The sequence below is a fragment of the Mytilus edulis genome, chromosome 9, assembly GCF_963676685.1.
Source record: "Mytilus edulis chromosome 9, xbMytEdul2.2, whole genome shotgun sequence".
Lineage (NCBI taxonomy): Eukaryota > Metazoa > Mollusca > Bivalvia > Mytilida > Mytilidae > Mytilus > Mytilus edulis.
The window spans coordinates 74,344,989-74,489,167 of NC_092352.1; the positions used below are offsets into that span (position 1 = coordinate 74,344,989).

Genomic DNA, 144,179 nt, shown 5'->3' on the forward strand with positions numbered 1-144,179 from the left:
TTTTTTTTAACTTTTTCAAATCAACTTAGATTTTTATATAACTGTACAGCTTTCTCATTTATATATCAATCTTACAGAATGCTAGGTTTTTTGATAGTTTGGTGTTTAGTTGTCAAATTCAGGGAATTAATTAATAGGCGAAAAAGGCTGCATCAAATTCAAAAACATGCCTGCCTATATTTGCTTAAAAGGACCATAATTTCTTTTTCCAAAAGTAGAGCAGATAAAAGAATATTCATATTTGAACTAAATGTATACATATATATGGAATTAACTAGCACATTTTAAATTTTGTATTAACACCAAAGTTTATTCTTTGATTTCAAGACATAAAATTTTAAAAACTTTAAAATAGAAAAAGAACCTAAATCATTTTTGATTGTCTTATAGTTTTAGAGGGGCAAGGACTTTTTTATAGATTTTTTTAGATGGGCAAGGACTTTTTTTCAGAATTTAAAAGGATGGGCGTTAGCTTTTTTAATGAAACAATATTAAGAATGCACCGGCCCATCCATCTGGTAAATATTGAACGGTCCCTTAACGATTAATACTTACTACTAACTATTTTTATTGAATGGTCTTTGATGATTTGTATTTTGTCCAATTACAGCAGCTGTTAAATTTTATTATTCATATTCACTGGTCAACCAAACACGAATTAAATAATGAATTGTTTTTTCCAAAATACAAATCTCCTATGAAACAAAGAGACAACTTTTGATACAGCAAACTTATTTCTGGGTAAAAATTGAAAAATATCTTTTCACCAAAATATCGTAATAACTACTTTGCTACATACATCTTTAATGGCAAGCAATTGTATCTCGTTTGTCTTACTTAAACTTCAAATAAAGTGACAGTCATTGCATATAAAATCATATCTTGACCCATTCTAGAAATTGACAAGGAGGGTAGGTTAAAAACTAAATTTGCACACTATCAAGAAATATAAGCATTTTGTTAATTTGACTTTTAATTTTCTTTTCAGCAAAGCAAAGACAGCATGTATAGTTATATAATAGATAATGAATATCATATTACTTTTTCGGGGTAAACTATCTAAGTATACAAAATAAATACGTCAATAGCTATTTGACTGAAAAGAGACAAATTACCCAAAATAACCTACACTTTGCCTGAGGAAACCTTAATTTCACAATCATTCTCAAATTGTAAATTATCAACGGAGATCTAAAAAAAACCTCTTTGATATCCTCGGTGACTAACAGTCCAACAGCTATGGTATGGACAAAGTGCTAGTGAATAAAACAACACTTGTCTTGTTTCGTAGGACCTAAGTGTTTTTTCCTACATATTTTAAAAAATTAATAATTTGACCTGAGGTTAAAAATAGCTCGATTTCATCACAGATTGTTGTTACAGAATAATTATTATTGCCTGTTTTACACGTACACATTACTTTAATCACTCATCAATATACAAGAAAAACAGAAAAATATCAAATAAAATATGTCATTGATTTTCATTTGCAATATCTCTTATCAATGCTTTGAAATATACATTTTTATAATGTACTCGGTATACTGTTATATCAATTTATAAGTATATAATTTGGGCGTGTCCCATCTCTTACAGGTTCACCTGTCATCAGTTCACAGTTAGGTGTTGTATCAGATTTGTACATTGCTCTCTGGCACTGTTTGTCATATGTGCACATTAGCAGGCATTCAATTTTACTTTCGGTGTCCATAGTCAGAACAACCCAACTTGCTGGGCAGCTCAGTGTAAGTCTGTATCTTGTACCAATTTGTGTGTTCTTCTGTTCCTGTTGAGTTGTTTTATAAGAGTTTGCTTTGATAGAAAGATGAAAAACATTAGTGAATAATTGGTTGTAATTAAGGTTGATGACTTGATTGAGTACCGTATAGCGGGTAATTTTTGCGGGGTGTAAATTTTGGCTTATTTTCGCGGATAGAACAACATCGCCAAAATGCACATGTAAAGGTATTGATAAAAGTTTTGAATCCACCGAAATAATAACCACCAAAATATTTCTTCTACTTTCTTCAATAAAAATGGCGAAATTTTACACTCGCGAAAATAACCCGCTATACGGTATAACAATTTGTTGTAATAACTATTCTGTATATATTTTCCCTTTAATCATGATTTGTTTCTTTGTTCTTTGTTCTTTGTGGTATACTCTAATCGTGTGTCTCGTTCAGATCAGTAAATGACCCTCTATTTTGGTGTCTCGTCCAGATCACCAAACGACCGAAACATTTTATAAATTATATATACGTCGAACATTGCATATTTTTATGTTTGAGGTTCACAATTCGTTAAATCTTAAACTCTAATTTAAATTAAAAAAAGTAAAAATCATATAAACTGCTACAAGTCAGGTTGTCTGTATGAAATATTGTTAATTGTTGCTTGTCTTTGTTTGCGCATCTGGTTTTTCCCCGAGGTATCGGTTGGCTGTCGTTTGTATGGTGAGTTGTACTGTTCGGTACGGGTTTTTTCTTTGTGTTATCCCTTTTATGTAGTATTAAACAAAGAAAATTACAAAAAAGGATAAAAATCAATGTCAGAACAGCAAAAACATGTAATCTTTATTTGAAAAAATATACTTTACTTGTATTGAAAATCCAGTGTGTAAGTACGTCGCTACCGCTTATACCGATCTGTTCTGTGTAAAAAGGACATTTTGGTTCATAAATTAGCAGAACATTCTGGTTTCTACTGCTTCCTTTTCCTACCATTAAATAGCCATCGTCCCAACTAAACCAAAACTGTTTGTAGTTGTTACAGTCCACTTGCGGGCCGAGGTTCCTCTGCAGGTCAATCCAAATTCTATTCTTGAATTCGACTAATTTTGCATTCGTATTGTAATCACTTCCAACATGAGCCTGATAAATGTTATGATTATAAACGTTAGTGTTGTAGAAATCTGTGCTTTTTGACAAAAACCAGACTATACCTTCATAGCATGACATAAGTTTAAAAGACACAAACTTCTCGTCTTTTGGTAAGGCATTGAATTTGGACAAAAGATGCCTGTCATTTTTTCCCTCAAGTTTGATGTGTATTTCTTCGCCTGAAAGACACGACACATAAATGTATATGCATGAAAAAATAAAAGAAACAATCTGTAATGATGGTTTAAAATACAAGTAATGAAGACATTATTGACTATTCAGGGGCGGATCCAGCCATTTAAAAAAAGGGGGGTCCTAACCCAGGACAAAGGGGGGGGGGTTCCAATTACATGTCCCCATTCAAATGCATTGATCGTCCAAAAAAAGGGGGGTTCCAACCCCCGAACCCCCCCCCCCCCTTCTGGATCCGCGCCTGCTATTGTAAGCCTATCATTGATAGTAGTCAGGAGAAAGCTGAAACTTTTCAAATATTTTGTCCACAAACATCACTGAAACAAGAATAAATTATCAAAATACGCATCTCGATTTTGAAAGATTGCACCGTGTATGTGATGTCTTTGGTATCTGTTGTATATCTTTTGGTTTCGGTAACGTCACGAGGACAACAAGATGAATTAAATGACTTCATGATGTAGGTATCTGAACATTTCAACAACTTTATGAATTCTTTCGGAAAGAAAAACATACCAAGGTGAAAAATAAAATTATGGACAGAACAAATGTCTTTTTAACTCTTTTTATTTGTTGGTATATTAAATTTTCTGACTACACAAGTAATGAACCAGAATGGTCATCCACACTTTTTTTCAAAGTTCCTCTTAATAAGTAAATGAATTTTGTAATATGTTTTAACAAAATGAAATGTTTGAATAATATATTTTTTTTCTCATATTTATCCAACTCACCAAGAATTTCTCTACAGCAGAAAACGAGAAGATAACTATATGTCCTCTTCAGCATTCTCAATGTTTGACGGTATTGATATATGTAGCGCACAGTATAAGAATATCTAATAAATAATTCGTGAGTTTGTTCTTTGAATCGTTATCTTTTTCCTTTTATACTAGTTTTCACCTTTACACCGGTAATGTATGGAAATACACACGTCGGTTTTCATTCTTATTATACTCGGATGTCTAATAAAAGAGGGACGAAAGATACCAAAGGGACAGTCAAACTCATAAATCTAAAACAAACTGACAACGCCATGGCTAAAAATGAAAAAGGCAAACAGAAAAACAATAGTACACATGACACAACATAGAAAACTAAAGAATAAACAACACGAACCCCACCAAAAACTAGGGGTGATCTCAGAAGTGACGATCAGCCAGCCCCTTAATTTTTCAAATTATAACGTCTTGATTTTTAATGAAACTGAGATAGTAATTTATGACAGTCGGAATAACGTAGGCGTTTTAGCTAGTTTAAATGGATAATGTCCAATACAAATAACCAAGAAGTTGGTTATTAAGAATAGTTGGTCGAAATAACCATGACGTCGTTTAAAGCTATTTTGGATTTTTTGCTGTGACCCTATACATCGAAACTATCTGACATCATGGCTTCGATGGCCGGAAATGTAAATAACCGCTCAGTCTCTGGCCAACCTTACAAATATTGTTTATGTGAAGCTTGCCTTTCAAGTTTCTTACAGGCTTACAAATAATGCATAATTAAATAATTAAATACAGGTAGAAAATACTTTTTAGTTATTAATTGATAAGGTATTAACGTTGGGTATATCCCATGCTATCCTCTCAATGTGTATGATGAGAGCTTACTTTCGAAGAGTTCGGGTTTGTAAATGACTAGTTAAATTATTCATCTCCTCTATAGAGACAATTAATACTGGCGTAGTGGTTTTGTTTGAAAATTGGTTCCTATAATCCTGACAGATTGTTTTTGTTAAAGTGGAAACTCATTCAGACTTGTGTGGCGTGTGCTGTTACCACATGCACTGTCTCAAACGACCACATGCACTGTCGCAAACGACCACATGCACTGTCTCAAACGACCACATGCACTATCTAAAACGACCACAATTTACTTGGAAGTACATTTTGTATCTGCGCCTTTCGAAAAAATATAATAGTACCGCCATTTTGATGATTTATGTTCACTTTCCTCTCATGTAAACGCAGCCGATTCCGTTGCAACAGTAGCGGATTCACTCGAGGATTGCCGATTGTTGACATTCTAATAATCATCAATCTTCAAGTGAATCCGCTAGAACGGAATCGACCGAGTTAATGCGATTGATTACCACAAAGTTCAACAGTAAAAACGTCTATTAGCAAGTAAAAGATCGCTTATAGGTAAATATATAAATTCAACCCGTGATTGTCGTGAAATCGGTTATTCATACGGAGCTGTTGGCAGCTATACCATCAGTCAGGATTCTACTTCGTCAAAATTATCTCCTCATTACGCCAGTTCATTTTCACAATCGTAGAATTGGAAGCCATTGTAGGGATGACGCGCTGCCAATTTTGCTCTTGAAAACCGATAAATTTATCCACATAGCACTATTACGATCCTTATATGTCAGTTGTATTTTAAAACAAGGATATACATTTTCATCATCCAACTTAAAAAAAGACTATCGTCAAGTACTTTTTGTAAAAAAAAAAACAGCTATTCGAACACACCTACTCTGTTTTTGTGATTCATTAGATAGGTATTTCACTTGACCTATATATTTCATCTTTTCGTACTGTGATTTTTGTATGTTATAAAGTCAACCTGTAGCTTTGATATATAAAAATGATAGAGTCTGAAGCGAGATGATATATCAAATACTCTTGCTTTGTACGTTTTAAAGACAAAATATACACCTCAAACACGCCCTAACATAAAAAGGTGCACTCGATTTTCTCTTTTCGATACATTTGTTACCCATTTTTTTGATTTTTTCACATAGTCACATGATAATGGATGGGCAGACACGAAAATTACTGAACTAATAGATTGAAATGTTCTCCGTCCATGGTAAAAAAAAAATTAAATCGGAGGTTATGCATTTTCATCATCCAACTTGATAGATACACATGTCGTCGACTTGATAACTTATTGTTCTGCATTACTATGTAATAGATAAATTGAAAACTTATGTAAATGGTGTTTTTGAAATAAAACACTTTGTAATTGAGACGAAAATTGTCGTTTTGTTTGTTTCTATTTACTTTTAAAAATATTGTTACTACAGTAAACATTACAGTAAATATTTATCGCCTTCTCTAACAAAGAGCTTCGATTCTTTTGTTCTATTTCAACTCGGTTTCCGCCTGAATTGTGACAAAATTGCCAAAATGACGATGTTGAAGGTGATAATTTCATAATATAGCCTGTTAGCATTGCTCAGGAGCATATATATATATACAGTTAGATATACTGTTCCCATGCAGCATGGCTTGAGAAATATTTTTTTCTTGACAGTTATAAGGGAGCTACCATTTGATTTTTATGGGGGGGGGGGGCTAGGATCGAATTTGAAAAAAATAGGCAGGACAGGAGTTTTGAGTAAAAAAAAAGGCAAGATGAGACACTTGCAAAAAAAAAAAAGTCAGGACGACAATTTAGGTAAAAAAAAGTCAGGATAAACTAAAAAAAAAAAAGGCAGGACCGAACAGAGTGAAAAATAAAAAGGCAGGACAGAGATTACAGCTAAAAAAAATGCAGGACAAATTTTTTCATCCTAGCACCCCCATAAAAATCAAATGGTAGCTCCCTAAGGAACAAGCAATCAAATTATATTTTTAATTGAATAACACGTATCTAAAAGTCCTTGCATAATGAGACAATAAAAAAGAACATGTGAGGGCTCTGCACACTGTTTTTTTCCCCACAGTTATTAAATTGGACATAATATAACAAGAACCCTGTCTTGAGGTGTATTAACAAATTGAAAGAAATACAAAGAGGCAAGGAAATTTTTTTTATTACATAATGAACAGTTATCATAATTAGTCATAGTGGATATAAATACGAGACCAATACAGTATTGTTTACTTACTTATTGTTCAAATGAACACAAATGATGTCTTTTATTTAAATTAGGAAAACTGTATTCAAAGACCAACTTATTAAGAGATCACTTTTGCCTTATCCCTTGAGTGGTCTCATAAAACATGTTTGACTGTATATGGAAGCCAGAAACTATAATACGAAGTCAAATATTATTTGTGAAGTTTAGTAAATTTCAATAACACAACATTCGTATTTTCATGTCAGTATCGAAATACTGGCTCTAGGGATGGTGATACCCTCTGGGACTATCAGTCCACTAGCAGAGTCATCGTCCCAGTCGTAGTAATAACATAAACGGTACAAATGTTTTTGATTGCGCATTTCGACAATCAATTCTCTTCAGTTATGCTCGAGCCAAAATATTTGAAAATCCAAATCTTATAAAGCGTTTCCTGCTATAGAAGTATCCCCCACCAGACAAATCATACATAAAACGTTATGAGTAAAAATAATAATTAAACTATAAAATAGGGTCATGTAATGACTAGTTTTATGGTTTACAGCAAAAGCTCTAATCGTAGTAGGGTATATACATCAACTGATCCACATTTTTAATTATCTTTCCTAATGTCAAGATTAAGGGTTAGATCAAACCATAAATGAATAAAATATTAAAAATGGATTGATCTTCCTTCGATTTAAACGTTAAATTATTAAATAAAGGCAACAGTAGTATACCGCTGTTCAAAACTCATAAATCCATGGACAAAAAACAAAATCGGGGTAACAAACTAAAACCGAGGGAAACGCATTAAATATAAGAGGAGAACAACGACATAACACCGAAACGGACCAAGCATCAGACAAAACACCACGAGGATAACAAATATAACATGAAAACCAAATACATGAATTTGGGATAGACAAGTACCGTGCCACGTCTTATCTCAATTTCTCAAAAATAAGAGAAAACACAAACGACTCAACGTTAAAATATTGATATGATATGATTTGTTTTAAAGATTAATTCCTACTACTAACTATTTTGATAGTATTTGTCTTTGTATTTTGTCCTATTACAGCAGCTGATAAAAAAAACATTTTTAGCTTATAAACAAAATAGCTTTTATAGCTGACTATGCGGTATGAGTTATACTCATTGTTGAAGGCTGTACGGTGACCTATAGCTGTTAATTTCCTAGTCAGTTGGTCACTTGTGGAGAGGTGTCTCATTGGCAATCATACCACATCTTTTAATGTTTATAATCATTCAAAACACTAATTGAATAATGATTTTTCTTTGCCAAAATAAATCTTCTATGACACAAAGAGCCAAATTTTAACACCGCTACCTGGTAAAAATCGAAAAATATCTTCTTTCCAAAATATCGTTTTATACCATACCGAATTGTCTTATGATTCAATGCCACTGTCATACAAGTAAGAGGTTTAGTTATCTTTAAAACCAGGCTTAATCATCCATTTTCTATATAAGAAGCTAAATTTTACCACAGCAAACTACCTTGCACCAAAATAACGTATCCTATCGCATTTTCTCACGACAATTTTTAAGAAAGAACATTTAATTTACTAATTATTTACTTATAAAAATGGGTTGATTGCCAATGAGACAACTCTCCAAATGACGCAAAAATTAACAACTATAGGTCATTGTACGGCCTTCAACAATGAGCAAATCCCATGCCGCATAGTCAACTTAAAAAGCCCCGAAATTGCAAATGTAAAACATTTCAAACGAAAAAAATAACGGCCTTATTTATGATAAAAAAAATAAATGAAAAACAAATATGTAATACATCAACTAACGACAAATACTGAATTACTGGCTCTTGACTTGAGACAGACACACACATACAGAATATCAATAAGGAACGAAAAATCTTCCCTTTTGTCGTAAGTTTTAATGTGAGGTTTGCCTGCTATACTAAATTCTTCATTTCAAGCAGTCATATCCCTTTTGTCTTAAGTTCAAATAAAGTGACAGTCATTGCAAATCAAAGCAGCACCATTATGATGTCATGTACTGAAGTAAATCAACTTACCCTTAATTGCATATAAGAGAGTAATGGTTCCAGGAATTTGAAAAGTAAAATTGAGAATGGAAATGGGGAATGTGTCAAAGAGACAACAACCCGACCAAATAAAAAAAAACAACAGCAGAGGGTCACCAACAGGTCTTCAATGTAGCGAGAACTTCCCGCACCCGGAGGCGTCCCTCAGCTGGCCCCTAAACAAATATATACTAGTCCAGTGACAATGAACGCCATACTAATTTCCAAATTGTACACAAGAAACTAAAATTAAAATAATACAAGACTAACAAAGGCCAGAGGCTCCTGACTTGGGACAGGCGCAAAAATGCGGCGGGGTTAAACATGCCTACACAGCTGGTATCTCAGATTTGAGAAACATGGAAAATTGTATTTGTACCAGCTTTTTAAATGTCTCACATTTTATTTATTATCAAAGTTAAACATGATCATCCTACAATCTACATATTTGAAAGATACAACAATGCGTAGCAGCTATTTTGTTTTAAATATGTACTACTTTCGGTTATGTTCTTACAGACCGGGCCCTTATCAGGGGTGTTATACCTTAACAGATTTAAGGAGACAAGGTCCACGAGACAGATAAAAGTGGTCCTACTAATGCTAAACGTGACACGTTTACTTGAATCATTAGGCAGCATTTATTTTTTATCTGAATAAAATTCATCCTAGGTAGGCATTAATTACAGCATAAATACCTGGTTTCAGTATAAACAGATTATTATTACATCACGTTATGGATTAGCAGGACCACTATAATATTGATGACAGAAAGAGCATAGGATTTTCTATCCATCTGAATTTTTTGAAAATTTATTTATTGATTTTATCACGCGATCATGAAATACTAGCATTTTTCAATATTACATTGAATATCATTTTCAGCAAACAATGGAAAGCATGCATACTTATAAATTATAAAGACAGATAGAGAATATCCTTTTACTTTTTCAATATCACGTACAGCCGTATCAATAAGACATAATATTATCAAGAACTCTGTTCCATTCGTTTGATGTGTTTGAGCTTTTGATTTTCCCATTTGATAATTAAGGGAATTTCCTTTTTGAATTTTCCTTTGAGTTCGGTATGTTTTTGTTATTTTACTTTTTAAATACAATGTTGTTTATATTGGTAATATCATCTGTGTTTTTTTTTTCAATATCACAGCGGTATCAACCCGACACATCAATAATCCAAAGAACTCTGTTGGTGAGATTATATTGGTTTTGGATCGATAAGGTGTTATAAATTAAAAAAAATAAGCTATGTTATGTACAATTTATAAAAATAACACTTTATTAACTACATTTGTCCGAAGTTCTTTTCAGGATTGAACTTCATCAGGAACATTCAACGCGAAATATTTGATAGCCATTGATGTATTCAATATGAATACAAGAATAGCTAGTTGACAAAAGAGACAAATAAATTACCCAGAATAATCTAAAACTTTACCTGACTGAGAACCAACCTAAATCTCTAAATACATTCGTTTCAGTCCACCATTTTCTACATAAGAGACTGCCTGTTCAAAGTCAGGAATATGACAGTTGTTGTCCATTCGTTTGATGTGTTAGTTCTTTTGATTTTGCAATTTGAGTAGGGGCTGATTTTCCTAGGAGTTCAGTTTTTTTGTGATCTAAATTTTTATCAACGGAGAAATGAAAAAAAAATCGTTAAAAATCATGTCAGTTCCGAGGCACTATCTATAAGTTTGGTGATATCCTCGTGAACTAACAGTCCAACAACTGTGGTAGGGACCAATTGCTAGTGAATAGAAATAAACATTATTAACAATATTGATGTCTGGCATATAATTTGGATGGGTTCCATCTCTTACAGGTTCAACTGTCATCGTTTCACAGTTAGGTGATATATCGGATTTGTCCATTGCTATCTCGCACTGTTTGTCATCGGTTCACAGTTGGGTTATATATCCAGTTTGTACATTGCTATCTCGCACTGTTTGTCATCGGTTCACAGTAGGTTATATATCCAGTTTGTGCATTGCTCTGTCGAAATGTTTGTCATCGGTTCACAGTTAGGTTATATATCCAGTTTGTACATTGCTATCTCGCACTGTTTGTCATCGGTTCACAGTTGGGTTATATATCCAGTTTGTACATTGCTATCTCGCACTGTTTGTCATCGGTTCACAGTTGGGTTATATATCCAGTTTGTACATTGCTATCTCGCAATGTTTGTCATCGGTTCACAGTTAGGTTATATATCCAGTTTGTACATTGCTCTCTCGCAATGTTTGTCTCAGGTTCACAGTTAGGTTATATATCCAGTTTGTACATTGCTATCTCGCAATGTTTGTCATCGGTTCACAGTTAGGTTATCTATCCAGTTTGTACATTGCTATCTCGCACTGTTTGTCATCGGTTCACAGTTAGGTTATATATCCAGTTTGTACATTGCTCTCTCGCAATGTTTGTCTCAGGTTCACAGTTAGGTTATATATCCAGTTTGTACATTGCTATCTCGCAATGTTTGTCATCGGTTCACAGTTAGGTTATATATCCAGTTTGTACATTGCTATCTCGCAATGTTTGTCATCGGTTCACAGTTAGGTTATATATCCAGTTTGTACATTGCTATCTCGCAATGTTTGTCATCGGTTCACAGTTAGGTTATATATCCAGTTTGTACATTGCTATCTCGCACTGTTTGTCATCGGTTCACAGTTAGGTTATATATCGGATTTGTCCATTGCTATCTCGCACTGTTTGTCATCGGTTCACAGTTGGGTTATATATCCAGTTTGTACATTGCTATCTCGCACTGTTTGTCATCGGTTCACAGTTAGGTTATATATCCAGTTTGTACATTGCTATCTCGCACTGTTTGTCATCGGTTCACAGTTAGGTTATATATCGGATTTGTCCATTGCTATCTCGCACTGTTTGTCATCGGTTCACAGTTGGGTTATATATCCAGTTTGTACATTGCTATCTCGCACTGTTTGTCATCGGTTCACAGTTAGGTTATATATCCAGTTTGTACATTGCTATCTCGCACTGTTTGTCATCGGTTCACAGTTAGGTTATATATCCAGTTTGTAAATTGCTATCTCGCACTGTTTGTCATCGGTTCACAGTTAGGTTATATATCCAGTTTGTACATTGCTCTCTCGCAATGTTTGTCATCGGTTCACAGTTAGGTTATATATCCAGTTTGTACATTGCTATCTCGCAATGTTTGTCATCGGTTCACAGTTAGGTTATATATCCAGTTTGTACATTGCTATCTCGCACTGTTTGTCATCGGTTTACAGTTAGGTTATATATCCAGTTTGTACATTGCTATCTCGCACTGTTTGTCATCGGTTCACAGTTAGGTTATATATCCAGTTTGTACATTGCTATCTCGCAATGTTTGTCTCAGGTTCACAGTTAGGTTATATATCCAGTTTGTACATTGCTCTCTCGCAATGTTTGTCATCGGTTTACAGGTAGGTTATATATCCAGTTTGTACATTGCTATCTCGCACTGTTTGTCATCGGTTCACAGTTAGGTTATATATCCAGTTTGTACATTGCTCTCTCGCAATGTTTGTCTCAGGTTTACAGTTAAGTTATCTATCCAGTTTGTACATTGCTATCTCGCAATGTTTGTCATCGGTTTACAGTTAGGTTATCTATCCAGTTTGTACATTGCTATCTCGCACTGTTTGTCATCGGTTCACAGTTAGGTTATATATCCAGTTTGTACATTGCTATCTCGCACTGTTTGTCATCGGTTCACAGTTGGGTTATATATCCAGTTTGTACATTGCTATCTCGCACTGTTTGTCATCGGTTCACAGTTGGGTTATATATCCAGTTTGTACATTGCTATCTCGCACTGTTTGTCATCGGTTCACAGTTGGGTTATATATCCAGTTTGTACATTGCTATCTCGCAATGTTTGTCATCGGTTCACAGGTAGGTTATATATCCAGTTTGTACATTGCTATCTCGCACTGCTTGTCATCGGTTTACAGTTAGGTTATCTATCCAGTTTGTACATTGCTATCTCGCACTGTTTGTCATCGGTTCACAGTTAGGTTATATATCCAGTTTGTATATTGCTCTCTTGCACTGTTTGTCATCGGTTCACAGTTAGGTTATATATCCAGTTTGTACATTGCTATCTCGCACTGTTTGTCATCGGTTCACAGTTAGGTTATATATCCAGTTTGTATATTGCTCTCTTGCACTGTTTGTCATCGGTTCACAGTTAGGTTATATATCCAGTTTGTACATTGCTATCTCGCACTGTTTGTCATCGGTTCACAGTTAGGTTATATATCCAGTTTGTATATTGCTCTCTTGCACTGTTTGTCATCGGTTTACAGTTAGGTTATATATCCAGTTTGTACATTGCTATCTCGCACTGTTTGTCATCGGTTCACAGTTAGGTTATATATCCAGTTTGTATATTGCTCTCTTGCACTGTTTGTCATCGGTTCACAGTTAGGTTATATATCCAGTTTGTACATTGCTATCTCGCACTGTTTGTCATCGGTTCACAGTTAGGTTATATATCCAGTTTGTACATTGCTATCTCGCACTGTTTGTCATCGGTTCACAGTTAGGTTATATATCCAGTTTGTACATTGCTATCTCGCAATGTTTGTCATCGGTTTACAGTTAGGTTATATATCCAGTTTGTACATTGCTATCTCGCAATGTTTGTCATCGGTTCACAGTTAGGTTATATATCCAGTTTGTACATTGCTATCTCGCAATGTTTGTCTCAGGTTCACAGTTAGGTTATATATCCAGTTTGTACATTGCTCTCTCGCACTGTTTGTCATCGGTTCACAGTTAGGTTATATATCCAGTTTGTACATTGCTATCTCGCAATGTTTGTCATCGGTTTACAGTTAGGTTATATATCCAGTTTGTACATTGCTATCTCGCAATGTTTGTCATCGGTTTACAGTTAGGTTATATATCCAGTTTGTACATTGCTATCTCGCAATGTTTGTCATCGGTTCACAGTTAGGTTATATATCCAGTTTGTACATTGCTATCTCGCAATGTTTGTCATCGGTTTACAGTTAGGTTATATATCCAGTTTGTACATTGCTATCTCGCACTGTTTGTCTCAGGTTCACAGTTAGGTTATATATCCAGTTTGTACACTGCTATCTCGCACTGTTTGTCTCAGGTTCACAGTTAGGTTATATATCCAGTTTGTACATTGCTCTCTCGCAATGTTTGTCATCGGTTCACAGTTAGGTTATATATCCAGTTTGTACATTGCTATCTCGCAATGTTTGTCATCGGTTCACAGTTAGGTTATATATCCAGTTTGTACATTGCTATCTCGCAATGTTTGTCTCAGGTTCACAGTTAGGTTATATATCGGATTTGTCCATTGCTATCTCGCACTGTTTGTCATCGGTTCACAGTTAGGTTATATATCCAGTTTGTACATTGCTCTCTCGCAATGTTTGTCTCAGGTTCACAGTTAGGTTATATATCCAGTTTGTACACTGCTATCTCGCACTGTTTGTCTCAGGTTCACAGTTAGGTTATATATCCAGTTTGTACATTGCTCTCTCGCAATGTTTGTCATCGGTTCACAGTTAGGTTATATATCCAGTTTGTACATTGCTATCTCGCAATGTTTGTCATCGGTTCACAGTTAGGTTATATATCCAGTTTGTACATTGCTATCTCGCAATGTTTGTCTCAGGTTCACAGTTAGGTTATATATCGGATTTGTCCATTGCTATCTCGCACTGTTTGTCATCGGTTCACAGTTAGGTTATATATCCAGTTTGTACATTGCTATCTCGCACTGTTTGTCATCGGTTCACAGTTAGGTTATATATCCAGTTTGTACATTGCTATCTCGCACTGTTTGTCATCGGTTCACAGTTGGGTTATATATCCAGTTTGTACATTGCCATCTCGCACTGTTTGTCATCGGTTCACAGGTAGGTTATATATCCAGTTTGTACATTGCTATCTCGCAATGTTTGTCATCGGTTCACAGTTAGGTTATATATCCAGTTTGTACATTGCTATCTCGCAATGTTTGTCATCGGTTTACAGTTGGGTTATATATCCAGTTTGTACATTGCTCTCTCGCACTGTTTGTCATCGGTTCACAGTTAGGTTATATATCCAGTTTGTACATTGCCATCTCGCACTGTTTGTCATCGGTTCACAGTTAGGTTATCTATCCAGTTTGTACATTGCTATCTCGCACTGTTTGTCATCGGTTCACAGTTAGGTTATATATCCAGTTTGTACATTGCCATCTCGCAATGTTTGTCATCGGTTCACAGTTAGGTTATATATCCAGTTTGTACATTGCTCTGTCGCACTGTTTGTCATCGGTTCACAGTTAGGTTATATATCCAGTTTTTACATTGCTCTGTCGCACTGTTTGTCATCGGTTCACAGTTAGGTTATATATCCAGTTTGTATATTGCTCTCTCGCACTGTTTGTCATCGGTTCACAGTTAGGTTATATATCCAGTTTGTATATTGCTCTCTTGCACTGTTTGTCATCGGTTAACAGTTAGGTTATATATCCAGTTTGTACATTGTATCTCGCACTTTTTGTCATCGGTTCACAGTTAGGTTATATATCCAGTTTGTACATTGCTCTCTCGCAATGTTTGTCATCGGTTCACAGTTAGGTTATATATCCAGTTTGTATATTGCTCTCTTGCACTGTTTGTCATCGGTTAACAGTTAGGTTATATATCCAGTTTGTACATTGCTCTCTCGCAATGTTTGTCTCAGGTTCACAGTTAGGTTATATATCCAGTTTGTACATTGCTCTCTCGCACTGTTTGTCATCGGTTCACAGTTAGGTTATATATCCAGTTTTTACATTGCTCTCTCGCACTGTTTGTCATCGGTTCACAGTTAGGTTATATATCCAGTTTGTACATTGCTATCTCGCACTGTTTGTCATCGGTTCACAGTTAGGTGATATATCCAGTTTGTACATTGCTATCTCGCACTGTTTGTCATCGGTTCACAGTTAGGTTATATATCCAGTTTGTATATTGCTATCTCGCACTGTTTGTCATCGGTTCACAGTTAGGTTATATATCCAGTTTGTACATTGCTCTGTCGCACTTTTTGTCATCGGTTCACAGTTAGGTTATATATCCAGTTTGTACATTGCTATCTCGCACTGTTTGTCATCGGTTCACAGTTGGGTTATATATCCAGTTTGTACATTGCTATCTCGCACTGTTTGTCATCGGTTCACAGTTAGGTTATATATCCAGTTTGTACATTGCTCTGTCGCACTTTTTGTCATCGGTTCACAGTTAGGTTATATATCCAGTTTGTACATTGCTCTCTCGCACTGTTTGTCATCGGTTCACAGTTAGGTTATATATCCAGTTTGTACATTGCTCTGTCGCAATGTTTGTCATCGGTTCACAGTTAGGTTATATATCCAGTTTGTACATTGCTATCTCGCACTGTTTGTCATCGGTTCATAGTTAGGTTATATATCCAGTTTGTACATTGCTCTCTCGCACTGTTTGTCATCGGTTTACAGTTAGGTTATATATCCAGTTTGTACATTGCTCTGTCGCAATGTTTGTCTCAGGTTCACAGTTAGGTTATATATCCAGTTTGTACACTGCTATCTCGCACTGTTTGTCTCAGGTTCACAGTTAGGTTATATATCCAGTTTGTACATTGCTATCTCGCACTGTTTGTCATCGGTTCACAGTTAGGTTATATATCCAGTTTGTACATTGCTCTCTCGCACTGTTTGTCATCGGTTCACAGTTAGGTGATATATCCAGTTTGTACATTGCTATCTCGCACTGTTTGTCATCGGTTTACAGTTAGGTTATATATCCAGTTTGTACATTGCTATCTTGCAATGTTTGTCTCAGGTTCACAGTTAGGTTATATATCCAGTTTGTACATTGCTCTCTCGCAATGTTTGTCATCGGTTCACAGTTAGGTTATATATCCAGTTTGTACATTGCTCTCTCGCAATGTTTGTCATCGGTTCACAGTTAGGTTATATATCCAGTTTGTACATTGCTCTCTCGCACTGTTTGTCATCGGTTCACAGTTAGGTTATATATCCAGTTTTTACATTGCTCTCTCGCACTGTTTGTCATCGGTTCACAGTTAGGTTATATATCCAGTTTTTACATTGCTCTCTCGCACTGTTTGTCATCGGTTCACAGTTAGGTTATATATCCAGTTTGTACATTGCTCTCTCGCACTGTTTGTCATCGGTTCACAGTTAGGTTATATATCCAGTTTGTACATTGCTCTCTCGCACTGTTTGTCATCGGTTCACAGTTAGGTTATATATCCAGTTTGTACATTGCTCTCTCGCACTGTTTGTCATCGGTTCACAGTTAGGTTATATATCCAGTTTTTACATTGCTCTCTCGCACTGTTTGTCATCGGTTCACAGTTAGGTTATATATCCAGTTTTTACATTGCTCTCTCGCAATGTTTGTCATCGGTTCACAGTTAGGTTATATATCCAGTTTTTACATTGCTCTCTCGCACTGTTTGTCATCGGTTCACAGTTAGGTTATATATCCAGTTTTTACATTGCTCTCTCGCAATGTTTGTCTCAGGTTCTTGTTGGGTTATTGATTTTGAGTTATATTCGATAGAAAGGTGAACAAAAGAGTAATTAATTGTATGTTATTAATGATGACTTTATTGAGTATTACTGTTTGATTCAAATACCGGTACCTGTTCTCTACATATTTTTCTTTTAATCATGATTTGTTTCTTTGTTTTTTGTAAAATACTCTATTTTGATTTTGAGTTTAGATCAGAAACGACCGATACATTTTATAAACTATACGCTGATCATCGGAAACGTTAATGACTTATGTATACAGGTTCATCATTCGTTAAATTTTTTACTTAAATATAATTCAAATAAAAATAAAATACTATAGGCTATTGTAAGTCAGGTTGTCTGGATGAATTATTGGTTGTTGTTTGTCTTTGTTTGTGCGTCTGTTTTTCCTGAAGAGAAAGTTGTTGGTCGTTTGTGTGACATGTTGTGCTGTGTTGTACTTTTTGTGATGCATGTTATCAATTTTACATGTTTTACAAAAATATACAAATAAATGGCACAACAGCAAAAACATATAATCTTTATTTTTTCAACTTCTTTGTTATAAATGATTGAAAAAAACATATGTAAGAAATTTGAAAAGAAAAAAGGGATGTAGGATTTTCATGTTTCTTGTAAAATATTTTTTTGTATCCCTCACCCATTTTCTAAACATTTTGGCTAAAAAGACTGACTTGATTGGTAATAAAATTTGAAATATTGATTACTCAAAAACTACTCTTTGGAAATATCAAATTTTTTTATAGAGTTAATTATAAGTTTGATTATAATTTTTTTTAAATTTATTGATATTTTGCGCTTGTATCACATACTTTAGAAATAATACCAGAACGAGATTTCAACGAGACTGAAACGTCAGAAGAATACATCCTTAAGAGTGATCTGATTTACATAAATGATATCTTAGATGATAAAATGTCATTATCTGCAATCTACATTTTAAACAAATTAAAGTTTTAAATAAACTGGATCACTGAATTTCACAACTTAATAAAATCTATCCCAAACGAATGGATCGAAGATGTTCAAAAAAAAGTTCTGTCATATCTACAGTTTATATTCAGAGAAAGAAGATCGTATGGAAAAATCATTTTACGGAGACTACATTATTAACTAGTGTTGTCAACGGTTAACCGGTTAATCGGTCGAACGACCGAATACCGAATACCAAAAACGCTAACCGGTTAACAAGACTTTTTTCAATTTCGATAGATTTGATATAAAGTGTTGAAAATCAAATCATTAAATAGTTGTTTTATTTAAATATTGTCGTCATGGTAATTAGTTTGACAGATCAATTGTCCAGTATATTGATTGCTATTGTTAATCCTAAAAACATAAAATTAATTAGAGTTCGGGGCAGGATCTTTAAGTAACATAATTAGTAAACATGTTTTTTAACAGTAACTTTAAATCAGTAATGAGATTTAATTTTACTAATTACTTCATTATTTCGTTTTCGATCTAATATTGTGTAAACCTACATTTAAATGTGCAACCTCCGTAGTGCAAGGGTTAGTCTTACTTTAAATTAAAAAATTGTGAAATGCAAACCAATGTGGATGTACTCAATGTATACGTGAAAGTACGAGTAACATGCTTAAAGAAAAAAGCAAATACAGTGAAGAAACAGGTCGTACAGCATGTACAATGACCTATAGTTGTTAATTTCTGTGTCATTTTGGTCTCTTGTGAAGAATTGTCTCATTGGCAATCGTACCACATCTTCTTTTTTATAATTAATCATTTCAAATTGAAACACCCCCCATTATTTTCGGAGACAACAAGAGAAAAGGAAAGAATAATCGGTTTCAGACATATGACATATTCAATTCTACGAGATTAAGATTTTGTTTTTGGATTTTTTAATCTGAAGTTGGTACAAACGCTATAGTTGATACGGTGTATTTGATTATTAAAAGTCAAACTTCGCCAGGAATCCTCACAGACAAGCCTTATAATGCTAAAGGAAAAACTTCAATTCTAAAAGCGTATTTATGACTTGTTGTCAAATTGACAATCATACCACATCTTATATCTATGTGTAGGGTTCTATTGATAAGACTTTCACAACTTAAATTACCGGTTAACCGGTTAATCGGTCGAACGATTACCCGAGTAACCGGTTAGGCAAAAGTGTACGATTTGACAACACTATTATTAACAAATAAAATGGTATATTACTCTTTGATAAGTATAAAACTAGAGCCATCAATATGAATAAACAGGTGGCTTAGAATACCTAAAATACAAGAAACACTTAATATGAATTCATCGTTCCAATTTATTTTTTAATATATGATTGAAAATAAATTAAAAATATATAATATGGAAATTATTTCATTATATTGTTCCAACGAAAAATCTGTTATTGCAGTGGAAAGTAACTAAGACAGATGAGTGTAATTTTTGTAATCAAAAAGAAGATTATGTGCCACATGTGATGCAGGATCTGCTTACCCTTCCGGAGCACCTGAGATCACCGCCAGTTTTTTGGTGGGGTTAGTGTTGCTCAGCCTTTAGTTTTCTATGTTGTTTCTTGTGTACTATTGTTTGTCTGTTTGTCTTTTTCATCTCTAGCAATGGCGTTGTCAGTTTATTTTTGATTTATGAGTTTGACTGTTCCTCTGGTATCTTTTGCCCCTCTTTTATAAATGCTCACTGTATATATTTTCTGAATTGTACATAATTGACTAGATTTTGGCAAAACAACTCTGACCCCTTTAAAAGAAGTAAATAGATTTTGTTATTAAATTGCAACATCTTGTATTCGGATATAAAATCACAGATAGTAAATATTACTTTTTGAATTATCTAATAAAAGAGAGACGAAAGATACCAAATCAAAATCAAATCAAATATATTTTATTGTCAATTAAAGACGCCCATTACAGGCAGAATAATCACAAGTTAAATTTGGTACAATGATTACAAAATGATTACAATTATTTGAGTACAATTAAATCAATGATTACAACGAAGAGAAAAGAAAGACACACGAATGTATATTTATAAAATGTATCATGTTTCAACTTTGATACCAGAGGGACAGTCAAACTCATAAATCGAAAATAAACTGACAACGCCATGGCTAGAGATGAAAAAGAAAAGCTAAACAGACAAACAATAGTACACATGACACAACATAGAAAATAATAATAGTACTAAGTATTTCTATTTATAAGTCATATTTTGTATCTGAGCAGAAAACAAACATTGTTGATGTCTTTAGTATTTTTGAAAATGAATTTATTAAAAGAGTAGACACATATAGATATAAATCAAGATGCCCAATGTTATTGTCAATTATAAAGAATTTTAGAATTAATTAGTCTCTGTATATGACAATTGTACATCTTTTATATTATTGTTATAAGTTAATAAGTTGGATCAGCTGTTTATTTCACTGAATAAGCATGGGAGTGTAACAGGATAAATCAACAGAAGATTGCATGGACTCTTGGTGAAATTAGTAACAAGCAAGATTTGGTGAATAAATATTATTATGTTGTTTTAAATTTTTTATACTTTACTTGTATTGAAAACCCAATGTGTAAGTAGGTCGAGACTACTTATCTGTTTGGTGTCAAAAGGACATTTGGTTGATTGGTGATCAGCAGAACACTTCGATTTTCAATGCTTCCTTTTCCTACAATTAAATACCTTTCGTTCCAACGAAATCAGAAAAGATTGTAGTTTTTGCAGTTCACTTGCAGTCTGCACTTATATCCAAATTTCATTCTTGGTACCAATTTATTTTGAAAACGTATTGTACACCGTTCCAATAAAAGCCTCATAATCCACGGAATCGGTATCGAATCGTGCGGTGTTTTTTATTTTAAAGACCCCCCTCCCCCCCAGATAACACCTTTATATCATGACTAAAATAAAATTGAAAAGATGTGAACTCAGACAAAACATACTTACCTTTTCCCTTCAAGATTGGTCAATATTTCGTCGCCTGATAGAAACATAAATATGAGTAAGGAATATTTTAAAAATTTCGGAATCGAGCATCACTGTGAAAATAGTATAAATTGTCGAAATGATGACTGGTTCAGGCAAGTCGGTACTGTTTATGTTATTCCTTTAGTATCTTTTGTCTCTCTTTTAGTATCAGTGTTGGCATGAGTGAGGACTACAAGATAAAGTAAATACTTTCAGGACGTAGTTATCTGAACAATTCTACAACTTAATGAAATATTCGAAAACAAGAATGTGTCCTCAGTACACGAATGCCCCACTCGCACTATCATTTTCTATGTCCAGTGGACCGTGAAATTGGGGTAAAATCTCTAATTTGGCATTAAAATTAGAAATATCATATCATAGGGAACATGTGTACCAAGTTTGAAGTCGATTGGACTTCAACTTCATCAAAAACTACCTCGACCAAAAACTTTAACCTGAAGCGGGACAGACGGACGAACGAACGAACGAACGGACGGACGAACGGACGGACGGACGAACGGACGCACAGACCAGAAAACATAATGCCCCTCTACTATCGTAGGTGGGGCATAAAAAGCCATACCAAGGTGAAAATTAAAATTATTGAAGTACAATTCAACTTTAACATGAGCTGTGACAGTCCCAGACTTTCTGTCTTTTTCAAAACTGAAATTGGTTAAAAGATGTAATGGTGTTGATTTGTATAATCGACCATATGCAAATCAACACCATTACATCTTTTAACCAATTTCAGTTTTAAAAAAGACAGAAAGTCTGGGACTGTTTGCAAGTTGCATTGTTAATCGAATGCTACAAATGTGTGTCGTCTTTTACATGAACGCTCACAAACATATTTAATGCAATCATGTTTTTATATGTTTGTCCCGGCAATTCACGACGCCGGGGTGCCACGTGTGGAGCAGGGTTCGCTTACCCTGTCGGAACACCTGCGATCACCCCACATTTTTGGTTTGGTTTATGGTGCTCAGTCTTTATTTGATTAAGTTCTGTTTTTGTACTATTGTGTGTCTGTATGATTTTTTTCTTTTACAGCCATATGGCGTTAAAACTTGTCACTTTATTTTCGACTTATGAGTTTGAATGTCCCTTCGCTATCTCTCGCCTCTCTTTTTCTTTAACTGGTTTTCGACCCATTATAATTTCCTGACTGAAAAAGTGTTACGAAGTGAATAGTCTCCATATCAATTTTTTCAAAATTTCTCTCGAAAAGTTAATAATAGATTTTTGTATTGGGTTAAACTAAATTGAAATATTGAAATCATATATTTTCGTTTCATCAAAATTTTTCCACTACACCAGAAAATGAGAAGACTTTTTTTGACCTAATGAAATATTTTCGAGAAAAAAACCCCATACCAAGTGAAAATTTAAATTATTAATTTAAAAGTACAATTCTAACATGTTAAAATGTATGTCGTCTTTTACATGAAGGCTCACAAACATATTTAACCCAATAATGTTTTTATGTATAAACTCATCAAAAATACCAGGATTAAATTTTGTATTTACGCCAGCAGCGCGTTTCGTCTACAAAAGACTCATCAGTGACGCTCGAATCCAAAAAAGGTAAAAAGGTATGTTTGTCGGTGACCTATAGTTGTTAATTTCTGTGTCATTTTGGTCTCTTATGGAGAGTTAGTGTCTCATTGGCAATCATATCACATCTTTTTTAATATTTTTTTGAGTACGGTTATATTAAAACATATATCTGGCGAAGTATTCTACTTAAAACAGTTTAATTTAAGGATATTTTTTTTCAAAATGGAGGATGTGTTTGGGAAAAATTTTAAATCACAAAAATACTGAACTATATAATAGGATAACTATTCAGTTTCAACTTCACAAATGATATAAGATGGTCTTGAAGTATAAATTCGAGGGACTGATGTTGTTTGTCAGCTCAATTACTTGTTACAGTGTTCTTTTATTTGTCTTTGATATTTATAGGCATATCGAAAATACAACAAATTTGCAATAATCACGATGATTACGTTTACAAATGGTTTAGGCAAATATTATTTTACAGTTTTTTTTTTCTCAATGAAAATAAAAATCAAATTCAACAATCAAATTATAAAAAATGTGAGCCAAGAATATAGAGTTATATTTTTAGATTTAAAGAATGCTTTTGATCTGGTTAATCATATAATTTTATTGAAAAAACTTGAATGTTATAATGTTTCAAACTTTACACTAGACTGGTTTAAGCCATACTTGTTTGAACTAAGCCAACAAGTTAAGGTCAATAACGTCATGACTAATACATAATGCATAAAAACTGGTGCACCAAAAGGCTATATCCTTGGCCCTCTGTTATTTATTTCATATATTAATAATTTACTATATTCTTGGCTCACATTTTTTAAATTTTATTGTGAAAAACTTCTTGGTTAATATATTGATAAAAACCTAAATTGGAATGAGCAAATAGATAAAATGTCATGTACAATATGAAATTGAATCAATTTATTACAAAAGATAAGAAAATATTTACCTATGCATATACGTATTATTATTTTAATGCTTATATTCTGCCATTGTTTGATTATTGTTGCAATATATTGGAAAGTTGTTATGAAAGTGGAATAAATAAACTTAATAAGTTATTAAAGAAATCTGATAGGGTTATAGTAGAAGCTGACATATAGTCCATAATGACATCATTCAGTTTATTATTTAATAGTTTTAACTGGTTAAATGTGGAAAAACGCATTCAATGCCAACAGGCAATACTTGTATTTAAATCATTAAATGATATGGTTCCTAATTCTTTACAAGAAAATTTTCATTTTACTGGTAATCAAAATTATGATTTACGTTCAGCTGATGAAAAACTATTAGTCTTCCAAAACCAAAAACATTTAAAAGAAAAAACAACATATACATATTCAGGTTCTCAAATATGGAACAGTTTACTTAATGAAATAAAAATGAGTAATACACTTGTATCTTTTAAAACAAAATGTTACAAATTGTTCATCAATTGTGCAAATTAATATGCTTTTTCATTATTGTGTATCATTATAATATATGTACTTATAAATATGGTATTATTATTTTGAGGACTCTCAGGAAGATTAGTTTTAACTAATGGGACTATCCTATTTAAATAAACAATATCTATTTATTTTTTTACATTCTAAGACACTAAAATAAAATTCAGAAATTTTTAATTTTGGCATTTCAGTCCTTTGTTGAGTACTTTTGTTTTCAATCTTTTCGGTTTTTAGCTATCCATCCGGGTTATTCCAACAAAATGGCATCGCAAGTGGAAGGTGCGAAGAAATTGGTGGATTTACGCGTTGTAGATTTACGTGCAGAACTAGAAAAGCGTGGTCTCGATAAAAATGGTGTTAAAGCAGTTCTTACAGAACGTTTACAAAAGGTATAGCAATTCTCCCATTGCTTAGTTGAAAGGTTTATGTATCCGGAATCCTTATCAACCCATGTGCTTGTTCGGTCTTATCACTAGCCTGTGGTCAACTCATATCAGTTTCAAACACAACAAGTTACAACAATATACTTGATGAGCATTTTTTTTAATCGAAAAGGTTTTTGAATAACATAGATATGTATTATAAATGCAAATCGCAAATTCTCGATTTATTTGAAATTATCTCCCTTTGTTACGTTTCAAAATTATAGTGGTATTTACTGTTCATCAACAGGCATAGCTACGGAACTGTAGCTCGTAGGTCCATACAATATTTTTTGATAATTTGCAGATTCGGTAATGTATGCAAATTTCACACAATATAAGGACCTTATACTAAGAGGGTAGTCTAAAATCGGTCATCTTGTTGGTTCGTTCGGTATTTGTGTTTGTACTTATCACATTGGAAAAATCCGCATTGACGTCATTACGCTAAAACTAGTGCAGAATACATTTTTTCTACTCTTCTAAATAAAAAAAACCATCTCATTGTTATTCAAACGTATTGTACAAAAACACCATTTTTCTAATGGCCATTTGAAACCTGACTTCCGAATGCCTAAAACATTTTAGAACTTCACAAAATCCCACTTCAGGCCTCCATTGCTTTGTGTACATTCCATTCAGTGTCATCAATCTTAGTGGCAGACAAAAAAGGTCAAGCAAATGGTACTTTTATGAATTTCAAAATGACAAGCACCTTACGTCTTAGGCCGAGAAAAAAAAGATCGATGTTTCCGGTAACCCGACCGACCCTGTTTTTTAGCCCCGACCCTAACTTTTTTATTGGATCTTCAAAAAAAAAAAAAAAAAATTGTATCAACCGACTCCGTTTTTGACACAGGCTTCTGATAGATGACATAATATTTTTTCTCTCTTGCTTCTACTTGCATAGAAAGCCAGTAAAACATTTTATTAATGTCAAAAGGTATTCCAAATAGGTTAAAATCCAAGAAATTTGCACAGCAGGTGCTTCAAAAACATTGCAAATGGCACACTTCCGGTTTTTGAAACTAATTACGGATCCGGACTTGGAAAAACCATGATAATTTTCCGGATTTCATTTACGATGTCAAAAAAAAAAAAAAAAAAAAAAAAAAAAGAATTCCGACCTACCGACCCTATTTTTCAAAATGATGTTACCGGAAACGCATATCTTTTTTTTTAAGGCCTTACGTGATTTTCTAGCGAAAAAAACCCATCCAAAATGAAAGGAAAACTGCATGAAAAAACGATGTTCATGCCATAATTTTTTTCAGGAATATAGATTAGATTAATAAAAAATTCGTAAGGGTTCCACGGAACCCAATGTCTCGCCTACTTTTGCTGTTAATTGCAGACTCAACAAAAATGAGGAAAAACGTCAATAAAAATTTCCCTCTCGATACTGTCGTTTGATTGAAAGAAGCTTCCAAGTTTGGTAAAAAATCCAGGATAGTTTATGAATCTAATAAATGTTTTATAAACTTTAACTGCAGACTGTATGCAATGTTAACTGGAAGAAAAACTAAGTCCATTTATAAGTGAAATACGGAAAAAGTGATTTTTTTTTCACAAAATTTACTTCTGAATAATATCTTATGATCAGAAACAAGCTTATGTCTAAGTTTGGTAGAAATCCAGGATAGTTTAAGAACATTATAAAAATTTTAAAAACTTAAACCACAGAGTGAATGTTTTGTTTCTGGCCAAAAAAATAAGTCCATTTATAAGTAAAATACGGAAAAGTGGAAATTTATTTTTACAAAATTTTCTTCTTGATACTATCTTATGATCATAAACAAGCTTCTGTCCAAGTTTGGTACAAATCAAGGATAGTTTATGAAAGTTATTAAAATTTTAAAAACTTTAACCACAGAGTGAATGTAATGTTTCCTCTTTGAAAAACTAAGTCCATTTATAAGTAAAATACGGAAAAAATGGAATTTTATTTTTACAAAATTTACTTCTGGATACTTTCTTATGATCATAAACAAGCTTCTGTCCAAGTTTGGTAGAAATTCAGTATAGTTTAAGAAAGTTATTAAAATTTCAAAAACTTTAACCACAGAGTGAATATTTGTGGACGCCGCCGCCGACGACACCGACGACGACGGAATGTAGGATCGCTTAGTCTCGCTTTTTCGACTAAAGTCGAAGGCTCGACAAAAATGATTTACATTTATTTTTCATAGAAAAAAAATTTGATTTACAATGTAATATAAGAAGATCAATATTCTGTCCATCATGTCCGTAGGTAAATATTCATACAAAATTAAATTGATGTCGAATGTCATGACTAAAATTGAGGTTTCCTGTTGAATAAACCCTCAAATTATTGCAAACTATTTCAAAGCAATATCACACAAACAAATGATATAGACGTGATGGTTCAGTCGGTTATAAAACGCATTGTATTTGTAAAATCTATGAAACTAAGAACCCCAACTCCAAGAGACAAAAGGTTAATAAAAACTGTTTTATTTTATTCTCTTCAAAAATATTTATTGGTTAAACATTTGAACCGGCGATTTCCGTCTTTTGAAACCGCGACATTTTGCTGGGTGCGGGCTCATATTGAAAACCCTGCATTTGTGGGGATATTTCATTACTTTTAGTAGAAATAAACAAACAATCTGCAATCATTTAAATACTTTGGTCAGTAGTTTTTCTGTCTGATTCTAGTAATTTGCACTCCCTTACTGGAAATTCACCAATTTTTATATGTTTCGTTGTAAAATAATTTATAAACTGAAATAAATAAATAAAATAAATTTAAAGTTCTGAGTTAATTAGTCCCCTACCACTAAGTGGAAGGGGTCTTTAGGTTTGCACTCCGCCTGTCTGTCCATGGTGTCTTCCTTGAATGCCAACATTTTATATAATAATAATAATAATAATAATAATAGTCTTTTATTCAGAAGCAATACAGCTTATAGAATTTACATGTACATATACAAGTATAATATGTTGCCTATTCCTTGAATGCCAACAAAAATATTTCAATAGATGTTTGTATAATAGCAAAAGGTGTTTTTATAAGTATTTAACTGTTAACAATAATTAATGAACTTTATAGAATTGCAACATTTTATCACTTTCTCACAAGGAAAAATAGTAGATTTTAGGGTTAAAATTATTATGAATTTTAAAGAAATTAAAAACATTTTATTACTTTTAATCAAAAAATATATTTGGAATGAATATGTTAATAACATAATTATAAGAAATATTAAAAATTATAATGAAATTTTAGGTTAATACAATTATTTCAAACTAAATAAAGGATACAAGAGATTTGTTTAGTTCCATATTAATTTGAATATTTTATTAGTGAATATAACTATATGAAGATTTCAATTGTACAATTAAAAAATATTTAAGTTAATTTGATAACTTCTAAGCTGGAAACTACAGAAGTTTCAAGAAAATTCATGAAATAGGGTCACAAGAATTCTGATGAGTTGCAAACATGACCAGCATATGAATCACTTACAATGAAAAAGGGTGTAATTTTATAACTAAGAAAAACATCCTGAACAAACTGAACAAAACAAAATAGTAATCTAACAGGAGATACAAAGTTTCAAGAAATTTAATCAAGTAATATGGTAGGATATAACAGCACACACAACTATAGAAATATTGGAGAAAAAAAACCCTTCAAAGTCCAAAGAGTCTATTGCAGAATTTGTTCAAACTGGAATTCCTGACAAAATGCACAATATCAAAGGATAGGGAAAGCCAAATGTTATACGCATGGAATCATTCCTGATGATTTCAACTCTCCTGTCCTGGGGGATCATGGGGATGTTTTATTTCGTTGCCTACAATTTTTTTCAGTCAAAATTTGGGTTATCTTTCTTGGTACAAAGGTATAAAAAAAAAAGAAAAGAATTTCAACCAGTACAATTTGGTAAAAACTCAGGTAAAAGGAGTAAATATGTGCAACATTTTAAGATAAATTGATAATTTCAAAATATATAGTTATACTATAAAAAAATGTTTTATGAATTTTCTCGTGATACTCACATTTGTACACCTTTATCATTGGGTTTTATGAACAAAACTATGTGTAGAAAACATTTATTTACATTTACTACAACCAAAAAAAGGGGGAACACAAATTATAACCCTGTTTTCAAGAGAAGTAAATACACACCTATTTTCTTTGACACTAGTTCATTTAATCATGTATGTATGATTGATGAAATTGAAATTGCTTTCATCAATTTATTGAAAATGTCTGTTCTATTGATTGTGCTTGAAAGGGAAGGTTGTAGTCATCTACATTGTGTAAAATTATGCAGCTGAAAGTTGTAATCTTTCTTTCAGGCATTAGAAGATGAGGGACACAATCCAGAAGAATATATGTTTGAATCTCAAGATAATAATACTCCTAAGAAGACCACTCCAGCCATTAAAAAGACAAAGTCAAGTAAGTCACCTTATTCATGTCATTATATAAACATAACATTGAGAATGAATATGGGGTGATTACAACTTGACAAAAGGGAAGAAACAGCCCATAGCCACTAATGACATACCATAGAAAGGCTTGTATAGTTCACACTGGAACAAAGTCCCTTCTCCCCACGAAATTTTAGGTAAAAAAACTTTTTGTAACTGTTAGAAAAGGTCTAATGAAACTCTGGTAATTTCAAATCCTGTGCGGTCGTTTCCAGTATTTTCTTGGAAAAACCTGTTTTCCATCAAACAGAAGCTGAAACTACTTGTAAATAATTCTAGAACGCTTCATGATTGTTAAAATAAGTTTAATTCACTTAAAAGACAATTTAGAAACTTGTGTGTATGTTTAAACAGGAAGTTTAAAAAGCATGTGTATAAGAAGAAATTAACCGATGAGAGTCGATATCCGTACATAATACATGTAGATATATCACTATAATACGACTTTGAAAGTAAAACAGTTCCATCCTTTTGTAAAACAGTCTTTAATATATCTATCACATTAATGGTTGAAGGGTCTTAAGCTAATACAAACCATATTAGTCAGTATGAAACACTAAAACGGAACGAAGAATAACTGATTACGTTACGGTTTGCTTTTCACTATGTTTGTAAAAATCTTACAAATGGCCATCAAAAGGAATGTTGGTTTTCCCTGGTGGACTGTTGATGTTTGGCTATATCATGTCATCAAGTTTTGATTGTCAGAAGAAGTTGGGGTGCATGGACATAACCACGGCTTATTCTTCATGAAACCTGGTTATCCTAGTCAATTTAGATGCAGAGTTGAACACAACCCCATAAGCAAATCTTGAGAAAGACATGGAAACATTTTAAGTTTTAATTTTCCCTTTACATGTAATGTAATGTTTATTATTTTTATACGACAGCAAAAATTGAAAAAAAATTGGTCGTATATATCACGTTGTTGTCGTCGTCCGAAGACAGATGGTTTCTAGATAATAACTTTAGTAATAAATAGAAATCAATAAAATTTTAACACAAGGTTTATAACCAGTAAAGGAAGGTTGGGATTGATTCATGGAGGTTATGGTCCCAACTGTTTAGGAATAAGGGGCCAAAAAAGGGGCCCAAATAAGCATTTTTGTAGTTTCCAGACAATAACTTTGAAGTTCTTTAACTATAGTTATTCTGTCAGAAACCTATGATGTGTCAAATATTCAATTACAATCCAAATTCCGATCTGTATCAAGCATGAATATTTTGGCCCTAACTTTTCAGGGTTGGACATCTGAGGTATCCAGCTTGGCTCAGCAGAACAATTTATTAAGTTTTGACCTGTAATCTTGCTATCCAGTCATGCAAGATCCTATGTCAGTTTCTGATTTAAATTAATGTAATATTGAACGGAAAAAGGGGGGTCCTCAGAGTTACAGGGCTGTACTAAAAGCAATCCTAGAAATCCCAGAAAATAGATTTTCTTAGAAAGTGTTTGGAGTAAATCTACATAATAAATAAATATAGTGCAATGTTATATAAGTATTGTTTATATTTTCAGGATTAAGTAAAGGAAAAGGAAAGACAAATGAAGTAAGTACTAATATTAATATGTATCTCAGACGTCCCTCAAACTATAAAACGGGAGATACTGTGAATCAAATGAAGACTTATCTATAGCTAGAAGTAGAATCATGAGAATAATGTACATTTAAAGACAAGCTCTTATTTTGCCATTTAGAGTTGATCAAACTGTCAGCCCCTTTCAAAAGGTATAGGTTTTTATGCCACTTCAGCTAGGCAAAGGGGGCATTAAGGGTTACCTTTGAGTCAATGACTGTCTGTATGTGTTTGTGTTTTTCTATCTGTCTCCCATTTTTTTCCCTCCAACTATAACAAGTTTGACTCATCCAAATTTTATGAAACTCAGACACAATGATAGGATACAAAACTCACAGTGTTGTGCAGTAAGTCGCTCACCGCTCTAGAATTAGAGTTATGCCCCTTTACAACTTTATAACATAAAGTCTTTTAAACTAGCAGTGATATTACATGATGTAAATGCTCTCAAAATATATTTTTGGGTATTTTACAAGTTGTAGTGTAAGCAAGCTTGAGAAGGGCCATTCGTGTCCTCGCACATCATTCTTGTATATTTTTCTTGCAGTTAAAAAGATAGCATTTGCAATTGACATTATTACAATTGTGTGAATGATCTTCTGCAATATTATTTGACATCAGATTAATTGTACAGAAGTTTTTTGGAAGAAAATTTCATGTCGACTTAAGAATCAAGTATCAAGATATCTCTATGTCTACTTCAGTTTTTATGGCTGCTTCTTACTATGCTTATCATCTGAAATGCATTGTACAAAAATCTAAGGATTGAAATAGAAATTAAACAAGTCAGATTGATTGTGACTTGGATAGGTTATCCTCTTACTGTATATGGTTTGTTTTAATGTTTAGTTTTATTTATGTGGGGAAGATTAAGATTATTTTTGTCTGGGAAAAGTGTTTATCTTGTTTGTGAAATCAACTCCTACAGTTTTCAATTATCATGATTATAATATCCTTAAAATTTTACCACAGACATTTATTTAATTGGCTTATCTGTTGTTTTTATACGACCACAAACATTTTTGTGAAATTTTTGCAGTCGTATATTGGTATGACGTTGGCGTCATCTTTGTCATCCAAAGACATTTGGTTTTCGCACTATAATTTTAGTATAAGTAAATAGAAATCTATGAAATTTAAACAAAAGGTTTAGGCCAACTAAAATTAATAAGTAGATTTTCATCCAGATTTTTGAAAAAAATGGGGTGGGTGGGAGGATTTTATTTTTTAAATTTTATTTCTTGTGACGAGTTCTTCATACCGCGGAGGGTATAAGCAAGTGTAAACTAAGCGTATTTCATGTATATACATGCATAAGAAATCGTACATAACTTTTCAAACTCTTGAATGAATATCTCTGATTTGCAACTACTGTTATACATGTAATTGAAACTTTAGAATCCTATTTATTATAAGTTAACTTAAAAAACGTAGAGAAATGCTCTCTTCAGTTGGACTATACCTTCACCAAATTTAGTTTGCTTTCTAAGCGATGTTGTGTAGTCCCCAATTAATCAAATGTATTGGTACAAATGTATGCAACACAAGTGTTATGAGTACAGAATAAAATAAAAACTCAAACAGTATTGAAAGTAATAGTGTTGGTGCTAAACCAAGATGCAACTTGAGATAATTATGAACTTTACCAAAAAGAAGTTGTTGTTTAAATAATGAATTGAGGATATTGGGACAGAGGGTGTTTGCTGTTTGTCAACAAAAAACGACAGCCATCTAAGGTAAAACTAAGGGCTTGCTATAAAAAGCATATGTTTGTAGACTTTCTGTTTAGCTCAATATACGGTTATAAATCTAACAAGTTTGTGCTTGTGTCAATTTCTTTAAGCCAGTCATGCTTTTGTACCAGTGTGTTCCATGATTCTTGCGCTTTGGATATCATTCACAGCCCAATTTCCTGACACAAAGTCATTGTAATAAATAAAAATAAGAAAGGTTTTCTAATCTTTTGTGACATACCGCGATTTGCGTTTTTAGACACATCGTTTTACTCATAACCCAAATATTTCATGCCCTTCTCGTAATCAATCTCTATTTTCGGTAGATGTTGATGTTATCATTGAGCAGCAGAATATATGTCGACTTAATCATTTTCGTTAGATTACTCGAAGAAATACAAAACCAAAGTTTGAAACAGGAAGTTTTGAATGAAATGAAACTATCAATGGTTACCGGTAACGAACATGAACAAAATCCGGAAATAGTAATTTAAAAAAAAAAAAAAAATCGGGGCGGGACGATTTCAGAGGGGCGGGCGGGGATGAAAATCTATCAATTAATTTTAATTGGCCTTATGACCACAAAAGGAAGGTTGGGATTGATTTTGGGAGTTTGGTCCCAACAGTTTAGGAATTAGAGGCCGAAAAAGGGCCCAAATAAGCATTTTTGTTGGTTTTTGCACAGGAAATAGAAATCTATGTAATTTAAACACAAAGTTTATGACCACCAAAAGGAAGGTTGGGATTGATTTTTGGAGAACTGGACCCAACAGTTTAGGAATTAGGGGCCAAAAGGGTCCAAAATTAAACTTTGTTTTATTTCATCAAAAATTGAATTATTGGGATTCTTTGATCTGCCAAATCTAACCGTGTATTTATATTCTTAATTTTTATACGCCCGTCTTTTAGACGGGACGTATTATGGTATACCGTTGTCCGTCCTTCAGTCCATCGTCCACACTTCGGACAATAACTCAAAAACACTTTCACCAATTTCCATGAAACTTAAGTGAATTGTTTATATCTATTTACGTAAGCTCCCTTTCGTTTTTTTTTTAATTTCAGATTTTAAGTTTTGGATTTATGGGGCTTTATTCATAAAAAAGGGGGGATTTTTAACACTTCGGACAATAACTCAAAAAGGCTTTCACCAATGTCCATGAAACTTTGGTGAATTGTTTATATCTATTGATGTAACAAATAATACTTAATAAAATCTGATGAAAACATAAAATTTGTAAAATCTTTAGTTCAATTTAAAACATTAAATTTCTTGCAAAAAATAGGTTCAATGAATGTCATACGTTTGTACTATTATTGAATGGTTGCAAGGATGAAAGCACATTAGCAGTCCCTGAGATACTAACTGTTCCCTGAGGCATATATCATTTTATGATAACATTTTTACTATCTAAGCTATGAATAAAAATCAAATACTGTTTTTACATATAGGATGTTTTACTCTTGTTAAAATTGGTTGCAATTGAAATCACAAATGATACCTTAGCATTGCAGCTTTTTTATAGAGTTCGGTTTCGGTGGAAGGGTTAAGCGCAATAAAAAATGTTATAAGCCATAACTAGTCTACAATAGCACATAAGTGAACAAGTGACAACATGAAAATCCTAACATGTGACTAAATATTCCTTAAATGTTAAATGGTGTCATTTAATGAAAAAAATAAGGAAATCAAGTCTCCTAAACATTTATCAATAAGATCATCTTGTGAATATTCTAAACAATAAAAAGGTAATAATCATTATCCACCATATTAAGCACCATTTGAACAACTTTTGCATACATCTTTGTATAATTGAGTATGGATTCCTTACTGTGTTCAACAGAATCTAACTATGAGCAATATACCCCAAGAAAATTACCTTCTTTCAAACTACTATAAAATTTGGAAATCAGCCATAGAATTACTAAAACCCATAATCATATATCACTTTCCTTATATTGCATTGAAGACTTCTATGTTATATGCCAATGTTAATGATATTTGTTTTTTATGCTAAATATTGAAAAGCTGAACTAGGTTTAATCATCAGTGTCTTCTTCACTGTAATCACTGTCCTCATCATCAGAAAAATCCTCATTTTCATTCTCAGAAGAGGCCTCCTCATCATCAATGAAATCTTTATCTTCATCATCAATGAAATCCTTACTTTCATCACCTACTTCCTCATTTAGATCATAACTTTCAGTAGAGTCACTTTCACCATCTTCACTTTCCCTGTTATCTTCTTTGCTGCTCCTGATTGTCATTGTAGTCTTTTTTGCCATTTTTATAAGCCCGTCGTCTTTCAAACAACGGGCGTATCGTGCGCTAAAGCGCAGCCCTTTATTGGTCCCGTTTTCAAATTGGTCTACAATAAGGTCAAAAGGGTCCAAAATTAAACTTAGTTTGATATTAACAAAAATTGAATTCTTTGATATGCTGAATCTAAAAATGTACTTAAATTTTTTATTATGGGCCCAGTTTTCAAGTTGGTCCAAATCGGGGTTCAAAATTAAACTTTGTTTGATTTCAACAAAAATTGAATATATGGGGTTCTTCGATATGCTGAATCTAACCATGTATTTAGATTTTTGATATTTGGGCCCGGTCATGAAATTGGTCCACATTGAGGTCTAAAGGGTCCAAAATTGAACTTTATTTAATTTCATCAAAAATTGAATTCATGGGGTTCTTTGATATGCTGAATCTAACCATGTATTTAGAATTTGGATATTGGACCATAATAGGTAAATGTCCAATCTAAAATTTTAAATTTTTTAAGTTTAAGTTCTTTGACCACATTCCTTCTGTGTCAGAAACCTATGTTGTGTCAACTATTTAATCACAATCCAAATTCAGAGCTGTATCAAGCTTGAATGTTGTGTCCATACTTTCCCCAACTGTTCAGGGCTCGACCTCTGCGGTCGTATAAAGCTGCACCCTGCGGAGCAATGGTTAGTGTTTCGAATTATCCAATTCTATATTTTATGTAAATTTTAGAGAGCATTAACAAGAAAATATTTAAAAAAAAAAAAGTTGTGTTTAGATTATGTGTTGTCATGCATTTCAATGATGATTTGCAGTTTTATTTAATTTTATGATGGATAACAGTGATTTTACATAATTTGACTGACATGATTTTAAATATTTCATATTTTTGCCAAATAGACTATTCAACAGATTTAATTTTTTTTATTTTAGTTTATTGAAGTTTCATGTTTGGATAATGTACATGTACTCAACCTAATATTAAAGATTTTTTTTATGATTTAAATAGTTTTATTGTTCAACCAGGAAACTTTATATTAAAGTAATGAGAAATTACCATAATGTTTTTTCGTCGTCAAGTATTTCTAAAGGCAGAACTCACTTTAACCTATCGTTTTGTTCAGTGTTTTAAGATGAAAAGATGACATGCAACAATTGCAGTACTTGCTAGAACCTGTTGTCTCTTTAGTGCTTTTAAATGTGGAACAAATTAGTCATACATTTAACAGCTGTCATGAATTGAGAAAATGAATGTGATTTTTAAAATTTAAATAAGGAGATAAAGGTACAATGTATGATTGCCAATGAGACTTTGACCATGTTGACCTCATTTTTCATGGTTCATTGGTCAATGTTAAGATTTTGTGTTTTGGTCTGCTTTTTCAGTACTACAAATAAGCAATAGGTGAACTTTATTTGGTGCATGGAATGATTGTAATTAATGTACATGTTGGTCTAGCTGATATCATCTGATCATGACCTTGACCTCATTTTCATGATTCATTGGTTAAATTTTAGGATTTTGTGTTTGTTAGTTTTACAAATACTAATAGCTATATTTCAGCTAAAAAATGTACATGCATGACATGTATGTTAGTAATTAAGTGCCAGTCTTTGTAAGAATCAGGCAACTTAGGTAAAAATTAAAACATGATTAGAAAAAACCCACCGAGCTAATCATGCTATTTAATACTAACCATCATCCTGAGTTAAAAAGTATCAGTCTTTCGTTTGTGTGTGTCTGGTAATATCAAATAACTTGGTTAGAAAATTGGTTAGAATGATAGCAAATTACAGAGTTATCTCCCCTTATTTGTTAATTTCTAGTGCATTTCAACCAAATTGTATCTTCTATTACCAGAACAGAAAATGGAAATGAATGTTATTTTTGTGCATAACTACATATTATGAACTGAAATCAATATCAAAAAGGGTGGGTTTTTTTGGTCATGTTTTCACCACTGCCTGATTCTTAGGCAGACTGGCACTTAAAATGTACCGGACAACTGTAAGGTGTACATGTCTGTCTGGCCTTGTTCATCTATGATCTAACCATCATGATGACCTTGATCATTCTCATAGAGCACTGCTTATGATAAGAGTGTGTGATACTTGGGGTAAAACCTTCATGTAACAGGCTTTCAACACAAATTCAATGATAAGTAAGACAGGCGAGACATTTTAGCTTGTGCACTCTTGTTTAGAAAGAGGGAAATACCCACAATCACCATCATTCAATCACTGTGAACAATCACCAGCTAGGGAGATTATTCACTGAAAAGTTTGGCTGATGACGCAGCATTCAGATACCCTTTATTTCTAGTTCTCAATAGTTCTTTAAATAACAGAGCTTAATTATTGTTAGATCTATTGAATTTTTTTCTTTAATAAACGCATGTTGAATATAAATGGATCTTGTAACTTCTGAAGTCTATAAAATATTGCTTTCCTTTTTATATTGACTTGTTTTATTGGTACACAAAGAAGGAGATTCAATCCATTCATGGAAATATTATCCTCTTGCAATATACATACTCAGAGGAATTTATAATAGTTTTTTGAATTTAAGAAAATGGTCTCTTTTCATCAAAGTTAAATGTGTGACCAGTTCAATTGAACACACCCATAGGTCATGTAGTAACACTATAAGAAATATTTTCAAAATAAAAGGAATAGATTAAGATACTTTCTGATGTACATGTAAATAGAAGAAATAAAAGTTGACTAGAATTAGAATTTCCATACTTCCATGACTTCTGGTTCAAAATTAAATAATCCATTAGTACTGTATAAGATCAGGTACATATGTACTCCTTTAAGAATTAATGAGGCTAGGGAAAAGTATGGTGAAGATCCTAAGATACATGTATATTACATAATTACAAATTATATATTGCTGAGGCTAATTGAATTTTGTCAAATTGATTACCATAATTTAAATAGTCAATACTAATAAATAGAAATGATGATATTACTATGACATATATATTTATATATGCTCTTAATTGAATTTCCATAATGAAGGCAAAGAGAAACTTGTTAGGCCAAATAAAAATATATGTGTGGTTCCAGTAACCCAACCGACCCTAGTAAAAACCCCCCGACCCTAGAACTTTTTTTTTCATTTCTGAAAAATAAATTTTCAAACGATCAAATTTGAGGATTGTGAATTAAAATAATTAAATTCATAGATTTCTGTCATCTGAATTTCCATCACAAGTATCTGTTATGGCTAAAATGCAACAATTCATAACAGAATGCAACAAAATTAACTAAAAACGTATCATGACTGTTTATTTTACAACCAAACACATGTAAAAATGGTGGACTTCTGGTTGGGGTGTGTAAAATACCGGAAACAATTTCGGTAAACACACAATTTTTTTCCGGATTTTGACATTCAAAAATAAAAATAAAAAAAAAATAAAAAAATTTGCCGACCTACTGACCCTATTTTTTAAAAGTATGTAACTGGAACCACCAATATATTTTTATTTGTCCTTAGAATGAATTCAGAAACAATCACTATAGTATACCCATCCAACCCTCCTTCTATTTCCCACCACCCTTAATAAGAAGATAAGATAAGGAAAAAGTTCAAATTCTTGTATTTAAAAACAGATTTTCAACATAAAAATGCATCAGTATGTGAAGTTTAAACATTAAATTTATCAATATTTATTTTTATCGCTATTTTGTGCATTTTTCCTTTGATCTTTTTTTATGATAATTTTCATATCATGCTACTCGCTTGAGATGGAAAATTATCGCTAGAAACTAAGCATGCACATGGCGTTGCTAACGAAATTGACATGAAATTAACATGAAATTGACAACGTCTTCATAGGTAAAATAGCGATAAAAAGATTATCATTGTTCATCTCAACTCGATTGCCTTTCTCGAAAATCAATCTCGTTGAGATGATCACCGATAATCTATAAATAATTATCTATCACAATTTTGAAGATAAAGGATTGGAGGGTTTTAACCTTTGACCTGACGATAACTTATCATAGACCGCATGTTAAAACTTCTAAATAAAGGATTATAGAAAGGTTATGTTTATTTCTATAAGTTTATTCTTATAAACACATGAGAAGATCTTTTTTAAGTGGAGTCTTCAGTGAGAAGGTAAAATCACTAATCTGACTTTGTTTGTCCACTTATATAAGTTATATATGGTCATAATATGGATGGGGTCATGAGTGGCCTGGCTGGTTAGATTTCTGTAGTGTTTAACTGATCATCTTGATAGTGGGTAGTTTATTTTAAAAAGTACTTAAATTCCAACATTAAAAAGCCTCAGATTATATTTCATGTATTTCAGTCTTTGCTACATATGTATGTGCTGAATACTCATTTGTCTTGTGAATACCCTTGAAAATATTTTATTCATGTTAATTATAAGTAACTTGTGTAAGTGCAATTTGAATTTTTATTTCATCATTGTAAAATATTAGATTTAAGATCAGTGCTGGATTCATATGAGGCGCACCTGGCGAATGTCCACTCTCCCCAAACCCTCCCCTCTTCCACTTCTGGCCAATAAAAAGATATTTTTTTAGGAAATGTCCCCTCACTCTGATTTCTTAGGAGGCCCCTCCCTCTTAACCCCTTTCGTAAAATCCTGGATCTGCCCTTGGAAAATCTCAATCTGTTGATTGACTTTGTTAAAAATATATTTGTCTTGAAAAACACAGAAATACCTGATTTCTTTTTATAGTTAAAGAATTTGAGTAGATTATCCTTTATTACTGGCAAACAATTTTTTTCTTGATTGGATGTTCTGTAAAAGACATGTTGAATCACTTTATTTACCCATGATCGAAAATGTTTTGTTTAGAGATTGTAATGAAGGTAAATCCAGAAAATTATGTTGTGGGCATAGGAATTAGTACCTTGGAACTATATGCACTGGAAAATAAAAATTGAAATAAAAAGAAACAAACAATGACCTACAATTCTTTTGTTCTTTTTTTCAAGATGAACATTTAATGTTTAGATTAAACAAGAAAGTAAATTGCCAATCATTATTTTAGCATCAGTCTCCTTTGTTATAAAACTATAATTAGTTTTGATAGACCTTGGATTTGATGGGATGTAAAAATAACATCAGAAGAAGAAGTGTTATGTCATAATGACCCAGCAGACAATTACAAAGAATATTATATTATGTTGTGTTGTACTCCACAAATATTGATTTACATACTTGGCCTACTATTAAGTGTTTGTAGATTTTATGTTATAGGATATTAATAATTAATGATAACGGCTCAGTAATTTGTGACAAAAATAATTAGGTAATTCTGAGGACAAAAGTGTGTTTTACTGTCGTCACAGACAGTGGGAGTCTGCGTACTTGATTCTATTTTTGAGCATGTTTGTTTCCTGACTTAAAACAGATATTTTCATGACATTGAATTAAGATCTTCTGATGAAAAGTTCAGTTATTTAAATTACATTTTAATTATGATGTAACATGATAATCGAATAAATGAAATCCTAATTATAATGTATTCTTAGATCATCGATCTGTCCATGTATTGCACTATCAGTCTATGTTAGTCTGGGGGCACAGATGTTTATCATTATATAGAGAACAGGTTGTAATGTTTTTGTAAGGTTGGTCAATAAGCTAAGACACCTTTTACTGGTTTCGCTTTGTGATTTGATGAACATTTATTGCACATAGCATAGGAAGAGAAATTTCAGGATCTATTAGTTTTGATGATTTGAAAAAGAAAAGTGTTATTTAAACCAAAGAATATTGATGTGCACAAGCATGCAACACCTGAATAATTCTTGGAAGGAAAAAATTGCCACATTGGAATATGAACACTTTTTTGGAGAAACTTGGATAGTTATGGTAAATTCTTGGCTAGGTGCATTTTAAGATTGTCTGTAATGTTTTAAACCAGCCTGTAACCATGTTTTTTTTTATCCTAATAGCCAAAGATTCATCTGTTGGTCTATAGTCTGACCTCTTAACCATGTTAAAAGGGTGAATGAATATGTTGACCACTGCCTTAAGGGTTTGCATAAAGGGAAATATTATTGGTCTTAGATGTAAAAGGGGGTCTAAATCCTGAATATTTGACAAGGGCAGTAGTACCAAAAATGTACCTTGTAAGTGCCACTATTACTACATTCCTTGTGAATACACCTTATCACTATTTTTTGCTGAAATTACATGCGTTTTATAATTTATTCTTCCTTTTTATCATATTGGCCTTCAATTCAATCTGTATAAAGAGGAAATCTTTGGGAAAAAACAAACATCATCATTATTGATATACATGACATATATCGCACATAATCTGCTGTAAAAGTCATAAAAGGCTTTAAATTTGATTATATAAAAGATCAAGTCATTTGGATAGGTATAATTGAATTAAAGACGTCATTTCAAATATATTTGTAAAGTTATAAGCTCCAAGGCAAAATGTTCAATGATATTTAAACCATTGAAAGTTATTTGTAAGATGTAGAAATTATCAAGATTAAATGCGCTTAATTATTTAAATTTAATGTTTTATGATGTGCTTCAATTATTGATAATTCTGATTTATAGTACTCTAAAATATTTTTGCAGTACTTTGATATAATAAATGATTTCTTTACATTAATGTATCATGTGTATGTTATGTCAATATCTATTCTTTAATTATGTCATTTTCATCTTATTGATGCTACATGAAATGTGCATAAAGGGGGTGATCTATATAAAAGTACTTTTTGGCTAATATATTTGATATATTTAAAAGTTTGTTATTCTGGAAATAACAGGCTATTATTTGAACTTGGAATTATTTTTAATTATGGAATTTGCATAATTTCTTGTGTTTAAAATTTTTAATATATTCCATGTTTATTTGGTATTATAATCTTTTGAACGGTTAATAACACTTTCCATACAATGTATTTTGGTTAGATAGTGTTGTGCGCGGCACAGTACATTCTATTGAAGATATACTATTTTCTTTGTAATAGAAAGTGTTGAGCGCAGCACAGAACATTTCAGTACAGAAATTACATGGAATTTATTAAAAATTTCAATAACAAGAAATCAAGCAAATTCCATAATTAAAAATAATTCCAAGTTCAAATAATAGCCTGTTAAATGGAAAGTTTTTAAATCAAAGACCATTTTTCAATTATAATTAATTATCAGAACATCAATACCAGTACTAGTGTGTACTGTGTAATGAACAATTGTTTATATTTTCTTCTTTTTTAGCTCACCTGGCCTAAAAGGCCATGTGAGCTTTTCTCATCACTTGGCGTCCGTCGTCGTCGTCGTCGACGTCGTCGTCGTCGTCGTCGTCGTCGTCGTCGTCGTTAACAATTTTTCAAACATCTTCTCCTCTGAAACTACTGAATGGATTTGAATGAAACTTAACATGATTGTTCCTTAGTATATCCTGCACAAAATGTGAGCTTCGATTTTTGATCCGTCAAAAAACATGGCCGCCGTTACTTAAAATAGAACATAGGGGTCAAATGCAGTTTTTGGCTTATATCTCAAAAACGAAAGCATTTAGAGCAAATCTGACATGGGGTAAAAATGTTCATTAGGTCAAGATCTATCAGCCCTGAAATTTTCAGATGAATCAAACAAACCATTGTTGGGTTGCTGCCACTTAAATTGGTAATTTTAAGGAAATTTTGCAGTTTTTGGTCATTATCTTGAATATTATTATAGATAAAGATAAACTGTAAACAGCAAAAAAGATCAGCAAAGTAAGATCTACAAATAAGTTAATATGACCAAAATTGTCAATTGACCCCTTAAGGGGTTATTGTCCTTTAATGACAATTTTTCACAATTTGTTCATCATATTTGCTAACTTTAAAAAATCTTCTCCGCTGAAACTACTGAATGGATTTGGTTAAAACTTAGCATGGTTGTTCCTTAGATTATCCTGCACAAAGTGTGTGCTTTGATTTTTGATCCGTCAAAAAACATGGCCGCCGTTACTTAAAATAGAACATAGGGGTCAAATGCAGTTTTTGGCTTATATCTCAAAAACGAAAGCATTTAGAGCAAATCTGACATGGAGTAAAAATGTTCATTAGGTCAAGATCTATCAGCCCTGAAATTTTCAGATGAATCAAACAAACCATTGTTGGGTTGCTGCCACTTAATTGGTAATTTTAAGGAAATTTTGCAGTTTTTGGTCATTATCTTGAATATTATTATAGATAAAGATAAACTGTAAACAGCAAAAAAGATCAGCAAAGTAAGATCTACAAATAAGTTAATATGACCAAAATTGTCAATTGACCCCTTAAGGGGTTATTGTCCTTTAATGACAATTTTTCACAATTTGTTCATCATATTTGCTAACTTTAAAAAATCTTCTCCTCTGAAACTACTGAATGGATTTGGTTAAAACTTAGCATGGTTGTTCCTTAGATTATCCTGCACAAAGTGTGTGCTTTGATTTTTGATCCGTCAAAAAACATGGCCGCCGTTACTTAAAATAGAACATAGGGGTCAAATGCAGTTTTTGGCTTACATCTCAAAAACGAAAGCATTAAGAGCAAATCTGACATGGAATAAAAATGTTCATTAGGTCAATATCTATCAGCCCTGAAATTTTCAGATGAATCAAACATCCAATTGTTGGGTTGCTGCCACTTAATTGGTAATTTTAAGGAAATTTTGCAGTTTTTGGTCATTATCTTGAGTATTATTATAGATAAAGATAAACTGTAAACAGCAAATATGATCAGCAAAGTAAGATCTACAAATAAGTCAATTTGACCAAAATTGTCAATTGACCTCTTTAGGAGTTATTGCCCTTTAAAGACTTTTTTCACAATTTGTTCATCATGTTGACTTACTTTAAAAAATCTTCTCTTATGAAACTGCTGTATCAATTTCAGCCAAACTTAGGCTAAATGAGTTTCAGAGTTTCAGAGTATCTAGTATAAATTTTATATTTCATTTCTTTGTATGTCAAGAAACATAGCTCCTATGGCTAAAATAGAACATAGGAGAAAATGATTTTTTTTGCTTTTGAAGAAAATAGGACGATTCAAAGAACATTTAAATAAATTGAAAAGCCAAAATAATCATTGATGAGAGATTAAACAAAAAAAATTCAGGTGAGCGATTCAGGCTCTTGAGAGCCTCTTGTTTCAGTCGGTGTTATTTGTCCATCATCATGTTCATTGAACACACTTAATTTGGTGCCATTTCACTTTTTTCAAAAGTTTTTTAAAATTCAACATAAACACGATCAAAATATTAAATGTTGTCTCAATTCAAGAGTGTATATATTTTTAGTGTAATGGAAAGTGACTAAATATTTTCTAATTTAAAATTTCAGTATTCAAACCTTTGATTTACAAGGATATTGTGGACATGCTCATTACTTTTTTGTCAGTAAATCTCCACCCAAAAATTTATATGTAAACATGTTTATTTTAAATTGGGTGGATATAAATTTAATAAATATTTAATGAAAAGAAGTGTCACATTACTAGGATGAAATTAGTCTGTAATTTCCAAAGGTGAATAAATACATCAACAATATGATCAAGTGAATATATATAAAATAATTTTGATATTTGCTCAGCTTCATATAAATGTAGAAATCATCATGTTCGTGAAATGTTCTTATGTAAAGTTGACAAAAATCATTTGCAATTGATGAAAAATTAGATGTGTTGGAAGAAATCTTGAAAATTTAAACTGTTATTCCAAAGATCTATCCCTTAATTACACTGTGTTTTTAGTTAAAGTTTTCAGCTTGCTGAATATATAAAATGTACGTGGATTAAAAATCTAACATTGTTTAGTTTTCAAAGAATTTTGTGCACAAATCTACTTTTTATTTCTATGGGATACAATAAACTAAACTTTCTGGTCCATTCATCATTGTTCATAAGATTCCCAGGTTGTCTCATTGAAAATAAAACAACATCTCATTTGTATTTATTATAATTTATATAGTTTTGTTTCAGTAAAATCTGTCTGTCACCTAGGTCTTCAGATTAGATTTTCTTTTTTCGCTTAAGATAAAACATAGGAATCAGATGGAATTATTTCCCCCAAAAGTTTGTCTGTCCTGCATTGAGGCAGAATGTTCGGAAGAATCTACATTATTATGTCATATTGATAAGCTTTGCTCATTGTTGAGACATTTGGTCTCTTGTGATGATTTGTCTCATTGGCAATCATACCACATCTTCTATTTTATTTATGATTGGTCATTTGTAAAATTTCATATTAAGGAAATGGATATAAGTACAAATTACAGATATGTTATTCTACGATAAAACAAGAAATGTTGTTTTGTCATGACAGGATGGAGAAGAAGACGAAGATGAAGATGACGAGGAAACAGGTGAAGGAGATGAGACGGAAGGTGATGATAGTAAAGGTGAAGGGGAGACAACTTCTGTAAAGGAGGAAGACAAGAAAGAGGGAGATCAGCCAGAAGAGGGAAAAAATGGAGAGATAGAAAAAGAGGAGAAAATGGAAACAGAAGCAGAACAGACTGAGAAAGTAGTGGAGAAAGAAAAGGTAAATATGTTATCAGGATATGATTCAAATTTTTTTAGTTTTGGTTACTTACATTTGTTCTTTTATTTCTGATTTCAGTTTTAATCCAGTGTGTTTATTACAAACATATGTCACAAGATATATATATAATATAACTTAAATAAATATAAACCTTCCATATGTTATGGTAGTAATTGATTACTTTGAGAAATATAATAATAAATGTGTTAAGTACTAAACTATTACAAATTGTTTTGTCACATAAACAAGTCTTATGGTTTTGGCATGTTTGGGGAGGTAGGTCATTTTCATTGAACCCCAACAAAGAAAAAAACTAGATATTGCAGTATGATGAGCCAAGTAAAGAAAACTGATGGAAGAGATATAATATAGACTTGATTTTAATACATGTGATTATGTATACATTGACACTGAAGTGGTACAATTGTTAACTGTGGAATATTTGTTATACAAAAGTTTAAGCACATGTATAACTTATAATAATTCATACATAACAAATAGTCCAGTATGGGATCTAGGTTAAGCAAAAGTTTAAAAACATTTAGATAAATACATACTTGACGAAGAAGAATAAGTTAATGTTGAATATGTTGATTCAAGGATGAACAAAATCTTTTAAAGCAAGGCGATGGATGGAGTTTATAAAATTGAAAAAAAGTGGGATTAGGGTATAGAGAAAAATGGGCATAGCAATAAAGAACAATGATGGGGTGTATACCAGAAAAGAAAAGAGATAACAGGGGTGGTGTCTAAAACAAAAAGAATAGGGAATAATACTAATAGGCAGAGTTTACAGAATTTAAGATCTTTCTGTCCAAACCCTAATAAACAAAAACATCATATTTATGAGTAGTGTTAGAAGTGTGATATAATTTTGACTTTGTAGGAGCAAGAAGTTAGAGAAGAAAAGATGGAGGTAGATTCCAAATCTAATTCTTCTGAGGCCGTTGGAGAGAATATGGAATGTATAGAAATTATAGATGAACTGGAGGAGTCCAAAACTGTGGAAGAAAAAGATAAGAAAGAAGAAATCCCAGCCTCCAAAGTTGAAATGGTAAAAGATTCAGGGAGTGAAGAGAAAAAGGAAGAAGAAAAAATGGATGTTGAGGAAAAAGCAAAAGAGCCAGTAGAACCAGCCAAGGCTGAGGAAGTAAAACAAGACAAGGTACCAGAGTCAGCACCTGTTGTAGAAATACAACAAAAAGTGGTAGCTGAAAAGATTCCAGAAAAGGAGCAAGTAAAGGAAACTCCTCAGGTTTCTTCCTCTGAAGAGGTGAAAAAGGTAGAGGAATCTGAGAAAAAAGTTGAAGAGTCACCACCAGCACTTGATAAAGGTAGGTGGTTTTGTTCTTGCATGATATTGATTGGTTAATTACAACACACTTTCTCTCATGTAGAAAGACCACTCTCCTCAACAGTTAAGACAAATAACAGTTTTAGTTAAGGGCCTCTGTTCTGTCATGGACCATGGTTGGTTAACCTAACCAGACCAAGTAAAATGATTATGGCGACTTGCTGTCCAGTGATCAAATCTTAGTCCATGATGTGATGTTCATTAATTTCATTAATCCGGAAATTGTGGAAGTGAAAAGAGATTATCTTCAAAGAACAGATGAAGTGTTTTGGTGGAACACCCAAAGTGAGGAACTCGTTTAACTATATTGAGAAGAAATAAACAAGAGTTAGGATTGTAGTGTTTATCACGTATATTAGGACGCAGTTTCCAGGAATATTTTACAACTATTTACAGAAGCGTTTTGTAATGAATAAAAATACCTGACCAGATTTTGCATCAAATTGAAACAAATTCAAAGTAATTGGACCATTCAGAGACTAAGTACATATACTTCTGTATTGGACGGACCTCTTTGTTGAATGCAAATTTAGATTAATTGGAAAATTCAGAGACTCAGGACATCTACTTCCTTATTGGACAGACCTCTTTGTTGAATATGAATTCAAATTAATTGGACCATTCATAGACTAAGGACATCTACTTGACCTCTTTTTGACGATATCTGAGGATTGTGTCAAGCAATATGTGAGTAACAGTGTAAAAAATTAAGAAAAGTCATCCAATGAAGTGAATATTTGAAGCAAAGGACATCTATAATGAGGCACTAGAGGGAATACAAAATTACCCAGTACATTTTGAGTTGAGTTCAAGACTTAGTATTTTTAGGACCCCAAAATAATTAGTTTTGTCAGATTGGAATAAAACAAAAACAGACCTCACCTTATTATCATGGAGAATGATATTAAAAATGAAGTGAAGAAGACATTGGAAGAGATGGAAATCAACATTCTCAAACTAGACTGACCATCAGAGAGAATCACTTATCAGTGTTAGAAAATTAGCTTTCATTATATTTAACATATGTTTTAGTTACCGATAAAAACTAAGTTGCAGATTGATCTAGATTTTTATATGAAAAGGATTTTGGTGGAAAGTTTTAACAGAAACTTTTTGGCAGTAGTTTGAACATATTGAAGGAATGAATACTTATGCGTGTTACAGTAACCAGTACTTTTAAAGCAATATGGCAAACAGTTTTGACGTTATGTTTACTTAATGAATTCGATTTTCCAGCATGACCAGCAGTCACCAGCTATTTACATGTAGATATAAGTAAGAATTTGACATTGCAGTAAATAAAAGAATGTACAATAACATGATGGCATGGATATGGCTATGTAAAGCCTATCTCAGGTAATAGTAAACCATGGCAGACAGAGGCTTTTTTTTTCATTTAATCCTTAAGTATTCTTGATTTAGTGGTTAAGAAAACATAAATAAATGTCCCTGGTCCCTAAAATCATAAACTACAATTTATAACGTGTTAAACTAAAAGGAAGAAAACCTTGTTGTCAAGTTGTGTTTAGATTTGCCAATCAAGTTATATTTTGAATTCTTTAGCACCAGATCAGTCTGCTGAAAAATCAGCAGAGCCCACCCAAACAGTGGTTGACCTAAGTTCAGAGGAGGCTGCTCAGAAAGACAATGCCCAAACTGCAAAGGAGGTTGCTAAAACTCCTGGAGAGACCGTTCAAACGTTGGAAAAGGCTGAGAAACCTGACCCAAAGGTGGAGATGCCAGCTCCAAAAAAGCCTGTTTCTAATGAAGTTAAAAAAACTGAATCTAAGCCATCTGGTGCTGGAAAAAAGACATCTGTAAAAGTAGATACCCAGGAAATGGATAACGAATCGTTGGTTGTTCATGTTGATGATACACAGAATGATCTGGACGCTGACCTGATTTCTACTACGCAAGAAAGTAAAACTGGAGCTGATGGACAGAAACCGGCAGAAAAGAAAGATGAACCCAAACAGGAATCTGTGGCAAAAGTGGATGAGACTGCCACTTCTAAAGTGGAGACCAAGAAGGAAACTGTATCTGAGATAAAGGAGACTCCAGAGAAACCTACTGAACCAAAAACTGACAAGAAACCAGAGGATAAAAAGGACGAGAAGGATCCAAAATCAACTGCTAAGAGGTCGGTTTGGTTTGTATAAATCTACTCCCTTATAGGTCAAGAGAGTTATTTCCCTTTGCCTTGGAACAAAGAATTGTCTCCCTTGTATTTTGTTGGACCAGTAAGTCTCTTCATTGCATCCATAATGATTAGAGAACTGGTTCCATTAAAAGGCTTAGTTTGGTTCAACAATTATATCTCCATTAGTCATGTTTTTTTTTTGTTTTTTTTTTTAGAAATTGGAAAATATTTTATGTAATTAGTTTTGATTGATATAACAGTTTCTTGCTGAATCATTGCAACAAATATATTGGCAGATGACATTTAACACATAAAAAAGACAAGGAAGACAGCAAAAGAGTTCTTTTTGTATCAAACCAACTTGATACAGTTTATTGCACTAACAGTTTGTCAATTATATTATAAAAGGTTGCACCCATAATTAAAAAAATCTTATGATCAAACATGCAAAAAGACGTAGTTTGTTTTATGTGGTATAATATATTTTGTAGTTTTGATCTATTTTCATACTAGTACTTTTGCTATCATTAATGACATGAAAAAAGAAAATAGAATATTTAATAACTTATCATGCTTATAGCATTATATAAACGGTTCACTGATTTTATGTCCTTTTCAAATGGAAATCGACAACAGCAATATCGGACACACCCATTTATTGTGTAGATGAAATGAATATAGATATTGTTGATCATTTAAATAAAAACTTGTTGAATAATTTATGCTCGCAATGTTCTGATATATTTTATAGTAAAAATATAAATTGAAACATGCTTAAAGTGTTTGTGATGCTATATAGAATAGAAAAAAAGTTGTGATAAAATTATGCTTTACTTGGAGGAAATGAGGATTTAACTCTCTGTGTGGTTTATGTTGACAATTTTGTGACTGAAATATTCTGAATGACGATGACAGTGAGTCAGTTTAAGTTCCACAGCTACAAATGGTGTCTTGTGCATGGACTCTTCCGTAAAAAATATGAACAATACAATAGTGTATTTAGTGTTAAGAAAAAGCGCTGTCGATCCAAACGTAAACGTTATAGACCTTTTCGCTTGGTTGATGAATATGGTGAGGAAGTGGTATTCAGAACAGTGCGCGACTTTAAAGGTGCTTAAATTATCACTTTTTAAAACATTCTGACTTAGTTTTTTCCTCATAACTTTTTTTTTTAATGTAAACGTTTGTTTCATAATTTGTTTTACTATTTTCAGTAGTTCCGGAAAAGATACTAAAAAGGATGAGAAAGGTAATCTTAAGAAGGTGCTTGTTTGTCACACTTATGAAAAATAAACTCCACACTTTTAAATTTGAAAAGTGTGATGTGTTCTGAGGTTAAGAAAACTTGTGTTTTATATATATGTTTAGTTTATGTTTTAAATGGATATTAGTTTGTTTTTCTAAAAAAATTACTTAAAATTTACTGCAAAACAAATTGATCAAAAACTAAACATATCTGTTAAATTAAAGAAAGGAGATTTTTTTTCAAAGTTTATATTAATTATTTAGGAATTTTTGTCAGATTACTTTCAATTTTTATTAAAGCACCTCATAATTAAAGAACAGACAGATTATAGAATCTCATTTGTTATGTAAAATTTGTAGATTGCATTGAAAATGCATTGCTTTTAATGTGGTTGTTATATTGACAAATATGAATATGTCTTTCTTCATTTTTGTTATATATTTTATTCAAAGTGAGCAAATATCGAAATTTAAAGAACTGAAGCAAAAAAACAAAATTGCTTCATTTTTGGTCAGAAATTTTTTTTAGTTAGTGTGGTACAACCACTTGGAGAGATTTGATGTCGATAAGTTCATGATTAGTGGCAAAACATAGCAGATTTTAGTTGGTTTTTGTTTTGTTTTTGGGAAAAGGGGCTATCAATTTATTAATTCACAGTTTCATTTGAGCAAAAATATAAAGTTCAACTCAATTGTTGCCTCTTGTTATTGTAATTTTTTGGTGAAAAGGGTTAAAGTTGGTTACTATTGAAATAACTTCTGGACTTTCCTTACATGCATTTAAGCTTGTCAATTAATCCATTCTGTTTTACAAAATGATACTTGGCCACTTCTCCATTATAATACGATAATAATATGTTATTTAAAAAAGTTAATTTACTTAAGGCTGATTCTTGAAAAAAAATCTATAGATTTTGTAAACATTTTCTTTATGACCCGTTAAATGTTTTATGAATATATATTCATCCCGTTAAATGTTTTATGAATATATATTCATCCCATTAAATGTTTTAAAAATATATATTTATCCCAACAGAAACTGAAATTCACAGTCCTAAACTACAACCAAAACAAATGAATAAGACTTTTGAATGACATCTGGATGTTTTTTAGTTTTCAGTGTTGTTTGGTTGCTGGTACCCTTGGATGTTTTCTTGTTATATATATTTTTTTGCCTTTAGAAAAATAAAACAATTCCAAGAAACAATAAAAACCCAAAATTAAATGAAAACATGTAACACCATGGTCAAAAAATAAAACGATAAAAAAAATATTATTACTGTCCCCAATTTGTCCCCTCTCCCTCGAGCTCCTGGAAATGAAAAGCAATTATTTATAAATATTTAAAAGAACAAAAACTGTGTAATTTTAAACATACTTTGTCATGTATGTGTCCTAAACTTTGTAAGCTTATAGTAGAATTTGGTGTAATAAAATTTCTAACCTTGATTTTTAATGAAATTTTTGAGATGGAAAATAGATTTAAATTGAATATTTGTGGGTATCAGAGATTTTCATTTTCATCCCATGTAATTGACGTCCTCACTGGGCTGGATAATGTACAATGTATATCCTATGTGATTCATGACCTATCTGACTCCCATCAAATCTACATAAAGATCAAAAGAAAAATAAGTAAAAATTGTATTTGACCCCTTAGTTATTAAATCAAATTCAGTTGATATTTGTGCAAACAAATGAGATTTTTAAGCCGGTTTTTTATCTTATTTTTGAAGTGACTTCTATAAAAATAAGTTATTCTCCAATTCAAATGCAATTATAAGTTTTCTTGATATGAAATTTTATAGCTGTTTTAAGCAAGTTGTCAGGAACACAAAGTTAGGGATGTAAATTGGACCTTTATATGCAAAGACTAAAAATATTCACTCAAATATACACACTGTCAACAAATGCTGAATTATTCATTGGAATGCCAACAGTGACCCCTCAATAGAGTAGACCTTTTGAAATGAGGTTATGTTCAAATTGTTTAGAATTGTACTGTATATATATATTTTAAGTCCTTTTTTTCAGGGTAATACAAATGTTCAATTTATTCATTTGCCAGCAGGTTTTCTGTAGGTCCTCAAGCAAATTTTCTGTTGTGGTTTATTGTTTGTCATTGTTTGTGTGTCTGTTTGGAGAGGAGTTGGATGTTTGTGTGTCTGTTTGGAGAGGAGTTGGATGTTTGTGTGTCTGTTTGGAGAGGAGTTGGATGTTCATGGTTTATGTGGTCTGTTGTACTGCCCAATATTTTTGGAGATAACTTTTATCCTTTAATGTATTATTTGTTAGTGAAGTCTAGATGTTTTGACCATTTTTTTTATCATTGGTATTTTATAAAATAATTTATTGGAAAATAGCTTATACACGTTAAAATTCAAAGTCTTTTGGGTTGAGGGATTATCAAATATATGAATGACTTTTACTTTTGTTATTATGGACGTCAAAGGGACAACTATTTTACACATTAATCATTTTATATTAAAATCACCATGACTGGTAAATATGAACTTACCATGACCCTTGAATAAAGGATGGCTAATATTTATATACATTTTTTTAAAACTACCATTTATAACAAATTTATCGTCTCAGATCTGTCACAGCGGAAAACATTGAAGCAGTGACTATTTGTTGTCAAAAGAAAAGACATTGATCAGGGTTATAACTGCACATGCTAAGACACACGTACTTATCACATACACTAGATTCATCAGTGGTTTTTGATTCAATACAGTTGAACAGCCAAATCAATTAGGAAGTAGAGAAGCGTTTAAACAAAATACCCAAACAGTTATTTAAAGTTTTATGCATAACAAATTTACAAGAAAATGATATTACATGTTAGTACAGAAGTACTGAATGTCAGAGCTCAGAAATAATGATGACGCCATATTTATTTGAGGTCTGAGGAATTAAAAAGTTGCATAACACTGGTTATAATGAATATCAAATTTTGGGGCCTTTTATAGCTTGCTATGAGGTATTGGTTTTGCTCATAGTTGAAGACCATACAGTGATCTTAGCTGCCAACTCCTACATCATTAGGTGTCTGGTGGAAAGTTGGTTCATTTGCCATCATATATCTGCTTATAATTATATATGGTGTCATATCCATTGTTAAAAAAAACCCAGTTGAGCACTTCAATAGACTATAGTCGTGCTATATTCATGATATTTGAAGTAAAAAATATGCATTTGAGATTAATTTGATAGTACTTTGTCATGTTCAATATATGCAAGTACTAAAAGTTTGTTAATTTACATTTATCTTTGAAAAAAACGTAATTTATTAGCTTTTAATATGAAGATTTATTTCAGTTTTTCTGTTGTAAATATTTATTACCAGATTTTGAATGTTGTAGTACAAATAAAGTAATAAATACGTTAGAAAAAGATTCCTCCCATTAATTTCAACAATATAACAGAAAAATAATTCTTCTGAAATACAGATCAATAGCTATTTATGTCAAAATTATGCTTGGAAATGAGATTTTATCTCTTCTGAATTTAAAAACACATTTCCATACCATAAAACTTTATAAGTATATGGCAATAAAAGCTTGTACCATAACAGATGTTTTATTATTTGTAATTTTTATTCATATTTCATAAATAGTACTAAATCACTGTACCTTTTGATGAAAATATTTGCTGAACATTAAATATTACTATTCTGTTATGAAAAACTTTTTTTTTTTTTTTTTTATAAAATTTCAACACGGACAAAGCTTTCTAAACATGTAAGAGGAGTTTTAAGGGAATTATAAGAAAATTATACAAGATGCTTAAAAATATACACTTTAAAAACAACATGTATCATATGAAAACCACAAAAAAATATTAAGAATATAACTAATTTATGTAATTATGTTTTTGATTTGTTTTATTTGTTGGATACCAATTTTCATGATTTTCATGGTTTTAGTTGGAACCATGAATTTAATATTTTCAACAAATTAATAATTTTCTATGTGAATGTATGCAGACTCAGGCTAAACCATGACATGAAATATCCTTGAAAAATGCAAGCTTTCCTTAATCAAATTAAATGAATCTACAGTATGTTCTAAAGAATTCTTCTTTTTAATATCATCAACAACAAAAATATATATATCCACTACTTTTTGCCAAAGTTTCTTTTTGTAACACCAAATTGACTTGTTTGTTATTTAATAGTAAACCTTTTTATTTTGCAAAATCTGGTACTGTGGATTAATTTATTTTGCGTGGAAACAAAATTTCATAGTTTTACGAAATTCTGAATACAAAATAGAAAATCTGTATTTAATTGAACATTTAAGTTTCTTTTTTACTTTTATACCCACACACAGTATCCCAATAATTGTTTGTTTTAGTTAGGCTGCTGATTCTAGTAAATGTACTTCTAATATTTTTTAATTGATTTTAAATTGATTTTTTTTGTAGCTGCCTCCACTGGTCGTAATTTATGGGTAAGTGGACTGGCATCGTCCACAAGAGCCACAGACCTAAAGTCCATTTTCAGTAAATATGGAAAGGTAAGTGTCATAATGTTCACACTCTGATAGACTGGTGCATTCTGAATGTGCTATTTATTTATCTTTGCCAAGTTCACCAATAAGACCTAAGAGTGTAGGCATCTTTAACATCTTAACCTGTGGGACTTAGGCATATAGGCCTCTTTAACATCTTAACCTGTGGGACTTAGGCATGTAGGCCTCTTTAACATGTTAACAAGTGGGACCTAATTTGTATGCATTTGAAATTAGGAAGTGTTTGATGACTTAATTCAGTATCAATTCAAATTTTCAAAAATCATTGCAAAATCATTTACTATCGTTTGTTGCATGTATAAACGTATATTTGAGATTCTAAGAAAAAACACAAGTTAACATCTTAATCTGAAATTTTCCGGATAATTTGAATGTTAAAGCCACTTTAATCTATTTAAAAATCTTTTTTTAAGAAATTACATCATATAATCATATATAAGGTAGTGATGTAGTATAACTCATTTTATGTCGATTCAGCAGATTCTAATAAATCACTGTCCATCAGAATAAATAGACACTGTAGGCAAGTTTCAGTCTTCGTTTACTTTACACTAAATGACATTTATTTATTGAATTTTTATTACGAGTGCCTCTTTTTAACCTTTAATTCAAATATATTCAATAAAGTTTATTTTTCAATTTTTGAAGGTCAGTATTTTTGGACGAATGATTTTGTCAGCAGGAGTCAATTCAAATCTAACAATAGATATAATAGAAGCTTCTTGTCCCATCTATTGAGTTGGAAATTTAATTTTTATGTGATTATATATCAAGGTGTATGTGTTAAAGGCCTGATTGAGTTTATATTGATGCAAAAACATTCTGTATTATGGGAAAAGGGTGGTTGTATTTTGTAATATAGGTCATTTATGTTAGAGCTATGGAAATGCAGCTTTTTATTACATAAACATGAAAATATCAATAAAGATTAGTGTTGACAAATTTTTCACTAGCAGATTTTATTTATTTCATAATTTCGATTACTGACAATATTTTTAGGGGTTTGAAATTTTGTTGATTCAGGGGGAAATTGTTTATTTATTTTGGGGGGAGAGAGAGGGGGGGGGCAAACATTTTTGAAATCAGCTGTATTTCATTGAAACACTTAAATTTGTGATTTACCTTAATTCTTGATTTCCTTGAATAATAAATAATGAGCTTACTGTTACAAAAATCTGTTAGATGTGAGACCTTAACGTATATATAACCAGGAATAAAAAGACTTTTACCTCCAAAAGTTTCATAGTTTGTATAAAAAGAGGTGGCAAATTTAAAAAAGAATTAAAAGGCTGTAGCTCAAATGTTTTTTTTTTTATTGTACTTTTTCTTTTCTGATGGAAAATAGATAAATTTTCCCTTTGAGACAAGGCAATGGGTACTTGTCCATCTGTCCTTACATCCTTCCTAGAACAATGTAATGCCTATTTATGCCCTGTCTGTCTTATGGCTTCAATTAGTTCACATCCAAATATACATTTCATATTTGAAACAGACAAATTAACAAGATTTAATTAGTCCGCTTTGTCACACACAAAATCCAAAGCAATAGCCATTAATTTTCTACCTCATGAAAAATGAAAATCTATTAAGATTGCAATCTTTTTTATGCTTCCAATATTTGCTGTATATAAATAGTATTTTAAGTCCTAATTGTTGTTTGATATGTTTAATTATTCATATTGAATTAACAGTTATAGTTTATGACTGACTAGTTTTGTACTTTTATTGGATCTTTTGGATTGCATATAATTTTTAAAAAAATTTTTGGAAGAATTTATTTCTTTTATATAAATAGTGAATAATGAATTATAAATTATAAATATTTAAAATTTTTTAACCTTTAAAGTGAGAGATGTGTAGAAATGAGAGGGAACCAATTGATTTTTGTACTATTTCATTTGCGTTTATATTATTTTAGAATGTTTATTCCATTATTAAAGAATCAATATTAAAACAAGAATGTTGAACTCCTCTACAATTATCAATTGTACAGAAAGAAAAACTGTTAGTGGCAATGATGCCATGCCTATTTGATATTCAGAGAGAGATTTCAAAAATTAAAAAAAAAAGATCGGGAGGCTCTAGTATTAACCGGACAGTTGTCAGCTTAGTTGGACGACAAAGTATTTATATATTGAATGCCAATAGAAACTCATACATGTATCATTTGATGTTTATACAGTTCAACAGATCTTCTTTACACACAAGATTAAGATTGATACTTATAATGATATACTGACAATATGTCAAAAACTAGACATAAAATCATTGGTCGGTCAATGTTTTTAAAATTTGCCAAGCAATAAGGTAGAGGGATTACAAATTATTAATAAATCTTAGAAAAAAAGTAGCTTGTACATCTTTACTAAAATGAAGTGTAATTGTAGGTTGTTGGAGCCAAGGTGGTCACTAATGCAAAGAGTCCAGGTTCTCGCTGCTATGGTTTTGTCACCATGTCAAGTTCTGATGAAGCGACTAAGTCCATCCAACACTTACACAAGACTGAACTTCATGGGAAGATGATTTCAGTGGAAAGAGTAAGTCAGATATATATGAAAATAAGAAGTGATTTGATTGCCAATGAATTAAATCTCTAAAATGACACAGAAATTAACAACTATAATAAGTCACTGTAAATTCTTTAATTTATTCATATTTAGAAGAAGTTTACATTATTTTAATTGCTTCCTTCCAGGAAGCAATTTCCCCGACATATTTTCCGTATGCAAAGTAACCTCAGTGTGACCCATCTTGTAAAAATCTGGTGATCACAATACGCATGAATGTCCTTAAAATAAACTATTATCTGAATTTACATGTTAGACACCTTCTCAATTTCCATGATTTTTTTGTCGATTGTAGACAAACAGGTGACAATCGTTAAACTTCGCTTCAAAACACGAACTTTAATTACCTGCCATATTTTCACAACAACACTGACCGATTGAAAAAAAAAATGACGATTATACGAAATTTACACGAAGAAAATGATAAATTCGTGCACAGACGACTAAGTAAATGATGTTTGTATGCATTGGTTCAAGAATTGGAAGAACTTTATTTTTCACTGGTCACTCGTTTCTTAAGACAATATGTGGTGTTATATCATGTAAACTGGGGAATTGATTTCTCTTTATTAGATAATGGAGTCAAGGTTGTAAATCTATTAAGCAGTGAGATTTAGTTTTAGTTTGATTACCGTACCCAAACCAAAAGATACATTGTAACATGTACACTTAATCAAAACTTAAAAGTTATTTAAATGTTATAGTTATTCCACCTTTGAAGGCACCTTCAAAGAGAATCGAAGTCTGTTTTGGCATACAAGAGCAATATTTACTTTATAACTTCTTCTTAAGGTCTTCGAAACATTTTCCTTTGCAGATTGGTCTACCAAAGAACTAATCAACAGGTTCTGACAAATGAATTTTTTTCATACAAATTATATTACTATTTTATTGTAGGCAAAGAGTGAACCGGGCATGCAATCCAAGGCCACACCTTCTAGTCGTAAAACAGATTCCAAAAGTTCCTCTGGAGATAAGAAATCTACTCCTGCCAAGAAAGATGACAAAGGTGAATTATTGTGAAGAATATGTTAAAGGTCTCACTGTAACTTAAAATATGAAGGACAGCAATAAATGGACAGTCCCTTTGGTTTTGATTTGTTGCAATTTAATATTTGGATCCTTATGAGCCTTTTTTGTTTTTGCAATTTGGCTGATGAAGTCAGTGTAAATAGATATATATAAAGTGCAATTATTCTTTTTATCAGAATTTTTTTCAAACAATAAGTTTTTTGGGTTTAACTAATGAAATACAAGAAGTAGATAGAAACACTTTAGAAAAACAAATGTAATAGTTGTTCAGTTAAATGTTTAAGTAGATATCTATGTGGTGCTTCCAATCTTATAAAATTTGTAAGACTATAGAATCCAAAGGAAAATCTACAAAAACTTCCAACACATTCATCTAATCAATGCCTATTAGAATATAAGCTTATTGATTACAGCTTCTTCACAATCAAAAGAAAAACAAACAAATTGGATGCATTTTAAAAATGTCATAAGTTATGAATATATTTTTTGTTTCCAGATCGTAAAGACAATGATAAAAAAGATGTTAAAAAAGAGTCTGATAAGAAAACCGATGACAAGAAATCGGATCGTCATCGCAAGGAAGAAAAGAAAGATTCCAAAGATGTGAAAAAGGATGATCGTAAACGGTCACATTCGCGTGATCACCATGACGACAGAAGGAAATCAGACAGACATAACAGTGCTACAAGTAATAAACATGATTCAGCTAAAAAGCCACATTCAAGTACAGGTAAGATTTTGTTCATTTATTGATCAATTGGAGTGTGTTTCAAACAGTCTGGAAGCTCACAATTTACATTAATACTTCAATGCTTGTAAACAAGGATTTTCAGTTTCCCGGCAGAAGGATTGTGGCTCTCTTGATAATTAGACTTCCTCCACCAATAAAAATGACAGCCATCATATAGTCACGGTAGATGAATGTGAAGTTGATCCTTTACCAACAAACACACACATTTTATATATGGTAAACATTAAAAATCGACTACAGTGCCATCCATTATATATGCCAAATCATTGCAGTATTGATTGTTTCAACTTAACAATAGAGTCATTTTCAGAATCTTTAATATAAAATGTCCTAATAGATTACATTATCCATAGTAAAGCATGTATTTTATTTGAATCTTGTATTAAAAGAGATGTGTGATATATATATATATAAATATATCAACGTAACTAAAACCAACACACAAATACAGCTTAGAAAATAAAAAAAGTACACATTGCATATGTAAACTTAGAACATAGTCTTTAACAGTAAAGAAGTGAATACAATATTATGGAGGATTTCAATTATAAATATATTTTGTAGATATTTATAAAAAAAAGTTTTTTTTTACAGAGAAATCAAAACCTAGTTCAACAGAAAAACCAAAAACAGATACAACAGCTAAGTCAAAAACAGAAGTGACAGCTAAGCCGAAAACAGATACAGCTGCAAAGCCAAAAACAGAAACGACAGCTAAGCCTGAAAATGAAAAAGAAGCTGAAAAAGATAAAGATGTGGTGAAAGAAAAAGAAAAAGAGAAGGAAAAAGAAAAAGTAGAGGAAAAGAAAGCAGAAAGTCCCACTAAAACACCTGTGAAATCTAGTGAAAGGAGTCAAAGCCGTGCCAAGTCAGCGACATCTACTGTTAAGGACCCGCCAAAATCTGACAAGAAAGACAAAGATGTGCTATCATTTGACAAAATAAAGGTATACATGTGCATGAATTAGATTATGTTATTGGATTGCAAGATTTGAGGGTATCAATTGGTATACAAAATAAAATTGAGAATGGAAATTGGAAATGTGTCAAAGAGACAACAACCTGACCAAAGAGCAGACAACAGCCGAATGCCACCAATTGGTCTTCAATGCCTAATAAATTAAAAAAGATACAAAAAGAAATATGTTTTTCTCACAAAAACAGAGATGTTATGTTTTAAATGTTTTGGACTGTCTCAGTCATTGGTTTTGGTTAGGGCTATTGTAAATATTCACAGTGGTTTATATAATATAACACATGGCTACTATTTGTTTACAGGAAGAAAGAGAGAGAGAAAGACAAAGGCAGAGAGAGAGAAAACAGAGGGAATTAGAAAGACAAAGAATGAGAGAGATAGAACGAGAAAAACGTCGTCAGAGAGATGTTCAGATTAAACAGAGAACTGAAGCCATTAAGCTGGCAAGAGAAAGGGAACAGTTAAGGTAAGACTCAACAGGGAACATTTCAGATTTAATGTCATGGCCACTCCAGGCAAAAATGAATTAAGGGTTGGACAACTCCAGATGCTTTTATACTTGTGCAGGGGGATATTGCCCCTTTTATCTTTTTTTCTTTGAATAGTCCTGATTCCAAAATAGGGAAAATCTCTCAGTTTTCTGAACCTTTAATGTACAAAATTTCCTTGATAATGTTTTGGTGAACATTTGCCATATATACAACCTGTTTTCTTTGTTCTTGAATTTACAATTTTTACCAATAGACAAATCACAAATTGCAATACTTGTGTATGATAGTGAAATTGAGGTAATCTCTACAATAGATGTACATGTACCATAACTGTTAAAAGACAAGAAAGAAAAAGACCATTCACTTTGATCAAGTAAAAATGATTTCATATAACATGTATTTTCCACAAATCTCTCACAATCATATATCCCAACAAATTTACAAATAATATTAGTTTATGAGTGTGAGGACGTTGTATTGAACTTAAAAGTTGGAGGTAAAGAAAAAGTGTTGATCATTTGTAGCAAAAACGTAAAAAAACTTCACATTGTGCATTTTTCATATTATATATATGTTCTTGTGAAATGAACTCCTTTAACTTTGCGTAAAAATATAATTTAACCATCTTATATAGAATTTGTATCATTGGGAAATAACAATTGTTGCTTACAGAAAAGAGAAGGAACAATTAGAACGTGAAAAGATAGAACTGCAAAGACAACAGAAGTTACGAATGGAACAGCTAGAGAGAGACAAAGTAGAACGAGAAAGAGATAAGGAAGAGAGAAGACGACTAATGGAAGAAATCAGGTTTGTGATATGAGACAATATCTGAAAATGTCTAATTTTTTGCAATAGGAAAAACAAAACAAAAAATGTCTTTCGAACCGGTATATATAGATTGTTTTAACAGTAAAAATATTAACATTGGAAAAGTATAGTCGACCTTATGAATTTAACATAGTTGGAACAAATGCTCTGAATCAAAAGTCCAAAGGCAAAAAAGTACAATTGCATTAAACTTAGTGTCGTATACAAATATTACTAGATGTTTCTAAGGCTTTTGGTTCATGTAAGGTAGATAGTTATATAGAAATAACTTCTGCTCATATTGGACAGTGCACATTATAGCTTCAAAAGTTTAAAATCAAACATTAAAAATTAAGAGAACCACATATTAACTTGATTTAATCTATGTTGTAAATTCCATAGACTGAAACAAAAATAGTAAAAATAGTTTATAAAAACAATCCGCAAACACTTTTCTTTTGTTTTTATGCAGTATTTACTACGTAAATTTACCTTGTCATACAAATAGTTCAAGAGAATAGTATTTGACTTTCTCATTCTCTACCTTGACAGGTTAGAACAGCAGGAGTTGCAAAGAAGAGCACAGAAGAGAACGTTTGACAGCAGAGGTGGTGGCAGGGATGAGTACTGGTCAGAACCAAAACGAGCTGCTACCAATGAAAATAGATTTGATGATAACAGGTATATAAAACGTTTCAGAACCTTAATCATACAGGTTACCTACTCTGTGGTAGGACATTTTGGTACTTTAAAGTAAGAGCAGGTAAAAGCAGTTATATCAACTTTACAATTGATGCAATATTATACATGATATAAGGGAAAATTTACTGTTTTCTGATGAATTTGTTGTGTAAAGAAAACATTAAAAACAGTTGACTCTTCCCCAAAATAACGCTGATTGTAATTTAAATTTGTATATTTTAATTACTCTCACTTGACAAAGTACAAGAATGTCCTACCTCCAAGTAGGTTACCTGTCAAAAAATTATAAACTCGGAAGTCAGGTGATATGACAAATAAGTCTATTTTATTTTAGTAGATTTAGGATTTTGATGACGAAATAAGGGTGTAACCGTTTCAAAAATTAAATGAGCCAAATCTTATGTAAAACATATCACATGGTGTTTATACAAGTTGTAAAAAAAAGTAATTTAAAATTATAAAATGGAATTTAATTATTTTGACAGGATGTTCTTGTTTATATTACTTAGTCTGTTATTGGTTTTAATTGTTTGATGGGTGTTACATTCTAAAAGCTATACCTATAAAAAGAAGTTGTGTTGACAAGTTTAATAGAGAAAGTAATGATCCAAAAAAGAATTTTATGGTTTATTTTTGTGGTTTACATGTGTTGAAGTCTTGTGGACTTTTAACTCACATCAACATTTTCATAATAATTAGAACCAGAACCAAATTGAATATATATTTCTAACAGGGTGAAAGTTAGTGATATTATTTTTTGAATAATTTACGTCATGTAAAAGGATTTATTTGTTTTTGTGTGTACCAATATCTTGTATTTTTGTGGCTATTTAATTTTGTTGTTTGCCAAAAATTACATCTTAGTGCTTTTCCAAAATTAATTGTATGAGGGGAATCAGAATGCACTTTTATTAGAATTTGATGGGTGGTGGTTATATTGCTTGAAAATTTAAAGGAAATGTCTAATTAAAAATGTATGCATGGTGGGGTGTCAGAAATAAAAAGTGCCTTCTGACATTTATTTTTTGAACAGCCCTTAGCAAATAGAAAAGTTAGAAAAGTTAAACTTTTGATAAATAATGGAATATTTAAATTTTTTGGCTCACTTATACCACCAAAATCCAAGAAAATTGTCATGCAAATAGTACTAACTTCACAGTATTTTAAACTGTACATTCAGAAATTATAAGGTGCATTTATTATTGCAATTTTTGAAGAATACACAAATATGAGAGATGAATTCAGGAAATCTGCATACAGATCAGGTATCAGAATGCATCAAGTTGCATTATTTGCATTAATAAAAGCCATGTTATCATTTCTGACTTTACAGTATTATTAAAGCTGTTATCTTAATGCTACAAAGTTACAGGTTTGATTTGCTAGCTTGCTTTGTTTGTATTAAAGTTTGCTCAAGCATTGTTATTAGATTGACCTCTGAAAACAATAAAATAAAAAGGAGGGTTAAACTTGCATATATTATATTTAAATTTGATTGGACATTATCAAATAATCAAATATACTTATGTACATGTTTAACTCTGCCCACTTGTATTGTTTGCAGATGTCAATCTTAATTACAATACTTGAGCAAACTTTGATACTAACAAAGCAAGCAAGCCAACCAAACCTTTAACTTGCTAGCATTAGGATAACAGCTATAAGCACTTGATTAACTTAATTATCTAAAGAACCTGTTTGAAGTGAAAGTAACAACTATATGGATTATACTTGATGTCAGAGTAACAACAACAAAATCTGTCATTATTGTACTTGTTCTAATAACCCAAGCTCTCCTTTTATTCAAATTGTGTAATCTGATCATGAATAAAAGACAGATAAGTTTTTGAAACTTATCCTCTTTTCTTTGTAGATCATTTGGTACAACTGAAAGAAAGGTAGAGCGGTATGATCGCAGGGCAGAACAGCCGAGAGGTACAGACAGCAGGGAAGCAAGAAGGTTTGATGACCGACGAGAATTTAACAGGGAAGAGAGGAGCGACAGAAGAACCGATGATAGGTTTGATAGGTTTTTATTTATTGCTTATTTGTTTTATAGATAGTATTATAGAATTTTATATGTAGCTTTTTATTGCCTGTTTATTTTATTTTGCTGGTCTTACAAATAAGAGATCCCTACAGGATAAAAACAATAAAAATGACAAAATTAGCATTTTTGTTCCTAATACACAATACTAAATTTTAATCAATTTTAAGATGTCAGGCATCTGTACTAACTTATTTGAACAATTTTCTTGTTTTGTCTTTTTTTTTAAACTGATACAAAATTTTCTAGATAAAAAACCCAGCTGCCAAATGTTGTAAGTTTGTTTGTCTGTCAGATTAGTCTGTGCATTTCATAAAATATAATGAATAATGAATGGACTTAGGGGTGAACGAAATTACTGACCTGCATCGAACAGATATTAATCATATCATTCTCTTGATCTTTAGATTTGACAGAGGATCAGGTGACCAGGCTAGTTTTGACCGAGCAGCAAGGGAAAGAAATGACAGACCAGTACTTAGGGAAGATCGACGGGAAGGGGAGTTCCATAGACGATCAAGAAGTCGAGACAGATCTGATACTCGAGTCAGCCGGGGACGTGATGAACATAGAAATGAAAGATCCCACCACACGTCACCGCCACGTCATACAGACAACAGAGATTGGAAAAATGAAAGAGGTATGCATCATTTATCATACAAATGGATTACAAATTATTTTACATGGTTTGAAATTTCTTGTGTATCTTGTTTCCAATATTTTCACACTGAGTTTCAATTTTGTCTTTTTAAAAGCATGTGTACATCTGCAAGACTTTTTTGTTTTATACTCAGTATTGTCAGCCTGCTCTAAAGGGCTGTTTCATGAAAGCATAACAGGGTACCCAGTTAAGGGTCTTCGATTACAGTAATCATCAATAAAATCAATTTTTAACTGAAAGTACAACACATTTAGTTCCACCAATAGTGGCCAATTTAACTTGCTCTAGGTCCCATGTTTGTTGAAATGGAACAGCAGGATCTAAAAGGTCAGAAAATTTAAAATAGTTTAAACATTCCTATTAAACCAAACGAAGAACAAATTCATCGGAAAAAATTTGAAATTAATACTATTAACTTCTTTTTTATGTGATCCCTTAGATATGTTTTTTTCAATGAATTTTGTTTTTGTATAGGATAGTTTTAGTTTATATGTTATATTATTGTAATGTATATGAATCCTTTATCTGTAGACTTTGTACATAAATTCTTGTCTGAAGGTAAATAGTGTTGTGAATATATAATCACTACAGCTTACATGAGTTTTCCTTCTGTTCTGTCATATTCTTTATTAAGTTTAACATGTTCAGGTAAGAGTAACTCCCCTTTGTAGCAGATATTTTCAAAAGGTGTTTGTGATCATTTTAACAAAATGGACCTAAACAGAATGGCCAATAACAAGTGTATAACATGAAAATCTTGAAAAGGATATATTTGTTTTAAGTTCCTGCCTATATTTTGTAAATATGTACTGATTGCTGGATTAGGAGTGCTTGATGAGGATTGTAAATTGTAAGAATTATTTTAAGTGGGTATTTTTATGATATAGTTAAATTCCTGGTGTTATTGAAAAATAAAAAAATACAATATATTGTTTTTAGTGTAAGGGGAGACAACTCCTACACAACTTTTGTATACGCTTCAGTTTAGATGGAATGGATCATTTTTACCTGCCCAGTGTTGGCTGCTCACTCCTGCTTGAACTAAGTAATCTCAGATCTTGTAAATTTATTAAAAATAAAACATAAAAAAAAAAAAAACACAAGACGACTTATACACAAAAATAAGAATGTAAACCTTTTGATGAAAGAATAAAAATGTCATGTTTGGCCATAATATTTAGCTACCTATTTGCCTTCTGTGTGTCCTATGTCAAAGCTTTTTACCTACTCTGTGCATAATGTCAGACTGTGTAAAGGTCTAAATAAACTGCAGTATAGAAAAATATTGTGTGCCACTTATTAAAGGCAGAATGGAAATGGAAAATTCATGTGAGCTGTAGCATGTGTGTGTTGATAACTGGTGTAATCAGATTGTAGACTTCTTCTTACTATAATTCTTATCTAGCAAATTTAACCAGAAAAAAATGCTCAATAAATGATTTAATTTTTTTTCTCAAGGGAATTTGATTCTCAAATTTGAAAGAATTTAATACAAATAGGTTTTCAAATATATTCTTCATTGGCTTTTGATAATTATATATTTACAACCATGTACATGGTGTATACTAAGCAAGATAAACTTTAGAAGATTGGGGTATTTTACGCTATAAGGACCCAATATTTGAAGGATGCTCAATTATTTTCGATTAAAAATGTTCACCATTAATTTCTACAAACAAATTAGGATTTTAAACCATAATAAGCAAAAACATGAAGTGATCCTGAATGAACTCATGCTGTTTAAAGTAAAAGTTGATTCAAGGAATGACTGTTAAAACAAACTCTTAAGATATGTTATTGATCTCAGAAAGTTGTCATCCCATAGCAGGTAATGCCACGCAGACAAATTGGACAACAAATAACGCAGCCAATCAGAGGCAACAGAATAACCGTGAGAACTTGTTGCACACACATTTTTCATTGATTTACATCTTTAGAATATGCTAATTTTGAAAAATAATCTGACTTTTTGATTCAATTTACAAATGTTCAAAAATTCATCAACTTGACTTTCTTGACCACAAACACAATTTAAAATCTAGGAACAATGTAATCTACACTGTTTTCAATCTGTCTATCATCCGTCATCCAATCATATTTTATTTGATAACCAAAACTTTGCAAAAATTACACAATGTCAGTTTCATGAAATCAAACTCAGTTTTGAAACTCTTAATGATCTGTATGAATTCAATATTTATGAGCTATTCTCTAAATCATTGTAAATGGCTTACGGTAAGCCTAAGCTCTAAGCAATTGCACCATCATTTGATCTTATCAAACTTTTAAAAAAATCTATAGCTAGTCCTATAACTTTAATAAACAAATTTTACAAGCATGTCTCTCAAAGAATTCTGACGTTTAAATGCCATATTATGGATGTATACAAGCTTTGTTTATATTTGATGACTTTCCAAATTGATATTAAATTGACCTTCGATTTTATTCTTCTGAATTATAGACATGTGTTACCTCCCTTGCAGACTTTTTTCAAACTTTGATATTCTGTAACTATGTGACTGACGGGTAAAATGAGGGAATCTTGTGCATTGCTAAACATAGTAAATCTGTTGATGATATAGTAGAACTGCACATCTCCTATTTACCATGATGCACATTCTCATTTAAACTGCATAATTAAATTGAATGAACTGCTCAGTCTCAATTCCTTGTAGTATGCTTGTCTAAAGTTCATAGGTTACAACCCTCGCCTAGCCAAATAAGACTTAAATATTGGTATTCACTGATTCTCTGTTAAACACACAGATTTGAGATGTAAGAACAAAGACTGATCAGCTCAGAGACCGATACAGTGTGAACTGGCTTTTAAAAATCTTAGGTTCTAACTCCCTCAGGCTTAAGTGACTAAGATGGAGTACGCTTTTTATATTTAGGTCATTTAGATCCTCAAATGTTTATACATTCCTTATTTGCAAAAAATCCAGATAATAAAGGGGCTTCATACACTGGACATTCATATACAATTATTTTGATTTGATGACATTGTGTGAGTTACAAAAAAAATACTTTGAATTACTTTTCTATGCAAAATTTCTAAATAAGCATAATTATTTGTATTTTTATGCAACTGCAAAGTAACAGATGAAGTACATGTAGAATCTTCAATGCCAATTTTATTAATTCATTTTATTTAGTTTTCTGAAAAATGATCTGCAATCTGCTTTTATTGAGTAATAAAAAATATGTCTTTATTGCTAAGATAATGCTAAATTTATTGTGGTTTGTTTTTAACCTATCTTTCAAAGATTATCACATATATTTGAATTGTCAAATAAGAAATCATTTTAAATGTTATGTTGCATTTGAATAGTCCAATGAGAAATCATGTTACATACTGTGTTGCATTTGAATTAATTTTTTGATATTGCACATCTTCATGATCTTATTTTACTTGTTTGCTTAATAACACCAATGCTTTATTATGTTTATTTATATTTTCATTAAAACTTATTGAAATTATCACAATTTACATGAAAGGACAATGATTTACTATTTGTTGGTAATTTCATTAAAAAAAAGCAAGGATATAAACAGTTGCTCATTAAAATTATGTGTTTGCATCTCTTCTGATAATTTACTATTTGTAATTTCGTTAAAAAAAAGCAAGAATATAAAAAGTTTCTCATTAAAATTATGTGGTTCCATCTCTTCTGATTGGTCTTAATCATTGTTCTTTTTATAACTAATATTTGTTTGTTAAATATACTGATTTTCAGCATTTGTTTATGATTTACAACTTTATTATATATATATATATGATGATAGAATGATTTTTAGTCATTTTAAAAATTATAGATTGTTTGTTGGATTAAAAACAATCATTTTATAAGTTATTTGCTCATAATTTGGATAGTTTTGTTTTTCACTAATTATACCCCCGCTTTAAAAAAGGGGGGGTATACTGTTTTACCTCTGTCTGTCAGTCCGTCCGTCCGTCCATCAGTCCGTCAGTCAGTCCGTCCCATGAAACTTTCGTCACATTTTTCTCAGGAACTACACATCCACCCTTTCTGTAATTTGGTATCAACATTTATATATGTCAGCCATACCGTGTGATGCGTTTTCAGATTCATCACTTGACAACTTCCTGTTTACCGAACACTTGTCTGATTTTACACATGATAGCCAAGTTGAAAATTTTCGTCACATTTTTCTCAGGAACTACAATACAAGGATTTCTGAAATTTGGTTTCAGGATTTATATAAGTCAGCTATACCGTGTGATGCGTTTTCAGATTCATCACTCGACAACTTCCTGTTTACCGAACACTTGTATGATTTTACACATGATAACCAAGTTGAAAATTTTCGTCACATTTTTCTCAGGAACTACAATACAAGGATTTCTGAAATTTGGTTTCAGGATTTATATAAGTCAGCTATACCGTGTGATGCGTTTTCAGATTCATCACTCGACAACTTCCTGTTTACCGAACACTTGTATGATTTTACACATGATAACCAAGTTAAAAATTTTCGTCACATTTTTCTCAGGAACTACAATACAAGGATTTCTGAAATTTGGTTTCAGGATTTTTATAAGTCAGCTATACCGTGTGATGCGTTTTCAGATTCATCACTCGACAACTTCCTGTTTACCGAACACTTGCATATTTTTACACTATTAATATTATCCACTTGCGGCGGGGGTATCATCAGTGAGCAGTAGCTCGCAGTTTCACTTGTTGTGTCTAAAACAGACATTTTGTCTACATTGCCATCACAAATACATGATAAATGAGAAAGCTTACATTATTCATTGATCATCTCAATGTGAATAGACAATTCAGAGCATGGCATGTTTACACTTTGCCTCCAGTAGCCTGAGTAGCTTTTTATGTTCCACCATAGTAAGGCACTGACTGTCATTCCTGGATATAGAGTATAGCATAAGATAAAATTGACAACAAAAGTGATGAATGCAAGGGATACAAAAAAAACAGCAGATATATATTATTTTAGCGAATAGAGTGAGTGGTGTTCTGAAATTTGGAAGTCTCTAAACTGTTGATTCCAATGGGTTTTAGCGCTCTGAGTTGGAGGATCCAATAATCCTCTCTTTTGCTCCTAAGGACGTCTGACGTGTTGTCATTAGGATCGTTCCAGAGGACTTCGATGATTTCGAAAGACATATGGTGGATGTTGTGTCCTGTCTGGTTGAAAAAGAAGAAGGTCCTTGAAGGACCGAAACCGGTCAGGCTTATTATCATCAGGCGCTATTGTCTAGTAGTAACGGCATATATTTTCCTATATTCTATATATATTATTTTAGCCTCTGGGTGAGGGATTTTCTCGCTGTATTGAAGACCTATTTGTGGCCTTCAGCTGTTTTCCACTCTTTGGTCAGGTTGTTGTCTGTTTGACACATTCCCTATCATTTCCATTCTAAATTTCATGTCTACCCTAGGCTAAGATTGCAGATCATAGAGTTTGATAAATGTTTATTCAAAAGTTGAAGTTTATCCTGTTATTGAAATTACGACAAACCATGTTTGAACAGCATACTGATTAGTACCATATCTTTTCAGACAACAGAACTCAGGCCGACACACGATTGGTTGTTAGTAGACAAAATATAGGTGGGACAGTCAGCAGTGGTGGGCGTGACAGCTGGCAGAATAATAATATACAAGATGACCGCAGTCGCAACAAAGGTTTCATAAACCAGCAACAAGGTATGTGTATGATTGACTTTTTTTCTTTGCCTCAGTTAACAATGTTTTCTCAGGGTAAGAATTTCCTTTATCACCCTATGTGTTTTTTAGCTCACCTGGCCTAAAAGGCCAAGTGAGCTTTTCTCATCACTTGGCGTCCGTCGTCGTCCGTCGTCCGTCGTCGTCGTTAACTTTTACAAAAATCTTCTCCTCTGAAACTACTGGGCCAAATTAAACCAAACTTGGCCACAATCATCATTGGGGTATCTAGTTTAAAAAATGTGTCCGGTGACCCGGCCAACCATCCAAGATGGCCGCCATGGCTAAAAATAGAACATAGGGGTAAAATGCAGTTTTTGGCTTATAACTCAAAAACCAAAGCATTTAGAGCAAATCTGACATGGGGTAGAATTGTTAAACAGGTGAAGATCTATCTGCCCTGAAATTTTCAGATGAATCGGATAACCTGTTGTTGGGTTACTGCCCCTGAATTAGTAATTTTAAGGAAATTTTGCTGTTTTTGGTTATTATCTTGAATATTATTATAGATAGAGATAAACAGTAAACAGCAATAATGTTCAGCAAAGTAAGATTTACAAATAAGTCAACATGACTGAAATGGTCAGTTGACCCCTTTAGGAGTTATTGCCCTTTATAGTCAATTTTTAACCATTTTTCGTAAATCTTAGTAATATTTTACAAAAATCTTCTCCTCTGAAACTACTGGGCCAAATTAATCCAAACTTGGCCACAATCATCTTTTAGGTTAGTAGTTTGAAAAATGTGTCCGGTGACCCGGCCATCAAACCAAGATGGCCGCCATGGCTAAAAATAGAACATGGGGTAAAATGCAGTTTTTGGCTTATAACTCAAAACCCAAAGCATTTAGAGCAAATCTGACATGGGGTAAAATTGTTTATCAGTTCAAGATCTATCTGCCCTGAAATTTTCAGATGAATCGGACAACCCGTTGTTGGGTTGCTGGCCCTGAATTAGTAATTTTAAGGAAATTTTGCTCTTTTTGGTTATTATCTTGAATATTATTATAGATAGAGATAAACTATAAACAGCAATAATGTTCACCAAAGTAAGATTTACAAATAAGTCAACATGACTGAAATGGTCAGTTGACCCCTTTAGGAGTTATTGCCCTTTATAGTCAATTTTTAACCATTTTTCGTAAATCTTAGTAATCTTTTACAAAAATCTTCTCCTCTGAAACTACTTGGCCAAATTAATCCAAACTTGGCCACAATCATCTTTTGGGTTAGTAGTTTGAAAAATGTGTCCGGTGACCCGGCCATCCAACCAAGATGGCCGCCATGGCTAAAAATAGAACATGGGGTAAAATGCAGTTTTTGGCTTATAACTCAAAACCCAAAGCATTTAGAGCAAATCTGACATGGAGTAAAATTGTTTATCAGGTCAACATTTATCTGCTCTGAAATTTTTAGATGAATCGGACAACCCGTTGTTGGGTTGCTGACCCTGGATTGTTAGTTTTAAGGAAATTTTGCTGTTTTTGGTCATTATCTTGAATATTATTATTGATAGAGATAAACTGTAAACAACAATAATGTTCAGCAAAGTAAGATTTACAAATAAGTCAACATGACCGAAATGGTCAATTGACCCCCTTAGGAGTTATTGTTCTTTATAGTCAATTTTTAACAATTTTCATAAAATTTGTAAATTTTTACTAACATTTTCCACTGAAACTAATGGGCCAAGTTCATTATAGATAGAGATAATTTTAAGCAGCAAGAATGTTCAGTAAAGTAAGATGTACAAACACATCACCATTACCAAAACACAATTTTGTCATGAATCCATCTGCTTCCTTTAATATTCACATAGACCAAGGTGAGCGACACAGGCTCTTTAGAGCCTCTAGTTTATATAAGTTGTCTAACATTTGCCTTAAATGTACATCTTCATTTCATATAAAAACTTTTGTCTTACTGACCAAGTTTTGCAAACTTCATTACATAAATAAAAAAAAAATGGAGACAGTCATAGTGAAGCCCCGGAACTCGAAAAAATGAGTGTTTACCAAAAGACACAGACTCACAGTTTGCCTCTCCATTTGATTTAATTTATAAAGACATTGTTCCTTTGCTTTTTATGTCTTTTTTTTCTCTGCATGTACAAATTTTGTGTCATGGATAGGTTCTCCAAATCCTTTGTATTTAGATATGTTTTGACACCTGTTAGATACTGCTATCACTAAATCTAAATTAGTTGAAAATAAAATAAATCTAGTTCATTCTTTATTTTTTTGCTTCATTCTAAAAGAATATGTCCCCTTGTGCAAATGATGGAAACATCAACATGACAGGAAATATGTATGTAAGTTATGTACAGAATCTTACTGTAAAAGAGGGGCAAAAAAGTACCAGAGGGACCATCAAACTCATAAATTGAAAATAAACTGACAAGCCCATGGCTAAAAAATAAAAAGACAAACAGACAAATTATAGTACAAAAGAGTTTTAAGACATGACATAGAAAACTAAAGATTAAGTAAATGTCACAGTATGCATGAAGATAATTTACGTGTGTCATTACACGTTACTATATACTGTTGTAAGAGAAGCTAATTGAACTGTTTTATGTTTTAAGGTGTTGCTACCCAGCAGGGAAGATCATGGGGAGGAGCCAGTGCTATTGACAGACAAAATATCATAGACAATCGTCCCACCATTCAACAAGAACGTTTTACCGCAGTTCAACAGGAAGCTAGAGGAACATTTGCCAACACCATCAATCCTGCTCTGGTAGGCAATGTTCAGCCAAGTATATTCGTACCCGCTGTACCCAATACAGCACAAATGATAATATCAAACCAAGGACTTGCTGCTGCTAGGCAACAGGAAGCACGGTTTGATGCGTACAAAAGTATACAGAGTGGTGGATTTCGACGATATTGATCATTACAGACAATAAGATTAAAACATTATAATTGCAAGATAAGATTTAGCCATGCTATAAGACAATTAAGGTGTAAGAAGTCATATAATTCCTAAATTAATGGAAAAGGACCATTATAAATTCATACAGCATTTTCATCGTATGTCAATCGTGATTTATTAGAATATATTTTGTGTGTGAAAGAAATCCTTTGATGTATGAGATAGATTTAGCCAATGATTTATCGTGTATGTGTGAAATTTTATATTTGTAATATGAGAAAATTTTATCATTGACATTCTCCTGAAATTTTATCATTATTGAACTATTTGTAAGTTTTACTCCCAAACGAAAATTATGTACAAAGAGTGGAATCAGAGATAATTGTAAAATGATCCATTGCTTCGTTGTAAAATGTGAAACTGCTGTTGTCATGGTAACATAAATGTTGCATCATGTAAATGTTGTCTATTTCTTAATAAGGCCTGAAGAAATATATTGGTTTGAGATTTCAGTGTTCAACAAAATACAAGTTTTCTATAGACTTGTATATAGAATTTTTCATATCTGTCAAATTTGTTATACAAGAACACAGAATGTGTTTTCCATTCGTAAAAATTAGTACAGAAGAAAAATACATTAATTCACAGATGGTAAAGGATCAGAGATGCTAATTTCTTCAGTTGTTTTATTGTTTCTTCATTGTAACTCTCTTGTGCAGGACATGATAATGGGTTTGATCCCTGGACAGTCAAACCAAAAATAAAAATTTGGTATTTGCTGCTTATCTACTCTGCACACAGCATTTTGGTGGAAGAGTAAAGACTATTGGCTCAGAATCTGGATAATGTGTCCGTGTGTAGTGACCTTGCAAATAAGCACTTTAAAAACTTGCTCAGTGTTTCATTCTTATACAAAAGGGTAAAAAGATTGGAAAGGGACATGAAAAATCATCAATCCAAGAAAAGACAAACAACAGTCTACATATCACTACATAGAAAACTAATGGCCTAACAACTCAACCCCACTCTGGAGAGGGGTAATTGCAGGTGCTCCACATGTGTCACCTAGTGTGTAGTACAGAAAAATACAAATCATGTGATGAGTCTCATTTGGAAGAAAGCACTGTTCCAATTCATATCACATTTAACAAGAGTGCATACGTTGAAATGTCTCTCCTTCTTTACTGACCATTGATCTTGTGCTAAATATAAAGCTTTACTACAAATATCACATGAAAATGATGTGAAGGTAAAAAAAAATAATGCCAGACTGACTTGTACAATATTCCATACATCAAATATAGTGGACATATTGCATATAGTATTAGAAAAAAGACCAAAATCCCCAAAAAATTGATGACACCTACAAATTAGACATGTACACTTTACAATCATTCCATACATTAAATCTAAGACCATTTGCTTATAGTATCTGATTAATGGACTTTACTACGAAACAACTTTGTTCACTGATCCATTAAATGTGGGTGAGGTCAGATGAAAACTGTCTGACAGACATGAGGACCTTGCAAGGTACAGACATACTAAATATAGTTATCCTATTACTCATTATAAGAAAGAAATTAACAACAACAAAAAATCTTAAGTTTAATTTCAAGTAGTCACTGAACCATGAAAATGAGGTCAAGGGCAATGAACAAATGAAACACAGAAACTTCATAACATACGGCATCTATACACTAAGTATGAAGCATCCAAGTCTTCCACCTAAAATATAAAGCTTTTAAGTAGTTCACGCCTTCACCACTGCCAGATCACAATCCCTATGTTGAGCTTTCCGAGACAGAAGTCACTGGCTTGACAAAATTGTTTAAATTATAGTGAAAAACATTATACAGCATAAATGATCCACAAGATAAGATCTGTAAGTAGTCACATTACCACATGACTAAAGGATCCAAGAGTTAGTGCCTTTAAAAAAAAATTATCAAAAAATTGCATTTCTATAGATGAGACTACCTGATCCACATCATCAGTCAAATGATAAAAGTTTAATATTGATCCTAAACTACACCATCTGACCGAATACTTTCATAATAAAAATAAGGAGATGTGGTATAATTGCCAAGTAGACATGGATATAAGTAAAGACCAGACAAAGTGATGCCCCTGCACTCCACTCTGAGGTGTCTGTATTATAAGAAAGTCAATGTTGGACTTTCTCTGAGATATTATTGTGTCTGGCAGAATCAATGCCTTATTTTAAAATACACAAGGTTGAGCATGGGAGCACATTGGTCCATGATTCACTGTAGGAGGAGTTCTATGGAAACGCTATACACCTCTTGTGCAAGTATATGCTCCAAAAATGAAAAAGTTCAGCTATTTCCAAAAGAGCAAACATAAATAACAAGTGTACATAATGAATTGTCTTGTTTTCTTTACATATCAATGATTGTATCTTGATAGTCCTAAATATAATGCTTTTCTACAACTACCACATAAACTGAACATGATACATGAAAATGAGGTCAAGATCATATAAACCGAACTATACACCTCACAATCATTCATACACCAACTACACTTTAAATATAGTTGCACATAGTATCTTAACACAGAAAATTTAACATTGATCAATGAACCATGAAAATTAGGTCAAGTTCAGATGAACCCTGCCAAACAGACATGCACACCCTACAATCATTACATGCATTAAATACATATAGTATCCAAGAAACAAACATAACAAGGAAACTTAATATTAACTGATGAACAAGGAAAATGATGTCATGGTCAGATGACTTTTGCCAGACAAGCATCTTACAATCATTCCATACTTCAAATATAGATGACCTATTGCTATAAGTATTAAAATAACAGATCAAAAAACAAAAACTTTGCATTGAACAATGAATTGTAAAAATGAGGTCAAGGTCAAATAAAACATGCCAAACTGACATGTACATCATTAAATATTTGCATACACCAAATATAGGGGGGTTAATATAGTTAAACCTATTGCATAAAGAATGCAGACCAAAACACAAAAATGTAACTTAAACCACTGAAAATGATTTCAAAAGTCACATGACAAATGCAAGCTGGACATGTACAAAATTCCACACTCCAAATATGGTAGACCTTTGCTGATAGTATCTGAGATATGTACTAGACTACGTAAAGTAAACCTTGTTCACTGATCAACAAAAAGAGGTCAAGGTCAAATGAAAACTGTCTGACAGGCACAAAGACGTTTGAACATACCAAATATAGTAATCCTATTACTCATAATAAAAGAGAAATTACTATAAACTTTAACTTTTTTCAAGTAGTCACCATGATAATGACTGAGGTCAAGGACAATGGACAAAAACGCATCAAAGCTGATACTGTGGATTTATTAATGTTCGTTGGATACAAATTTCTGTGGACTTTGTTAGTACAGGAAAACCACAAATTTAAGTGTTCAACAAATTACATATCGTCTAAAGGAATATATGCAGACTTTGCCAAAATCACCAACTTTAATATCCACGAAAATGCAAGTTTTCCTCAATTCTAATATGAAGCATTCAGGTCTCCCGAAATATAAAGCTTTTTCGGAAGTTTTTAATCTCCACCACCGCTACTAGATCACTATCCATATGCCAAGCTTTCTCAGACAAGTTGTGAAAATAAATCATCTTATGTCTTTGAAGAAGAAAGGATATACCCCGGTATAGTATTATATTTTAAAGATCTTGACAGAACAATAAGTAATTGAAGTCATTTTTAGTTGTTCACCTTAAATTCACAGTGATACCTTCAGCAGTTTACTCAAGCTCACAACTGACTGCAATTATAAAAGAGGGGCAAAAGATCCCAGAGAGACTTTCAAACTTGTGGATCATAAATCGAAAATAGCCTTACAAAGAAATGGCTACAAAATAAGATGCTGTTGTAGCAGTTTAAATTTTCAGTGGAATTTGATCACAATACACAATACTGTAAATTCAGAAATTATTGCTATGTTTTTATTAATGTGAAAAATGTGACTAGATACAATCGCAGTAATTTGAAATCATATTTAAAAATCATTTATATGAATTAAACAGGATTTTTCTTAATATTGCAAAAATTAAAATCGTGTTCTAGTCTAAATTGACAAAATCGCAATAATTTCCCAATTTACAGTACTCATATGCATTGACAAATCCTTGAGGTACAAACAAATTATAGACAATGAAATCAAACAAAGTCATAAATAACACAACAATTTCACACAGAAAATACATTTTTATTTTTCACAAAATTTATGAATCACAACATATCACATTTAAGTACAATCTCATATTAAAAACAGAACACATTAAATGTCATCAATAACATATGGATTACAGCAGATTTACTTATTCTTTCTGAGCCAATTTTAAAAGATGCTGGTAATTTATTCATCCTGTAATTAGACAGATAGTGTACAAACAACAGGTATAAAATTAAATTCTAACTCATCATGGTAATGTTAAAATTACTGTCAATAACAGTTTTTTGTTTTTAGTTCTCTACATTTTCAATCAAATTGACATGTATACAGATCTTGTGTTCTAGTTTAGCTTACAACGATCTGACAATGCTTCATTCTACTTTCTGTTTTAGAGATCTTTTGGGATCCTCTGTTTTTTTTAAAAATAAAACACCACTTCAAAATTTGAAAGCATAGATTTGATTGGCTGATATGATTATTACCAGAACAGAAAGTAGGACAGAGTCTCATCAAATCCTTGAATGTAAAGCATGGACACAGGATCTCTTTTAACCATGTTGATTTCTATAAAATTAAGACATAAGTTCAGAGAAAAAAAATAATAATGATAGACTGCAGGATAAAAACAATAGTTGTACATTGTTTAATATTATTTACTATTTTTTTTTTCATTTTGATCTCCCTTGTAGTTTTAACAATTTTTTGGTTTGTTTTTTGTTTACTTTTTCAATTCATGCTTCATGGAAATATCCAAAATTAATACCCTATGAGTAGAATAATATATCTGAAAATGTACTTGGAATGCATAATTATTATGTAGGACCCAGCCCCATCTATAAATCTGCTTTTCACTTGGAGGAATCTTTAAAAATACAACCACTATCATTCTGCCTTATATATATATATATATATATACAATGTAATTATAATTATACTTACTCTACTGATACATGTAGTAATATCAAAAGTCAATTTTCTACAATATCAAATAAAGTTGACATCTAGAAGGACAAAATAACTGTTATTTATAATGGTGAAGGCTATTCAAAAATCAAATTTAGGTGGGAGCTAGAAATAGAAAAGAAAGGAATGCTCTATTAAATACATGACCTCACCAAATACACAATTTTGATTAAAAATTTAATGTATCATTGTGTGAAGATATTTTGAACACCTTTATCATCAATATATATGCCTTTGAATTCTCCCCTCTTTTAATGAATTCTAGAAAAGACCTAAAATGATTGATATTCTGAAGCCACATACCAGTACATGACTACTTCCTTAAAACAAGGTTGAAAGAGCTTCTTTTATTCATTGTAATATTCATTTACTGTAAATTCAGAAATTATTGCGTGCATTTATTATTGCGATTTTGAGAAAAATCCTTTTTAATACAAATAAAATATTTCAAAATGCGAGTTTTAATTATTGCATTTACACCTCTGTCGCATTTTTCGCAATAATAAAAACCTCCCAATAATTTCTGAATTTACAGTAATAGGGTCTGGGTTGGGGTTGTACATTTCTGCATTGTTTTAGTCCATTTTTTATATTATTTATATTTTTGGTTCATTATTCACTAATTTTTTTTACCCTGACATAACTGAGTAAAAAATGTTGCCTCATTTTGTTACTTTTTAGTTCAACTAAACCAATATGTTATACTATTTAATTCAACTACTGTGGATTCATTATTATTCGTTGGATACCAATTTTCATGGGTTTCGTGGGTACAGGTGCACCACGAAATTAAATGTTCAATGAATAACAACTTTTTAACTTTTTTATAAGCTTGTATGCAAACTTCGGCAAAACCATGAATTTAAATATCCACAAACACGTAAGTTTTCCTTAATCCACGAAAATAAATGATTCCACAGTAAACCAATCTATTTTACAAGTTAAAAAATATCACAGTAAACTTTAAAAAAAAAAAAAAAAAAAAAAAAAAAAACCTTTGAAGAATGCAGGTGTTTTCTTCTCACATGAAAAATAACATCATTTTATAATGAGCTTTAATTTATCATTGAAAGCATTAAACATTCAAAGAAGATTGTTGTTGAAATTCTAGAAGATTTTTCTAATTATAGACTGCCACGTAGATGTTTTTTCTTTCTCTCAAAAGATGATCTTTAGTAAATTAAATTGTTGGACTGATAAAAAAAATAATAAAAAAAGCATGCATGGCAAATTAAAAAGGCAATTAATACTTTTACAAACCAGTACTAGTTCGATCTTCAATGGTCAAAATGAAAAAAAATTTCATTCTGTTCTCTAGTTTTGCCATTGTCATGCTTAGAAAAAATGCCTACAGACATAATAACTAAATTTACCAACCCATTTGTAAAAAAAGTTCAAATGTATAAAATCAATTAAAACGTAAATAATTATTTCCTGAGAACATGCTCATGGACATTTATATACTTAAGTTGTATACAGTATTCAAAATGTCTTCACATGTCATGTGACTACCTACATGTTACAATACTTTTTACATATACATTTTGGTTGTTGAAATTTTAGCATTCCATTTGTGAACTTTCCATTTGTATGTAGCAACAATCCAGCAGTGCCTGTATTTTGAGTTTATATCTCCCAAATAATACTATCATCCAGGTCGTGGGTTTCCTATAATAATTTTATTTCCATGATAGAGAGCTTCTCCTTACAAAGAAGGTATTAAATCAAGGGCTACCAGTGGGAAAGTTGAAGTCATCAATACAAAAAATTTAACAGAGACTGTCACTTGTTTGTTGACAGTTATGGAACAACTGTTTCACAAATAACTAAGGGTATGTTCAATTTTTGGAGCTCTAACAGGGTCCTCAACTTACATGTGCAATATTACGGACGCAACATATGAAACAGGATTTGTTTACCCTTTCGGAGCACATGTGATATCTTGGGTTTTGACAGTTTCCTTTGCTCATGCAGGCTTATGCTTTCTATCATGTCTTATGTAGACAATTGTTTGTCTTTTTGTTGTCAATTGTTTTTCACCATGGCGTTGTCAGTTTTTTGTTAGCTAATAAATTTGAATATCCTTTTAGTTTCTTTGACCTCTGTTTTAAACTCTGATTGTATGGTATTATACAAGTTTTGTGTGTCAGTTTCAATGAAATTTCTTGAAAGTTTCAATGAAATTTCTTGAAATGAGGGAAAATATCCCTGCCTGAGCAATATTGATATGAATGGTGCATCTATCTTTCTATGCCAATTGAACTGTTTATGAATTATAATTGCAATTTATAACAACCTACCAAAAAAATAAACATTTACAAAATACAGTTCTTATTTTCATCACATTGAGTATTATATTATAAAACAATATTTAGAGTGCACATATACTATACACAGAATGCACATATATTATACACAAGGCACATTTATAAAACATGCAGATGATGATGGTTAAAACAATACACCTTATGGCCATTTGTCTGTCATTCCTGGTAATCTCATAGGTTCCCATCAAATTTTGATGTCGCATTAGAAAATATCTGACACAACAATGGAAAAGAAATTGTTGTATGACCTCAATAGTTCAAGTGGCCCAGATTCTCTGGTCAAGAGGTGCAACTATCAAATAGCAATAAGGTGTATACTATTTTCCCAAAACAATTTCAATATGGTGGATAATACATCATATTTTTAAACAAATTTGTAACCATCATAATTTTCCCTGTAAAAGCCTGCAGGATATATACATGTATGGCAACATGTGGTTATGACTAGAAATATCTATCACGTTACATTTAGGAACACATAAATACACAGAAACTTTGTAGATTTAAAAGCAGTAACACAAACACTCCCTGCCAAAATTATTTAAATATTTTGAGATGTTTACAAAAACTAAAATAAGTTTCCAGAACTTCTGTTACTTTAAAAATTTCTCCTCATGGTAAATTGTTTGCATAAATTCAACTTAAGGTGGTACCTAACACTACAGGGAGACAACTCTGTAAAATCAGCTTAACTTTTTAATCACATTCTATTGTTGAGGAAATATGAAGCTTCTCAGTGATCAAAATTAGTGTTTGTCAAACTGCTATATATCCAACCAATTTTTTCCGAGAAAATGATTGGTTCAAATATTTTTTTTAATTTTTAAATTTTTTTCAAAGGGTCAAAGTAAATATTTTGTCAAAATATGAAAATTAAACGAGTCAAATTATTTTTTGTCAAGGTGTTGGGTACCACCTTAACACATCACATCTAAAAAATAATAATAACATAGTTTATAAAACATGCCAATTATACAATATATATAGCTGGAATGGTGATGAAATAGTGAAATCTATTGAACATAAAACAGTACAAAATTCTAAGCATGATATTGTTGTCAAATTTTTGAGTTGGTCATTCCAGAGTTATTTGACTATAACCATAATTTAGAAGGCTATTTTCATATGCCAAACAATATCTAAGGCAAATCTTTCCTAGCTTTGTAATGCTTTTTACTGTAGATTCATTTTTATTCCTTGGATATCAATTTTTCATAGATTTCATGGGTATACACGAAAGACTATTTAGTTAGTTAGGAATTATAAATTTACTATAGGCTTGGATACCAGTGGTAGATTCAGAACTATTCATAAGGGGGGGAGGGACCTGCTCCAGTCATGCTTCAGTAATTCCCAATATAATCAACCAAATTTATCCAACAAAGGGGATGGGGGGCTCAGTCCCCCAGGGCCCCCTGGATCATTCTATGGATACAGACTTTGGCAAATCAAAGAAGTCAAATATCAATGAAAATACAATTTTTCCTGAATCCATGCAAATACAATTTTCCTGTTTCAAATATTCTCTATCAAAGAATCAATCCTGTCATCTCTATCTCAATTAATGGCTTAATCTGCCAAGGGTGCAGAGATGGGGAATGGATCATAACCCTTAATTAGCAAAGATGCCTGAATCCATGAAAATACAATTTTCCTTAATCCATGAATATGCAATTTTTCCTTAAATCATGAAAATAAATGAATCATGATTGAAAGCCTTCTTCAATATTACATTGTATTCATGACACTATTTCAATCAATATCCATCGACTTACACAGGTGAGTTTTCATCATGCTGAGAAGTCATAAAACTGATAAAAAAAAATTAAAATACATGAAACTGATTTAAATTTTAAAATACATCAAACTGAACATTATTTTACAATATTGATTTTTCTTTGAGGAAAACAAGGTCAACGACTCATTGATGTTAACCAGAAGATATAAAATGAAAATAACATTTCATAAATTGTATGTGTCAAAAGGCCTTTCTGGATTAATATAAGAATTATATTCTTTATACATTCATTGCTTTTAAAATTCATTAAAATTAAATGATAAATATTTAAAATTGCACTTCCATTATATATATTATGCACCATATAATTCCATTGCACTATCATATGTTAGACATTTCCATTTTTGAAATATTTGTTAATAATTAAAATGAAAATGTTTACAGATGGCCAAAGGAAAACTAAGTACAGTCATTTGTAAAATATATGACAAAAGATAAATTTTTGCAGATTCAAAGCTAACAATAATTAGTTCTTTGAAAAAAGTGTTCACAGTATAACCTTTTGCTTACAATTGCTTTATATACTGCAGCTGTCCTATTTGAGCAGTCAAATTGCATTGACTGTATATTCATATGTGATATACAGTCACTGACCGTATATCACCTTGTTTATGACGTTGACAATGGGTTTCCGTAGAGTTTTATTTATGACGTCAATAAAACATACAGATTCCCGGAAATTTTACGTCTGCTTCAAATTAAAAAATGATGGTTTTTACCCTAAATACTTCATTTAGAACACTTATAAGAGTTGCAGTATATAAAGAATAACCATACATTGTCTCAAAATATCAATCGGTTATTTGTACTCGGCTCGAAACAGGTAGAAATGCTCGGCACAGCCTCGCTTTCTACCTGTTTCTAAGCCTTGTACAAATAACATTGATATTTCGAGACAATGTATGGTTATTCTATATATACATACATCTTGGAACACATTTAATTTTTAACATCAATATGACCCTATTAATGGAGTTCAATAAAAATCTATATAACAATAAAAATAAAACATAAAAACAAAAATATTTTACTTAAACTTTTAACCTCACAAAAAATTAAATCTATACTGCCATTAAAATCAGTCATCAACAACACACAGCCAATGTCTAGTATGAAGGACAGGCGCGGATCCAGAGGGGGGGTTCCCTGGGTTGGAACCCCCCTTTTTTTTGGACCATCAATGCATTTGAATGGGGACATGTAATTGGAACCCCCCCTTTTTAAAATGGCTGGATCCGCCCCTGAAGTATCAGCGTGTTTCTATATATATTACAATAACACAAAATTGATTAAAATCTCATAACTTTCATAAAAATTGTCAAATCAAAATGGTAATAATGTATGTTTAACCTCACAAGACTATAACCAATCTTATAAAGGTAAAGAGCTTTCAGTCAAACAGTCTCAGAGAAGTTGAAGACCAAAAAATAGTCAAAATAATTTTCTGTATAACCTGAAGGTATTATATATATATATTTGGTCATTTGGTCAATCATACATAAAGACGAACAACCCTTTGAAGTATGAAAGCTGTCTGACATTTATAAATGAAAATAATGCGTTTGGGTAGGTATATCATTAATAAAAACTAAGATTCAAAAACTTAAGGCAGCTTTGCCTGAAGTCACAAAAATTTATCTAGCATTTTGTCCAATAAAAAACATGCACGTTAAATAATGCACACAATAATCTATGAATTACAGTGATTTTGTTACAATGCTCCATACAATGGTCAAAGTCCCATAACTCTAATTAAAAACATTAACCTATTGGCAAGGAAAAACAATACTGTTTGTGGCCTATGAATTAACATGCTTCAAGAAAAAACTTAATACAATTTCTAACAAAAAAGAGACAGCATTATCCTGTTCAGTAATTAATTCTTTGGTTTTCTGTAACTATGTAGAACTTTTACTGTCCCTGGTTTCTGAATACACACTGTCCATTAGTTGGTCCATTAATGTATAAATCAAGTGCCTGTACAAAATAGAATAAAAGAAAAGACCCTTGTGAAAGCATAAATGAAAAGAAAAGAAGTTTTTTAGTGTATTAATTTTAAACAAAAAAATCTACAACTACTTAAAAACAAAGCAAATGAAATGTGCTTTTAAATTTGTTCTTCATCTCACAGTAGAAATGAGATCTTCTACACATCTAAATAAATACTTGAGATGATCTCGTCCAAGTTTGAATTGAATTTACTGCTAAATGTTGATAAAATAACAGTTTTGTTTTTAAAAACATGTACATAAAATGTAAAATAAAACATACAATGCTAAATAGATTTTATAGTAAAATCACTCCAACACATTTTTCTCAAATGAATATCTCCAATATTAGGAAATTTGAAAAGTTGGCAGCCTTTGAGCAGGCAACAGCAAAGTGGAAATTAAAGAAATATCATTACAAGATTATTTTTTTTAATCAAATTCTTATGAAAAGATTTTTGTATTACTGTCAGAGCTTTTCTGGTCTGAAATTAAAAACTTTTATACTCATTGCGACCATCCTAATCCTAAGGATTTAATTTTTCACGAAAATTATAGTTACCTTGTAATAAAAGGTTATTGCTGCCAAGATCTAGAGAAAAAGTAAAGATTAAGACTTAAAGTTTACCTGTTCAGCTTTTTGTATTGCAAAGATTCAATAATTTCGTTTATGCCATGGTCAAAATCTTCTTTTCCAACCAGTCTTCTTAGTGTATCTAAAAAATTAACATATCTCCATAAAAAAAAAGTGTGTTAATTCAATATTTTCAAAAATTTAGTTTCTGTTTTATTTTGTTAAACATCACTGTGTATTTGTGCTGTGTAATATTATTGATGTTTAAAATAAATGCCAGTCCAGGCATAGCACAATGTAAATACTCTTATTCAAATTCTATTTAATATCTTGTACAAATAAGTATAGTAAGTCCTTATCGGATATCATTTATCATAGTGTAAGATAGAGTTGTCTCTCATTTGCATCCTGACATTTTATCACATAGAGGATGGATGTCTCATTTTCATCAAGTAGGATTCTTGAATGGCAAAATATTGATTTTGATACAAAAGCTGTTTGCTGCAAATGTCTAGTATCATTTGAATAGGTGAGGACTTTGATGTTTTCACATGATTAAAGTATGACTGAATAGGCGGTGTTGTTAATGTTTTGACATATATGTATATGTCAAGTATCATTGAATAGGCAGTGTCATCAATGTTTTGACATATATCACATATCAATGAATGGGTGGTGTCTTTCATGGTTTACACATGCCAGTTATATTGATTTTGAGTGGACATGAAACAACATTTAAAAGTTCTATGAGGATTAAGAGGGGGTGTCATCGTGAATCCCAGAAAAATAACCATTTCATCCTGAATTCCCCTAAAAATTGTCATTCCCAGATCCACATGCTTCATCTGAAAATTTCATTGGATATATAGAAGTTTGACAAACAGTAATTTTATCATTGAGAAGCTAATTTTCACTTTTAAAACAATAGAACATGATTAAAACTTTCAGCTGATTTCTAAAGAGTTATATCCATGTAGTGTTCTGTACCACCTTAAATTAAACAGATTAACAAGCTTTCCAGATCATACTTGTCAAAATGAAGAAAATCCTGAACATTTTGGTTTTTATAAATTATTAGGTCATTGGTGCAGGTATCACACAAAGAGGGGCCTACTGTAATAGATCTGTAACCCCTTAAATTCTTACCTGGAAAAAACTGAGCCAGACATCTTCTAGCCTGTTCTTTGGTGGCAGCCTTCTGTCTGTCAGTCTTTACTGGTCTGCCACCCTCAAACAATTCTCCATCAGGCCACACGGTCCTTCGTAACAATTGGAGATACTTCACACACATCTGTTCTGATGTCAAATCTGTGATCTGGTCCCTTAACCATCTAAATTGCCAATACAAACTATAACTAGTCATTTCTATTATTATCATTATGAGGTAATAACTTCTAATATGTTTGTGTACCCATCTTAATATGCCGGTACAATATTTTTAAAAGACCGTGATCAAGTCTTTATTCAATTTATAACCTCTTTGCCCTTTTACAGTCGATTTCATTCAGTATGTAGCTAAAGGTAATATCTTTGGTTAGCTTGCTTGCTAGCTGAACTGTAAAGTCATTATTAGTTAAGGTATACTACCCTCTGTTCGAAGTAGCCTAGTCCAACAGACAGATAGATAGGATATCTGTTGGACTAGTCTACTCTTAAAGGAGGGTAGTTCACCTAACTTAATGACTTCACGGTTCAGCTAGCAAGCAAGCTAACCAGATATTACCTTAAGCTACACACTCAATGAAATCGGCTGTAACCATTTAATGCACATTATAAATTGATTGATTGATTGATGTTTGCTAAATGTCATGGGGAAATTATTTCATGCATGTTCAGGAGGAGAGCAAATTAACCAAAATACAAAAGTTAGGTCCTACAATAAAGAGTTTTAAAATCAGTATGAGGGAAGGACAATTTTGAATGACACCATAAATTATCAGAATATATTGGATAGAATTTAAGCCTTGCAAGAGGCCACTTAAAAAACAGTCATAGATTTGTTGAAATGGTTCTGAATTTGAAAAGAGTTAGGCATTCTTTTTACACAAGGTATAAGATTTAATGTCCCACCACTTTAAAGTGGACATGATTGTTAATTTAGACATCCTGCACATTAATATGGACCCCAAAATATGGCAAGGGTTATTTTGAATAAAATTGAGAATGGAAATGGGGAATGTGTCAAAGAGACAACAACCCGACCAAATGAAAAACAACAGCAGACGGTCACCAACAGGTCTTCAATGTAGCGAGAAATTCCCGCACCCGGAGGCGTCCTTCAGCTGGCCCCTAAACAAATATATACTAGTCCAGTGATAATGAACGCCATACTAATTTCCAAATTGTACACAAGAAACTAAAATTAAAATAATACAAGACTAACAAAGGCCAGAGGCTCCTGACTTGGGACAGGCGCAAAAATGCGGCGGGGTTAAACATGTTTGTGAGATCTCAACCCTCCCCCTATACCTCTAACCAATGTAGAAAAGTAAACGCATAACAATACGCACATTAAAATTCAGTTCAAGAGAAGTCCGAGTCTGATGTCAAAAGATGTAACCAAAGAAAATAAACAAAATGACAATAATACATAAATAACAACAGACTACTAGCAGTTAACTGACATACCAGCTCCAGACTTCAATTAAACTGACTGATTGAAAGATTATGATTTCATCATGTAAACATCAGGCACAATCCTTCCCGTTAGGGGTTTAGTATCATACCATCATAACATATATGAGAAGATAATAACCCGTGTCATGCCAACAACTGTTTTAGAATAAATGTGTTTAGTTCCGATGCAAAGACCTTATCAGTGACTCAATATTAACGCCAAAATATGCAATCTTTAATGACTTGACAACAGTATCGTAATTATATCCCTTCTTAATAAGTCTATTCAAAGGTTTTGTAAGTTTCTGAGGTGAATACTGACACCTTTGTGCTTTATAAAGAATATTTCCATAAAAAATTGGATGTGAAATACCTGAACGTGTTAGATGGTAGGGATGACCATATTTCTATACCCTTGTCAACCTTGGATTGAAAATTATTAATCTAAGAATCATATCTATTGGTTGCAAGTTTACGCAAATAAAATTATATAATTATAAGGGGTTACCATAATTTTTTTTTTTTTTTAAGTGTAAAAATATTGTAAGATATACATGATATATGTTGATTTAAACACTTCTGTTACTCGAATTTAGATTTTATTGATGCCATTTAAAAAATTCAGGCAATAATTAATGTAAAAAAAATATATGACTTTTACAGTAGAAAATAATGAATTTATTGCAGAGAAGATATCACAAGGTTACGATTCACCATAAGTGCTGCATGAAAATACTCAGCTAGGAAAGACTTGTAAATATTCAAAATGTAAAGGAAAAATATTGGCAAAAATTATGTGCAGATTAGTGTTAATGCAAAACACTGATACATTCTAGTAATTTCTACAAACTGCATCTGCAAACCTACCTGTCTAGAATGACCCCTATCAAACGTTTCATCACAATAATGACCCTTTCCCTGCAAACCCAGTTATCCTTCCCTTGTAAAGTTTGTACACCAATGTCAACAACGGCTTCTGCTAAAGATATATCTTCCTCAGATAATTGATCTGAAAGGGAAAAAAACATGAAGAATAAGAACAAATGCAGCTCTGTATAATATCAAAATAAGATGTTTTCTCTTATGGTTGGGGCCTGTTATCTAACTCCCACGTGAATAGATATTTTTCGTATCACACCGTACGGATTGTGATATGAAAAAGTGATATCAAAATTACGTTAATTTGATTGACTTATCTCGTAAATTTCCAATATTTTCATGGCCCTTGATCAGGTCATTATTCACTGGAAAAGGTCATGCCGGGACTACTTTTTTTCTTGACAACTGATTGTTTACTTAAGAATTGAATGCTCTTTTTTGTAAATTTATTGGGGTGTAAAAGCGTTGACCGAAGTACATTTTGTATGAAGCGCAGAAGCGCTTCATACTTAAAATGTGCGCACGGTCAACGCTCTTACAACCCTATAAAGTTACAAAAAAAAGCATTCAATACTTATAATTACATTTTTACCTATAGGATCATGAAAACACGCCTTTTATCAAGTTTTATTTCATTTACCTGTGCACTTTATTGTGGGACCTCGTGTCATCATGAATGAGAAGTTTTATTGAGTGATACAACTGCTTAAGGAATAACACATCATGTGCAGTTAGCCAATCAGAATAACGTATTGTAATGAAATATACATCTAATGTAATTATTTCCGGTTTTCGAAATTTTCGTCTGCTTTATCGTCTGCATTATCTAATATAAATCTTATCATGGACGAAGAAATAAAGAAAGGAACCCGTGCACTCGTTATGAAACCTATAAAAATATAAAAAAAAAGATATATCTGGGAGTCAATGGAACAGTATTCAGATCAGTACTCGTTGCAAAGAAAAACGGCCGTAGCAACACAACTCGCAACAAATAGGCCACGCACATACAACTTTTTGCCATAAGAGAAATAGGTTTAACAACTTGTGAGAATTAGATATCACTTGATATCAACTCTCGTTATTTAATTTCAATAATAATAAACTCGCCATAGGCTCGTTTATTATTATTGAAATTAAATAACTCAAGTTGATATCAATCGATATCTAATTCTCACTCGTTATGAAACCTATAAATATGATTGCCAATGCAACAGCTATCAAGTTCAAATGAAGTGGATGTAAGCAATTATAGGCAACTGTACGGTTTTCAAAAATGAGAAAAACCCATAATGTATAGTAAGAAATAAAAGGCTACCTTAAAAAATGTGAATCAATTCAATTGAGAAACTAACAGCCTAAAGAAGTACCATATATATTCACATGGGGTCAAACATGTCAAATGCCACATTTTCTTAAGCTTTCATTTAAAAAACAAGAATGTGTCCTAAGTACACTTATGCCCACTCGCACTATCATTTTCCATGTTCAATGGACTGTGAAATTGGGTAAAAAATCTAATTTGGCATTAAAATTAGAAAGATCATACCATATAGGAAACATTTGTACTAAGTTTCAAGTTGTTTGGACTTCTACTTCATCAAAAACTACCTTGACCAAAAAATTTAACCTGAAACTCCCACTTTCATTTTCTATGTTCATTGGACCGTGAAATTGAGGTCAAAAGTCTAATTTGGCTTTAAAATTAGAAAGATCATATCATAAGCAACAAGAGTACTAAGTTTCAAGTTGATTGGACTTTAGCTTCATCAAAAACTACCTTGACCAAAACTTTAACCTGAAGCAGGACGAACGGACGAACAGACATACGGAGGCACAGACCAGAAAACATAATGCTCCTCTACTATCGTAGGTGGGGCATAATAAGGGCTTTCTTCTAACTTGGAGAGGTGATGCAATAGATTTGACACTTAACAAAATTAGCAATAATAATTAGAAAGCTATCACTATAATTGGTTACAAGTACTTTGAGTGGTGATTTCTTTGATAATTTATATTTTTATAAACATTAAGACAACTTTTGTTATCTCAGCTCTTCATTCATGCTAGCTATATATATAAAATAATCAAAAATAATAAAATCTAAATGTTTGAATATCTTTAAATACCTGCTGTCTCCTCTAATTTGTTCTGAGGTAAATCTTCTGACGTGAAAAATGGACAATCACAACTATTAATATACTCTTGTAGCTCTTCTTCTAGGCTTTGCTGTAATGATAAGATTGACCTTACTATGAATGAAAATAAATGAACACATTCTACATTAAATGTCATGGTCAAATTTTGAAGAGACCAACAGAATCAATGGCTTTCTTTAGTGGTCACTAAGAGATTCACCTAGTGTATAGAAACTAATCTATTGTTGAACTTGATCCCATTTTGGTTGCTTTTTTCTGTGTTGTTTGTCACCTGTTTATTTACCTAAAACTCAAATACTAATTTAATTACTGTAATTTGTAAGTAAAGTTTTTGTCTTTTATGCTTAAATTTTAATTTACTTATAGTAAATTCATAGCTCTATTTACACAAATTATCTTAAATGAAATAAGAATGTGTCCATAGTACACGGACACCCCACTGGCACTATTATTTTCTATGTTCATTAGACCGTGAAATTGGGGAGAAAAATTAATTTGGCATTTAAATTAGAAAGATGATATCATAGGGAACATGTGTACTAATTTCAAGTTGGTTTTCAACTTCATCAAAAACTACCTCAACCAAAAACTTTAACCTGAAGCAGGACAAACAGAAGAACGAACAATTGTACGGAAGGACAAAAGGACGAACTGACCCACAGACCAGAAAACATAATGACACTATCGTAGGTTGGGCATAAACACTCTAACATTATTTGTTATATTTACAAGTTTTGTATTAAGGTCAAAGTCCACAGCTATTAGATCACAATCGTTCTTTTCTACTTCTTTATTGGTCTCCTTTTTGCCAGGCAGACTTGGAAAGTTGACACGACTAGGAATCTTTATTATCTCATCAAATACTCCTGACATCGTCTTCACAATCATCTGGATAAAAAAGATCAGCAGGTTATACATGACAGGCTGATTATGCTATACACTACAGGCTGATTATGCTATACACTACAGGCTGTTCAGGCGGGATTTCTTGATAAATACCGTCTTTGAACAGCTTGCGGTGTATAGCCTGATCAGCCTGTAATGAAACAATGCTCATAATTAGTTATGTTTTCAAATATCAGAAAAAGTTAAGTCAAAATTAGGTAATGATGTCATGTTAGATAAGACCAGTTGTATGTAAAGCTCTGTTATAAGAATAAAATTGAGTTTAGATAATTTGACAATTTAAATTTACTGTTCATTTTTCTTTGTGCCTTTTTTCAATTGATGGAGATAAAATAGTGGATGTGATGCTATAATTTCTAGAAACAAGAAGTTATTTGAAACTTTTTAGAAGGGTGCTTTATTAAATTTGCAGGGAAAATACTGCAATCTAGCATTTAAATTTAAATAATTTTTTGTTAGAATATAAAAATCTAATGTAGTTTTTCCCCATTGCTAAATGGGTACTTGTCTTTATTATTACCTTATCAAATCTCGGCATACTATTTTCTGGTGTTTTCCTGACAAATGCAATATGGCCATCCCCTTCATACGCCAAGAATTCATTCAGTTCAGGACCATTACATATATCATCTATCTGGATCAACGACTGAAATGGGAATTACAAAGTTATTTAGTTAGTCAAATGGTGAACATGCTAACTGGTTTTCCAAATGTCCACAAACCATAGCTTAAAGTATGTTCTGAATACTTGCATTGAATACACTATAACTTGGGTGGATATTGCTTATTATAATCGTCCACAATCCATGGTAATAAGCATGTTCATGATGTAAGTACAATGTACTTGCATTCTATTCACAAAAGCTTGAGTGGATATTCTTTACTCCAACTGTCCATAGTCTATGGCTATAAGTATATTAGTACTTTTATCTAATTCACTCCATGCAAAGTGATTCATTCAAAAATCCCTCATTAAGGTGATTTTTCACTCTGAATGCTGGTGATTCCCATCTGAACTTTTTCACTAGCATTATATGACACAGTCATTAACCAGAGTGGTATCACTAAAAATCACCAGAAATTACCCAGTTTCAATGTGATGACTGTGATTCACTCAACAGCAGCAATAAGGATTTTATAACTTGTTCATCTTAAATACATTTGTAAGATGTATTGTAATTTTACAAAATAAGTGATAAAATCAAAGGTCATGAAGGTAGGGCAAATACAGATTCAGATGAGGTTGAATTATTGAATTACAAGCTTAATAATACATTTGATCATCTGAAATGGTTTTTTAGCTTATTTTGACAAATCAAACTTAGAGCCAAAAGCGAAATATTACTACATTGTTTTGGTGTAAATCATAGCTTATGCCCCTTAAATATTGTCTAAACTTTTTCTCTTTTAAACATAAAACCTTTTTACTACATCAAATTATATAACTGCCTCAAGAACATGTCTAATCGGAATTATTGTTCTGTTTAAAAAAAAATATTCCAAATTATATGTAGCGGGTATTCGTAAAAGAATCAAAATAGTCCTTGAATGTCAAGTTCTATGCTCATTTTAAAATGGATAGGCATTATATATAATTCTTTGTGTAACGATATTGATAACTATATTAGATTACCTTTAAGTAAGTCTCTAAATTTTTTCTTCTGTCTTCAATACTTTTCTTGTTTAAATTTCCAAATGGTAGAGTTTGCCATCTCTTTGGACCTTTAACCCCTGTAAACATAAAACAGTACTGAGCATTCATTTATTTTTGTTTATGTAATTTTCATGGTTACAGAATTTGAAATATTAGCTACTTCAAGGGCAACTTATTTTTTGGTTCCATCATTCAGTATTACTATTAGCAAAATTACTAATTGTTTGTACATGTATTGGGATGTTTTTATAAATCTAGATTAAGACTAATAAATTCACATAAATATTAAAGTATCTAAGGCATATGAATAAAGAATTCAAGAACTGGAAAAATATTGTAACATAATACATAAAACACTATTTTCATATACAATGATACAGATTCCTAAAATATAGTTTGTCAACAGGTAAGGCATTCTGGTATTTGGTCATGTTTGAACAACCCAAAGAAGTTAAATCAAGCTAGCAGAGTAATTTGGGGCAACAACAAACTGTTTTCAGATGATTTGTAGCCCATGTAGTAAAGAGAAAACATCAAATAGTTTTCTTCAGAAGATAAAGCAATGTTGCTAAAGATTCATGTAGATGTACTGTGGATTCATTAATATTCTTTGGATGCCAATTTTCATGGATGTCCTGGGAAAACATGGTACAGGGGAAACTAGAATTTAAATGTTCAATTACTTCAATGAAATGTATAAAGACCTTGCCATTACAACAAAGTTATGCATGTTATCTATCCAGGAAAATTATGCAAGTTTTCCTCAATCATCTGTCAACAGTGAAAATTTAAAATATATATATACCATCAAAAATAAATGAATCCACAGTATGCATGGTATGACTTTTTTATATTGAAATATTTGTCTTGGAGGCAGTCATTTTGGTACTTTACAAAGTTGATGAGGCCAATATTTACCAAGATTTGGTGCAATTGATTGATTGATTGTTAGTTGTTTAACATCCAGTGGCAAATATTTCATGCATGTTCAGGACGAGAACAATTAAGTTACCGGTAACAATATTAGTACATATAATAGGTAGGTCTTGCAAAATAGGCATTATTGGGTATACCGTTTAGAAAATTAGGACTGTCACTAGAACATAAGAGTATATTGGATAGGGACAGAAATTAAGCCACGAAGAGGCCACCTACAATCCCCTCAAAGAGTTGTTGCAAAGGTTCTTAATGTGGTACTCTCTGTACACGAGGCATCAGATTTAATGTCCTCGTTAAGACCAGACATAATTTTGAAGCAGGTCAAACAATTTTTGCTATGCAATTTAAATCTCATTGTTCACTAAATGTATATTATAATAAGCATGTGTTAATAAATTGCTTCGGTGAGGGCAGCTGGATACTATAAGCTTAAATCATTATGCTGGTTTTGGCTATATACATTTTGTTTATGAATTACCTTTCAGACTTTTTTTGTACAACGTATTATCTTCTAATCTAGAATGTAAATTAATAAATTCCCTATGTCTTCTTTTAGCCTGTCTTGTACGTAGAACTGGCTCCTTCTCTGCTTCAACCCAGTATAGAGCATCATACTGAAATCAAATAACAATATGACGAGAGGCTGTATCATTTACTTTCAATCAAAACTGATATGTATCATGTTAATATCATACTTATATTCTATTAGTCACTGTTAGTAGTCTGAGTTTGCTATAGTCCCATTTTGTGAGGGTGAATGTTACACATGGTTATAGGTCAAATTAGTTATAGTCTGATCTCATGAGTTTTTTATGGGCCTCAATATCAGGGAGTCATATAGTTTGACTATTTGAAGCATGTACACATAAAAATGGAATTAGTTTTTACTGTATTACCATGATTACACATAACTAAAGGTAGATCAAACTTCTTACATATCATGCATATCATGTATTATAATTTATCATAAAATAGAAAACGGAAATGAAGAATATGTCAAACAGTTAACAGACAACAACCCGACCATAGAGCAGACAACAGCCTAAGGCCATTCAATACAGCTAGAAACTCCTACACCCGGAGGCGTCCTTCAGCTGGCTCCTAAACAAATACATTTGTATGTATTCAGTTCAGTGATAATTGACGTCATACTTAACTCCGAATTGTACACAAGAAAACTTAAATTAAAAATCATACAAGATCATGTTCATGATGATTATCATTAGATATAGGAAGATGTGGTGTGAGTGCCAATGAGACAACTCTCCATACAAATAACAATTTAAAAAGTAAACCATTATAGGTTAAAGTACGGCCTTCAACACGGAGCCTTGGCTCACACCGAACAACAAGCTATAAAGGGCCCCAAAATTACTAGTGCAAAACCATTCAAACGGGAAAACCAACGGTCTAATCTATATAAACAAAACGAGAAACGAGAAACACGTATATATTACATAAACAAACGACAACTACTGTACATCAGATTCCTTGACTTAGGACAGGTGCAAACATTTGCAGCGGGATTAAACGTTTTAATGGATCCAAACCTTCTCCCTTTTTCTGAAACAATAGCATAACATAACAACAAATTGTTTATAATTTATATACAAAATGTAGATGTAGATTTTTTTTTCTGTTTAACTTTTTGACTAGGGGTACTATTTGTACAAGCAATCTTTATTTACTTAAAGAAGTAAATAAAATATTCATACATAAGTTAATGATAATATTTGAATAATCTCCCCTTGATTTTCTCAACAACAAAAATTGTACGTGTACATGTAAATGTATATTAAAAATATAAGTAATTTTATATTACAATCCCACAAAATTTCTCAAGTTTTTTCAAGTTGTACAAGTAGTACCCCTGACTGAAGTACAAAATGTATGCTTAGACTTCCATGTAACTGTTAACATGATGCATAGAAGGTAAATTTAATATTTTACCTGCATTACATATAACACAAACTGTGAATTACTTCTACTTTCATTTCTAATTTCACTATCAATGATGCAAACATCCAGAAATATTGCCGGCTTGGTCTCAATGATTTCTAAACTATTCATATAAGGATCAGGCATGTCAGGTTTATCGTCATCAGAACAGCTGAGGAAGAAATCTGGCTGTGATGCTTTCATTTCATTGAGCCTGTGTACTGGAGAGCCTGTTTCCATAGGTGAAGGTGGACCAGAATCAGGCACTGAGAAGGTTGCAGCTGGCTCTATGAGGGCCATTGGAATAACAGGTACAAACTTTTCATCACAGTTTATTTCCGTAGCACTGTTTTGTGATATAGGTGAAAAATTGATTGAAGAGGCAGTTTGATTTTCAATTATATCCGGTGGGTTTTCATTCCGCAATCCTAAATGTTTAGAAGTGTTATCAGAACAATCATGATAGTATTGATTATCACCAATCTGAAATGTTTCATTCACTTCCTCAACAAAATCTTCTTCATCTACAGGTATATCAAGTGCCTCATCAGACAAAATAAAAATCATTTTTTCGTAAATAAAATCTGGTTCCGATAAAAGGTCTAAAACTGGCAACAATACATTGCACGTTAAAATTTCTGATAATATATAGTTTAGCACTTGTGAATTTAAAAATATACCACTGAATGCCTTATTTAATATAATATCACAGATGCTAAACAGATAGCTATTTTCATTCTCATCATATATGCCTATATGGTAGGTTGAGATGTTCTCAAACGCTTCTTCGACTGATGCATATCTTCGGTTTAATGAAGAAAGACTTCCAGAGTCCCTTCTTCCTGAACTGAGTCTTCTTCTTGGCTGAATTTTGTATTTATCTCTAGATGTTTGAAGCGTTCGTAAATGGTGACAGCCATTTAAGCAAATTTCCTTCACTAAATCACTAGGATCTACCTTTTTCAATTTGTATGCAAAATTTATTATGCCATCTCTCAATACTTTATCATATTCTGTGAGAACATCAATGTGAGGATCGAAATCCTTTAACCATGAATGTACAAAATGTTTTTGAATCAAATCAGCAATGGTTTCAACCTCCTCAAGCCACGAAACTTGTGTGCATGTAGCAACGCTTCGATCAGACAATTGCATGCTAGAGTGGTAATTTTCTTGTTCATTGGGGAAATATGAATCATTAGCATCATAAAAACGCTCACGTTCATCTGCCTGAATTTTTTCACTGGGGTCATTTAAAACTTCTCCCTCAACAACTTCAAAAGTGAATATTTCTTGAATTTTTTGTTTCAAACTCAAACAACTGGTTATCACCTTTTCATGTTTACAAAGGTAAAAGTATATGTTCAACAGAAAGGTTTGGTTGTGTTTTGATGTTATTAAATACTGACAAACACCGATCGTTGATACTATCACCAGGACATACCACAAAAAGCTAAACATAAATTTCCATGAAAAAAGTGCTAGAACTCCTAACCCTAGGAAAAGGAAAAGTATTTTCTGAATTGAAGAAAATTTCCTGTGGTTCCCGAGAAAATCTTTAACTTCACGAAGAGACGGCATGCTGATTTACTGCTGTAAACCCCTAAGGAAACAAATCGCATATCGTTTTCAACGGTTTTGGAAAACCATTAATTTGTTAACAGTAATTTGTTGTCATGTGACTTTTTTTACACTTTTGATCTGGTCCCCCGTAATGTTCTTTCGCTATAAATTATATTGCGAAAAGAAGGCCGCTTTTTTAACAGTCTAATTATATTAATCTAACCAAACACCAACCAAAAAGAAAAAAATATAAGTACATAATAACGGACTAGTAAAAAGTAAAATCACAAAAATACTGAACTCAGAGGAAAATCAATTTGAAAAGTCCATAATCACATGGCAAAATCAAAAAACAAAACGCATCAAAAACGAATGGACAAGAACTGTCATATTCCTGACTTGGTACAAGTCAGACGCGCGTCTGTTATAATTACTTCTTGGCTTCATAAAAGACTGTAATAATAATATAAATTTATTTGGCCGAAAACATAAATCTTTACATACATGAATTACAATAATATAAAGAACAATTACCAATACATATACAAATATTAATACTTATTCAGTTAAACTAGAATAATATAAATTAAGGCGGGCCACAAAAATTAAATATCCGCCACATAAGTTACCGATGCATAAAATGCAAAAATAAAATAAAATAAATAAACTAGAAATTTGACAAAAAAAAAAAAAAAAAAAAAAGGAGAGGGCGGGTGGGTAAATTTCGATCTGATTACTCTAACGTATTCTAATGTAATGACTAGGAAAAAGAATTCACTTTAAAACTAAAGGTGGAGTGAACACAATTCGAAATCAGTTAAGCGAGAATATCAAATGATCGGCCAAAGGGGGGTAACTAGAACATATTTCGCATCGTAATTACTAGTTTTTTAGAAAAAACAAACCAATTACTTCTTGGCTTCATAAAAGACTGTAATAATAATATAAATTTATTTGGCCGAAAACATAAATCTTTACATACATGAATTACAATAATATAAAGAACAATTACCAATACATATACAAATATTAATACTTATTCAGTTAATCTAGAATAATATAAATTAAGGCGGGCCACAAAAATTAAATATCCGCCAAACTAGCCCGCCAAACAAAACCAAACAAGTTACAGATGTGGTTAAACCCAAGAGATGTAACACTCTCTTGAAAGTTCAACTCCAAGCAGGAAGAATAAAACACTTCTTCAGCTGCTAGATCTACTTAGGAGATACTCACGGAAATCTCTCCTAAAAGTAGAGTACCTTAAAGAGACATATATACACTAATGAATCCAAAGGATGAAACACTCCCTTGAAAATTCAAACACCTAAGGAATGAAACACTCCCTTTAGGCTAGCGTATAAAAACTAAATAATAATAATGACATACATGAAGACAAAATACAAAATACTAAATTATTTACATATGATTAATAGCATGCTGGAAACACTGGCGCAATTCATATTGCCCAGCTTCATTAAGGTGAAGCCCACCATCTTTAAAAGCAAATAATGACCTTACTGGAATGCCTTTATGAAAAAACCTTTTAAAAGACCTAATATAGCTTAAATTACTCTTAGAACACATCCTGCTCAATTCTAAATTAACACTTTTACACTTATTACCTGTATAAGAAAAATCAACAGGCCTTGGCAGAATAGAAGATATAAAAATTTTAATACTGGATGAATAAGATTTGATAGTAACAATAAGTTCCCTAAAATCAGCAATAATTTTGTCAACAGAGTTATTAACTATATCATTCGTACCTAAGTGAATAATAATATGAGAATAGTTAGCTAAACATATATCTCTACCCTTAATCATGTTTCTTAAAGAATGTATCCTGGCTCCTCTGACCGCGACCAAATCCATGCAAATTATGTCATCCAAATATTTCCCTATAGAATCTGTAAAAACCAAAACCTTCTTACTGGTCACAACTTCTGAAAGACAATCAAACAAATTTCGCCATATTTCTAACTACAGAAATTTTATCCTTCATATAAAATTCTAAATATATTTTATAGGCATCGCTTGCCCAGTCCCCGTGTAATTGAATAAGATCACTAGGTACATGTGAACTAAATGCAAAAGTGGCACCACCTCTCCTAAAACTATGTGATGAATATAGATTAGGATCTCTCCCTGTCTTCAGAATAACAGATTTCAGCTTTCTCTGGAACTGACCATAAGTGACTGGTGTCAACTTCGAATTCTTACTTATAACAAAGGCAGGGGAATCATGAGATGCCGGAACTTTACTACACATATGATTATACGCAGAAACCGGACAAAGGACAGAGCCAGGGATTTTAACCAACGGAATCTTTAATCTTCTTTCCCCATGTTGAATAGTCTTAGTCCATTCAAAAACAACTATAGCAATATCGTTAACAACAAAGACTTTACCTCTGGTCAATTGCTTATTCTTGTCAAATTGAGAACAAGAATCTGGAACTAAGTTAGATTTCCTGGACATCAAGAAAAAGGCAAACAAAAAAAGACACCAATATACACAATCAGAACCATTTTCTAAATTAAAATGTACCACCATCTCTAATAAAATATCTGGTGAAATGGGTAAAGCTCTACGTGGCATATGTGACTTGGTTCGTGACAATCCTTTAAGCAGTAATTTATAAACAAAACTGTCTAAGTGTGGAAAAGAGCAATCCAACATTAAATGCATAACTTTAACACCATTAATATAATTCTTAATAGATTCTACAGATTTAAAAGACCGACTGAGAAATTGTGCATAACAACAAATAGTATCCAAATTTGCAGGAATAAAACTCATATTAAAGTACGTGCAAAATAGTAAAAAAGGCTCTCCATTGGACTAATAAGTTTTTCTTCGATCCTAGCGCATATGCTGCTCTAGTAGAAACTTTAACATCCTCTTTTAACTGTAATAATTCTAAATCTGAAAAGCATTCAAAAATTTCTTTTATTGGCTGTCCAATGCTTGTTCAAATATAAACTTTATCAACGTAATTACCACTTATGCGAAAATTTAAACAAATGTTCTTCCGCACTAAACTCTTCTAATGAACCTGATACCGCATTATAGAACAATGCAGCAAATTTATCCGAAGTATGCCATCTCGATAAATAATCAGGTAACCTATTGTCAGTTCCTGCTAAATGAACAGCCCTAATCTCAAATTCGTATATAGCAGCAATGTAGCAAAGTTCTCTCAGACAACACTGTAAAAAGGTATCTCTGGACTTACCAGTGTTAATTACAGTAACAGAAGTAATGTTATCGCACAAAATACGAATTCTCTTTCCCCTGAAGCACTGCGCCCACAACTTTAAACATACTATAATAGATAATAACTCGAGACAGTTTATATGTAGATTAGACTCCATAATAAATTCTGGAAAAACTTGATGAAAGAATTTTCCACCAAACCAACCACCGCAACCCGACAAGCAAGCGTCAGAAGAAAAAACTTCGTCCGGTATCGACCATTCCTCTATCATCATCATTGATATGCCGTTGTAATGAGGTAGAAAATTGACCCACCACAATATATCATTTTGAACATAACTAGGCACTACAATATAACCAGTTTGATCGTAAGCTGATCTAAGCCAATTGAGCAACCTGCTCATAAATATACGTCCAGGTCTAACACAGCTCGCCATAAAATTTAATTTCCCTACCAACGATTGAATATCGCGTAATTTGGCAGATCTCTTGTTTGTCCAAAAAAGTAAAATTTCCTGAATATCTTTTAATTTATCGTCAGGAATTTGTAACAAAAGTTTACTAGTATCACATATTATCCCCAGAAACTCCATCCTAGTACTAGGAGAAACTGCCTTATGAGACGATTCTTCTAAACCACAGGAATCAAGTAAACGCTTTAATTCAATATATGCCTTATCGGCTCTGTCAACTGATTCCACCCCCGCAAAATCATCTAAATAGTTTACTATATCAAATCCCATTTGCCGATACATGAAAGTAACTGCATTTGTAACACGCTGGCAAATATGAGCAGCTGATCGCAAACCCATGCTGAGGACTCTATCGAAATATAAATGATCATTCCATTTGTATCCAACTAAGTGCACATCGTGTAAGTCAATGAAAATTTGTCTGTAAGCCCTACTCAAGTCCCGTTTGAAAATAAAACAGTTCCGACCATGCTTTTTAATAAGCTCTACTAATGCATCAACATTTGGATATTTTAAATGAACCTCATTTCCTAAATAGCTGTCTTTGTCAATATAACCGTTGACAGCACCCCCTCCTTTTACACTTAAGTCTAAGATGATCCTCCGTTCCTGAGAACCTTTTTTGGGAACACTATTCAGCGGCGAAATGACAATATCATGAGAAAACGGATTTACGTGAAACGGTCCTAATACTGCTTTCTTCTCGATTTCTTTTTTCAAATATTTCTCTAAATCATCCGGGAACTCGACCGCTCCCTTGTGATTTTGAACGATCTTCTCAGAAGAAAATTCAGTACAATTTTCACAACCAATAGGAAAACCGAATTCCAAAAATTGACAAATGTTCCTATCAAAATAATCTGTTAACATGAATTTGAAGAAGTCTATATTCAAATGCGAAACCACTGGGATTTTACTATCCTCAAAATTATACTTCTGCGAACTCATAATAAGTTCGTGATCCGACACAGATCTTTCTAAAAACTCAAACCAATGTTTATCTAAATTGTGTACTTCTTTGCAAACTGAACAATTTGAAAAATCTCTATTACCTTCATATACTACCGTATTGGAACTAGAAAAAATTTTACGTGCCTGATTTCGTTTCAAATATTCAGGATAAAAAATTTCAGCGTCAGGATTCATCGGAGAAAAAGATATATCTAGTCATCCAGACTTTGGAAAATTAGGACAGGAGTTAGCACATTCAGGATGACTTAGTTTGCTTTTATCTTTTTTCCAGCATACTGCACAAATGTGCTGAACTACTCTCTGCTGACCTTTAATGAAAGTTGTATGTGACCCTTTGTGCGTACAACGGTTCCTATTAAAAAGAGTACAAAACCAAACCTGGTCATCCTTATTTTCCGACGACTTAGCGGGAAAACTCTATGTTTTTGCTTTAGGCACAATATACTGAGTAAGAATAGGAACTTCGATAGACGATGGATCATCATCCCAGGACTTCTGACCTAACTCAATTTTGCGTAATCACGCAGCATAAAAAGATAGCAGACCTTTCCAAGAATAAATATTGCTATAATATGTTATCTTCTTTAGTAGATTTAAACGACCTGACCTCTCTTTTTCTGAAATGCTTTTACTTGTAATTATCTCCAGCTCACCTGCAGTAAAAAGTTTAGGATCTAAATCGTTAAAGGACACAGACTCGTTAACGAATTCATATTGAAGAGCAGATTGGGGCCAGAGCAATTGAGTTTTGACTTTGTCGGAAGCCTTTGCTTTAATTCCGGACTTGGTTTTCTTGTTTTTCTTCTTTTTCTTTTCGTCACAATCTGACTCTGAATCGGAACTATCCGAAACCCTGATACAATCTACTTTCTTTTTTCCCTTCTTAACAGTGACAGAGTGAGATTTTTCAGATGAAGTACTAGAAGACGAATCAGAATCAATTGTTTGCTCAAGAAGACCTAGCTTTGATAACTTCTTGTCTACTATTTCGTTTAATTTTTCAAATTGCCTAAGTTCATTTAGTGAAGGGTCTTTAATTGATTTTTCCCGTAAAACCTTCTCTTTACTTTTGTCGCTAGATGTCGTAGCCACTTTCTTATGTAAAGTACTTTTACTCTCACCTTTCTCTTTTTCTAACTCCTGCTGTTTTCTCTTTAACTCTTCCTTCAACTTCAACTTTTCGTTTTGTAATCTCTGTGATTTTAAATCATCTTCTGTGCTTTTTAACTCCGCCCTTAAACATCTCAACTCCTCGTCTTCAACATCATCTTCATTGCAGGATTTGTCTAGACTGAGGGCTGCCGCCAACTTCTTCTTCGCACTGCTTAGAGATTTTTTCTCGTCCCTCACGTCCAACTTCCTTTTAACACTGCTTGGATCTTCAAGTTTCTTCTCCTCTTTGGTTTCCCCCGCATCTGGGATCCCGTACTCCGATAGTGACTTATAATTCATTCCATGGACGTCTCTGCGAGGTCTGTCGGCCATCGTCAAACTTTTAACTTCAAACTTCTAACTCTAAATTTCGATCTGATTACTCTAACGTATTCTAATGTAATGACTAGGAAAAAGAATTCACTTTAAAACTAAAGGTGGAGTGAACACAATTCGAAATCAGTTAAGCGAGAATATCAAATGATCGGCCAAAGGGGGGTAACTAGAACATATTTCGCATCGTAATTACTAGTTTTTTAGAAAAAACAAACCATATAAATATGTAATGTTATGCTTCGTACCGATCTCTACTTGAGCAGTTCTGCTGAACACTATAAGCTAATCTTGTTTGCAAATTATATATTCATTCAATAAAGATTTAATCAACAATGATTTGCTGGGAAATTGATATTGGTACTTGTAGCCTGGGTTATGTTTAAATTTTAAGTTAAAACAATACTACCTGGCTAGCTACTATAGCATATACATGTACTGTAAAAGAGGGGTGAAAGATACTAGAGGGACAGTCAAACTCATAGATCGAAAATAAACTGACAACGCCATGGTTAAAAAAAAAAAAAAAATAAGACAAACAGACCAACAGAAAAATAATAGTACACATGACACAACATAGAAAATCAAGACTTGACAACACGATTGTTTCTTTATTATTATCTACTGCTCGGTACTTTTGATACCCTAGGTCACAAGAAAATTGTGATTATATAGTGAGATATTTGATGCAATATATGCAGGTAAAGGTCATATGCGTTAAAAGGAAGTGAGATTATTGTTATATGTTGATATGTATGGCAAGCTAAAGTACACTAAAAGAGCTATTTTTCAATGATAAATTTGATAAAGAGAATACATTTTTAATATAAAAATTTTACAAAAATTGTTAAAAATTAACACTAAAGGGCAATAACTCCTTAAGGTAGATGGGGTGTCTAAATTATAATCCATAGAATCTTTTAATAATTTGCCAAAATGTAGTTCATATCCTGCTTGTTTAAAAACATTAATAAAAAGAATGGGTCACCGGACTTATTTTCACACTACAGGTTGTGCAAAATTGTAAAGATTTTGTATAGATTATGCATGGAAAACCCCCTTTTCCGCCATAAAACGCAAACCACACCATAGAATTTTTGAGATAAAATATGAGAAGATAGCTCCAATATTATGCTTTCAGATAAGAAAAGCCGGGAAAAAATGGGGTCACCGGACTCGTTTTCTTGCTACGTGTAAAAATGGGTAAATTCCTAACACATTCTATTGTAAAAGTAACACCACTTTTCTGTGTTAAGGAAGGGTTGAGCGCTCTCAAACATGTTTGACCCTTCTGTGTTCATATGTGCTTGGTCGATGTCACTGAAGAGCCTGTAATTCAGGAGCTATCGTTGGTTCTTGTTTGTCATATATGCCTTTTGTAAATTTAATTGCTCCATAAAACAGATACTTAGGTTTGAACTTTTTAATATTGTTCATGTGTTTGTGTTTGTTGTATGTGTGTGTGGGGAGGGGGAGAGAGGGGTTATAGCTGACTCTACGCATTGGAGTTCATCATTAAAACCCGTACGAAGACCTATTATTTTTGTTATCTTCGCCATTTCAACTCCGTATACTCGAGTGTACTCTTACATCGGTGATTTGTGTTTATAAACTCATCATAGATACCAGGATTAAATTTAGTGTATACGTCAGACGCGCGTTTGTTATATATAAATATGTAATGTTATGCTTCGTACCGATCTCTACTTGAGCAGTTCTGCTGAACACTATAAGCTAATCTTGTTTGCAAATTATATATTCATTCAATAAAGATTTAATCAACAATGATTTGCTGGGAAATTGATATTGGTACTTGTAGCCTGGGTTATGTTTAAATTTTAAGTTAAAACAATACTACCTAGCTAGCTACTATAGCATATACATGTACTGTAAAAGAGGGGTGAAAGATACTAGAGGGACAGTCAAACTCATAGATCGAAAATAAACTGACAACGCCATGGTTAAAAAAATAAATAAATAAGACAAACAGACCAACAGAAAAATAAAAGTACACATGACACAACATAGAAAATCAAGACTTGACAACACGAATACTACTAATGATCTCTGGTGCTCCGGATGTGTAAGAATATCCTGCTTCACACGTGGCACCCGTCGTGTTGCTCATGCTATTACAAACCCGGTAAATAGTCCAATTCGGTAGGTCATATTCATGAAAAGGGAAGGAGATTTGAAGTAACCACGTAAGGAACATATCCGACATCATCTGTGAAACGGTTATTCCATATTAACGGTCAAACAATTGGCGTTCGCAAAATTTACGAAGAGATGATTTCAACTTCACCATTTTGGAACTCTTGGTTTGATAGCTTCCTAAGGCTTGTGATCAGAAACCCTCTACCAAGGAAATCATGATAGGAGTTACAAGCGCGGGAATATCTTATCAATTGGAAGATATATACTCCGTTTGCAGGCGCTGCTCGAATGTTGCTACCTAGAAATGGAAAGTTCACAATTGGGAAGCTGAAATCATCTCTTTTGCCGTTCAGTTTTGTTTTCAACCGACCCTCATTGTCAATTTCTAGATGTAAGTTAAGATATGAGGCCGACTTAATTGTATCTGTTGTATCCTTTATCTCTAGTTCGATGGGATATATGCGTTCAACATAGTCACCAAATTTTTAATTATTTAATGAGAGAACATCATCTATATAGCGGAAAATAAAGTTAAAGGATATTGCTTCTTCCTAAGAAGTTTAGTATGAAGTCAGCCTCATAATAATAAAGAAACAAGTCGACAAAAAGATGGCACAATTGGTTCCCATTGGAATGCCGACAGTCTGTTTAAAACATGTCCTCCACACGTAATAAGTATTTGGTCAATCAAGAAATCAAGCATCTTGATAATGCCAGTTTCAGAGAATTTATTGTTTGAATCATAGTGATCCTTTACAAAGTAGAATGTATCCCTCTTTAAGACAAGATACTTTTATCTACGTCGGTCATTCTTTTTTTAATGAAACAAAGCAATACCAACTCTTTCAATTTGTCATTAAGTTTGGAATAGGGAATACTTGTGTAAAGTGTAGAAAAGTCAAATGTTTTAATACTATTGCAAGATAAAATAGAGCCTGTTTAAATGCTTTTCAATGTGTATTGACGGTTAAATGATTAAAATGTTCGATATGTTTTCACAGCTCATTTAATAGCTTTATCTAATATTATGATTATTTAATGCAAGCCATGTCGTCTAACAGAGGGTATTTTTGGATATATTTATATATAAGGTTCAATCATGATTGCTTTATTGTTAACCAGTGAAAGATATACATTTCAGGCATATTCAGGACAATCAATGCAAATTTATACAACTGTTATGTGACTGTCCCAAGTCAGGAGCCTGTAATTCAGTGGTTGTCATTTGTTTATGTGTTACATATTTGTTTTTCGTTCATTTTTTTAACATAGATAAGGCCGTTAGTTTGCGTTTGAATCGTTTTACATTGTCTTATCGGGGCCTTTTATAGCTGATTATGCGGTATGAGCTTAGCTCATTGTTGAAGGCCGTACGTTGACCTATAGTTGTTAATGTCTGTGTCATTTTGGTCTTTTGTGGATAGTTGTCTCATTGGCAATCATACCACATCTTCTTTTTTTTTTTTATATATCTGCTGTGTTAATAAGTAAGATGGAAAATGCACAAAACGGATAAAATATAATGAAAATTGATCAAACAATTGAAATACACAAACTGCAGAAATAAAATATTTTGGTGTTTGTTCTGGCTAATAAACTTTTCTAAACATCATTACAGATGATTTCATTGGGTGGAATGATGTCTTCCATTCGTACCAAGTAATACCATTGATGTCATACTTCCAACGTTGAAGATACTGTCCGTTTAGATTGACATTGGTACAACGATTATACCACCAGGCTCCATTTCTAGTATTTGCACAGTTAACTGTGGAATCTCGATCGTTATCCCTGTCCTTTGTAGTAAAACTCATTCCACTATTATACCATAAACCATTTCCTGTTCAAAATAATTGAAATATATGTAATACTATTATTACATTTTTTTAATTAATATTGTAACAAACTTTCTAATTATTTATTTTCTTCCTAAAAATTCATACCACTAAGTTAAATAAAAACTTAACGACACAGCCCTTGCACGGTAGGTGATATAAACAACAATTTGCTCGTATTTAGTATTTATAATTGTTTTTATCTGACCTCCTATACATTTCTAGGAATATGCTTGATTAAAAGCAACCGCATGGAGACCGTGTATATTCCATATTAGGTGAGTAGGCGGGGCTTATTTCAATACAAGGTTAGTAGTGTTGTCATCTCCTTTTATACAAACAAAACGGTTTTGAGTAAAAATCTTGAAGTTTTAACAGACGAAGAAATTGATAATGAATGATTGAAATAAATTCATAAAGGCTGAAACGCGTTTAAAAGTAACACGTTGTTGTTGGCATTTGATTTTAACAATTATACAGACCAATGGAAAATGGTTCTTAATACATGTAATACTAACGGTATTGATGACTTGATGACTTTTTAGACCATTTAAGTCTTAAAACCACATGTTAAGAGAGTCGGTCAGATAAATTCGGGACAAAGTGTGCTAGTTGTTAATCTCTGTGTCATTTGGGCTCTTGTGAAGAGTGGTCGCATTGACAACTATACCAGATACATTTTTTTAATACGATATCTATGGGGTCAGTAAATTCGCTCTCACCCAATATGAATTTTACTGACCCCATATATATCGTATTAGGTCACTAGCACACTATGTAACTAATAATATCACGTTAATAAATTAAATTAAGTAGTGATTGTAATTTAAGAAATTCACTTGTATACATAACAAGAAGATGATTGCCAATGAGACACTCTTCGCAAGAGACCAAATGATACGGACATTTACAACTATAGGTCACCGTATAGCCTTCATCAATAATCATATGGTATTGTCAGCTGCAAAAGGACCCGAAATGACATATGTAAAACAATTCAAATTAGGAAACTAACTGTGTAATTAATGTAATTAATGTAAACGAAAATGAACGAAAAAACAAATATGCAACACAGCAACATACGACAACCACTGAATTACAGGTTCCTGACTTGGGACAAGCACATACAGAATTTTTCGGAGTTTAGATATGTTAGCAGGATCCCAACGCTCTACCTAACAGTGGTGTTTCTGTACAACATAAGAACGAACAATATAAAACAGTTGACAAAGGCTTAAACCAGTAAATGGATATACACATAGAAAAACTTCTAACAAAAACACCGAATGAACGTACCCGGGTACGTGTACATCCAAGCAACAAAAATACACTAAATGCAGACTTGAGAGTACTCGCAGTTATTGATAGCTAGTTAAAAGCCAATAACAACTATTTAAAAAATAATACATATAAGACTTATTTATCAATCATTAGACATCCAACATTAAATAAATTTAGTCTAAAGAGGTCATAAATAGTCAGCAAAAAACAAAAAAACATGACCTTGTACAATGCCAAGAAACAGGTATCGACAGTTTGAAGATCAATGAATTTGCATCTGTATTTACTGATAGTATTAAGTTTGCTATAATTTTCTGAGGAATGATAAATTTACCGACATTAAGGTTTTCGAAAGTATCTTAAGGTATGTTATAAGATATATCATGGAAAAAGAGTAAAATCACAAAAATACTGAACTCCGTGGAAAATTAAAAACGGAAAGTCCCTAATCAAATGGCAAAATCAAAGATAAAACAAATCAAACGAATGGATAACAACTGTCATATTTCTGACTTGATACATGCATTTTCTTATGTAGAAAATGGTGGATTGAACCTGGTTTTATAGCTAGCTAAATCTCTCACTTGTATGACAGTCGCATCAAATTCCATTATATTGACGCGTGAACGAAACAAACAAACATATTGGGTAAACATGTCAAAAATAGGGGTAAAAAGTCAATATTGTGTTATAATCTAAACCACTAAAAACAAACAAATTTGTAACAAAGAAGCACTAATTGCCTTACAGACAACGAATATTAGCAAAAATTAAAGACAAAAATACACAAATTTACCATAGTACAATAACTCAATGACGGGTATATAAGTACAAATCCACGTCATATATGTATCAAAGAAACATAACTAGAGGCTCTTAAGAGCCTGTGTCGCTCACCTTGGTCTATGTGCATATTAAACAAAGGATACAGATGGATTCATGACAAAATTGTGTTTTGGTGATGGTGATGTGTTTGTAGATCATACTTTACTGATCCTTCTTGCTACTTACAATTTTCTCTATCTGTAATGAACTTGACCCTTTAGTTACAGAGGAAAACATTTTGTAAAATTTTACCAAAATTTGCCAAATTAATGAAAATTGTTAAAAATTGACTATAAAGGGCAATAACTCCTTAAGGGGTCAACTGACCATTTTACATTTACATTGTATAACGACGGACGACGACGACGGACGACGACGACGACGGACGACGACGACGACGGACGACGACGACGACGGACGATGACGACGACGGACGACGACGACGACGGACGATGACGACGACGGACGACGGACGCCAAGTGATGAGAAAAGCCCACTTGGCCTTTTGGGCCAGGTGTGCTAAAAAGGCATATAACAAAGTACATAGCAAAAATGAAAGACAAACATATAAACACGTTTTACAATAGCCCAATGATGGGATGCATAATCATAAAATGTCTTAGTCATAAGTAGCTTTGAAAAACATATCTTACGAATATACGAAATGTCCTATGAGCATCATAATAAATGCCTTGAACATAAGATACGTTCAAAAACTGTTTACGTGAACCATAAAAAAAAAATGGAGATTCACACATATAGAACAGTATAACATGAACTTTACTCACCGATATTCCCATTATATCCACGAACTGTGAGTATGTAATTGGTGGACGCATTTCCTACAGAAAACGTTGAATATTTGGCAAATCCTGTGATTCCATCGAAGTCGGTAAGATCTATACGTAATTCATATTTTCCTGTCGACGTTATATCACTGATTTTCCGATTACCTAAAATGAAATTAAATAGCTAAAGTATACCCGATGATGGTTATTGTATTGACTGTAACGAATAACACGTCAATCTCTACGTCATCAACATGTAGGTCTAGTTAATAATTAAAGTTATATGTACACACAAACAGGATAGGCTAAAATTTTTGAGACTATAAAAAGCTTGAACAGAATATTCAGTATCCAAAACAAACATGTTTATATATTGATTGTAATATCGTACTTATTGTAAGTATAGTTCTTTTAATGTTTTCATTCAAAAATGTCTAGGATAAGTTTTAAAAAGACATCAATAATTTCACTTCACGGATTGTTACGAAATTTGGACAGAAGTTTGATTGTGTTGAAGAAAATATCACATTACAGTGTTCCGTGTTTTACTGAGAAATTATCTTCCTTTTTACAATCAACATTACACGTTAAACATACAGACAGAATCACAGTGAAAGCCCAGAATTCCATAGAACTGTTTACATTTTGCTTTACGTTAAACTGTTTAAATACATTTTTATATGTCTATAAACAGTTAGCTTAAGGGGTAAATTCAGTAAATAAATATACGTCATCAGGGACCGCCCATTTGGGGGGAGAGCTTTCTGTCTAAAAGTGAAGTCATGTGCTCTTCTGATTGGTAGATAATGTTTGTAATAAATATTTTATGGTAGATGGATCAAAACTAGAGTTAAAAAATAAATAAAAAATAAATGCTGAATGTACTATTTTTTTCCCTACAGGTTTGAAAAGTAATGGGGGTCAGTATAGGAATTCAGTGCGAATCTACATTGTTTGTAAACAAGGCCATGTTAATGCCCAAAAATGCCGCATGACCCTATGTTTTTATTGTTGCAAAAGATAGGGCTACATTTGTACTTTCATGAATGATATATGAAAGTTTTTAATTTCTAAAGGTAAATCAGGTATAAATTTATTTCCACACATAGATTAGCATTAAAGTCAATGGGAGATTTTTTACTGAATTTACCCCTTAAAACCAGCATAGATTGTGCCCGCAAAGTAATACGATCTGGACTAACTGTTGCATGGTATTTGTTTGTATGTCTTTAATATTACTCATAACAGATTGAAGTTGTTCTTCGAAAAAAGAACTTATATAAAAAATTACCCAGCCAAAATTCTGCCTCCAAATTACCGAATCCATTTTCATATTCCTCCCATCCTCTGAAAAAGTCTGTGGTACCGTTTATTCTTTTCTGAAATACCTAAAAAAAGAAACTTAACAATCAGTATAATTCTTATGAATGCTGCTTAACAGTAGCAAAAATTCATGTAGAAAAAATCATAAGATAGAAACACATTAATTTAGACGTTTAAGGCAAGTTTCTGAATACTCAATGATCTGTTCAAAATACAATAAAAGAAAAATTATATTTAAATATATATCAATCATTTTAATTTTTAAGGATTTTCTTTTGGAAATTTTTGAATACACTTAAAAATACTTAGTTTTGGTAAAGACCACACAAATTATCGTTACTCATACCAAATTAGATATATTAATTTAATTATGAATTAAAAGGACTAATAAAGTCAAAAATAACACTTTATTTCATTCTTACCGTCCAATTTCCGTTATCCGTTTTAAAATCACAATACACTTCAAAACCATTGTTGTTAGAGACAGGGTATATTGTATAAATTCCGTTGCTTCTTTTCTGAATTACATCTTCACATCCCTTTGGTCTTAGTTTAGTATCTTTTGTGTTTTCTGTAAACGATTGTCACATTAATAGTATATAGATGTGGTCAGACCTTTTTATTAATATAGAAAATATAGTATACAGATGTTTCCCATTCATGTTTTTTTTTCAATTTATATAATGGAAAATTGGTAATTGTGTTGATTATAATATTTAGAAAATGACAATGTAGGTCAATAACTTCCTTATAATTATTCTCTATCTAGAAATTAATGGTACTAAACGCCTAGCTTTTCAATGGCGGCGATTGTAGCTTACTGATGTTTAAATCTCGTAAACCGATTTTTTACATAAATAAAATGAATAAGGCCGTTAGTTTTCTCGTTTGAATTGTTTTACATTTGTCATTTCGGGACCTTTTATAGCTGATTATGCTCATTGTTGAAGGCCGTACGATGACCTATAGTTGTTAATGCCTGTGTCATGTTGGTCTCTTGTGGAGAGTTGTCTCATTGACAATCATACCACATCTTCTTTTTTTATATTTAATATAGTTTCAACAGGGATCACGTCTTTTATTAGGTCTTTCCATCTTTCCGTGGAAAGACCTATTGGATTTCTTCTTCTGATTATTATTATTATTTTTTATTTTCTTCCTCCTAATTTTTTTCTTGCGTATTGTTGATGTTTCAAAAGATGTCGCTTAGATATTTGGAATATAATATCGTATAGTTTATAACAAAGGCGTAACCAAATACTTAACGTTGTAAGAGTTATCTCCCCAAACACTGGTTTTCTTGTGGCCACTACTCCTTCGCAAACATAAAAGATTACGACAAATTTATTTTACCAAATTGCTCGTATTGATTCGGACTTTAATTTTGACCGAAGCTATCCGGAGACGTCATATGAGAGTTATTAACCCTTATGTATTTTATATAAGTGAAATGCGTTTCTAACTGGTAAACCATAAGTAATAGAGACTTAAGATATTTTGATTTGTGGTCCTTGGTCCAAAATAATGAAAATTAGGTCAAGGTCAAAGGTCAAGGTCATATTATAAATTTTTGATTTTGGTTTATTTTCAGTTAATTTAAAACACTGTATAACATATCAACAAATTATTTTTACTAAATTGTTAGTTGCGACATGTCGTTACTTATATATTTTGGTTGAACGGGTACGTAGACAATTAATGGGAATTTTCACCCATCTTTTATTAAGAATTACGTGTAAAGTAATATAACTCATTAACCATACATATTAACGACCTAGGGTCTTTTGATTAAAGGTCCTTTGTTTGTGACCTTGAAATTTATGTCAAGGTCATATGCTAATTGGACGTTCTAGATTTTGACCTTTGCTTCAAATTCATATTAATACATCATAAAGCCATAAGAACTAACATTTTAAACTGATTTTTCATATTTTAATATCAAAATAGATCTTTACTAGTGGAAAGACCTTCAATTGTTCTCTGAACAATTGGTTTTTAATTTATACTTGAATTCGTTTATTAGTTGCTATTTACTATGCACTAGCTTTCAGTAGTTGTTAGTACTCTCAAATCAATTCTGTGTGTCAATGGTCTTTTTTGTTTTGCATTCATGTGATGGGTGAAACTTGTTTTCAACTGATTTTTACACTGTATTCTTGTTTTAGTGTTACACAATTATCCATAGAGGAATGTTAAGCGCCGCAAACAATTTTAACTCTGCCACATTATGAATGTGTCTAATTTATATGTAGTCATAACTTACTGTGTATGGTACCTGTTTTTATACTTTAACCATGCTTTTAACTTTTTGGGTATTTTGTTTTGATTTGCAACGTTTTACAGAATGCTACTCCGGTACCGTTTATATCTTGCTTAATGGTATACGTTTTGATAATCTAAGAAGACTGTAGGATGACCATAGTGCTTAACTTAACTGTTTTTTTGGTGACTTGTGGATAGTTTTCCCACACATTGTTTGTAACCTCGATTTGTCTCGTCTTAATCGATTAACGAGATGTAAACAAAGGTAACTATTGTCATCTGACGTTCTCATTGAAAATCATTCAACATCTTCTTATTTGAATAGGGGGTTAGACCTAATACGATTTACTTGTTAAAAATACAGAAACTGTACATGTGTTAGCTTTGAATTTGTCAATTGTAATTAATGCGTTAAATTTCTCATGTTGCCATCCACATGTCTTTATCTACTTCAATTAGTGAAATACTTTTTAATATTCACCTAATTTATTTATCCTTTATTCATACTGAAAGTAATACGTATTTAAAGGGGTAGATCTTGGTTCAGGGAGATAACTCTTTAAATCATTCAAGCGTTTGTAAAAGTCAAGTTCATCAATGTATTTTAAGCATTTACCTGAAACAGATTGAAAATAATCTATGTAACCTAGAAGCTTAGAATATGTTTTTGAAAATGGTTGACACAAACGTACTGAAGATTTTAAGAGTTATTTCCCTCAACCTAGGTCTACCTCCTTAAGGTAGTGTAATGTCAGTGAATGTCTATTCGCTATGAAATTAAGCCATTATAAATTGTAGTTAAATGTTAAATAATTGTTAATGTCAATGAAATTAAATTTCTTACCGTTGTCGTTATCGTTAGGTATCTGATAAGCATATCCATTTAAAAGATCAGTAAAATAAGCAGTCAAGTTTCTTTCAACATTAGAACTTTTCCGATTAAAATTCGCCTCTATATCTTTTATTTTCGCTTCAAGTGCATCACACATACACTCTTTTCTTTCCCATAACTCCTTTATATCTTTTATTTTCGCTTCAATAGTATCACTTACAAACTGCTTAATACGACCATTTGCTTTTGACATGTCAAAAGTAGCCATTAACGGAGAATTTTGGTTATCGAGTAAACGAACCTCTACATCACTATCAGTTTCTGATGTGGTCACTGATGTCAACCAAAACAATGCGTATCCATAAATCAACATTTGAAACATTATGAATTTGTTCTTGTTTCTGTTGTTTGTTGTATTTTGACTGAATCCTTATTATTAAAACTATTTATATTCTTTCGTTTGCTCTAATTAACCCTATGTAAGTCAGTCAAGTACTTTGTTTGTCTTGTTGTGTAAGTACAGCTAATTGCTCTTTCAACATGATATCTCCCTTCATAGAGATCGACACTTTGCATCTTCAAGTAGGTGTTGGTTTCTTTTACACCTTAATTTGTGATTATTCATTAGATACGATTTCTCATGAACAGAAGATTTTATCTAGCATCTATTGTAATAAGATACAATTTTAGTCATGCCATTCAATTCAAAGCTTTTAGAGAGAGCAATAGAATGTTTGTTCGTATTTTTGACAATAAGATACATATCAGATATGAATACTCAACTCTCCCATTAACTTGTATTTTCTGTATTAATAACTAAAATTCATAAACAACTTATCAACAGCAATATTTGTATCAGGTTTTTGATAGTTATTAACCTTCTTGATATATAGAACACAATATACATAACAGCATTTTATAGAATTTTGACATCTAATAAACGTCTTTATTTAAACAAAAGTATGCGTACGAAAATATATTGCAATAACTTTTCTTTGTCATACTTTGTTAATTTTGAACAGCGGTATACTACTGTTATTTATTGAAAGTCTAGAAATTTGCTCGTTAATTTACTTTTGTTCTAATCATAAATCATCTAGAGTATAAACGAATTACCAGACATGAATCGAAATCAAGAACTTTCGATTTTAACTCAGGATATGAGGCCAACTGTAACTGTAGTATCCTTTATCTCTAGTTCGATTGGATAGATGCGTTCAACATAGTCACCAAATTTTGAATTATTTAGTGAAAAAACATCATCTATATAGCGGAAAGTAGAGTTAAAGAATATAGCTAACTTCTTATCTTTCTTCCTCAGAAGTTTCTGTATGAAGTCAGTCTTCTAATAATAAAGAAACAAGTCGGCAAGAAGAGGGACACAATTTGTTCCCATTGGAATGCCGACAGTCTGTTGAAAAACACATCCTCCGAACGTAACATCTTGATAATGTCAGTTTCAGAGAATTTTTTGTTTGAATCAGAGTAGGATTAATCCCTTCCTAAGACAAGATACTTGTATCTACGTTGGCCATTCTTTGTTATGAAACAAAGCTAAACCAACTCTTTCAATTTGTCTTTTAGTTTGGAATGTGGAATACTTGTTTATAGTGTAGAAAAGTCAAATGTTTTAATACTATTACAAGATGAAAGAGAGTTAGATTGTATGTTCTCAAAAGATCTTTGGAATTTTTAAGTATCCACATCCGATTCACGCCACCTCTAGCATAGGCAGTTTCACAATAACTTTGAAGCCCGTCTTTGATTACTGATAAAATAGATGCTAATAATTTAGAAAGAGGTTTCGTGAACCACTTGGAAGACCCAGCAATATACCGTTGTTTGTAAGGACACTTATGTAGTTTAGGTATCCAAATAAAGGCAACAGTAGTATACCGCTGTTCAATACAGTGATGGAAGATCCAGTTCTTCATCTTTGGTTGAAATTCCAAAGGAACATAGAACAGACCTATGATTATCCAGGATTTCCTCTTTGGTAAGTGTCGTGAGGGTACATGTTGAGTTTCCAAGTGAATTGTAAATACCTAATTCGTTTATCAAGCAGTTAATGTAATGAGTTTAACACACACAAACGATGTTGTTTAAGGCTTTATATGCGGGAAAAACAACATATTTGTCATGAAGGTAGGATAAGTGTTTTGCAACATTTGGGTCTTATAAGATTGACGTAGCATGGGCACTGATGGACCCATTCAGTTTCGTAATTCTGATTTGTGTATCAACGACCCCACTGCCTTAATCCATACGGAAAGAGTGTTGAAGTCTTCCTTCACGCGCTTAGCCCATTGCCTGGCATAATCCTTGACTGAATCCATCAAAATTTTAAAGTTGTATTTCCAATTGATGGATTTAGGCTCACGATATTTCGGACCTTTCGATAAAATATTTCGTAGGGAAGTGTTAATAACAATGTTGAGGTCACTGGTAATAACGTGGCTAGCCGGATTATATGTGAATTGGGAACTAGCACAAGTGCAATCAGGAGATTTAGACTTGAAGTCGTCAATATTGAGATCCTACAAAACGTGTTTTTTAGTAGATTATACAATTTGTGTTGCTAGGTAACAGGGACAGATGATAACAAGTAGTAGATTATACAATTCTTGTGTTGCCATATGGAATATAAATAATTGATTGATTGTTGCTTCATATCAAGTGGCACACATGTATTCATGTTCTGGGCTGGAACAATGAAATATTCAATGAATTCAGTAGGTCCCATAATAGTACTATATCATGATAAAGGGAGGACACATTAGATATGGTAATACATACGGATGCCACAGAGATTGTTTCTAAATTTATTAAGTTCACAAAGAACTTAATATTCCTTATGTTCTCTCTTCACAACATATAGGAATCAACGTTTTATTATCAAATGGAGGTGGTAAGGAATCTTTAGCTACGCATCCAACAAAGTAAAACATGTTAAACGGACGCTTATTGCTGCAACGCTTTCGTGCCGGATCTGAAGAAGACCAATGGATTATACAAACTATATTCAAACCAAGTCAACCATATATATACATATTTCGAATAAAATATTCTCAATTCTGATATTTATGATGAGCTTATTGTACAAAACGAATTTTTTAAAGTCAAAGCAGACTGTCAAAATAAATATTAAATGCAGCATTACATTTGATACATCATACAAACATGACAAAGAAAACCAATATAACATCTCGTATATAATTGAATTTAGTATCTCAAATTCTTTAAAACAATTGAATTCAAGAAATTAGAAGGTCAAAACAATGTCGTGTTTTGCAATCCTAAACAATTGGATAAATTTGTGCTATTAGTCAGAAAATTATACTCATTTTATGTGACAATGAAAATGAAAAGTTTGTTATTTGTGTTTTTTTTTCAAATTCGCTCATAAACTAACCTTGAGTTATTAAAAGTTTGTTATACAAGTGCATGTCTTGTTTAAGTCACATCATGTTAATGATATCAATGTAGACCAATCGAAATGTGTGTTGTTTAATCAATTCTCTAACACTCATTATCAATGTATTCTAATAACAAGCATTCAAAATAGTATTCACAATGAAACACATAACACAACTCACTAAGCGAGCTAACATAAGTTTACGCCAACATTTGCATGTTGTTGCAATAAAAAAAAAAAAAAAAAAAAATTGAAATATTATTTCGTATTTCTAGAGTTATATGCAATGTGTGTAAGTACACCATCTGTCTAACATGTAAGCCTTAAGTCGGAACAGCCAAATATGAATAAAACAACCGAATTGGACCTGTTTTGATACATAACGACCCTTGAACTTTTACTTAATATTTTTTTTGGAAATTACGAATATCTTCAAGACATTGGAATTTCAATGGGGACAAACTGTGCACCACGTATTGCAAATCTGTTTCTGTATTGTTATGAGTTACAATTTATGACTAGAATCAGCAAAACCTACAAAAAAAATCTGATTCAAAAATTAAATAACACTTTTAGATATTTGGAAGATATACTGACTCTCAATAATAACGACTTAATCCTTCGGAACTGACTTTAAATAAAGCGAATACCAGCAATGAAGACTGCCCTTTCCTGGATCGTAATATCTATATTAAAAACGAGAAGCTTAATACGAAAATTTACGATAAAAGAGATGATTTTTCATTTTCATTAACATCCATTTAAAGATAATGACGTTCTTTCGTGGACATCTTACGGTTTTTATACTCCTCAACTTGTTCGATTCGGTCGTGTATGTAACAACGCAACAACGTTTTTGATTTTTAAACGAAAAACACCTCTAAATTACTGAAAAGTTATTATATCAGGATTTTAGGTATAGGTGGAGGGTTGAGATATCATAAAACATGTAAAACCCCGCCGCATTTTTGCGCCTCTCACAAGTCAGGAGCATCTGGCCTTTGTTTGTCTTTTATGCTTTTAGAATTTTGGTTCATTGATATGTTTTGGAATTTTCACAGAACTAATACATATTTTTTAGGGGCAAGCTGAGGCGTACCTCCGGGTACAGGATTTTCTCGCTGCGTTGAAGACCCATTACATGCTCTTTGGTCGGATTTTAGTATCTGACATTTTCACAATTTTCATTTTTATTCTCAATTTTATTTTAAAATATATTTCAAAGTTTAACCCAGTAGTCAGCACTGTTTCTTGTTTACAAAACTTTGAATTTTTCGAAAAACTGAGGATTTTCTTGCCCCAGGAATAGATTACCTTAGCCGTATTTGGCACAACGTTTTGCAATTTTGGATCCTCAATGCTCTTAACCCGACCATAAAGCAGACAACAGCCGAAGGCCACTAATGGGTCTTCAATGTAGCGAGAATTACCGTTCCCGTAGGTGTCCTTCAGCTGGCCCCTAAAAATATGTTTACTAGTACAGTGATAATGGACGTCATACTAAACTTCGAATTATACACAAGAAACTAAAATTAAAAATCATACAAGACTAACAAAGGCCAGAGGCTCCTGACTCGGGACAGGCGCAAAATTGCGGCGGGGTTCAACATGTTTATGAGATCTCAACCCTCCCCCTATACCTCTAGCCAAAGTAGAAAAGTAAACGCATAACAGATGTAACAAAAAGAAAATAAATAAAATGACAATAATACATAAATAATAACAGACTACTAGCAGTTAACTGACATGCCAGCTCCAGACCTCAATTAAACTGATTGAAAGATTATGTCTTCATCATATGCATATCAGGCACAATCCCTCCCGTTATGGGTTTAGTATCATACTATCATAAAATATATGAGAAGAACATAACCCGTGTCATGCCAATAACTGTTTTTTAAAAAATAAATGTGTTTAGTTCCGATGCAAAGACCCTATAAGTGAATCAATATAAAAGCCAAAATATACAATCTTAAATGACCTGACAACAGTATCGTAACTATATCCCTTCTTAATAAGTCTGTTTAAAGGTTTTGTAAGCTTTTGAGGTGAATACTGACATTTTTGTGCTTTGTAAAGAATATTACATAAAATATTGGATGTGAAATACCTGAACGTATAAGATGTCTGCATGTTGAGTTATATTTACGAATTATTTCCTTATACCGATGATAAAATTTAGTAAATGTTTTGACCAGGTTGTGATATCGAAAACCCTGGTGTAATAATTTTTCAGTAATACATAAATTTCTCTCGCTAAAATCAAATACGTTGTTACATACACGAGCGAATCGTACAAGTTGAGGTATATAAACACCATAAGATGGTGACAAGGGAACGTCACCATCTAAACATGGATAATCAACGATAGGAAATAAAAAATCATCTCTTTTATCATAAATTTTTGTATTAAGCTTCCCGTTAATGATATAGATATCAAGATCGAGGAAAGGGCAATGGTCATTGTTAGTATCAGCTTTATTTAAAGTAAGTTCAACAGGATAAATTTCTTCACTATACATACTGAAGTCGTCATTATTGAGAGCCAATATATCATCCAAATATCTAAAAGTATTATTAAATTTTTGTATCAAATGTTGTTTTGATGGGTCTTTGTTAATTTTAGTCATAAACTGTAACTCATAACAATACAAAAACAGGTCCGCAATAAGTGGTGAACAGTTAGTTCCCATTGGAATTCCAATCACTTGACGATATACGGAATCTAAGCGAACAAAAATGTTATCAAGTAAAAATTCAAGCGCATATATAGTATCAAAGCATGTCCAATTGACATAGTTCATGTTTCGAATCTGTGTCTTGTATTGTCTCAAATCTATGGGTTTTATTGTCTCTAATCTGTGTCTTGTATTGTCTCAAATCTATGGGTATTATTGTCTCTAATCTGTGTCTTGTATTGTCTCAAATCTATGGGTTTTATTGTCTCTAATCCGTGTCCTGTATTGTCTCAAATCTATGGGTTTTATTGTCTCTAATCTGTGTCCTGTATTGTCTCAAATCTATGGGTTTTATTGTCTCTAATCTGTGTCCTGTATTGTCTCAAATCTATGTCCTTTGTGGTTTCTGAATGTTGATATCATGGCACACTATGGATTTTAAGAATACATAGATTAAAAGCTAGAATACTTTCACCAGAATTTTTTTTTTTTGTAATAACGTGGCACAACATTTCGTTGTTTGAAATAATAAATTTTACCATAACATTGAACACAACGTATGTAAATAAGTGAATGTGTTTATAGCTTACGATACAGAATATGTTTACTTCTTTTTTGAAGGCCAAACCTGTATGTTTGATGTATTTTTTTCTCAGGTTGTTTATTAAATTTTTGTTCGTATATTTCTTATCATGACGTAATGAGTAAAGAAAAGTTACGATAATAAGTACAGAAGAATTAAACACGGGATCGAGAAAAGCAAACAATTTGAAAATGTTGTAGTATATATATATAATAATATGTAAATTATACAATAATTACTCATGCATGTAATTTTTTTTAAACACGCACATGGAGAACACATCATCCATACTTAATATTGGAAAATGAGAAATGACTTAATAAAACAAAAGTCCTATAAGGCCGTACATAAAAAGATTAAATACGGAAAGGACACAGATTTGAGGCCGTATAGTTTTTAACATACATAGATTTGCAAATGATGTCACGATTGAACACAAATGTAAAAATAGGACACAGAATTAAGTACGTATCATTTTTAATGGACACATATTAGGGATTGACGTCACGATGGGGCACACATGTGAGAAACGAACACAGACTTGAGGCTGTACATAGATCTGCGGTTTACATATATACACGATAATTGGAACGCAGGTGCTCTAACATGGCAGGTCAAGTCAGTTTTAAATCTAATTTATAACTAAATAAACTTATCATAGATACCAGATTTTAATTTTGTTATTTACACAAGACGCGCGTTTCGTCTACACAAGACTCATTAGTGACGCCCGAATCCAAAGAAGTTGACGGCTATTGCTGACGAAGATGTCATTTTATAACCATACCATTGCATACCTAACGTGATTTCCTTGATAGAGGGTTGCTGCTCACGAGAACGATATTAAACCAACAATTCCAAATCGTAAAGTTGAAATCGGCCTTTCTCAAAATTAGGTGACCATTATGTTATATCCGTTTCGCAGATGATAGCAGATATGTTCCTATAAAGTCGTAACTAAAATTCCCGTCCTCTCTTTAACGAATGGGAGACCAAATTAGACTTGTTACTGGGTTTGTACTAACATGAGCAGCAGGACCGTCACCACATGTGGAGCAGGATCTGCTTTTTATCCGGAGCACCTGCGATCATCCCCGGTTTTGGGGGGGGGGGGGGTATATGTTGCTTGTACATGTTATACCTTATAAAAGTACTCTTAAAATATCTTTAAATGCCAAATAATTGATTTGGATTATGTCACGGAGGTAATCTAGAAAACGAATGTACATTTGGGATTATTTCCGGAAACACTGTAGACATGATTTCATGTTCTGTTACACCTTTGCGAGTAATTATGTTGATTATTAATTTTCTTTGTCTGGAAATTTAGTGAAAAAGTACAACGTTTCTCTTATATTTCTTTTGTGTGATACTTTTATAGATTTTGTTATTTGAAAGTTATTTGAAAGTTTTTTAATACATGTACTTGAGATAACGACTTTTGACATAATCAAATTTTATTGTTTTTCACAAACTAGAAGATTGTATTTGTGTCTGGGTTTTTCAGCTCGTACAATAACGTTATCTTAGTTAAAAATTCACACGCCCAACGTTATGTGGCATTCCCCCCCCCCCCCCCCCCCCCGCATCATTTATTTATTGACATAACGCTTTATTACCGGTGACCTCAACATTGTTAATAATACTTCTCTACGAAATGTGTTATCGAAAGGTCCGAAATATCGTGAGCCTAAATCCATCAATTGGAAATTCAACTTTAAAATTTTGATGGATTCAGTTGAGGATTATGCCAGGCAATGGGCTAAGCGCGAGAAGGAAGACGAAGACACTCTTTCCGAATGGATTAAGGCAGTGAGGTCGTTGATACAAATCAGAATTCAGAAACTGAATGGGTCTATCAATGCCCATGCTACGTCAATCTTTAAAGACCCAAATGTTGCAAAACACCTATCCTACCTCCATGACAAATATGTTGTTGTCCCCGCAGATAAAGCCCCAAACAACATCGTTTTTGTATGTAAAACTCATTACATTAACTGCTTGATAAACGAATTAGGTATTGACAATTCACTTGGAAACTCAACATATACCCTCACGACACTTACCAAAGAGGAAATCCTGGATAATCATAGGTCTGTTTTGTGTTCCTTTGGAATTTCAATCAAAAATGAAGAACTGGATCTGCCATCACTGTATTGGATACCTAAACTACATAAGTGTCCTTACAAACAACGGTATATTGCTGGGTCTTCCAAGTGCTCCACGAAACCTCTTTCTAAATTATTAACATCTATTTTATCAGCAATCAAAGACGGGCTTCAAAGTTATTGTGAAACTGCCTATTCTAGAGGGGGCGTGAATCAGATGTGGATACTTAAAAATTCCAAAGATCTTTTAGAGCACATACAATCTCACTCTCTTTCATCTTGTAACAGTATTAAAACATTTGCCTTTTCTACTCTGCACACTAGTATTCCACATTCCAAACTAAAAGACAAATTGAAAGAGTTGGTATTGCTTTGCTTCGTAAAAAAGAATGGCCAACGTAGATACAAGTATCTTGTCTTAGGGAGGGATAAATCCTACTTTGTAAAGGATCACTCTGATTCGAACAAAAAATTCTCTGAAACTGATATTATCAAGATGCTTGATTTCTTGATTGACAACATATTTGTTACGTTCGGAGGACGTGTTTTTCAACAGACTGTCAGCATTCCAATGGGAACAAACTGTGCCCCTCTACGTGCCGACTTGTTTCTTTATTATTATGAGGCTGACTTCATGCAGGAACTCCTTAGGAAGAAAGATAAGAAGTTAGCACTATCCTTTAACTCTACTTTTCGCTATATAGATGATGTTCTCTCACACAAATAATTCAAAATTTGGTGACTATGTGGAACGCATCTATCCAATCGAGCTAGAGATAAAGGATACTACAGATACAGTTAAGTCAGCCTCATATCTTGACTTACATCTAGAAATTGACAATGAGGGTCGGTTGAAAACAAAACTTTACGATAAAAGAGATGATTTCAGCTTTCCAATTGTGAACTTTCCATTTCTAAGTAGCAACATTCCAGCAGCACTTGCATATGGGGTATATATCTCCCAATTGATACGATATTCCCGTGCTTGTATTTCCTATCATGATTTTCTTGATAGAGGGTTGCTGCTCACAAGAAAGCTATTAAACCAAGAGTTTCAAATGGTGAAGTTAAAATCATCCCTTCGTAAATTTTACGGACGCCATCACGAGTTGGTTGACCGTTATGGAATAACCGTATCACAAATGATGTCGGATATGTTCCTTACGTCGTAACTACAATCCCCTTCCCTTTCCTGAATGTGACCTACCGAATTAGACTATTTACCGGATTTGTTATCAAATAAGCAACACGACGGGTGCCTCATGTGGAGCAGGATCTGCTTACCCTTCCGGAGCACCTGAGATCACCCCTAGTTTTTTGGTGGGGTTCGTGTTGTTTATTCTTTAGTTTTCTATGTTGTGTCGTGTGTGCTGTTGTTTGTTTGTCTTTTTCATTTTTAGCCATGGCGTTGTCAGTTTGTTTTAGATTTATGAGTTTGACTGTCCCTTCGGTATCTTTCGTCCCTCTTTCAGTTATGTATGTCTTCGTTTTTTTAATATGTTTTGATATGCATACTCTTTTAAATACCCGACTGTCAGCAATTCCAAAAAAGTGCCCAAGGGGTTTGATTCTGCATATTCCCCTGGTATAGAAAAAAGTTATTTTGCAAAATAAAATGGAGTAAGCTTCTTCATATTTTATTTCCCAGAAATATCCACAATGAAATTATATTTTATATGGAAGGAAAAGTCATACATTTATTTTTCTAAAAGAACTTCACAAAAAATTTATTTCATTTGGAATACAAGTTAATATAACTGCATATGTTCAGCTGCAAATGCACAGTACGTTTAAAGTAATATGGGGACGAGGTGCCCAATAACAGTAGAAAAATCAATAAAAAAAAAAATCTGGAAAATTTTCCCGAAATTTTCATTGTACTAATGAACTCAAAATCGTTCAAAAATTTTTGTCGCGTTTTTTAAGTTCCGGATCTGCAGAGAAATCTAAAATGTACTTCCTTTTTCCGATCTCGTTTGCATGAAACTTTGAGTAAAATATATATTTGTCAGTCTAGTATAAAATAGGAAGGAACGCAATACCAATTTCATTTTTAATAATTCCTTGATATAAAAAAAACGTTACCCGATGATATCGTTTCTTTGTTAATATTGCATATGACGTCACAACTTAAATAACGTCACAACTAAAATTCCTAACAACGGAACCAAAATCGGAAACGTTACGGTATTTCCGTTTAGAAATAAAAATATGTTTGAATAAAAGAAAATATTCATACAGACTTCGTCCCCTTTTACAGGTAATGCCTGCCTCATATTATGGTGCATCAGCAAGGTACAGGGTGTATAATTCCAAAAACGTGAAATACAGTATGTTATTAAAAATGGAGACGTTAAAAAAGTCACAACCATTATTTGTTCTATTATAATAAGTTACAGGAATTAACTAACTGAAGCATAATTGAGGATGTGATGGGGAAAGGAAAGAAATGTTAATTTTTAATTACTTTAGATTATAAAAAGGAAGATGTGGTGTGATTGACAGTGAAACAACTATTCACAAGATTACTTTATTTATAGTCTGAATGGTTTTTCTGTGATTAAGTCAAAAAAATATCGTGAGACTCTTTTTGACATGTTGTACATATATATGCATATTCATGCAGTTTAATAGATTAATACTAATAGATGTTAATAATAATGATTTCCAGTACATTTACTTTATATAACATTCAAACCATGCAATTCACAGAAGACATTTTCACATAATAATTTCTTTAAAATGCATTTAACGGACAAAGTATATTTTATTTATTACCATTTACAAATAAAAGTCTTATTTTCAGTACTAAATATAAGAAAGAAGATCTGATATAATTGCCAATGAGACAACTCTCCGCAAGAGCCTAAATGACACAGAAATTAGCAACTATAGGTCGCCGTATGGCCTTCAACAATGAGCAAAGCCCAAACCGCATATTCAGCTATAAAGGCCTCCAAGAATAGCTTTAAAAATTTTCAATTTTACGATTAATTTTAGGATGTGTTAACTAACACTTCAAACTACTTGAATTCTGAAAAGACCAGAGTTTACTTGAAGAGACTCGACATATAATCTCGACAGTACTTAATTGTACTTAAATCTAAACGAATTATATCTCGATTTTACTAAATAAGCATAATTGAGCACTTGATTATCTTGTTATAGTCTGAATATGGCCTCGACAAATGCACAGTCAGTCAAGAACAGTCTCGGCTCAGTCTTGACAACTTTCGACCAGTCTCCTCGAACTGTCTCAATCAAGTCTGGACCGATGGATTTTGTCAAAAAAAGGTATTCTAAGTTGCCATGGTTTCACCCTTTTAGTGACTTATCTCCCTTAAAAGATCGATGAACCCCTATTAGAATTCTGTAAAAATAGAAAGTGAAATAGCACTCTGAAGTTAATGTGGAGCAGGATCTGCTTTCCCTTCCGGAGCACCTGAGATCACCCCCAGTTTTTGGGCTTAGTCTTAAGATTTCCATGTTGTGTCATGTGTACTTATATTTGTCTGTTTGTCTTTTTCTTTCTTAGCCATGGCGTTGTCAGTTTTCTTTTATCTATGAGTTTGACTGTCCCTCTGGTATCTTTCAACCCTCTTTAAGTGCAGGTTATATTCACTCATAAGTTCTTTCTCACCAAAAAATAAATAAATTGGATTAAGAATACGAAATATCTTTCTTTAACCATCGGTGACCAATACAATATTTTAGCTAAGCATGTTAAACTATCCTTGTGTTTCTTGTAAAACAAATATATACTTCATCTTATAAAACGCTAAAGTAAATGGTGACCCTTCTATTTTATGTCATTATTTGGATCTCAATAGCCATTGGTATTAAGCAAGAGAAAGTAGCCCCTTATCTGGATGTCTAAGTATTCACAAAGGCACAAATTCGATTTCCAATGATTTCCAATTTTTTCGTCTTAACAAGACAGTGACTTGTTGATTTTCGTTTTGAATATTTGAAAAGATTATTAACGCATCGAAAAAAAACTCGGAAACATAAAACAAGTCTTATATTTAGCATTTTTTAGTTTCATGCAAGTTTCTTTAATTAAAATAGCTTTGCATTCATTTTTCTATCATTTCAATAGTTATCTTGAACTAAAACCAAGCTTAAACTTTTCAAAAAATCTGTACGGTGAATCCATTGTGTTATGATAATAAATAAACTCATCATAGATGCCAGGATTAAATTTTATATTTACGCCAGACGCGCGTTTCGTCTTAAAAAGACACTGGAATCCAAAACAGTTAAACAGGCCAAATAAAGTACGAGGTTGAAGAGCATTGAGGACCAAAATTCTTTAAAGTTTTGCCAAATACAGATAAACTTCTTTTCATTTTTTATTTAACAAACTCATATATTGTATATTTATACCACACACTCATCTTAAATAATTTGCGCGTTCTAGCTTTTTCACCATCAAATCCCTCGTGGCCAAAAAGAATATTTTTCTGACAGTTCTAGGTAAACAGGATGTTTTTGGTTTTGAATACAGATCTAAGAAAAGTGTTTAATAAGCTACATCGGCAAAAGCAGGGTAAAAATAAACGACAAATACTGTATGTTTTTGGTTTTGAATACAGATCTAGGAAAAGTGTTTAATAAGCTACATCGGCAAAAGCAGGGTAAAAATGAACGACAGATACTGTATGTTTTTGGTTTTGAATACAGATCTAGGAAAAGTGTTTAATAAGCTACATCGGCAAAAGCAGGGTAAAAATAAACGACAAATACTGTATGTTTATAGAAATGGAGACGTTCAATGAAGTCAACACCACTATTCTTTCTATTTATAACAAGGTGAAGCAGTAATCCAGGAGTGTTGTGAAAAGGGAACGTACATTTTAGTTACTTTTTGTTTCTATAAATAAAAAAAGCAGATGTGGTACAAGAAGTAGTGGATTCGTAAAAGATAATCAACGAGCGACTTTACCGGTGTGATTACTAATAAGACAACTCTTTACAAGACAAGTTTATTTCTAGTTAAATTTGAATGATTGTATGCTGTATAAACTCTGATATCTGACGTCTTTTGTAAAAATCAAATACAAAAAGGAAAATGTTTTGCGTGTCGTACATATACATAATCACGTAGCATGATCGATTAATATCTACAAATAACAATTATAACAAGTACATGTACTTTATATAACATTCGAACCGTTAGCTGAATCCATAGAAGCCATGTACACATCAAATTATAATTTCATTAAAATATATTCAACGGACAATGTATATTTTATAAATTACCGTTTACAAATAAAATTCTTATTTTCAATACAAAGTATAGTTTGATTGAAAAAAATGTATAATTAAGTAGTACTTGATTATCTTGCTGTAGTTTGAATATGTCCTCGACACATGCTCGGTCAGCCTCGAACAGTTTCGACTAGTCTCAAACAGCTTCGAATCAGTCTTGGCGGCGAATTTAGTAATGACTGGTCTGATTAAGCATATTTTTCCTAGCTATAGATTGTCTTTACAAATTCCATATTATTTGGAAGTTTGATTCATTGCTGTCAAATTTATAAACAAAACTTGGTTAATAGCAGAAAAGAAAAAAATATCATGTATAGTATTATTATTCTCATCACTAGTGAAAAATCTGTTCTCGGCAAATGTTTGGTCGAATCTTAATTGTGACGATAAATTTTCTTGGTTTTCTTTTGATTTTTTTTATTGTGACGTCATGAAAAAAGGCGACCATGCCGGATTGAAATTCGCAAAGTTTTGCCAAATACAGCTACGGTAATCTATTCCTGAGTTAGAAAAGCCGTAGTTTTTTGAAAATTTCAAAAGTTTTGTAATTTATAAATATGACCATTTCAATGATAATTAATGACAGCACAGAAGTGCTGACTGTTGTACTGGTGATACCCTCGCGGAATTAAAACGCAAACAACAGTGGCATCGACCCAGTGGTTGTAAATAAACTCATCATAGATGCCAGGATTAAAATTTGTATTTACGCCAGATGCGCGTTTCGTCTACAAAAGACTCATCAGTGAAGCTCGAATCTAAAACTGTTAAAAAGGCCAAATAAAGAACGAAGTTGAAGAGCATTGAGGACCAAAATTCTTAAAAGTTTTGCCAAATATATAGATAAATTTCATTTCATTTTCTATTTAGCAAAATCCTGTATTTTAGTTACTTTTAGATTATATATATATAAAAGCAGATGTGGTGTGATTACCAATAAGACAACTCTTCACAAGACAAGTTTATTTCTAGTTAAGCTTTAATGATTTTCTACTGTATAAACTCAGATAATTGACGTCTTTTGTTAAAATTAAATACAAAAAGGAAAATGTTTTGCGTGTCATACATATACATAATCACGTAGCATGATCGATTAATACCTACAGCTGTTAATAATAATTATTACAGGTACATGTACTTTAGATCTGCTTACCCTTCCGGAGCACCTGAGATCACCCCTAGTTTTTTGGTGGGGTTCGTGTTGTTTATTCTTTAGTTTTCTATGTTGTGTCGTGTGTGCTGTTGTTTGTTTGTCTTTTTCATTTTTAGCCATGGCGTTGTCAGTTTGTTTTAGATTTATGAGTTTGACTGTCCCTTCGGTATCTTTCGTCCCTCTTTTATATAACATTCGAAACGTGAGCTGAATCCACAGAGAATAATAATTTCATTAAAATATATTCAACGGACAATGTATATTTTATAAATTACCGTTTACATATAAAATTCTTATTTTCAATACAAAGTATAGTTTGATTGAAAAAAATGTATAATTATCTTGCTGTAGTTTGAATATTTCCTCGACACATGCTCGGTCAGCCTCGAACAGTTTCGACTAGTGTCGAAACAGCTTCGAATTAGTCTTGGCGGCGAATTTAGTAATGACTGGTCTGATTTAGCATATTTTTCCTCGCTATATATTGTTATTACAAATTCCATATTATTTGGAAGCTTGATTCATTGCTGTCAAATTTATAAACAAAACTTGGTTAATAGCAGAAAAGAAAAAAAAATCATGTATAGTATTCTGTAAAATCAATGAAATAGCTGTAACGTTTAATGAAAATCCAAATTAAATTGAAAAAGTTATAGAAATATTAAAAGTAGAGTATTGAATTTAGTCTGAAGTGAAAATTCTACATTTTACACGGAAAGAACACCAGTATATGAAAGTTTAACTGTACAAAGCAAATGTATTGTTTATCAATATCAATATGACCTTGGTATGTCATTCGAGTAATTATCCATTCAAGTTGCTGTTGAAATCAGTTGATAGACTTTAGTTGTCATGGAGAGAATTCAGTTCATTAATAAGAATTATAATGAGTTTGAAATGAGTCGTTGTTTCAATGATGAGGTAAAAATCAGTATGTAAAACATTAAGATCTCTTTTTTTAGAATAACAGTTTTCTAAAAGTTTAAATGTCATTAATATATATTTAAAAATTCAAATTGCTGGATTTGTTAACATAAAAAAAAAAAGATCTGCTGGAACGATACTACCATTTTTATGAAATATTCGTTCAAATGGTACAACATCTGAATCATGACAACAACATATTCATTATATGAGAAAAATAATTCTCATCACTAGTGAAAAATCTGTTCTCGGCAAATGTTTGGTCGAATCTTAATTGTGACGTTAAATTTTCTTGGTTTTCTTCTGAATTTTCCTATTGTGACGTCATGAAAAAAAGGCGACCATACCGGATGACGTCACATAAAAAAATACACAACTTTCATCAAATCTTTGAAACATTAGGATAAAAATCATTAGAGAAACAGATTCCACCACTATAACTCGAAGGTGAATGTTTGAATTTAATTGAATGATATTAAATTTCACGCAGCTTTGATACTGGTAATCATTTTGATAATATATTGTATTGGACTGAAAGGTGAATAACTCTCATATCCCAATTTTTTTACAACTAGGTATATTCTTATACTTGAAGAGTGACATCAAGTTTGTATCAATAATCTTTGTTCCTTGGGAAGCTTAATGTTGATTTCGAAAGTGCCATCGCACAAGACGTATTCCATATATAAAACATATTTTCATGTATGAATAGGACTCGCAAGACCTATTTGTTTCTTTTGAAGCCATGGCGTTGTCAGTTTTTGCAACTATCAATTAACCATTCAAATTTTACAATGTTCAATATCAATAGGTTGTTTGTGTCATTTGGTCCCATTTTCCCTAACAGCATAGTGTGATTCATATTCGTCTTAGATACGAGTTAAAAAGTCCCTTTATCTCTTCAACTTCGTACCTTATTTGTCCTTTTTAACTTTTTTGGATTTGAGCGTCACTGATGAGTCTTTTGTAGACGAAACGCGCGTCTGGCGTATATACTAAATTTAGTCCTGGTATCTATGATGAGTTTATTTAGTATCTTTCGTCTTTTTTTATACACCATCGACCTTTTTTTTTTATAGGAAAACTAGGATTTTTCAAATATATGGTTTTACGGATATTTTAACCTACTTTTTTTCGATTGAATTGTTTTACATTGTCATTTCTGGACTTTTTATAGCTGACTATACGGTATGGGCTTTGTTGAAGGCCGTACGGTTACCTATACATATTAATTTCTGAGTCATTTTGGTCTCTTGTGGAGAGTTGTCTCATTGGCATTCATACCACATCTTCTTTTTTTTTTTTTTTTTTATATTAAAACGTCTTTCAGAATTTTGATTCGATCTTAAGCAAGATCAAGCGAAAGACAAAAAAAAATGCATTTCGCAAATCAAGGGAAATGATTACTTAAAAGGTTTGGTGCAAAATATGACCTTATGATCATCCTTTCAAAAACTACTAAGCATATCGATTGAATACTAAACAGAACATTTCATAACATATTAGCAAGTTATTATAAGGTATATAATTCTTTTATTTCAACTTGGGTGACATGCAACTGCCAATTGACAAATCAAAATTTATAATGTTCAAAATATATAAGATATGTATTTCGTTTGATCTAAAATTGACCCATCTCCTATATCTTATTTGTTATTCATCTTAGATATACACTTCGAATGCGTATCTAAACTTATTACTTAAATATTTAAAAAGTCTAACGATAACAAAATTGTAAATTAAATTGAAAAGCATTCACTGCTTATTTTTGTTGTCGCCGAAATGCAACATCTTTTCAATTTAATGTTTTGTCTGTTTATATCCTTTTGACGTGACTTTATACTTATGCATCTCGTCCTGGTGCATGTGATTGTTATATGATTATTTTTTGTATTCATTTCTTTCATTGTTGCTAATCTGCTTTGTCCATATGCCTTTTTGTGTTTCTCTGATACATACGAGGTGGATTTGTATTTATATATATCGTCATTGTGTAATTGTGCTATTGTAAATTTTACATTATTGTCTTTTTCGCTAATCTACTTTGTCTATATGACTTTCTGTTTTTCTTTGCTACATATTTATTAGATTTTATAGTGATTGAGATTATAACACAATGTTGACTGCTGTACCCATATTTTTGACATTTTTACCTTTCATAGAAATAAGAAGATGTGGTACGAGTGTCAATGAGACAACTCTCCATCCAAGTCATATGTATTTATAAAAGTAAACCATTATAGTTCAAAGTATGGTCTTCAAAACAGAGCCTTGGCTCACATCGCACAGCAAGCTATAAACGTCCCTAAAAATTACTAGTGGGAAACCGTTCAAAGGGGAAAACCAACGGTCTTATATATATGAAAAACAAAAGAGAAACGAGAAAGACATATGAACCACACCAACAAACGACAACTACTTAACATCCGATTCCTGATAGGGGCAAACAGTTGCAGCGGGTTTAAACGTTTTAATGCTACCAAACTTTCACTCTTATCAGAAGCAAGAGTGTAACATGACAACATAGAAAGACACACTATAAAATGTCAGTTAAAATGGCTTAACTCAATCAAAAGACATATTAACATGTGTGAACATACACTGAACAACAACAACAAAAAAAAAATCATTGGAGTCCATGTAGAAAAACAAACACAGTTATATGCAAAGTAAAACTGAGATTAAAATAGTCCGAGTTCAATGCCTGAAAAGGTAACTAAACCAAATGACAATGATACATAAATTAAGAAGGGACTACTAGCAGTTACTTTCATATCAGCTGCAGACCTCAGTTAGACTGATTGAAAATTTATGTTTTCAGCATAAGAATATCAAGCACAATCCTTCCCGCTGGTTTAGCATCATACCACGTTAGCCTATGTGTGTAATGTATAATCTGGTCAATTTTTCGATTACAAATAAATAGTTAAATTTAATGTATTAACTCGTTATTCGGAAGATACAATACAAAGAACACTTAGATAAAGACCAAAAACCATTGTTAGTTCACTGAAGTGTTTACAAAGTTAATTCCCTTTGAGATGGCACTTGTGTGTTTGTATAAAATGTCGGACGCAAAACCTAGCATGTAGAAATGATGGATTTTAAAGTCAAGTGATGTACAAAAAGCAAAATAAAAAATATTTTACGTAACCTTCTTCTCGGTTTGTTCAAGTATAAGACGTTGTAATATCTGAAGGTCATGGTATTTGTTTAAGTATAAGACGTTAATATACCTGAAAGTCATGGTATTTGTTTAAGTATAAGCCGTTATAATTTCTGAAGGTCATGGTATTTGTTCAAGTATAAGACGTTATAATACCTGAAGGTCATGGTATTTGTTTAAGTATAAGACGTTATAATATCTGAAGGTCATGGTATTTGTTTAAGTATAAGACGTTATAATATCTGAAGGTCATGGTATTTGTTTAAGTATAAGACGTTATACTATCTGAAGGTCATGGTATTTGTTTAAGTATAAGACGGTATGATATCTGAAGGTCATGGTATTTGTGGCACATTTCAGCCAAAAAATATGAGTTTACTTACTTAATCTTTTAATTCAAAGATGCGAGTTGAAGTTTTATATTACTTTGGTACTCAAGCTGTCAAATGATAACAATTCTTAGAAATACAACACTGTTTACACGTTAACCATTTTAGGAATTTTGGTCCTCAATGCTCTTCAACTTCGTACTTTATTTGGCCTTTTTTTTTTTTTTTTTTTTTAACTTTTTTGGATTCGAGCGTCCCTGATGAGTCTTTTTGTAGACGAAACGCGCGTGTCGCGTACATACAAAATTTAGTCCTGGTATCTATGATGAGTTTATTTATGAATAGATTTTGAGTGTCCCGTGATAACCACATGATAATGTCTGAATGCTTATTTCGAAAAGAACAGTTCTTTTTCTCAACATACTATCAAAAAATAAAATAAAAAAGCATAATGAACTATTTTTGTGTCAAAAGTCTTTATTTAAAGTTGAAACTTGACAATCATTTTCACATCATTTGCCCGGCACTGTCGGATCTGGTGCTGTTGCTGGGAACGTAGGTATCTTAACTACATTGAAAGTGTTATAAACATCAAAGAGATACGATGGTGAGTTCTGCATTTGTACCCAAATCTTGTCATTTACTTCCAGTTTCATGCAGACAGTTTGGGTTGCCATATCCCAGCCGTTACCAGTAAATAGCCATACATAAATACCTCCATTCTTCCTCAAAGTAGTGTGAGCCATTACCTGACCTGACATCATGGTAACAGACACCAAGTAACAACCCGCCATTCCTGGACAAACAGTATAAATGCCCGTTGCGCTATTGTAACAAGGATCATTACAAAGAAATCGACTGTATTTGATAACACCATTTGCCGCATATGGATGATAACCGGTGGTTAATGTCGCTGTTAATGAAGCTGTAATAATATTTAAAGGGATTTAAAAATATAATATACACATAAACATAACCGTACATTCTGTACTTCATGTCGAAAATTCATAACTAAATCTCTATATTTCTGTAGTCAGCAGTTTTTGTTTTTGTATTAGTTAATGGGCACTTGTTCCTTTACTGTTATGAATCACAGTGTATTGCCAAGCTCAATAAAGACAGTATCTTTTCCTTTTAATTGATTTAACAATATCTTCCGTTATCTTGTTGATATTTGAAATATTAAATACAGGTTGATATTTGAACAATTGTTTTCCAAAAATTCATGGGATTGAGAAAAAATTCTCATTTGTATTTACCGTTCAAGATCTGGCATTTTAATGAAGAGTGTTATAACGCATATGTTTAACATGAATAGGTGGTATAAATATGCAATAATAAGTTTGTATTTTAGATACATGTATGTAAAATTGGTATCGAAACTTCATAGACATTTAACGAGCTATGTAGATGGGTTAACAACAATATTATTAAAAGTCATTAATGCAACACGACGGGTGCCACATGTGGAGCAGGATCTGCTTACCCTTCCGGAGCACCTGAGATCACCCCTAGTTTTTGGTGGGGTTCGTGTTGTTTATTCTTTAGTTTCCTATGTTGTGTCATGTGTTCTATTGTTTTTCTGTTTGTCTTTTTCATTTTTAGCCATGGCGTTGTCAGTTTGTTTTAGATTTATGAGTTTGACCGTCCCTTAGGTATCTTTCGTCCCTCTTTTATTAAATAAAATCAGAACCAAAACCTTTCCAATCCCCCCTCAAAAGAGTAAACTAAAAATATATGTGGAAAGTAAGTTTAATATAACATGTTATTACTAGCGCTTTCTTCATATATAAGATAATAATCAGAAGAGAGACGAAATATACAAGAGAGACATTCAAAGTCATAAGTACAAAATAACTGACAACGCCATGGCAATAATACAATAGATTGTCCGTTCAATAGAATCACAAATAAAACATTTCCACATATGAAGAAGTTGCAATCAAACAAAAATAAATAGAATTTAAAAAAAACACATGTACAATTGAATGAATATATTTTATTTTATTTATTAATTAAAGAGGGACGAAAGATACCAAAGGGACAGTCAAATTATAACGTTGGCAGACACATGTACAGCTAAGCATTTATATTTATAGAATTAAACCTGAATTTATAAATTGTAGCAACTAGATCAATGATATAAGATGAAAAACCCCCTGAATACAAAAAAAAGAAGATGTGGAATGATTGCCAATGAGATAACTCTTCATAGGAGACCAAAAATGAAACAGAAGTTTAAAACTATAGGTCACCGTACAGCCTTCAACAATTAGCAAAGTCCATACCGCATAGTCAGCTATAAAAGGTCCCGAAATGACAATGTAAAACATGGCACATACATACGTTTTCTTTAAATAGACCCGACTAAAAAACGTGTAAAATAAATTAAATAACAAACGCTTATAAAAAAATCAAAATCACAAGGGGACATTGTGGTTTTTTTTACACAACACCGGGGACATGACAAACTGATCCTAGATCTGCTTTAAAACAAAGATATAAATAGCCACTTTGCCTTATGTGGTAAGCTTTGTTATTTAACATTTCTAAACATAATGATTGTTAAAGAGTGCATATAAAGCCTTCAATTGTTAAATAAATTTAATGATTTATAAATTCTTTAGCATACCAGTAAATAATTTTCATTATCAGAATCAATATAGCCAGTGTTGATTTATGCGGTAATAACTTTTGTTAAAAACGTCTTATTTAACAACTGACGTAAGCCATAAAGGTTACAATCCGGCCATCCTTTTGTAACTTAATTTTCAAATAAGGATTTGATTGACATTATAACTAGATATCATTGTTTAAACACTAGGAACAAAATAGGTATGTGTGTTTGAAAATATCATGCAACTCTTTTCTATATCCACAAAAGTGACGTTAATCTATTTTTTCAACCAAATTCAAAACTAAAGTGTGAATACTCTTTTTGAAGCTGAATGGCGTATTCGTAGAAAACAAATTTTTAATTTATAAACTCTTAAATCACTACCTAGTAATTAAAAGAGGGACGCAAGATACCAGAGGGAGAGTAAAACTAATAGATAGAAAATAAACTGACAACGCCATTGCTAAAAATAAAAGACAAACAGACAAATAATAGTACAGAAGACACAGCATAGAAAGTTTACCAACTTTGAATATAAGAATAAACTTTTTTCAATGAAAAATACGTATTTGGATTAACTCATTGATGCGAGTAAACATTTAAATACATAAAACACATGTTAAAAATAGACAAAAAGGATATGGAACATTCAATTTTGATTCATACACCTGCACAGCAAAAACACCTTAAAAAAGAGTAGCGTAGTCATTGATTGTTTGTTGGTTATCGTCACAATCTTATTGATTTAAAATGACAGTACAGTATATTAGCTCAGTAGTCAGTGCTTCAGTACTGACATGATTTAACAGACTTAGACTAAAATTGTCCGTTAATAAATTTTGAAATTAATATGAAACTAAGGTTTCAACTCCCTCAGGCAAAGTTGGCTTTAAATGAATTTGGCTACTTATTTTAGGTAATTTTGACATATAAATCTTCAACGATTTTCGATTCTTGTCTATCTTCGGATTTCAAATGTTTGGTTTTGAGCGTTCCTGATGAAGGTAAATCCAGAAAAGCGCTTCGGACGCAAGAAATTATTAAGTAAAGGCAACATTAGTATACCGATGTTCAAACTCATAAATCCATGGACAAAAAACAAAATCGGGGCAACAAACTAAAACTGAGGGAAACGCATCAAATACAAGAGGAGAACAACGACACAACACCACAATGCAACACACACAGAAACGGACCAAGCAACAGACAACGTGTTGTTTCAATATATTGAAGAAATGAAGGAAATGTTGGTAAATTGTACGAATATTGTTATCGTTGATTTATGCCGACAGTCATAAGCAACACGACGGGTGTCACATGTGGAGCAGGATCTGCTTACCCTTCCGGAGCACCTGAGATCACCCCTAGTTTTTGGTGGGGTTCGTGTTGTTTATTCCTTAGTTTTCCATGTTGTGTCATGTGTACTATTGTTTTTCTGTTTGTCTTTTTCATTTTTAGCCATGGCGTTGTCAGTTTGTTTTAGATTTATGAGTTTGACTGTCCCTTTGGTATCTTTCGTCCCTCTTTCATTGTCTTTATAAAAAAGGGAGACATATAAAATTATGCAATACTCTATCTATTGAAAAATGATACCAGCAAATAAATTGCTTTATAAAGTACATATAATGGAGTAAAACACATTTGATAAATGCAGACATAACCTTTTTGTTGAATAAACCATGAGGGTATATCGAAACTACGCGTTAAATTATTTTTTATATGAAATATTGGCACTTTGAATAAAAGATAAGTGTAATAGGTGTTACCTATATTGCTGCCATTGTGTATGCTTTAATCATAAAGTACCATGAGGAACCAACATTTTAATGTCATCGTCAATAAATTTCAATTAAAAATGTGCATGTGACCATTTTTAATCGATGTTATAATAAATCCAGACAAGTAATAGGGATTTCCGAATCTGATAACTTTAAATCGTAATTACTGAACAAGCTTACCATGACTTGTACCACACATCAGCACAAACAAGATACAGGTAAAAATATGAGTCATTATCATTGCAATTATTAGCTGCTAAGTGTATCTGCAAAACAAATATTTTTTACATAAATACGGTCGTTATTTTTCTCCTTTGAATTGTTTTACATTGTTATTTCGGAGCCTTTTATAACTGACTATGACGTATGAGCTTTGCTCATTGTCGAAGGCCGTACGGTGACCTATAGTTGTTTATTTATGTGTCAGTTTGTTCTCCTGTGGAAAGTTATCTCATTGGCAATCATACCACATCTTCTTTTTTTTTATAATTATATTACTATCTCATTCAGTTTAAAAAGTATCAACATAAAAATTATAAACCAAAGATAAATAAAAATAGGTCTATTAAACCGACACAAAATTAAACTCTCGACTATATCAAATAGCGAAACGTACTTGAGAAGGTGCCAATTATTCGACTTTGAGTGTTCTAAAACAAGGTAAAACCCGGATAGGCGCTTCGGGCGGAGTAAGTTTTTCTGTTTTACAATAACATCATGTTGGCTAACTAGAAATCTTTTTATGTAAAAACTGAAATAATTGATTGAGACCATGATTTGTATATTGGAAATGACAACAAGCAATATTTGATAAGCCCTTTGTTTTTAAATTCTAACACAAATTATGACTGCTTCTATGAGTCGTATTGCGGTTTGTAACAAGAGAATGTTGGGCATCCATATTATTATCTTATTTTGTTACAAATATGACTTATGTAGCTGTCTACGGTTTTAAAATGCAGGCATTCCAAGCAAATTTCGAAGTTAAAAAGCAAAAAGCAAGAGATATAGGTTTTACTAGCTATAAAACCAGGTGTAACCTTCTTTTTATTCATAAGGAAATGCATGTACCGAGTCAGGAATATGACAGGTGATTTTATTAGTTTGATGTGATTTATCATTTGCATTTGCCATTTGATAAAGAATCAGTTATTTAACATTCATTAGCAACGTATTTAATTCAGAGGCATAATAAATAGAGGTTTTTATTTGATGCATGAACAACTACAAAATTTATTGAAACCTGTGTCTTTTTCTCTAACATTATATACAATGTGTGTAAACACTGACTGTCAATCATAAAAAACATTCAGTCTTAACAGTCAGAAATGTATAAATCAAATATGCTTTATATATATATATTTCAAAGTCTGTAATATAATAATACTTTTCCCTACCTGGTCTTTACTTACTTGATGAATCTGCTTCTGTGGAAACTTGTGACGGACAGGAAACAACAGTCTTTAAATAGTCATGTTAACAGTTAATGTATTCAGATTGTGTAACATATTTATGAATACCACGTTAATATCGTAAATGCTATGTTCGCAAATTTTGTGATTATGTAGGAAGAAACATAATATGCATGATTTATTGAATAAAAGTATGAGTATATTCGGGCACATTAATCTTTGTACTGCTAATATCATTTCAAGATGACCATATTCGATAGTATGTAAATGTATGGGTCTGGTTTCAACCTCCTTGTTTGTGTTCAATATTTTTTTTATTACTACTAATATCCTTCTTTCCGGTATTGACCACTAGCACACCCTGTATTATAGAACAAGGGTATAACACCAGGTCTAATCCACTATTTTCTTCATAAGGAAATGCCTGTTCCAAGTCAGGAAGAGGACATTTGTTGTCCATTCGTTTGATGCGTGTGATCTTTTGATTTTGATTAAGGATTTTCCGAGATTTTTCTAATGATATTAACGCTTTTAACCATATCGTGAATCCATTCTGATATATATGTCTTTCCGACACGATAAAAGTGTTTATCATAATAAATATATTACTATATTGTGAAATCCATTTGACAAGAACACGAAGAAGAGTCCTTTTAAAATTATAATTGTATCATTTATGTATATATTAAAAATCTAAGAATAGCCTATCGGACGCGAAAAACATATGTATCATACTATATTGTGAAATCCATCTAATGAAAATAGTCTACTTGACATTGTAATTGTATCTATCATATATAAATTTACCATGATGTGAATCTCATCTGTTATCTAATTTATCTGACACGATAATCATGTTTATCTTATATTTGTTTATAGTGCTTTGAATCTCAGCTGTTAAGCAAAATCTACAAGGTATCTGACATAATTATTTCAACAATCATAAACATTTGTACATGTATAGACATTCTACATGACTTCGTATATATAGGTATAGGAAAATGTGGTATGATTGCCAATGAGGCAACTCTCCATCCAAATAACAATTTATAAAAGTAAACCATTATAGGTCAAGGTACGGCCTTCAATACGGAGCGTTGGATTACATCGAACAACAAGATATAAAGGGCCCCAAAATTACAAGTGTAAAACCATTCAAATAGCAAAACCAACGGTCTAATCAATATAAAAAAACGAGAAGCGAGAAACATGTATGAATTACATAAACAAACGAAAACTACTGTACATCAGATTCCTGACCTAGGACAGGTGCAAACATTTGCATTGAGATTAACGTTTTAATGGTACCAAACCTTCTCCCTTTTACTGAGAGAATAATATGACATCACAACATAGAAAAACACACGATAAAATATCAATTGGAAGGCTTAACTCAATAAAAAAGTAAATGAAAACACTATAATAAATTTGAAATGCGATACCTGAATACATATACATAGTTAATAAAGATTTTAGGGATAGATATTTAAGGTCAAAAGTAAATAACAAGTTTAAACAAGGCTATGGTAAGATATCACTGTGAAATATAAAAAATGTGAAAAAAGAAACGGTTTTCAAATTCTACACAGGTAAATACAAATAATTTTGTCGTTAAGGATACTTAATCTTCCTATTTAGAATATGAATGACATTTGGTGTCTTCATATATAAGAAGATTCTTAACTGTTGTCTCAACTTGTTATATCTATTTATCATATGTGTCTATATATACGAAATTTGGACAAAGGTCTTGGATGATAAAAACCTAAAATATAATAAACGGTCCATTCTGAGGTTTATATCATTTTATACTGTAGCTGTACCTGTTTCATTTGCTAGTAATATATGTTATTTTGATGGATTATATATGTTATTCAGACAATTATATATACAGAAAGTGCTTTCAGTATTGTATCACCATCACTGGAGATCCGATGAATACAAAATTCTGACATAGAGTTGTCACTTGCCTAAGACGTACTTATGATATAAGTATTTCAGTGACTGCATTCTTCAGCTTGCAAGACAATTTGATTCCACGATATCTCGTCAGGAGAAAAACGAAAAATTAACGCGAATATATACATATTTAACATTATTAGGGGTTTAATTTATACAATATACGAATTACTGTTAACTAGGATAGTTCTATGGTTAATATAATATTTTATTTCGTCTTTATCTGTTCCTTTTTTGGCCTGAAGAAATCACACTGTATATCGATTACCATGGATACCTTTGAGAGATTTCAAATAATTCTGCAAATAACAATACTTTAAAAAAAAATAGATGTGGTTCGATTACCATTGTAACTACACCGCAGAAAGTAGCTGTTAACTTTTAAAATTCTGCATAAACTATACTATATAGTACACTTTAAAAGTACAAGTAAAATACCTTTAAATGTCAATGAATTTATTGGAATTTTCTCACCGAAATTACATAAGAAAAATATATAAAGCTGAAATTGCTTAATTGATTATATGTTCTGTAACAAATTTGTGAATAATAACGCTGATTAATAATTTTCCTTATCGGAAAAATTTGTTGAAAGTACAAAAATATGTTTTTGTTTTAAATAATTTATATGTTGTTGTAATAACATATTACTTTTACATATTACTTTTATAGATTTTGCTATTGGAATGTTAGTCAATGCATGTACTTTTGATGACGACTAATTGACGTTATCAAATTTCATAGTTTGTGTGTGTGTACTGAATTCTACACTTCAGCTTTACTATCGCTAATACAAACAAGTGGATGGTACCTGTTTAATGTGCTTTTTCCTTACAACACGGTCTTCAACTTGAACTCTATCTATAATTCTACATGCTTAACAATATGCAACATGAACTTCAGTTTTTCGCAGATTTGTTCATTAGCATAACACTTAGATTTATTATGACTTATGTTTTATTTTAAATGTGTATTGTAATAAAATTAATTTAGGGGGATTATGATTACATTAGTTCATAATAATAAAAGTAATTGCACAATAATAGCATTGATGAACACATACCTCATAAAGATAATATATCAATGGATTTATGTTTGCACACTCTTTAATTGCCAGACTATCAGCTATCTACAGAATGTGCTGGTTTTCGTTTGAATTGATGTGTTTACTTCTGCATATATTCCCTTGTTCTAGAAACTGTTTTTTTAATAGGACGAGTAAGCTTTTTTATATCTTATTAGTCAACAATATATTTAGTTAATAAGAAAATAAAATTTGATTGACAACAGAGATTTCAAACTGTAAATGCACAAATTTACAAAGACACAGTCACCATCACACATTGGTTGGATCGATACAATATGAATATGTCTAAACTCAAAGAGTCCTTTGACATACGAAAAGGTGTC

The 144,179-nt window shown here is 32.1% G+C and overlaps 3 protein-coding genes across 17 annotated transcripts; 1 reads left to right on the forward strand and 2 right to left on the reverse strand.

Moving 5' to 3' along the window:
* The first annotated feature begins 24,747 nt into the window (after window positions 1-24,747).
* LOC139489011 (scaffold attachment factor B2-like) lies at window positions 24,748-73,872 on the forward strand. 14 transcript variants are annotated; one of them, XM_071275039.1, is made up of 20 exons: window positions 24,748-24,899; window positions 29,262-29,364; window positions 30,916-30,947; window positions 45,293-45,511; window positions 46,398-46,845; window positions 48,429-49,005; window positions 50,220-50,254; window positions 54,682-54,773; window positions 57,176-57,325; window positions 58,253-58,364; window positions 58,884-59,117; window positions 59,733-60,085; window positions 60,417-60,580; window positions 61,278-61,415; window positions 61,968-62,096; window positions 63,991-64,146; window positions 64,572-64,804; window positions 65,357-65,383; window positions 70,375-70,521; window positions 73,123-73,872. In XM_071275039.1, exons 1-20 carry the CDS (start codon window positions 24,771-24,773, stop codon window positions 73,428-73,430), a joined length of 3,786 nt encoding a protein of 1,261 aa, XP_071131140.1. In that variant the 5' UTR covers window positions 24,748-24,770; the 3' UTR covers window positions 73,431-73,872. The 14 variants fall into 14 exon arrangements, with proteins under 14 accessions (XP_071131140.1, XP_071131136.1, XP_071131137.1 ...); XM_071275035.1 differs by lacking the exon at window positions 65,357-65,383 and adding an exon at window positions 66,651-66,716; XM_071275036.1 differs by lacking the exon at window positions 65,357-65,383 and adding an exon at window positions 66,654-66,716.
* Window positions 73,873-80,916: 7,044 nt separating this feature from the next.
* LOC139489012 (sorting nexin-19-like) lies at window positions 80,917-98,053 on the reverse strand. Of its 2 annotated transcripts, XR_011656135.1 has the most exons (12): window positions 96,373-98,050; window positions 94,901-95,036; window positions 93,463-93,560; window positions 92,350-92,475; window positions 91,653-91,811; window positions 90,894-90,993; window positions 88,753-88,894; window positions 86,416-86,600; window positions 85,324-85,411; window positions 83,947-84,684; window positions 83,629-83,813; window positions 80,917-83,231 (listed from the first exon to the last, which is right to left on the reverse strand). XR_011656135.1 is itself a non-coding variant. In XM_071275050.1 (10 exons), exons 1-10 carry the CDS (start codon window positions 97,939-97,941, stop codon window positions 84,606-84,608), a joined length of 2,682 nt encoding a protein of 893 aa, XP_071131151.1. In that variant the 5' UTR covers window positions 97,942-98,053; the 3' UTR covers window positions 84,462-84,605. The 2 variants fall into 2 exon arrangements, 1 of the variants encoding a protein (XP_071131151.1); XM_071275050.1 differs by lacking the exons at window positions 80,917-83,231; window positions 83,629-83,813 and having other exon boundaries at window positions 84,462-84,684; window positions 96,373-98,053.
* A 9,683-nt stretch (window positions 98,054-107,736) lies between these two features.
* LOC139489014 (microfibril-associated glycoprotein 4-like) lies at window positions 107,737-115,798 on the reverse strand. Its single transcript, XM_071275051.1, has 5 exons — window positions 115,389-115,798; window positions 112,705-112,853; window positions 112,251-112,347; window positions 110,960-111,124; window positions 107,737-108,070 (listed from the first exon to the last, which is right to left on the reverse strand). Exons 1-5 carry the CDS (start codon window positions 115,756-115,758, stop codon window positions 107,820-107,822), a joined length of 1,032 nt encoding a protein of 343 aa, XP_071131152.1. The 5' UTR covers window positions 115,759-115,798; the 3' UTR covers window positions 107,737-107,819.
* Between the last annotated feature and the right edge of the window lie 28,381 nt (window positions 115,799-144,179).

Excerpts from the sequence above, each read along its gene's own strand:
- LOC139489011 (XM_071275035.1), top strand. The coding sequence starts at position 24,771 with ATGGCATCGCAAGTGGAAGGTGCGAAGAAATTGGTGGATTTACGCGTT. Across the intron at positions 60,086-60,416 it reads TATCATTTGACAAAATAAAG|GAAGAAAGAGAGAGAGAAAG; the intron begins GTATACATGTGC and ends ATTTGTTTACAG. Across the intron at positions 61,416-61,967 it reads CGACTAATGGAAGAAATCAG|GTTAGAACAGCAGGAGTTGC; the intron begins GTTTGTGATATG and ends CTACCTTGACAG.
- LOC139489014 (XM_071275051.1), bottom strand. The coding sequence starts at position 115,758 with ATGTTTCAAATGTTGATTTATGGATACGCATTGTTTTGGTTGACATCA. Across the intron at positions 112,854-115,388 it reads ACCTAACGATAACGACAACG|AAAACACAAAAGATACTAAA; the intron begins GTAAGAAATTTA and ends AATCGTTTACAG. Across the intron at positions 111,125-112,250 it reads GGAGGCAGAATTTTGGCTGG|GTAATCGGAAAATCAGTGAT; the intron begins GTAATTTTTTAT and ends ATTTCATTTTAG.
- LOC139489012 (XM_071275050.1), bottom strand. The coding sequence starts at position 97,941 with ATGCCGTCTCTTCGTGAAGTTAAAGATTTTCTCGGGAACCACAGGAAA. Across the intron at positions 95,037-96,372 it reads TTGTGTTATATGTAATGCAG|TATGATGCTCTATACTGGGT; the intron begins GTAAAATATTAA and ends ATTTGATTTCAG. Across the intron at positions 90,994-91,652 it reads TTGACCTTAATACAAAACTT|CAAAGCCTAGAAGAAGAGCT; the intron begins GTAAATATAACA and ends TTATCATTACAG.